The 114061-nt window shown below is 35.3% G+C and overlaps 10 protein-coding genes, 2 non-coding genes and 1 pseudogene across 21 annotated transcripts; 7 read left to right on the forward strand and 6 right to left on the reverse strand.

The window, feature by feature from the left end:
* The first annotated feature begins 8891 nt into the window (after window positions 1–8891).
* LOC147400867 (elongation factor 1-delta-like) lies at window positions 8892–12810 on the forward strand. Its single transcript, XM_086441914.1, has 8 exons — window positions 8892–9041; window positions 10542–10630; window positions 10732–10848; window positions 10950–11043; window positions 11448–11571; window positions 12003–12116; window positions 12260–12421; window positions 12578–12810. Coding segments are annotated over exons 2-8 (699 nt in total). The 5' UTR covers window positions 8892–9041; window positions 10542–10544; the 3' UTR covers window positions 12580–12810.
* A 2126-nt stretch (window positions 12811–14936) lies between these two features.
* LOC147400868 (S-adenosyl-L-methionine-dependent methyltransferases superfamily protein) lies at window positions 14937–21109 on the reverse strand. The gene is made up of 15 exons (XM_086441913.1): window positions 20795–21109; window positions 20606–20720; window positions 20382–20493; window positions 20240–20284; window positions 20065–20132; window positions 19894–19948; window positions 19691–19770; window positions 19470–19553; window positions 18657–18770; window positions 17584–17696; window positions 17354–17477; window positions 16897–17027; window positions 16583–16736; window positions 16363–16442; window positions 14937–15274 (listed from the first exon to the last, which is right to left on the reverse strand). The coding sequence occupies exons 1-15, from the start codon at window positions 20968–20970 to the stop codon at window positions 15172–15174; spliced, it is 1554 nt and encodes a 517-aa protein (XP_086298039.1). The 5' UTR covers window positions 20971–21109; the 3' UTR covers window positions 14937–15171.
* A 12548-nt stretch (window positions 21110–33657) lies between these two features.
* On the forward strand, window positions 33658–39374 carry LOC147400869 (G-type lectin S-receptor-like serine/threonine-protein kinase LECRK1; annotated as a pseudogene). The gene is made up of 3 exons (XR_015178281.1): window positions 33658–34290; window positions 36696–36748; window positions 37557–39374. The product of XR_015178281.1 is annotated as a G-type lectin S-receptor-like serine/threonine-protein kinase LECRK1 (transcript).
* A 1114-nt stretch (window positions 39375–40488) lies between these two features.
* Window positions 40489–45763, reverse strand: MPL1 (Myzus persicae-induced lipase 1). 2 transcript variants are annotated; one of them, XM_086441915.1, is made up of 9 exons: window positions 45542–45763; window positions 45347–45457; window positions 44234–44374; window positions 42719–42829; window positions 42476–42619; window positions 41943–41983; window positions 41748–41827; window positions 40981–41076; window positions 40489–40880 (listed from the first exon to the last, which is right to left on the reverse strand). In XM_086441915.1, exons 1-9 carry the CDS (start codon window positions 45716–45718, stop codon window positions 40561–40563), a joined length of 1221 nt encoding a protein of 406 aa, XP_086298041.1. In that variant the 5' UTR covers window positions 45719–45763; the 3' UTR covers window positions 40489–40560. The 2 variants fall into 2 exon arrangements, with proteins under 2 accessions (XP_086298041.1, XP_086298042.1); XM_086441916.1 differs by lacking the exon at window positions 40981–41076.
* A 5296-nt stretch (window positions 45764–51059) lies between these two features.
* Window positions 51060–52693, forward strand: LOC147400871 (uncharacterized). The gene has a single exon (XM_086441917.1). The coding sequence runs from the start codon at window positions 51192–51194 to the stop codon at window positions 52461–52463; it is 1272 nt and encodes a 423-aa protein (XP_086298043.1). The 5' UTR covers window positions 51060–51191; the 3' UTR covers window positions 52464–52693.
* Window positions 52694–60485: 7792 nt separating this feature from the next.
* Window positions 60486–60944, forward strand: LOC147400872 (major pollen allergen Ole e 10-like). The gene is made up of 2 exons (XM_086441659.1): window positions 60486–60819; window positions 60913–60944. Exons 1-2 carry the CDS (start codon window positions 60486–60488, stop codon window positions 60942–60944), a joined length of 366 nt encoding a protein of 121 aa, XP_086297785.1.
* A 799-nt stretch (window positions 60945–61743) lies between these two features.
* Window positions 61744–63320, reverse strand: LOC147400873 (putative calcium-binding protein CML31). The gene has a single exon (XM_086441536.1). The coding sequence runs from the start codon at window positions 63155–63157 to the stop codon at window positions 62675–62677; it is 483 nt and encodes a 160-aa protein (XP_086297662.1). The 5' UTR covers window positions 63158–63320; the 3' UTR covers window positions 61744–62674.
* A 4193-nt stretch (window positions 63321–67513) lies between these two features.
* On the forward strand, window positions 67514–87588 carry LOC147400874 (ARM repeat superfamily protein). Of its 4 annotated transcripts, XM_086441920.1 has the most exons (20): window positions 67515–67805; window positions 67908–68002; window positions 68169–68299; window positions 68669–68796; window positions 69000–69118; window positions 70038–70083; window positions 71100–71172; window positions 71251–71308; window positions 72221–72316; window positions 73291–73408; window positions 73543–73809; window positions 75666–75767; window positions 75937–76294; window positions 76532–76645; window positions 77787–78421; window positions 78545–78738; window positions 80711–80933; window positions 82285–82404; window positions 83271–84044; window positions 84252–87588. In XM_086441920.1, exons 4-20 carry the CDS (start codon window positions 68701–68703, stop codon window positions 87318–87320), a joined length of 6462 nt encoding a protein of 2153 aa, XP_086298046.1. In that variant the 5' UTR covers window positions 67515–67805; window positions 67908–68002; window positions 68169–68299; window positions 68669–68700; the 3' UTR covers window positions 87321–87588. The 4 variants fall into 4 exon arrangements, with proteins under 4 accessions (XP_086298048.1, XP_086298046.1, XP_086298045.1 ...); XM_086441922.1 differs by having other exon boundaries at window positions 67514–68002; window positions 68659–68796; XM_086441919.1 differs by having other exon boundaries at window positions 67515–68002.
* Window positions 87589–90103: 2515 nt separating this feature from the next.
* Window positions 90104–95764, reverse strand: LOC147400875 (proteasome subunit beta type-5-like). The gene is made up of 8 exons (XM_086441923.1): window positions 95622–95764; window positions 93910–94036; window positions 93672–93801; window positions 91872–91978; window positions 91190–91324; window positions 91003–91106; window positions 90526–90626; window positions 90104–90446 (listed from the first exon to the last, which is right to left on the reverse strand). Exons 2-8 carry the CDS (start codon window positions 94024–94026, stop codon window positions 90319–90321), a joined length of 822 nt encoding a protein of 273 aa, XP_086298049.1. The 5' UTR covers window positions 94027–94036; window positions 95622–95764; the 3' UTR covers window positions 90104–90318.
* A 1674-nt stretch (window positions 95765–97438) lies between these two features.
* On the reverse strand, window positions 97439–97521 carry TRNAL-UAA (transfer RNA leucine (anticodon UAA)). The gene has a single exon. It is a non-coding gene; the product is annotated as a tRNA-Leu (tRNA).
* Window positions 97522–97719: 198 nt separating this feature from the next.
* Window positions 97720–97879, forward strand: LOC147400877 (U1 spliceosomal RNA). Its single transcript, XR_015178963.1, has one exon. It is a non-coding gene; the product is annotated as a U1 spliceosomal RNA (small nuclear RNA).
* A 181-nt stretch (window positions 97880–98060) lies between these two features.
* LOC147400878 (NADH dehydrogenase [ubiquinone] flavoprotein 1, mitochondrial-like) lies at window positions 98061–101831 on the reverse strand. 3 transcript variants are annotated; one of them, XM_086441926.1, is made up of 4 exons: window positions 101690–101831; window positions 99358–99484; window positions 98829–99237; window positions 98061–98512 (listed from the first exon to the last, which is right to left on the reverse strand). In XM_086441926.1, the coding sequence occupies exons 3-4, from the start codon at window positions 99086–99088 to the stop codon at window positions 98479–98481; spliced, it is 294 nt and encodes a 97-aa protein (XP_086298052.1). In that variant the 5' UTR covers window positions 99089–99237; window positions 99358–99484; window positions 101690–101831; the 3' UTR covers window positions 98061–98478. The 3 variants fall into 3 exon arrangements, with proteins under 3 accessions (XP_086298052.1, XP_086298053.1, XP_086298054.1); XM_086441927.1 differs by having other exon boundaries at window positions 99323–99484; XM_086441928.1 differs by lacking the exon at window positions 99358–99484 and having other exon boundaries at window positions 101690–101785.
* A 190-nt stretch (window positions 101832–102021) lies between these two features.
* HEMG2 (Flavin containing amine oxidoreductase family) lies at window positions 102022–110667 on the forward strand. Of its 3 annotated transcripts, none has more exons than XM_086441924.1 (18): window positions 102022–102157; window positions 102417–102456; window positions 103112–103247; window positions 103621–103686; window positions 104708–104758; window positions 104920–104976; window positions 105112–105200; window positions 105354–105390; window positions 105615–105680; window positions 105973–106013; window positions 106977–107109; window positions 107610–107780; window positions 108048–108122; window positions 108402–108525; window positions 108615–108723; window positions 109230–109304; window positions 109416–109522; window positions 110404–110667. In XM_086441924.1, exons 1-18 carry the CDS (start codon window positions 102127–102129, stop codon window positions 110532–110534), a joined length of 1539 nt encoding a protein of 512 aa, XP_086298050.1. In that variant the 5' UTR covers window positions 102022–102126; the 3' UTR covers window positions 110535–110667. The 3 variants fall into 3 exon arrangements, 2 of the variants coding, with proteins under 2 accessions (XP_086298050.1, XP_086298051.1); XM_086441925.1 differs by having other exon boundaries at window positions 102056–102157; window positions 103123–103247; XR_015178282.1 differs by lacking the exon at window positions 110404–110667 and having other exon boundaries at window positions 108615–108739; window positions 109416–109478.
* Window positions 110668–114061: the final 3394 nt, after the last annotated feature.

Genomic DNA, 114061 nt, shown 5'->3' on the forward strand with positions numbered 1-114061 from the left:
GCCGGTCAAATTCTCTCTCCTCTTTTTTCTCTCTCCTTCCATTTAAAAAAACGAAAATATTATACTCGGCCATTAAATGGCCGGTCAAATTCTCACTCCTCTTTAAAATTCTCACTCCTCCATTTTCTCCCTCTTTCCATTTAAAAAAAAAACAATGAAAAATATATTTGGCCATTACATGGCCGGTCAAATTCTATAAACATCTACCACTTCTTTTCATAATATATTCGACCATTTTTTTCCATAATTTCTCCTATTTTATAAACATCAAGATTTTAAGATGATCTAAGATCTTGATCTTATGATCTTAATCCTAAGATATTGATGTTGATCATGATCGTGATCGTGATGATCAATTTTTTTTAATTGATTTTTCTTCATATTTGAATATATTTAATGTGATATTTGGTTTAGTAAGATTTGTCTAAATATTATTTCAATGATAGATTTAGTGGTTTTATGCGATTTTGTTTACTAATTTGACCGGCCATTTAATGGTTGAATATAGGGGAAATTATGGAAAAAAAATAATAAAAAAACCTAAATTGATTGATAATTATAATGAGGATACTTATTCGACCGTTAAACAAAATCGCATACAACCACTAAATCTATCATTGAAATAATATTTAGACAAACCTTACTAAATCAAATATCACATTAAATAGATTCAAATGTGAAGAAAAATCAATTAAAAAAAATTGATCTTGATCATAATCACGATATGATCTTGATCATGATCATGATCAACATCAATATCTTAGGATCAAGATCAAGATCTTAGATCATCTTAAAATCTTGATGTTTATAAAATAGGAGAAATTTTGAAAAAAAATGTTCGAATATATTATGAAAAGAAGTGGTGAATGTTTATACAATTTGACCGGCCAAGTAATGGCCGAATATATTTTTCGTTTTTTTTAAAAAAATGGAAAGAGAGAAAAAATGAGGAAAGAGAATTTTATAGAGGAGAGAGAATTTGACCGGCCATTTAATGACCGAATATAATATTTTCGTTTTTTTTAACGGAAGGAAAGAGAAAAAAAGAGGAGAGAGAATTTGATTGGGCTGAATTTTTGTTATTTTTATTTTTTAAATTAAGAGGAGAGAGAAAAGTGAAGAGAGAGAATTTGACCGGCCGTTTAATGGCCGAATTAGTATAATTATCAATAATTCTGGTTTCTTTTAAGAAATAATTTGTTTTTTTAATTTTTTTTCATAATTTTCCCTTTTTTTTTTTTTAGCTTTTAAGTCCAAAAAGTCAAAAATCCGTTTGTGGCTATGGTTTGGTGCACATTCTACAACAGTTGAGTGGATTTGAGTATCTTTTTTTCTATTCAGATTAGCACTGCACATTGTTTTGACCTAGGCACATTGTATGGTTATCAAGCACTACATTTTGGCTTCATTGTTATTGTCTTACAGTTCGAGGCTATTTTGGTAAATTCAAAATTTTCTCTAGTTTGGAGACGGAGACGGACAGATAGAGTCGGGTCAAAGTTTACGGGCAACGAAGATTCGTGGTTTTTCTTGGGTCCGAAGAGAAAAAGGGTTACTTAGACAACCCGCTGGTAGTTGGGGCAGCTGTCCCATTTTTAAAAGAAAAAAAAATTAAAATACTTTCCTTACTAACTTAGTAAGATTTAAAATATTACGAAGGGTCAGTTAAACTCAAATGGATTACTAACTACATTTCATGGAAAAACTGAGATTAAAAAAATATATGGATTAAATCTTTGAAAACATGACGTTAAAAAGTTTTCTAATTGAAGATTTAACTAACTAATTTTACTAAATACGACGTCTTTTGTATGTAATTGAGCATAATTGAGTTGGCTGAAATCTTTCGATTTATGATCAAATCACTTTGTAATTAGGTCTAATTCATTTTTCGAGGTACTACATGTCTGGCCTATATCAAGTGTGTTTTATTGAATCCATAAATAACATTCAATAATTCATTTTGAGACTTAATTTTTAGTGCTTGAAAGCATGGTTTTAAACCTTTTCCGAATCATCTAGGTATCGTCTACCAACAAGATGAGTTGACAAATCATCTCAAAGACTTGATTTGTTTTAATTCTAAGTCTTTTTTTAAAAATCTCGTCTGAGAAGACTCGATCATGAATGAGACGAGACATCAAAACGAGTTTTAAAACCATGCTCAAAAGTGATTTGGATATAAATTTCAGCTTCTCGTGAAAAGATATAAAAATAAAAAATAAAAAACATAAAAACATGCAAAAGAGAGAAGTAGCTCATACCCTTTTCAGCTTCCACCTTGCTAGAAGCAATTTGGAACCTACTTTCTAGGGTTCGAAAAGGTAAAAAACCTAATTCGTATTTCTTGCAAAAATGAGTAGCCAAAAAAATATCCAAAAAATCATAATTTTCTTAAGAGTTCAGTACCGATTTTATTCTATTGGGAATCACTAATAATATCCTCCTCGGGTTTCTATGTTATTGTTTAATAAATGAAATATATTTTATATTTTTATAATTAATAATAGATTTTTATTTTTGTCTATGTTTTGCCATAATCTGGTGTGCATAATTTATTTTTCACCAAATAATCATTTTCAATTCTGAACCCCATAAATCACTTTTTAATTATCATTGTCAATTGTAAATTTAAAAAAAAAAAAAAAAAAAAATGCTTAACTTTGGTTCTCCTCCGACATTCTTTTCCAAATCCTATTTATTAAAAGAATAATGCTGAAGTGACCTCACGATTGGACCCCACATCGCACATCCTGACGTGAAAGTGAACAAAAATCATAGATGCCTTTCCTGAGATACGAGTAAAAAAACATCTATGGTGCTATGTACTTTGACATCAAAATGTGCATCATGAGGTTCAATCTTGAGGTCACTCCAGCGCGACTCTTATTAAAATGGTTAGGTTGGATCATGATCGTCAATTCAAATTTAGCCTAAACATCATTGAGTGGATTAGGTAGTTTGGTGGATAATGATGAGACCATGTTAGACTTTTGTGGAGTGAGTCCATGGTGTCGGGCTCGGCTTTAATATAATTAATTTGGATCAAAATTCTTTGGCTTGTTAGAATGAGTCTAATAGGTGAGCTTTTTCAATTATCCTTTTTTTTTTTTTTTTTTGGTCGGTAGAGGATAGATTTCCACTTAATTTATTTGGACCCAAATCACTCAAATAATATATAGTTACAGAAGAAATTGCTAGGAATCATATTTATTATTATAGATATATTTTTTTATTATTTACATAACTTCTCTTTGACCAAATCTTCATGGAGTTCCTTAAAATTGGTTAGTGATCAAGTTTAAGGGATTAATTATAGATTTGAGATAATATCTATTAATAAACAATGGAGGCTTAGTTTTCACTACTATTAGATAAGGCTTGAGATCTGTCAACTCATGACGAATGACTCATAAAATCCGATAGTTGAGATTTATCTTTTAGATTTGTGTTATCTGGATACATATAAATCTTGATTGTTGGATTTCATGTTTACACGATTGAGATCATGTAAGCCGGACCCGTTAGATAATATGTATCACGTAAAAATATTGTATATACATACATATTATCAAAGAGTTAAGTTCAAGTTTAAGGCATTTGATTGCTCCTATCTACAATTGAAATTTGCTTAGTTTATCGTCATCGGTCACAATTGTGTGTGATTTGATAAATGATTGAGGGATTTTTCCATCGATTTGATACATTGAAATCTCTGCTACAATCAATCCAAATGTTATAATCATCGAAGTGGAACATATGTGCAAGAAACTCTGATGCTTAAGTTAGATTCACATAATATTTTTTTTATTGGAAATAATCATTCAAACAAGTAAAATTTACATTCTCTCTTTATAGGTTCAATACTCCCCCACTCTTTTAAGAAGTTCCCTTATATATATATATTTCTTTCTGTTACAACTATTTACTCGATTTCAATTGATCGTGTTTATCAATTTTCATGAATCTCATAGTCAATTACAAACTAATGTGGCACTCCTGATCGATCGTCCTATTGGGATTCCTTTTTGTAGGGTATCGCCCCCAAAGTAGGAATTTTTTTTCATGATAAGTCCGTATATGAATCCCACTATAGGCTTGAGATTTGGTTATTTCGTTGCATATTTGGATTCGATTACGCCATCATCTGTTGAGGTTCGATGCATTTGCAATTCTTTCCGCATGCATGGTTCTTTGATCTGAATCTAAACGTGACAAAGATGCTACGAGATACTGTTATTTTTTTGCCCATTCAAAATATAAATTAATAGAGATTCATACAAACTAAATCTTAGAATAGATAATTGGGTCAAAGAAAATATTTGAATTTAATAAATTTATTTGTATCTATCTACAGTTGTCATGTTTTTACATCAAGTATGTTCAAACCATCTTAGTCAAACATCTTTTTTGTTCTTTATTGGGATTATTTTCAAATTCACTCAAATGTGCTCAACTTTATTTATTTTTCATGTTAATTTCTACTCATCTATTCAACATTTCATTCTACTACATTTGTTCTATAATATATTGTTGAATTACTCAACCTTTTATTCGTAAAACCGACTGGAACACTTTGAAGTCAGATTCTATTGGTTGCAATATCAGCTTTGATATCTATTGTTGGATCTATCATCTAGTATAATTAAAAAGTAGATATAGATGGAATCGACACATAATTTTGTTTGAAAACGCATAAAAGAGTGGAATTTATGTGACTTGAATATGAATATTATATAACTTCTACTAATGAAACTTATCATACAAAATGTGTTATAAAATAATTACAAATGAGACTGTCATAAAAACTTTATGCTAAAGAAACGATCCTAATGTTAGTATGGATACATAGTAGCAATTGGAGTAGAATTGTCGTTGTACTGTTTATAATTATTTTATATTTTTCCCCTAAAATAGTTGTACTTTTTTTAAATTTAACTTTAAAAACATTGAAATTTTTAATTTGATTTCTAATTTTATTTCTTCTTGTGTTCCAGTTGGTTCTATGGTCTGAATCGGCTAAATGAAGCGGTCATAAACTTAGAATGAATACATCAAGTTATATATGAAGATAATTATTGTTGTGCTATTTGTAACTTTTTTTTTTTTCTGAAATAGTTGCATTTTATTTTATTAATGTCAATTAAAAAAAATTGAAATTTTAAACTTGATGTCAAATTTCATTTCTTTAAAACATGCCTTTTCAGCCAGTTCTATGGTAGACTTGCGACTAAGCTCACTCCACACGATTTAATTTGAAGTTGATAATTCATTTAAAGCAACATATTGGGTCAACTCAGAAACTTGGCCACATCAATATTCAGAAAAAAACTTGATCAAGTTGTGCTGTTATATTTAATATTTAAAAAAATAAATTTAATTATAAAAATATAGAAAATTTGATATATATTTAGTTGAGTCGGCTGAGTGTATTTGTGAGTTATGGAAATGCCTCTAACTTGTTGGATTATCGATTTGATTATCAAGCTTTTGAGCCCTCACCACTAAGATAAAATTAAATGCATCATGTTTATCCATTCAATAGCATAAGATTAAGAGTTGTGCAGGGGTGACACAGGGGGGACGGACGAGGGACAAAAATGACATGGTGGCGTGCACATAACCATAAATGCTTTTCCGCGAGATGTGTCCCCCATTGTGTCACTCCAGCATTAGTCTAAGATTAATGCTTATATGGCCGAAATGACTGGGGTGAGTCAATTCAGTCATAGAGGCAACTAAGTAATATGTATTCACTACAAATTGTCGATGACATTGACTCTTCCTAGATTCTGAGTCACCTCTGTATTGTTTAATAGGATCTAGCTTTCTTCTTATTTTTTGACCGGATCAGACCAAAATCCGACCCATTCTGATATGATAACTTCAGGTTTGGATTGATGATTTGGATTCCGATAAAGAGCCCGAATCTAGATCAACTATGTCCCAATCCAATTGAAAAAGTGTTTGAAAGAATATAAGTTATATTTAGATCTTATAAGATTAGGTATGGATCCTAATATTAAGATTTGATAAAGACTTGATCCGATGCTTATAGGATAAATCCTGAGTCCAATTTGATCCTTATAGGATTGGTACCAAATCAATCCCGATCCAATACAGACCTGATTCATGGACAACTCTACACATAGGAACACAATTCCAGACCTTGTCAATCGAACGTTTTCAATCATCTTATTTGAGAACCTTGTATTTTTAAACCCAAACTTCCATTACTTTCTACTTCTCAAAAAATCATATTTAGTCGTGAGGTTTGAAGGTTTAAATGTCAAAGTAGATTGAATGCTAACTTTAAAGATTATTAGTTTAGAAGATGAAAAATCAAATATGAAGATAACTGATTTTGAAGAAGAAAATAATAATACCATTAGTATTTGAGTATTGGGGGATGAAGAAGAGGGTTTATCGGTCATTTTCTATTTATAGGGGTCTCCAAGATATTGTACTTGTCTAAAACGTGCAATGGAACATTAAATTAGATAGCTGATGCAACCCCAAGGGGTTGGCCTAGTGGCAAGCTGAGCCTTGATAAGCTCATCAGGAAGGGTAGGTTAAGTGTTCAAAACCCCATGAAGCAATGAATTTCTTGAGACCACCCTTTAGGGTTTGATTGACTCTCGACTCAACTAGTTGGACGTAGGACTTTCTGAGGGGTGGTGCGTGTGATCGTGGGTTTAGTCTCAGTCAAAGGATGGGAATACCCACAATAAGCGCGAGCACACACACACACACAAATTAGATAGCTTTTTCTCTGTTGTATATTTTAAATAGTAGAGAGTGACGCTGAAAAGAAAATCCACACTACAAGCATATAAGGATCATGGTATAAATCAAATGTTAAAAAAAATAGATTTTTTTCCCAAGACTGATCAAAGGTATCGAAAATGGGCGGTCCTTGAACTCCAACGTTTTCATGAGTAGATTTTGTGTCTATGTGGCATGGTGCTCCCTCAACTATTGTAATTCACACAAGTGAACTATTGTAAAAAAGTACTACATATGATCCACTCTAGAATCACAATGTGGGAGCTTCACATCAATCACGAAGTCGATTGAGATTACTTTTTGAAAGACCTAATTACACCTTGAAAGTGGAATATTTTAGGGTGACTTAGACTTACACCTCCATTTTTTGTTGAATATTTGAGGTACTCCCTGTGTTTCGAAATTGATGACATGCTTCCCTTGATTACAATTTTCTTAATAGATTTAAAGGAAGAAACCTAAATATATTCGTTTTCAACTTTTGGCAAAAAACCTTGATTTTTCTTTCTAAACCAATCATCTTCTTACTCTTAAATTTTTATGTTATCTTTTTGTAATCTACTCAACCTTCTCTTTAATTCATCATGTTCAACTTAACATTTATTTTATTTTTTTTTTATAGAAAATCATAGAGTTCTCTATGAAAAATTCCATCATTTTCTTCTTGCCCAAAAATCTTATTTTATTATTTTTCTCCGAACTAGTCATCTTCAAGTTGTCCAACCTCTTTGGTATCTTTAATATGTATATATATATATAGGGTAGCGTTCAATGGCCAACAGTTTGGCAAACACATTTTTCAAAACATGGGTTAGAGGTCTTGGAATGGGCTGATTTTTGGTGAGGATGATCTCTACGGTGAGGAGATCATCATCACCAAAAATCAGCCCATTCCAAGACCTCTAACCCATGTTTTGAAAAAGTGTTTGCCAAAATGTTGGCCATTGAACGGGACCCATATATATATATATATAACTTCTTCTCCAATTAATCCAATTTTCCTTAACCCAAAATACACTCGAGGTTTGAAGGATTTTTTTTTCAAGTATTTCGGAGATGTATCCAAAGTACTAGGGCTTTATCATTTTCTTTATTTTTTATTTTTTTGAAAGACAATTGATCAAGGATGATTCTTGGGGCCACCTTCCAAGATCAAGTTGACCATCAACTCAACCTGTTGCACACAGGACTTTCCAAGGGGGTGGTGTGTGTGACTATGAGATTAGTCCCGTCGGAAAGGCGGGGATACCCACGATATCAATAAAAAGAAAAGTTGTAACGTCAAGTTTGTAGTATGGCTTAAAATGATACGAATTTTATCTGGAGTCCCAGTGATCTAAATCCGAATTTAACGTGTTTGGTTTCATAAAGTATATCTGAATTAAAATATGATTCAGATTTGGGTTGATGACCATTGACTCGAGTCAGATTCGGGTCAAATACGATTCCATCTCTATATTCGTAAAGATTTAAATGATGTATTATTTTGCAAGATGTATTATTATATTTTTTAAATCATATTTCATCAACCAACAATTATTGTGTGTAGTGGTCAAGGCATCTCTTTCAAATGGAAAGATCTGGAATTCAACTCACATTTTAATAATTTTATTTAAAATAATCTTAAACGGTTTGACATTATCTAATCAAAATCAATAAATTTGGTTAGATTGAATTCAGATATACTTTTAATAAAAGTGAAATGATTCAGTTTGACATTATCCGACCCAAATCAATAAATTCGATCAAATTGAATCTAGATAAAAAAAATCGGATATGGATATGGACACACTCATATCCGTCCCCTGTGTTAAGCTATAATTTTTAGTTGATCTATTTAAGATCACCATTTTTTGTTGTCTAGTTCCACATTTAAAAAAAAATTTGAATTCAACAATAACAAAAAAAAAATGTCTTTCATAAAAATGTTGAACTCGGCAACAAAAACGAACTGTTGAGCTCGACAATAATAAGGGAACATATTAAGATATAAGAGTTCAACAAATACACTATAAGCTACCGTTCAAAGCTTAGGGACTATTCTGAAAGAAATCCCTCCGCCAGTCTCCTTTTAAGTAATTTCCTTTCTTTAGAGGAGGATTTTCTCGAACTCTAAATTTTCGGATGAAAAAGATACAGTGGTTTTCATTTTATATATAAAGGGCAGAGGATCATAATTCATTAGTCTCGAAACCCTAATTTTTTTTCTCTACAACCAAAGAGAGGCATCCGAGGAAGTACCAATTTCTTTTAAGGTACAAATTTTATTTCCAGTGTACCTCATAGAATTGTCTTCGTGGATCTATTAGTATTTTGTTCGTGAATGTGATGATTTGTCTTAGTGGATCTGTTAGTATGTTGTTCATGAATCTGATTTTCCTTTATATTATAGTTTTTTTTTTTTTTTTTTCATGTGATCTGCTAATTTCCCTTTACATTAATTAAGATCGAAATATTTTGTGGTAATTTTTTTTTTTTGTTTTTTTGTTTTTTTTTTTGTTTCAGTTGAATAATGAGATTAGGGCATGTTTGGTTCATCAATTTTAAATAAAAAGAATACTTTTTTTTTTTGCCAAAAATCTCTAAAAAAAACAGTCCGATTTTTAGAAGGATATTTAGTTGTGCTCGTGTTTATTTGGTTGGATTGTTATGACTTACCTGGAAACTCCAGTACTGTATTTGGGTTGCTTTTTATTCTAAAGATAAGTTTTAGAAATTTTGGATTTTAAACTTATAAGAACAAGACCTTAGTTATAGAAGGATGTTTTCATATATACTTGTGTTTATTTGGTTGAATTCGTGTGCATTACTATAGGGTTTGTAGTTTCTTTAGTGGTTTGTTCTATATAGTTATAGTTTTTGCTCTTAAGATTTCTATTTGGGTAAATGTCTGTTGTGTCTCTACACACAAGAACAAGATGCACAGAACCTAATAGAAGCAGTAATACTGCTACAGCAATCAACTAGCAGCAGCAGAAATTTATAAACAAGAACAGAACAGAAAATAAATGTAACAAGAAGGATTTATACTGGTTCAGAATGCAATGAGCATTCCTACATCCAGTTTCGGCTTGGCCATTCAAATCCACTATTTGCAATGAGAGTTACAGAATACAAGGTATAGAACTCAGAGAATACACCAGAGAAAATACATTCAGCTCACACACTCAAGGTCCAACAATGGCACCCTTTTACACGGATATGTTTACTTTCTCACTTTTCTCTCTACAAGAACACACCTTTCCTCTCTCTTTTTGCTACCTCAATCATCCTTGGATCTAGCAATATATTCCTTTTTCATCACAATGTTCTGCAGTACAGTTTGTTATCTCCAATCCAATAGAAAAACAGCAAGTGTCATCTATACACAAGAGCAAGGAATAAAACATTCTTGCCAGGCTGGATTAGTGACAAACCAAATCAGCTGCCAGGTGAGACAAACCAGTCAGCACCTAAAGATTTTGGATCACTATACCACAATGTCGATATATTTAATCAATGCAGTGGAGATTAATTACATATGGTAACGACATGGATTTGGAAACCATTTGATTATTTTGTCCCAAACTGGGTCTTTTTCGATTGGAAACATAACCATGTGACTATCAAGTGGTTTCCGACAGCTCAAAAAGATTACCTTTCCCATTCAAGGCATCTTTTACTTAAAGGATGTGGAATGATTTATTTTATTTGTAAAAGTGTAGATCCAAAGATCTGATTTTAATTCTAACTTTGACCATTTTTTGACATACTAGCAAATGGCTATCACATTTTGCAACCTAAACTCTGAGTCTGGCTTGAAGAAACTTGATGAGTATCTCCTGACTAAGAGTTACATCAGTGGGTAAGTCTTAATTATTTTTGTTTAACGTTTTTTTTTTTTTTCCGTTTCTTTTTACGAATATTTTTTTCCATTCATCGTGTTTTTATTCTGAATGATCTCAGGTATCAAGCTTCAAAGGATGATATCACTGTCCATGCCGCCCTTGCAACTGCCCCATCATCTGAATATGTGAATGTATTGAGGTGGTACAATCACATTAATGCACTTTTAAGGATTTCGTAAGTACATAGAACTCTTATCGTTTCAGCTCTTTCCATGTTTTGTATTGTTATCTCTTGTCACTGTATTTCCCAATGATTTAATACTTTTTTTATTGTAGGGGTGTCTGCGGAGAAGGCAATGGTGTCACCGTGGAGGGATTTGCTTCTGTTGCTGAAGATGCTGTGGCAACTCCTGCTGTAGCTGACACAAAGGTGAGCCATGAATTTTTTTTCCTTGTTTGTATAATTTTTTTCTTAGGCATGCAAGATGGTTAGTAGTGAACATGAAAGTGGGATCAACAAGATTTGAACCTAGGTTGTGGGATCAACACTCACCCATGCCTTTAGCAACTTAGCTAAGTTGACACTTTCATCCCCTGTTTGTATACACACACACAATGTTCATGTTCTAAAGGCGGGCAACTGAGAATGGTTCATAATTGCTGGAATTAATGGGAATGCTAAACATCGGGTAACTCAAGAGCTACCTCTGTTTGCTTATTTCAGATGTCAGAATCCGGCTTGACTTAAGAGACAGGAGAATCAACTCCTAATGTGTTGTGATATCCCAGTAGTTGTGTAGTCATTATTATTGTATTGATACTTGGGTGTTTCAGGCTGCAGTTGATGAGGATGACGACGATGATGATGTGGATCTTTTTGGTGAAGAGACAGAGGAGGAGAAGAAGGCTGCCGAAGCACGTGCAGCTGCCGTGAAGGCATCTGGGAAAAAGAAAGAGGGTGAGTGTTTTATTAATCTTATTATTGTAGAAATACACAATAGGGTTGGAATTACTTTGCAATTAAGTTGTTTGGAAGTTTGTCTACAACTAACATCAGTATTATATTTCTCTATCTTTTCCACGAATTGAATGTATCCAATTGAAATCATCTGATCATTTTTTTTAAATTTATTTATCGTTATATATCTTTGTTGGGACCCTTTTGAGTTCTAGTCCTGCACTGCTGGATGTCCACTGTGATTCTTAATATTATGCTAATTGATGGTCTTTTCCTCATAATAAGGTCCTTGATTTTACTCTTTTCTACGACTGATACATTCTGATATTTGAAACCAGAGACATGTCTATTCGTGATCACTAGTTGTTTTTTCCATGCCCGTTCTTATTTTTTGCGAAGCTTGGATCGACAACTTGTTGTTTTCATTTCAGCTGGAAAGTCATCTGTTTTGTTGGACGTGAAGCCATGGGACGATGAAACAGACATGAAAAAGCTTGAAGAAACCATTAGAAGTGTTCAAATGGAAGGATTGACCTGGGGAGCATGTAAGTGCTTCTCCTTATGCCTCGTGTTTAGCTAGCTGTTAATCCAAATAATTGAACATCGCTATCGTGTACAGTATTGTTCTGTGAACTGTGGATATTTCGGGAGTTTTTTAAAATTAACTTAATATATGTTCAAACTGCAGCCCAACTTGTACCTGTTGGATATGGTATCAAGAAGTTGCGGATTATGTTGACCATTGTGGATGATTTAGTGTCCATCGACAGTCTTATTGAAGATTATTTCACTGTTGAACCTGCAAATGAGTATATTCAGAGCTGTGACATCGTGGCATTCAATAAAATCTGTAAGTTGTCTTTAACTGGCATTATGTTGTTTATGCTACTAGGCATAGAATGATGATGTTGCTATTTGAAAAATATTGATTATTTTGAAGAACAGCTCAGATAGATTCAAGCACTATATCTGATCCAATATCTAATAATTTCTATGATCTTGTCAGAGGTTTGAGGGTCTTCTCTTCGCATTGGAGAAAAATATGGCGGTTGCAACTTTGATGGAAGAGGAATGCATGAGTCTGGTAGAAGTTGGTCATGTTTTTTTATGGTTCACCTGATTTTAGTAGCGTCTTTTTTTTATGTGATTCTCTTAGACTTGTTTGAAGAGCTAGACTTCATATTGTGGATCTTGATCGTTGGAAGTTTTGAATGAGTCTCTATGACTCAGTATTTATAATTTGTTTACGACGGATTTATTTATTTTTGATACATATAAAATTTTCACTAGAAAAGAGAGATTGAGATAACCCTCATACAACGGGAAAGATATAGGAGAAAAAACAAGCAAACACGCTCGGGGGCTATGATTCACATATGGTATACCAATTGAAAACAAAATCTTGGATGCACATTCCTGCAAAGTCTTTACTTTTTAATGTCATTGTTTGAGATGAACTCTCCTTACTCTGGAACATTTTGTTGTTGTGCTCTTTCCCGAGATCTCAAGCACTCTTTCCTGAGATCTCAAGCAATGACAAAAGGAAGTATAGTCTAAAGTTTTTTTTTTTAAAAGAGAAGATGTTGCAATTCTAACCTTCCAACAGTCCAAATAAAAGATTAGGGGAAAATCTGGTCCACTTGAAAATGAGATAATAAGTACATCCAAATGGAACAATGAATAAGAATGTGGTTGGTGAACTCTTCATTTCTTGATTAAATGTAAATAAAGCTTGGGAGTAATCCACCATTGAGAGATCATATCATCCAAAGTGAAGATTCTATCCAATGAGTGAATCCCTAAAAATAAAAAAAAAAAGAAACTTCGAATGGAACAAGATGAAATATATGGTTCAAGTTGGGTTTGATGATGCAATTGGAAGGTGGTGTACCTATGTTATCAAAAAAAAAAAAAACAAATCATTTTTTATATATTTTCAATGGTGTGAGAATTTTATATAGAATAATGCTGAAGTGACCGTAGTTTGAAATCTCATATCGCACTTCTTAACATGAAAGTGTATGGGAATCATAGATGTTTTACATTCAGATACGAGTGAATAAGATCTATGATTCCTATCCACTTTCACATCAAGAACTGCGATATGAGGTTCCAGCTTGAAGTCACTCCAGGAAAGACTCTTTTATATATTATTATCATTCATGGAATCCTCTCCAAGATTTTTTTTCTCCGATTTTGTTTCATAAGCCTTGAGTTTCCGTAGTATGTTCAGTTGATACTAGTTTTAAATTTACCTCATTTCTTATTTTTCTATGGATATTATTTAGTTATTTAAAAAATAACATAATTCTGTGGGTAGGAAATGATTGCAGTAAAAATATTTTAGAAAAGTGATTGTCCAATGGGATTTCTTAAAACATTTTTTGGATAGGAGGAGGGGTATATTTGAGAGATTAACATTAAAAAAATTTCCTAGTAATGAGTGAGGTTTCTTTGAGATTAATATTTGAGAGATTAACATTTAAGAATTTTTCCCAGTAATGAGTGGGGTTTCTTTGAAAATTGTAAATCACAATTTCCTCGATCATATAGACCTTTTGTACCATCTACAAGACTGAGACATCGCCCGAATTGTCTCAGTACCAGGCATGGATGAGACGGACAAATCAATTTTTCGGACAAGATTTAAAACCGCAAGTTCATTTTCGTCCGAGACGTCTCAAATGTATCTGGCATGGACGAGACAAGGCACAAAACCAAGTTTTAAAACCATGTCTACAAGTGTACAACTTTTCAACTTGCCAATAATCTATAGCCTTTCAAGGTGCTATTTTTAATAGTTTGAAAAGCAACTAGTCATCCATTGTTCAAGTTGTAGGGCAAAATTACTGAAAGACGAAAAGTAACGATTTAAGGCAAAAAGCTTTTTGAGTAATTGCCAAAGCTTGATATTTGGGGTATTATGAAAGATTAATCGTAGTATTTCAGCACAGCTAGTTATGTTTGAATGACTTGGGATTGTTAAGTTTAAAGTTCTCTCAAGTTAAATTTTCTTTAAAAAGTGAGCAAGAATGTAAATGAACATAGTAAAAGCATGTATTAGAACACTCTTTCGACAACAGAAGATGCCGGCCTGGAAAAAAAAATAGAGGAAACTTTGAAGTGCTTCCAAATTTTGGAGGAACCCTCCTCCCCGTTTAGGGCTGGCAATGGATTGGATAATATCCGCTTACCCGACTCATCCTCCCGAGTTATTCGGGTATGGGTACAATTCTTTTTATCCATTAAAGAATTTGGGTAAATTTATCTGCAATTATTTTTATCGGAATATGGATGTGTCATTGACGCACATCCGTTTATCCGAGTTTAATACAATAAATTCACAATATATGTATAACCCAAAATTAAAGACCTTCCCTCATCTAGCAAACAATGAGGGAAGAGAAAATATGCCCTTGATCATCAGTCTGGAACCAGTTCATCTAATGGAGCACCATCCATCCTGTATTCCTTCAAATTTTGCATCACTTTCTTTTTTTTTTGTACTTTCAAATGGAAGGAATAATACACATGTACAACTTTCATCTCTGTAACCATTTTCCTACATCTTATTGAGTCAAAGAAAAACAAACTATTGTTTCAATTCTTAGTATTTCCGTACACTGGTTTCTTCTTCTTCCCCTTTTTCTTTTTCTTGAGGCCAACTCCTGGACCCCTTTTGAACACAGCCAAAACTTCAATGCTGCATCCATAGTTTATCGTCTTGTTTAAATAGACAAATTACCAAAGAAAATGGCATGTTTCTTTTACCATATAATTCAAATAAATCATGAAAAAATGCACTTTTTTGATAATTTACTTATACTTTTTATTTCAAACAATCTCGTCACATATATTACCATATCAACCTTTCTATAACACAACAAATAAAGTTAAGACACCAAAGACATTTTCAGTCACAAAATGGGGCTTTCAAAATCTTTGTGGTATAGGATTGGGGGGAAGGCAGCAGAGGGGGGATGCGGGGCAAGGTTGGTGGAGATGAAGAAGAAATGTAATAGGGTGCTGTGGTGGAAACAATAGAATCATTATTCATACCTGAATATCATGATTTCATTTCATTATTTGGTGTGTAATAATAAAAAGATGGTGCAGAAAAATAAACTCTATACTTGTTTCCCATAACTGAACAATAGTATATGTAGATCCAATTATTAGCAATTAAAATGTGCCAACACTAACTAGGTCAAAAAAAAAAGAGAGGAACAATGTCAGCAGCTATACACCAAATGTTGCTGGACTCTGTTTACTGCTGTGATGGAGAACACAGATTCTGATGGACAAGTAATTACTGAAGCTTAGTGCACTTTCAAGTGTATATTATAAGAAAGTTGCAAGGTATAATTCAAGGCATCGTGAAGGGGAGTATGTATGATACAATAAGGAAGTAACAAGGGGAGAAGAGGGAAGGTGATAAAGTTGGGAGTATTCTTGGGAAGAGGAAGAAGAGAGCAATAAAGATAAAAGCTGTCCTCGATATGCTTTCTTTATGGGCTATAAAGATTGAGACAAAGGAGGGGGACAACCGTTGTGTTTTATTATTTAGACAAGTGTTTTCATTATCATCTACTAAGCCAGTTATTTATTTCTAAAGTATAATCGGAGCTCAAAGGGGGATTCATATTGGCAATGTGTTGGTTCAGTTCATAAAATCGAGATATGTTATGTTTATGAAATCATTGTAGATTGCAGCTACAGACTTATGAGTCATGCAAAAGATTTACCTAGTGTCAAAGTAAAAGATATAAATCAAATAAAGGACAGTGATACCTCTGAGTGCCGGGAAAAAAATTGAAACCATGAGCCTTCTCCAAATGCCATGCTTTGCTAGACAACAAAGACCTGCAATCCTGTTCAGCAATTGATGCATGAAAAGCTTAGAGAGAAGATAGCATATTCATGTTTGATGACACTCAAGATTGCAGAGAATAACTAAGATTGAGTCTTATTCAAGTTCACAAAAAAATTTAGCTGCTGTGGCCAGAAATACCTCCTTAAAGCTTTCCCATCCGCAACTTATATAAATGAGAGTTTCTGGCAATGACTGACTTCTCTCCCATGTTGTTTTGCTTTCTATATGAACAGAAGCTTCCCTTGCACGTAAAACCCACGGTCTCTTTTCATCTTTTATCTTTAAGAAAGCGCTAAGGTAGACAAATACAAAATTAATTACTTAAACTGCATTATTAAATACATAAATCCATCAAGGGCACGAGCATGCATATAAGGTTTGTGGAGGCTTGAAAGAAATATTCAAATGGAACCCAGACTCCAACCAAACGTGAACTAAAAATGAAGAGCTACCTTTCAGATGCATTAATTTTACGCTCGGATGATGATAATGTCCGCAATGCATCGACTAGAGATGGGTCTAACCCTTTTCTAGGAGGATCAACCACCACCACATCTGATCCCTCGAGCCAAGAAAGAGGTTCCTGGTAAAGATGTAAATCAGTGAGAAAAGGGGAACCCTAAACTACTACAAGGCTATGCTTAGTCAGAAGTTTGGTTGGCAAAGGAAACTCATGGAGAAGTTCGAACTGTTGGACTTTATAGAAACATATAAAATAAAATAAGAAAGATAGTAAAATTATTAATATTAAAAAAATTATAAGTTATTAGATTATAAATGTTAGACTCTCATGAAATTCACATTATACATTTAAACATTTGAGAATAAACATTTTTCTGGAAGTATTAGAAATTATTGCAAGATCTTCAAAAAATATCAGGTCAATGTGTTGGGAGGTTGAACACTAACAATTGAAGTGTCTGCATTGTTCCAGCTGATGCTGCTATCTACAGATTTTGGTAAGCGGCTGATTGTTTTCTCAAAAGATAGCTTTGCCTCCTTATTAATTTCAACGCATTTAACGGACCTGCAGCTAGGGAATAGTTATTTTGAGTTCGAGGTAAGATATATTTATAGGAAAATGAGGTTTTGGAGCATTAAAAGGTGGAGATTAGAGCCATCTAAGTACTTGCCTGCACTTTCGAGCAACGGCTAATGATAATCCAATGACGCCAGCTCCTGCATACAAATCAGTAACAGATGCTGTATAGGGAACATATGTTTGTAACTTTCGAAGCAAGGAATCAAAAGCCTGCAAGCATCCACATAATGACATTTAAGTATCCTTCATTTTATTTAATTTTGTTGGCAAGCGTTTATAAATCCTAGAAGTAATGATTATCTTAGAGAAGTAATATGTTTTGGCGCAGTCTGCACTACAAGAACACAAAATGAAAAATGTAAGCTGTCTATGGTTCCAAAAACAGGAAGGTAATGAAAACATTTTTTTGATGGGTAAGCTGGATTTGAACCCACAACCTCAAAGTTGTTTTGCAATGTGTCAAACCAACTGAGCTATGGGTCTAAGCCCTTTAAAGGCAAATGAAAACTTGACATTCATGTTGCTTTTGGCTTCTAGATGAAGGAGTTCCGGCACTGAACATTTTCCTCTATCTAATCATAGCCAAAAGAAAATAATGTAGCTCATCCTAGAATATAAATGCTTTTCTGGTATCTAGTTTAAGCTTCTTCTTTTTTTGGCTAATCTAGTTTACTAAGTTATTAGTACTTGATCAATGTAAACAGGATATTTGCACAAGAGGTGCACTAAGTTATTATTACTTGTAGGCTATCCTTCCCTTTGCAGTGTGTCTGATTTGGAAAGAGAGAAACAGAAGGGTGTTCCAGGGAGAGGAAAAGACTCCACAAGAGGTGATTCTAGACCTCCTAGGTTATAATTTCTTTAAAGCAAATTGAGCAAAGATTTCAAGGGGGTGTTCTTTGAAGCCTTTTTCTCCAAGTAGGGTGAGCTTTGTTTCATGTAATCTTGCCTAGTTTGGTCTTGTTGGGCGTTTTTTTGTTTTTTTATTCTTTTGTTGCTTTTTTCTTGCTTCATTTGTATAGGGGCCATCACGGCCTCTTGCCTTTCTTCGTTTGCAATAAAATCTTACATTTGACAGGAAAAAAAAAAAAAACAGGATAGAGTAATTCATTAAGTCAAATCAAATAAAGAAGTACAAAGAGTTCGTGTTAGAATAGAGGTTTGGCATACCCTTGTATTTGCTTGACCAAAGCTGGATGGAGCCAAGGATACATCAATCCCTCCAACATGTTCCCAAAAATCTCTTTCTCCTAATAGATGTCTCCACCTATTCCCAAAAATTATCTGCATAATTGGTAGAATTTTCATGTTACAACAACTTCAAACCACCTAAACCAGATATTTTCAAAACATCCACAATTGCAGAAAATCCACCGATAATGGTGGTACGGAATTGTGAAGACTGCTGCAATGAAACTTCGGATCCAATGCCATCCAGGAATTTTCAAGAAGACTAAGCAAATCTAACTAATTGTGGCGAAAACAAAAAAAATATAGAACAAAAAATGGATAAAATGGAAGTACTTCCACTCCTATGGGGGGCTAACTACTTATCAGACACATCGCACTTATGATGAACTTGTGTCTATCTGTATTGCTAATAGTCATCTACACAATTTAAACTCGAAAGAATCTTTGGTATAAGGCTTTGATGATCCTTCTTCCAAAGAGCTCCCATACTTTAAAGTCCTCACCCACCCATCTCACTCTCTTTTCTACCTAAAGGAAATTCTTTTGGTTTTTCCCTTTTAATTGAACTATTGTAAAAAAAAAAAAAAAGCGGGAGCCAAGAAGGGAGTCCGGCATAAGGCAAGGATTGGGTAATAGCTATTTCTTACTGTCTTCTCCATCAGAATCTACTCTCCTTTAACCTTAACTCCTTCAAACGCTCAACATTTAAAAGACAGAACCCCCGGTCCATCAAAAGAACCGAAATCTTAATTAAATGCAAGAAATAGCTCTCATTAAACTATTTTCACTTACATTGTTAGTGGATGTCTGAAAGTTAACCCAAACAGAGTGAATTAGATGGACATTGCTACTTGGCCCACCATTTCTCCACAAGAACTGCAATCCATGACCCAAAAATAAATAAATAAATAAATAATAGGAAATCCATTATCTGATTACGCAGACTCCAATTAATCATTTAATGGGCTTCGCAAAAACAGAGAGATTAAAAGAAAACCAAATTCATGGCTTACATTGGTCAAGGCATTTAACTTTTCTGAGCTGGGTGAGTTCTCATTTCTTGAATTCCAAACTAAAGAAACTTGTACTTTGCCTAGAAACAAAAATTAGGTTAGTAATTCTAATAAGGGTTCTTCTTAAATTTTGAAAAAACTCGGAGACCGAAAATTCAACTACAATTGTAAGGTGACATTAGCATGGGTTCATATATACTAACCATTACGGTATCGTTCTGAGGCCGGGAGGGATGTGTTGTATGTCGTCACCGCCATCTGCAAACACCCAATATCATCAAATTTGTACCAAGAACAAATCATTATAATTGAATTCTACTTAATATAATATATGAAAAATGAACAATATTAAGGTTTGAAATTTTTTTTTAAACCTGGACATATCGTAGCTCGCCAGTTCCCTGATCTTCATCGTATGGTTCGATATCCAGCTTAGTAATTCCTGAAAAATAAGGAGAACCCACACCAAGTCCAACACATTAAATTTGCAAAAAATAAAAAAATTATGAATTAAAATTAGAAAACTCAAATTTTAAACAGATAGAATGCCTTGTTTAAGGAGTTCAACGGCGGAATTGATGCTTGGATGATGAGCTGCATATTTAAAAAATAATAATTAATTAAAAAAAAAAAATGAAATTTCAAACTAAAATGAACACATAATTGAATTTATAATGGCTGTGCTGCTGACCTCTACAGAAAGGAATGTCGACAACATTATGAGTACCCTCTTCATAAAGCCCAATCAAAGGGTTGATCGATGAACCTCTAACGGCTAGTTTTGCACGAGATCTCCATCCCCACTAAGGGAGAAGAAGCACATTATCAGAACCCTTTGTCGTTTTAAGGGGAAACAAAAATCAAATCTTTAAAAAAAATCACTGAAAATCAACTAAAATTGTAAAAAATTCATACCAATCTACCACTATCAAAGCTGAAATTCGAAACTCCGTGATTTCTAAAGAAGTCATTAACTTCATCAAGTATGATCGGACGGTGGAGATTCCACTCATGTGTACAACCCGAACACCTGCAAACCAATTAAAAGACCGTTAGGAGATAATCAGGGTTAGGGTTTGAGTACAAGTGAGAGAGGATGCGTACGATTGGAAGTGTTGGCATTGGAGGGCGCAGGTTAGTGAAGGAACAGAGGTAGGGTTAGGGTTAGGGTTTGGTGAGAGAGAAGAAGAAGGTAGCGGAGGTGCAGGTTGGGTGCGCAGTGCGCACTGGGTGAGGCGAGATGTGATGGTGAGAGACGATGAGAGGAGCGACAAAGCCATTTACGTACGGACAATGTTCACTCCAGCTTTGCTGCTCTTGGCGGGAACGAAGTGGATAACATCTCTGGGTCTCACTCACCTGGTCGACACGAAGTACACCTAGTGACTATTGAGTGGTTTTAAAACTCGGTTTCCGTCTCTTCTCGTCTCGTCCATGTCAGATACTGAGTCGTCTCAGATGAGTTTTCTGATACGTTTGAGACGTTCAAAAATCAAAAAAATGAATGTTGGGATTATAGATCTCGTTCGAAAATTTGACTTGTTCTCGTCCATGCTTGACATCGAGACTACTTGGATGATACATCTCGATCTCGGATGAGTTTTGAAACCATTAGTACTGACCAGTAGAAGTGTCAATGGATGCTCATTTAAATGGAACTGAAAATCCAGATCTATTTTATTGGAATCGATTAGATCTAGGTTTAAAATAGAACCAAATCGGTAGGAATTAGAATCATTAAATTTTATCTAATGGTATTCGTAGGTACCCGAAACCGATTTATTTTGTCATTTCTTTCCATACTATAAATAATTTAAGGTATTTTTATATTTCAAAATAAATGCATGTTATATAAAAAAATTTAATTTTTCATATAAATTATCAATTGGATCTTTAAAATGAGCAAAAATTTTATTTTTGAAAAAAATTATTAATTTGTATCTTTAGCATAATAACTTATAACTAAGTTAATAATTTTGTTGATAATATGTTAATTTTTTGAAAGAATTTTTTTTTTATAATAATTTGAAATATTTTTTTTCTCATTCAATTCTTAAGAATCTGATCCGATGGGTACCCGTGAATTTGGCGGTTCCAATTTTGATTCCATTTATTTTGGAACCAGACCCGAAACTGAGAAGAATTGAAACCGAACTAAATATCATGGTTATAGTTGTAAGTTCCTAACCGAATCGGAATCAACCCATTGACACTCCTATCAACTAGTGAGGAAATATTTACTTGAGTTTGACTGTTTAGGCCCACTTAGGCATCAATCCGAACCAATTGTACCAATTTGAAAGGGAAGCTCATGCTCGCTCCTTTTCTAAAAATGCCACCTGGAACATATTTTTGGACCCATTGACCAATAAATATGGTTCTACAACAAAAAATATATATAATTCCACATCGTATGCACCCAAGGTGGAGGATTGAAACCTCCTCCAACACCTTAACACATGGCATGATAAGATAGAAGAGGTATTTTAGGAATCAATCCCTTTGATGGTGGCTTATGTGGTATGTGTTGAGGTGTGGGAAGAGGATTTCAATCCTCCACCAGGTGCATAGGATCACATCTGGTAAAATATAAGAATAAAAAAAAGAAAAAGAATAGAAATATTGTGTCACATTTCCTAGAGTTGATCGTACTTGCAAGTGATTTTTTTCGAGAGGAGAATGATGCGAGTTAAAGTAGTAGGCATTTTAAATCATATGCTAGTAGAGTTAAATTGTGAGAAGAGATATTTCGATCACAAGAAAGTTAATTTAAGATTTCATAGAATCTATGATGATCAATGGCACAAAACCTAGTAAGGGTAGTTTTGTAAATTGAGGATGCCCTTAATACATGCAAACCATGTCATGGAATTCCGAATTGACTTTTCTGAAAGTAATTTATTTTTCCATTATCAGAGGTGATTGAAAATCTATAAAGTGGGAACGTTAAATAATCTTTCCATTACCATTGCAAAAAATTAGGCGTCAATCGTTTTTAATGATTTCGTAGGGAAAATTGTGTTGGATTAATCCGATTGATGTTGGTGGGTACGACCATTAAGAGATCATTAAAGAGTTTTGAATTTTTTTTATTTTTTTATTTTTTTATTTTTCATTTGATGCCTATTTTGGTGACTTTACGAAAGTTAAGTTTGAACTTTAGGCTTCATTTGAAAGCGTCAAACTTCTTCGCCTTATTCGAATGCAATAATTGAATCTGACTCAAAGATTCCACACGCCCTACCAACTTAATTAAATTGACAGATACTATACAAAGAGACTTGAGTGGAAAAGGAGGAAGCTAGTTGGAGATCACATTTAAAATTAATGAGGTTGAATCCATGTCTAGCACTTGAAAATCAATCTAGTTAGATTGTTGACTCATAGTATCAAGATTACTTCTAATTATATTTTTACAAATACAGCTGAAGGACCTATCTAAGAATTGATCTTTTACAAAAGATCTCTATATGTTGTTCAGAACCCACCCTACTTGTGTATCCTAGATTAAAGTTTCCTTCAACAACATCTTACAAGTTGGACTAGAGAATAAAGTAGTTTTGATTCTACCTCCCAATCATCAATTTATTAAATTTTGATTCCAATTTACTTTTGGAGCATCCCCAAATTGAAAATATAGTGAAATATTTCTACAAATATGAAAATAACACAACTTTATCAGAAATGATGAAAATATTGTGGAAATTTATTTTGACTCTATTTATAACAGGGAGAGAAGAGGAGAACTGGAGAAAAGAGGAGAAGACATAACAGGGAGAGAAGAGGAGAACTGGAGAAAACGCTGATTTTTTTTTTTTAAATTTCACTTAATAACGTGGCAGTTGACTCATTAAGTGGGTGACGTGGCTTAGTATCCACGTCAGAACTGTGAGAATCACAGTGTCCAGACTGTGTCACCCCAGCATTACTCATAGGATAAAACAAAGGCTCTCGAATTTTTATTGGGAAAGTGAGACACGTCTTCCAAGAAAGAAAACGGCCGGTTGATTCATTGTGTGCTCTAAAGGCACACGTTTAAGTGCAATAAATACACTTTGGAAATTGAATTTTGTATCGAAAATGCCCTCAACGTGTGCCCATATAGCACATGTTAACAAAATCCGAGAAAAATGATTGTAAAATTAAATTGTATAGAATACTAATGGCGCAACTTTAAGATTCACACTTTGCTGACATGGATGTGTTCAGATAATCATAGATGCTTTTTATTGAGATATGAGTGAAAAGCATTTATGATTTGGGGTGCACCCCCACATCAGTAAAGTGTGAATCGACGTAATATTAAAATCACTTCAGCTCGACTCAATCATGTACTATCAACCCAAACACAAATATCTACATGTTAGTTCAAGACATCTTGTTTCATCTTCTAATACAAAAGATGACTTACTATATATTTAGACACAAGGATTAAAATGTTATATCTATTGAACGTTTTGGTCAATAAATAAATAAATACGATATTGATTGATAGAAACCGATACACGTGCCCTGAGACTTGTCATTGGACAAGACCATGGTCTATGGATTGGACAAAACTTGATACAAGTCCGGTCACTATCTATAGGGGTACTCGGTTATCAAAGATAAAATAGTCACGTTGTTTTCAATTGTACAAATCATACATGTAGAAAGAAAAATGATTATTATGTTGTTGCCTATGTTAGAGAACTGTATGCAACTTTATTACGATACATGAGATACATTGTATCATTAACAATGCATGTTATTATGAAAGAAGGTATTGATAAAGAATAATATATATAGCAATATCAATTAGGATATCTTACATTAGAAAATATGAATAAGTTATAATATTTATATTAAATTAGATTCCCAATAAATTTATTCTACGACCTATTGTATAAAGTGTAAAACATAAAAAAGAAAAACAATTTTTTTTATTGGTACTTATTTATTTCTATAAAATACTTATTTTGTTGCCCTATTGTATGAAATATAAAATATGAAGATAGAACTCTTTTTTTTTTTTTTCTATTTGGTAACTATTTATTACATAAAATAGTTATTTTGTTATCTATTGTATAATCCTATATACAAAGAAACTTTCTTTTGAATGGTAATTATTTACTACTATAAAATAGATACTTTGTTGTCAATTGTATAACTATAAAAATAGAAGGTTGGGTACACGTGAGAGGAATATTTCAGATATATTTTTTTTAATTTTTAGGGTTTTAATTGGTTCATGTTCAATTTTGGGTTCCCCATTCGATTCATGTTTGATCCAACTTTTAGAGGTGAAAATAGAACTCGAACCAACAACTTTTATTCTCAATTCGGTTCTTTCGGATTTTAGTCCCTATTCGATTCCGATTTTTTGGCTTATGTACAATTTAGTTTTGGGTAACGAGTAAAATGTACACCCCTACCAATTCTCCTACTCCTGTAAAATTCTCACATTAATTAAGGGTTTAGGAATCAACATATGTTTTTCTTGGGTTTTGTTAACATGTGCCCTAAGGGAACACGTTAAGTGCATTAAGTACTAGGGGTGCAACTTGGTTTGGTTTGATTAGGTTTGAGGTCAAATTGGAACCGAACTGACATAGGTCGGTTCTACTAAATAAGAACTAGAACAGAACCAAATTCCAATAGAATCAAACCAACTCAAACCAAACTAAAGTTGGTTTGGTTCTATGAGTTGCAATATTCTATAAATTTTAAGTAACATTTTTTAATGAAAAAATAAATATATAATAAACATAGATTTTCATACAATAAATCACTAATCTATCCGTAAAAAATTATTAGTTTATCCATAAAAGATCATTAATCTATGTCCTAACTCCTAAAATAATTCATAATAATTATAAAGGTTCGGTTGTTGGTTTGGTTCGATTCTATACAAGTTTTATCCAAGAACCGAACCAAATTGATTGGTAAGGCACAATTTGTAATCATGTGGAGTTAGGATTTTGCCTAGGGTAACCAAGAGTAGAAATTTTTTTGTGGGAGGGACAATTAAGAGTGAAGAAAATAGTTGTGAGGGCAACTAAGAGTGGAAAAATATTTGCTATGGCAATAGTGACACTATTTTTTACCCACTAAAATCTGTTGCAGTAGTTCACTAATCCATAAACTTTGAAAATTTCCAGTGTGTGGGATAGGGGAGGGGGGCACTGTAAATTTGCCCTCGATTGTAGCTCAACACTTTACTTCATCATTGTGGACATGGGATTTTCAACATTTTTAAAACATCCCTCCACTTTGGGGTGTTTTGGAGTCGCCACCATTCTGATAAAAGGGTGTGAATGGTCACCTGAATTTGTATTTTTAAAAAAGACATGTCATTTTGACATTTTTTTATGACTCTCGTAGGATAAGGTGCATGGTCCAACCTTTGATTCAAGGGTAAGTGAGTCCATTTATGGAGTAGGGAAGGTGTTAGGCACCCTATTCCACCCACATAATGTGGTAACCTCGGATTTGATTTTTTTTTAAATAAAAAAAAATAAAAATAAAATCAAGAAGAAAACTCGATGTGTGCCCTCAAGCATGAAGGACTTTGATGTTGATTTAATCCATTGAGGGCACCCTTATTGAAAAATGGGCCCTTGAAGGACTCAAATCATTGTGGTGTGTGTGAGAGTGTAGAGAAAGGGGTGAGTAGAGAAGGGGAGTTGATAGGGGTGTTCCTTTTGTCAAACCCACCTTGATCCTTCCTTGACTTCCTTTGACCTTTCTTGACTTCTTTTTCCTTGTTTGATTTGTTTGAGAGAAGTTGGAGAGTTGAGAGTTGTGAGATGTAAGGTGAGTTGAGGGTTGAGAGTAGTGAGAAGAGAGTTATCTTTTTAGAAGATTTTTTGTCAAATTTTCATTAGTTGTTGTAAGGGGAGAATGGATGGGTATTTATAGAATTTGGAGAGTTATTTTGAGGGGTAAAGTTGGGTGAAATGAAAAAAAATGATAGAATGGTTATAATTTTGAGTAATTTAGAGGAGATTGGAGGGTATTTAGGGAATGGGGGTTAAATGAGTGAGTTTTGACCCAAATGGGTTGGATTCTACCCAACCCATTTGGGTGGAGTATTTGGTGAGGTGAGTTTAAGATGGTGGTTGTGATTAAATGGTATTTGATTTAAGAGAATAGAGGATTTAAGGGGGTAGTTGATGATATTTTGGGAGGGTGAGGGAGATGATGACATGTGTCAGAGTGGGTGAAAATGAAAGGTTGAGATAAGTTGATAGGAAAATATGAGTGTTTGATTTGAGAAGATAGGTGTAGGTTGAAGTTGTAGAGATGGATTTTGTAGGAAATGATGGGGGTAGATTAGGGGGAGGTGTAGGTTATAAGTGTTTGATTTGAGAGAATGGATATGATAGGTTAGGGAGGGTGTAGGTTGTAAGTGTTTGATTCGAATGAATGGATAGGATAGGTTAGGGGGTGTAGGTTGTAAGTGTGGGTAGATGATATTTAGAGGAAAGTAATGAGATAGTTAAGGTGATGGGAGTTAGTGGTTGGATGAGGAGGTGAGATGGGGTGATAACATGTGTCACACCTTGATGATTGTGGTGATTGGTTGTGATGTTGGATTGGATTGAGTATTGGGCTTAGGTAATGTGTTAGGTTTGGGTAATATGTTTGGTTGGGCTTAGGTTGTTGGTTGAATAGGAATGGATTTGGATTGAATGATTTAGGCTTGGGTAGAATGTTTGGTTGGACTTAGGTTGTTGGTTGAATAGGAATGGACTTGGGTTGAATGATTTGGGCTTGGATTGTTGGTAGAATAAGGATGGGTTGAGGGATATAAAGGAGTGGGTAAGTTTTTGGTCCGTAGGCCACGTTAGAAGCCTTGGGCCATTTATTGAAAATAGAATGACTAAATACGTTGTATTTTTGTAGGTTCGGGCCTCAGAGCCCATTCTACTTTTTACGATTTTTGGGGCATTTTGCGTCGAGGACCCAGTCAAATTTGGGTGTCTACAATCACCATAATTAAATTTGAAAGAGTCGTGCTGGAGTAACACTGTGGAGGATATCATGAAGGGCATTTCTGACTAAGATATCAATGAAAAGCATGTATGGTTCCTACACACTTCCACGCTGAAAATGTCCCCATGATATCCCCCACAATGTTAAAAGGATCAAAGTGACAGGAGAGATGTAATTAGACGTGAGCTTATTAGTCACAATTACAACTCCCAGATTTCTGACTTTTATGGGTATTCAAACCTTTCATCTATTTTTATTTTAATGAGTTAATTACACTTTGACCCCTTATAATTTGACATAATTTCATTTTAACACTAACATTTTGATAATTTCACTTATCTTTTCTTTCACTGACGGGGTTAAAATTTAGATATTATTTTACTATTTTATCCTCATATTTTATCTTTATAAAAAAATGTGAGAAAAAATAAGGTGTCGACGTGACGAGGAGAGATGTCAGTCACAATCACAACTCCAAAGAATTCTTGACCTTTTAGAACATTCAAGTCTTCATCTAGTTTTATCTTAATGGGTAAAGTACACTTTGACACCCTATAATTTTATATAATTCCATTTTGACCTCTTAACATTTTTATCATTGTACTTACCTACTATTTCATTGAGGGGGGTTAAAATTTCGATTTTATTTTACTATTTTACCCTCTTATTTTATGTTATTTTTATTAGAGAAAAATAAATTATAATAAAATAATTAAAATGCCCCATGCCTAGGCATTCATTGAAGGTTAGTGTTCCTTTCGTTTTATAAAGAAGAACTAGAAAAGGGTGGCCCACCAAAAAGGATGAAAAATGGGGGATCTAGTGGGAAAATGGATTAGTTTTGGAGGACTTAAAGTGAGAAAACGGTCTACAGCTTTTCCACGTTGTCGAATGTGGGTCTGACCTTCTCTGAAAAAACAATTTTGCTCACATATAGCTCACAGAAAACTGGGATCGACCAATCACATGTACGCACGTGTATTGAATGGCATTTTTAATTTACAAAAATACCCTTATTAGTTACGAAACAACCCTTGTATGCTTGACGTGGCAAGCGAAGACCTTTTCTCATCGTGTATTACATCGAGATTTGTAACTTGTACAGTTGCGTGATTGGAGGGGATAAACCATGGGCCCACGATTTCATATTTTCATGTTATAGTTGGGACTATCGTGGAACTAATGGAACCTACATTTTTCTTATTCTTGACTTAGAAGCTGGCATGTGCCAACCCACATGTACAAAAAGGGCTTATTTTATTTGTAATTTAAAACATTAAGTAAAGAATTTTTAAAGATTACATAATACAAAATGATATTTTATAATTATGAAAACTAATTCACTTGGGATTATAATTTTGTTGGGTTTTTATCAGAATAACTCTCTTTATATTAAGTATAAATATAAAAGTGGGGGCACTTGTGATCACTCAAATTTTGGCTACGAATCCTTTCCACTCCGCCTTCTCTCATTATAATAATAAAAATAATTAGGAATGTCAATGAATTGCATTCAGATCAACTTGGGGTCGATTTGAGACCAGTTTGATAAGATTTAGACTTGGAATTGAATTGATAAAAATCAAATCATCAAATTCAATCTTTGTCAGGTCATATTTTTTATCAGATCTTAATATTATGTTCCAAATACCATCCAATTACTATTAGATTGAGCATTAATAGAGATGAAATCTGATTTCATATACAAAATATAGGGATTTGAGAGTTTAAGAACTAAACCTCAAATGTGTGAATGAACACCATGGAGAATGATTTTTGACTTTTCATAATGACTCTCTTCAATGAATAGGGTAAACGTCCACTTAAGAATTAGGGAGAGGGTTCGATTGTGAGACAAGGAAGGTGTTAGTCACCTTTGCTCACCCACCAAGGTAGTGGTTACCAAAAAATGATCTGATATGAAGTTGAAAACTCATTTTTTGGTCTTTAATATAGTTTAAAATTAAGCAAAGCAACAAGTCAATAAGCAAATGAAGTGTATAGCTTGGCCCATAAATAAAATAAATAGACTCAATGAGCAAGTCATGTATGAAAATAAATGTTTGCTAGAATTTTTTGTGGGCTTGGGATTTTGAAAAAATCATCATAGATTTCACACTTTTGGCCTCTAAGCATTTGTTTTACAATTATACACTCACTAAGGAGTGTTTTTGTTGGTTGGTCCTAAGGACATGCTCATGGTTAGAACACATCCTTATCAAAACCCTTATCTTATGCATTAAGTATGTATTCATATGGGGCTATTTTTCTTGGCTTCATGTGTTAAGTATGGATCTATAGAAATCTACACCCTTGGACTCATAACCATTTTACATAAAAGCAAAGTGATGTGTGTGCTAGGGTATAAGCATATCATTGTTTTAAGAGGAACTTATTCGATGGATTTAGGAATAAAAGATTGTTTCATACAGTGAAGACTTACTCTTTCCTCCTTAAGTCATGTAAAAGAGACAAACAACTAGAAAATAAAGTATGCTTGAAATTTAAATAACTTGAAATGAGTTGGTATTCATGCTGTTAAAGAGCTTATGGTTTAGAAAGAAAAGTTTGTTGGGTAACAAACTTGATAAAGTAAGGGGGATTTTTTAAATAAAAATGCAATACAAACCTATTTGTTGCAGTTTTATTACAAAAACTCCCTCACTTCAACAAGTTTGTTGCTTAACAAACCTTACTTTGCAAATCAGACTAGCACAACCAAATTAGTAAGATTTTAAATATTACTATTGGTCATTGGGCTCACATGGATTATAAAATTGCCAATTCAACCACAATATTCTAAATTTCATGGAAAAACTCAGATTCAGTAGAAAAAAAAAATCTATATTTAGTTTGACTAAAGTTAATGAAAATGGATGGCTACTGAACTCTCAAATTTAAAACTAAAATGCAATAGTGAAAATTAAATTTTTTTCGATTATTTTTTCAAAGTTGTTAGAATTTTATCATTTATGATCTTGTGGCATCATATCATATTTTAGGATGACACAAATTGATGGGGTTATGATGCATTCCAAGGTTCTCTAAAATATTTTACTATTTTTGACTAATCTTGGACTCATCTTGTGGCATCCAAAAACATGATCGGATGTTTCAATATTGTCGAAGACAAAAGTATATGAACTTTGGAAAAATAAATCCCAAAAAAAATTATTTTTCACCATTGTATTTCAATTTTAAGTTTGGGAGTTATTTGAAAGTTTGGTAATTTTCAAAAAGTTACGTCAAGCTAAAAAAAAAAAAATTATTTCTTGAACTTTATTTTTTTTATCTAAAGCTTTCAATGAAGTTTAGAGGGTTGTGGTAGTATTTGACTGGTGATGTGGTTATCCATATGAGTAAAAAGACTCTTAGTAAGGATTAAAATCTTATTATGTTAGTAAGACAAGTATTTTGTTATTTCAATTGAAAATAATGGTATTTGGATTTGAATTTAATTAATAGAGTATAAAGGATTGTAAACAAAATTAAGATGGAGGGACCACTGCAAAAATATTCCAAGCAATCCTCCAATAGAAATGCATGGTCACTATGCGTTAACAATATGCCTGTCAACAAAATCACACTCAAATTTCTTACGTACGAGTGGGGTCAAAAGCTAAGGCCACATGACATAGTTTAATCAGTAACAAAATTGCTTGGAATTTTTTTTGCAACAGTCCCTCATCTTAATTTTGTTTACAATCCTTATACTCTGTATTAATTAAATTCGAATCCAAACACCAACATTTTCAATTGAAATAGCAATACACTTGTCTTACTAACATAATAAGATTTTAATCCTTGCTTACTCATATGGATAACCACATCACCAATCCAACTGCCACAACCCTCTCTGAATTTCATCGAAAGCCTCAAATCAAAAAATAAAATTCAAGAATTTTTTTTGTAGCTTGATGTAAGTTTTTCAAAATTACTGAACTTCCAAATAACTACCAAACTTAAAATTGAAATGCAACGGTGAAAAATAACTATTTTTTTTTCGGATTTGTATTTTCAAAGTTCATATACTTTTGTCCACTACAATATTGAACAATTCAATCATGTTTTTGGATGCCACAAGTTGAACCCAAGGTTAGTTGAATAAAGTAAAATATTTTAGAGAAGAATTTTTCCTACTAATTTAATAGGATTTGAAATCTTACTAAGGATCATTAAGCTCAAATGAATTACCAAATTGGCAATCCAAAACTAAGGTTTCTGATCCTAAAAAATAAAAAAATAAAAAATAATTTATGAAAAAAAAAACTATATTTTTGAATGAAATTGATTTCCTCAAAAAATTCAGATAATAATAATAATGAATGAAAAATATTTTTCTAATTAACCTACAAAAATAAAAGGAGGTGTTTCAACTTTTAACTATGAGAGATATTTTAAGAGAGGGCTATTGCACCTCAACTTTTCCTTATTACATCCCAATTACTTAAATTAATTATCAAACTCCAATTAAAGATCAAAACACACTCTTCAAATATTACTAAGGTTTGCCTCAAATTATAATATCATCATAATAAAATATTATAACACTCATTCAAATAATTTCAATAGTTTTTGACAATTAAAAAAGGTTCATATAATATCCTAAACCCAAAACAAAACAATCTAAGCAAAAGAAAATAAAAAAATAAGAGAGTTTCTATTGGCACCTCAACTTTTACTTATTTTCAACCATTCAATTGTTTTCTTTATTTTTATTTGGGGTGTAATAAGAAAAAGTTGGGGTACCAATAACACCTATCATAAAATATCTCTCATAGTAAAAAGTCAAAATACCTCCTTTTATTTTTTCAGGTTAATTAGAAAAATATTTTTCATTCATTGTTATTATTTTTTTCATTTTTTATCTAAATTTTCAAGGAAATTATTTTCATTAAAAAGCATAATTTGTTTTACATAAATTACATTTTTTAATTTTTTTTTTCATAATGAAAAACCTTGGTATTGGATTTGCTAATTTGGTAATTCATTTGAGCTCAACAATCCTTAGTAAGATTTCAAAATTTACTAAATTAATAGGAAAAGTGTTTCTCTAAAATACTTTATTGTGTCTAAGTAACTTTGGGATCACATTGTGGTATCTAAAAACATGATCAGATGCTTCAATACTAGTGAGGACAAAAGTATATGAACTTTGAAAAATTAAATCCCAAAAAAATTATTTTTCATCATTGTATTTCAATTTTAAGTTTGAGAGTTATTTGGAAGTTCGGTAATTTTGAAAAACTTACATCAATCTAAAAAGAAATTTGTTTCTTAAATTTTATATTTTTGATCTGATGTTTTAGATGAAATTTAGAGGACTGTGGTAGTGTTGGACTGGTGATGTGGTGATCTTATAAGTAAAATAACCTTTAGTAAAGATTAAAATCTTATTAATTAGTAAGATAAGTGTTTTACTATTTCATTGAAAAAACCTATGTTTGGATTTGAATTTAATTAATAAAAAGTATAAGGATGGTAAAAAAAATTAAGATGAAAAAACTACTAAAAAAAAAAAAATCCAAGGAATCCTCCAATTGGATTGTGCAGTCACTCTGTGCCAACAATAAGCCGGACAACAAAATCGCACTCAAATAACTGTGTTTGGATTTGAATTTAATTAATAAAGAGTATAAAGAATTGTAAACAAAATTAAGATGGAAGGACCACTGCAAAAATATTTCAAACATTCCTCCAATAAAATTGCACGGTCACCATGCGTTAACAATATGCCCGTTAACAAAATCACACTAAAATTTCTAACGTACGAGTGGGGTAAAAGCTAAGGCCACATGACATAAGTTTAATCAGTAAATTACAATGCCCGTAAAAGTACCGCACATTGCGCGGTTACTATCCATCATTTTCCTTAAGTGAATCAAGACTCAAGAGTCAAGGCAGCCTCATCTTTAAAACTCTTTTTATTTGACAGAAATTCAGAATAAACCAACAAACAAAACCAAAAAAAAAACTCTCTTTCACTTCCCACATTCCAACAATGGCTTCCATCTTCACCTTCACCTTCATGTTTCTTATCTGGGCATCTTATTCTACATTAATTACAGCACAACAAACACTCCCAATAAAAATAAGCTTAGGCTCCACTCTCTCTCCCACCACCAACCTCACCTCATCATGGCTTTCTCCTTCTCGTCGATTCGCCTTTGGTTTCTACCCACAAGGCCAAGGCTTCACTATTGGAATTTGGTTCGCTCAACTTCCTGGAAAAACGGTTGTGTGGACCGCGAACCGGGATGACCCGCCGGTTTCCAAAAATGCTACCTTGTTACTTACTAGTAAGAACGGGCTCGTCTTACAACTTGGCGATGGTCTGGACAGACGCATCTCAAATGCTTCTGAATCTGCTTTTTCCGCTTCCATGCTCGATACAGGAAATTTCGTGGTTTATAATTCTGATTTGAAGATTATATGGCAGACTTTTGATATCCCAACCAACACGATTTTACAAGGTCAACAACTCAAGGGTGGGGAAAAATTGGTGTCTAGCGTTTCAGAAACTAACCAATCTACAGGAAGGTTTTGGCTTTACATGCAGCAAGACAACAATCTTGTCCTGTATCCTGTGGAAGATTGATGACAAATGGCTTATTGGGCTACAGGTATACTTATAGAGCCGTGCTGGAGTGACCTCAAGATTGTACCTCATCTCTCACTTTCCGGACTTTGAACTTCCACCTCCACCTCCGGAAAGTGAGATATGAAGTACCATGTTGAGGTCATTTCAACATTATTCATTTTTTCAAGAGTATTTTATAGTATTTATTGCACAAACATTTATTATTATTTAATACATAATTTTCATCATACACACAATTGAGATAAGAGAAAAAACAACTTTTTTTAAGATTAATATCAATCTTTGAGGGATTAAAAATATATTTTCTAGGGATACATCTTTCTCCATAATCCCAAACATGGCAAGCCTCTATCTTGTGGAGAGGCTAGTGTTTTCTACTAGGAAAATGCTGAACTGACTTCCTTCAACACTGATCTCACGTGGCAATTGACAAATAACTATTGGTTTTCTTCCTTTTATCCTGAGGAAAAAATTCTCTTGTATATTGCCAAGTCACCATCGTGTCGAAGGAAGTACACGAAGTTAATTTAGAACGGCTCTTTCTAATATTTAAAGATGAACAAACATTTAATATCTAAAAAATTAAAATTATTACGTGTCTAAAATTTGATGATTTGACAATGTTTGATTGGATTTTGTAATTATCAATTGTCTAATGAATCGAATTTTTGAGTATTATCATTTTATGAATATTGAATATAAATAAAGTTATTTTAGGAAAAATGTTTACATACTAAATAGAGATATTTAGAGGGTAATGCTATAAAAAAAAATAACTATTGAAGGATGCATATGCATAATCCAAAGGATCACCTATTTGTATGGACCGCACATGCATCAAGTGACAGTCAAAAACATGATGAGGTAAACACATGGATGTAGGAAACAAACTCCAAGATCATCTATTTTACAACATTGATCAAATGCCTATTTATTTATTTTGAACTTAATCTAAACCATAAGCCCTAGAGAGCTGAGGTCTCATTTGGGCAATGCGGCTATGGTTTGTGTAGCCTGATGAGCAAGTTCATCATTTGACACAATACTTGTTGGTCGAAGTGGGTGGGGCGTAACAGCCACCATCAAAGGATGTGGGGGTTCGGGACTAGAGCCTCGAAAGAGTATTTATGTAATTTCACTGCTATTACCCTAATTAAAATTTCTGGAGGGGGGGGGGGGGGGGGTGGTTAACAGCCACCATCTAAGGATGTGGGGGTTCGGGACTAGAGCCTCGAAAGAGTATTTATGTAATTTTACTTCTATTATGTAAAATCCTAATTAAATTTTCTGGATGGTATATATTTCTCTTTACGATGGGGGGGGGGGGGGGGTTAACAGCCACCATCTAAGGATGTGAGGGTTCGGGACTAGAGCCTCGAAAGAGTATTTATGTAATTTTACTATTATTACCCTAATTAAATTTTCTGGAGGGGGGGGGGGGGGGGGGTTAACAACCACCATCTAAGGATGTGGGGGTTCGGGACTAGAGCCTCAAAAGAGTATTATGTAATTTTACTTCTATTATGTAAAACCCTAATTAAATTTCTGAATGGTATATATTTCTCTTTACGATGAAAGGGTGTAATCTATAATTGAGAATTTTCTCTTTATAGTAGAATCAGTGTGATTCGTAGATGTACCTCAATCTTAAGAAGACCACATAAAAATGATTACATCTTGATTTATATTCTTTCTTTATTATTCTTGAATCAATTTCTCTACAAATGTGGCCCAAATAAGGACCTCAGTCTGTGTATCCATATAGTGTCTAGTGAATTGACTCCCTTAACCACACACATAACAAGAACTCGTGTTGTTCATAAGGTTCATTACCAAAACCTACGATTGCTTCCTTGGGATTCAAAGAACCAATTCATTACATTCAAGAACATCACAAGGCTCTTAACTCTTTCTCCTTGTATAACCATAGTCCTTATATTTGTTTTCTTTCCTTTTCTATTATAGGAGAATGTCTTTTTGAATAAATAAAGTGATAAACCAATCGATTATATAAGGTTAACTTCTCCTCAATCAATAATAAAAGATGATAACCACATCTTCAATTAAGGAGAAGATAATTCTTTAATTAAAGGAATTCTAATTTAAATCTTACCTTATTAATTATGTCCTGTGGTAGATGCATGGGATGAGATTAATAAATTTCATGACCTCAGTCGATCATAACTTTGGAATTTGCATATGACCAACTATGAGATTTAAACTCCATATATGTATAAATTTTCATGCCACACATGTCCGACTTAGATTAAATCCAATTCAACGTGTTCTCAACCTCAATTAGGATAAATTAAAATATTAGATTATATTGAATTGATTGTCTTTCTATAATGGTAGATTTTTCAGAATATATATAATAGGATTAATGGAATGACATCTAGAAATTTAATAAAAGTTCAACTTCCACAGATACTGACTTAGGAAGCGACGAAATAACTGCAAATCTCGACGATGATGGTCACTTTACTTTTTTTTTTTTTTTTTTTTTTTGGAAGGTAATGGGGGGTATTTAGCGGACCCCCAGCCGACTAAAGAAGGTTACAATCTCACATAGGATTTGCCCACGGCATCCTCATTTACAATGGAACTTAGTTGTGTTGGAAATTCAAAAGGATACAAAGTTGAACTTTGATAAACGAGAATCTGCAGCCTTATTTGTTTCTCTATAGATAAACGAGAATCTGACCTCTTGAAAAGACCTCGAAAGCTCCTTGATAGAGTTGATCATCCTCCTTGCATACCAAGGCATAACAGCTTGACCCGAGAGAAATTGGACAGCAAGCTTAGAATCAGAGTCCACACACAGCTTGTTAACTTGTAGAGAGATAGCCAACTTCAACCCTTCTTTAATAGCTCGGAGTTCATGCATTAGAACATTGTCTCCCATAATACAGCTGGCATGAGCTGCTAGAGGTGATCCTTGATCATCCCTTATAATGGCCCCTTGGCCCCCATAAAGTCCTCTAAGAGATCCATCCGTATTAAGAGCGTGCCATCCCCAAGGAGGTTTTTTCCACTGGCATCTAATATACTCCTTGTGGTAAAAAGTCACATTAATCGCCCAAGAGTCAAAAAACTGTCTAGAATAAGGCATGTCTTCAACTTTTAGCCTTAAGAAAGAGAATCTCAATCGAACATCATTAGTGATTAGTCTTTCGATCTGAGAAGCTGGCAGGTATTCATTTTGGAAAATTCTCCGGCATCTTTCTGTCCAAACATGGTAGATGAAAGCACAAAAGCTGCTTCTTTTGACCTCAGTGGCCGGTTCATTTTTACTTGCTCCAAAGCAATGGTTCAATTTTAAAGAATGTAACCACTGGCGGATTCCCTTCGGAGAAGACAACATTTTATCGTGTTACAATCGACATCGATGGAATCTTGCGATTGTATTCACTTGGGTCGGATGAAAATGGTAGTTGGTCAATCAAATGGTCATCATCGAGCAATAAGTGTGATCCAACAGGCATATGTGGGTTGAATCAGTATTGTGTTCCCGCGGAGGAAAATGTTTGCAATTGTCTTCCTGGCTTTGATTTTATTGATGTGAATCAAAAAACTCTAGGCTGTGCGATGAAGTTCAGTGCAAATGCAGCTTGTAGAAGCAAGCAAGATAACATCCTTATCAAATACACCATGCATACACTGGAGCAAACTACATGGGAAGATAACCCATATTCAGTTTTAACGTCGACAACAAAGGAAGGTTGTGAAGAGGCTTGTTCTGGGGACTGTTACTGTGAGGCAGCATTGTTTAAGAATCAAGAGTGCAGGAAACAGAAGATCCCATTGAGATATATACAAAGAGGAGTTGATGCAAAAGACCCTATGACCGCTCTCATCAAGGCAAGCACTACCATAGAAAGCAAAGTAATCAAGAAAGAGACGCGAATAGGCATTCTAATCATGAGTTTTGTATTAATTACTTTTTCTTTAGTTGTTCTTGAAATTTCTGGTATCCTTATTTATAGAAATTGCATCTGGGTACATGGTAAAATCAAAGATCAAAGGAACGTTGAAATGAAGGGGGAGATCATCTTGCGTTCGTTTACTTATAATGAGCTTGAGAAATCGACGGACGGATTCAAGGTACAAGTGGGTAGGGGTTCTTCAGGGACAGTTTTTAAAGGGATCTTACTCTCACCAACAGAGCGGAGAATCATCGCCGTTAAGAGACTAGAAAGAGTGGTTGAAGAAGGTGAAAGGGAGTTTCAAACTGAGATGAAAGTGATTGCAAGAACCCATCACAGAAATCTCGTCAGATTGCTCGGCTACTGTCATGAAGGTCCTAATAGGCTTCTGGTTTACGAGTACATGACAAACGGGTCGCTTGCAAGCTTACTCTACACACCCGGAAGGTTCACCAGTTGGGATGAAAGAGTGGGAATCGCTTTGAATATAGCTAAAGGAATTCTCTATCTACACGAAGAATGTGAGACTCAGATCATCCATTGCGATATAAAGCCTCAAAATATACTCATGGATGAGAACTGGTGCGCGAAAATTGCTGATTTTGGATTGGCAAAGCTGTTGAAACCATACCAAACTGGGACATTCACTAAGATCAGGGGAACTAGAGGGTATGTTGCACCCGAGTGGCACAAAAACTTGCCGATAACAGTGAAGGTAGATGTATACAGCTTTGGGGTTGTGTTGTTTGAAATTATATGTCGTCGAAGGAGTGTGGATATGAAGGTTCCGGAAGAGGAAGCTGTTCTTGTGGATTGGGTTTATGAGTGTTTCGAAGCACGTGAGTTGGGTAAGTTGGTTGGTGATGATGAAGATGTGGACAAGGGGAGGTTGGAGAGTATGGTGAGGGTGGCACTCTGGTGCCTTCAAGAAGACCCAACAATGCGTCCTTCCATGAAGAAGGTTGTTTTGATGTTGGAAGAGACTCTGGACATTCCCATTCCTCCTACTATTACTTCCTCCTTTAGTGAAAACTAGACTAAGATAGTCTTAATTGGGGTCCTATTTGAATATCTAATTGTTGCTACTTTTCATATCAAGAAATCAATGAACCATAGTTCATTATTTTATTCTCAATCTTCATCAATGGGTCACAAATAATGTCATCTTTATATTTAAATACTTTTGCTTATATATAGCCAAAAATGTTTAGAGATTTCTTACATTTGTTTTTAGTTTGATAGATTATAAGAAATTGTATGTGTTTCCGAATTGGCCCCTAGAGTTAATTACCATCATTCCCACAGGACCAAAATGTGACCACAAAACAGAGAAACATTACCCCTTATGATCTCTGAAAGATGTTCCAAAGCCACTAGATGGTAATGAATGATTACTCTCAAGTGACAAAAAAAATCTGTCATTGAAGTTCAAAAGAAATCAAAATTTTTTGGGAGGTTTGGAACTATCATCAACCTTGGGCGCATATGACACCATTGTTATCTTCTAAAGTAAGTTGTTGAGTCTGAACTGTGTAACCTGATCATGTATGCTTGGTAGTTGTCCTAGCTCAACGTCTCAAGTTGTTCTGTTATTGTAACCCATGACATCTACAACCGAGGTTCCACTCGGGGAGAAGATTTTAGCTTTTCTTCGGCCATAAAGGTAGACCAAGGTAAGGAGTCATTGTTGACAACCATTTACCCAAAAGACCAATCTGATGGGGAAGGCACAACTACTAATGTCAGATGGGTCATGGGTCAAATTGGGGCACAATACGTGAGTACGTGACATCCAGAAGCGGAGGCGGATAACACAACACTCAACACTCCCCCCTCACCCATAAGAGTGGGAAATTCCCTTAAGGAAACTTGAACCTGTGACCCATTCGAACCAGGCATTGTGATACCATGCTGACAATCATTTACCCTAAAAGACTGATTTGATGGGGAAGGCACAACTATGAATATATGAAGGTCACGGGTCAAATTGGGGCACGATACGTGAATACGTGACACATGGGAGCAGAGGCGGATAACACAACACTCAACAGTAGCCATTTGGTGGATAGAGCATATCTCAGACTAATTGTGGTGTCTCAAATGACCAATCCAACGTGATTTGTCTTTGATTGACTTAAGGGTGACCCTGGCCTGAAATGGGTCCTTATGAATCCGGTGGTATTTTTGAACCCCATACGTTTTAATCCTATATCATATGTATCATTGTTGTTGTGTGATCATGTCCTCATGCATGCTTTAGTTGTAGCCTTTCTAAATTAATTTAAACTCGAAAGTTGCAAATATTTCATTATAAATATTAATGCAGAAATAACCATTTTTGGTACATAGATCGATCTGCTTTGTTCTCATTGACGTCTAAAGAAGGCGACCATGGCATCATAGATAATTTCTTTAGCAGTTACGCCTATTATGAAATCTGCATGAGCAAAATCCTTCACAAATTGAATTGTGAGCTTGTCTCCTTCATGTAATTTAAGACTGTCAAGTAAAAGCCCAACATCTTGAACATCAGAGAGTGCATCTCGACCTCCATAGCTAATGAAGAGAGGAAGGTTGCTGGGGATGTTGGTGAGGTTATAAACTGGAGGTTTTGCTTGGCCATAATGCTTCATGTTAAAGATTGCATTCCCATAGTCATACCTCGATACGATGCCACTACGTACAGCTGCAAATTAATGTAGAATTTTTCAATATATTAAGTGAAATTCCTATAGGGAAAAACACAGCTCGGTTCTTGTGATTTCTAGGATTCAACATGGACTTACTCTGAGCCAGATGCACCATGTTCTTCGTCGATGTCGGTTGAGGTTCATTCTTCAAGAATATATCAACAGTGGAGACATTGAGGCAACAATTTTTGCCTTGGATAAGTAATCACAAGTTTAGAGTTGGTATTATAGAAAAGTAGGTGGTGGCATGTGCAAACACACATGTATCAAGAGAACTTATTTGTAATTTAAAATATTGATTAAAGGGTTTTTGAAGATTTCATAGTAAAAAGAATCTTCAACTTGATAGTGGGTATGTAGGTTGTAATTTTCATGATTATATTAAAAATACGAGTAAAAAAGCATATATGGTTCCTACAAGCTTTCATGTCAAGATGTGCCATATGAGGTACAATTTTGTGGTCACTCCAGCACGACTCTAAATTTAAATATAATTGTGGAGTCATTTCTGGCAACTCAAATTTTGTTGTCGAACCACTTCTACTCTACACTCTCTCATTATAATAGTAAAGGTGTAAGAATTATGAATAAAGGGAATGCTATTGCCCAACACATTACTAGTCATGTATAATAGCATTTTGTAAATGTCATGCACATATCCTTAGAATAAATACTAATCATTATATTTCGTGTTTTAATGGTTGGGATTAAATGTTTTCCATCGAATCAATTTTTTTTTTTTTTTTTGTAAATGTCCCATCGATTTTTTAGGCCGAGTCACATTTAAATTCAATCAAAGCAAGTCAAGTTGATTCATCCAAGTTTCGAGTCAATTTGACGATTTCTTAAACGATGATAGGTACCTGTAATTGACGTTAGCACGTCATAACAATTGGTCCCCGGATTAGAGCACAAAGATTTGAGCAAATTCTCCACTGGTTTCCTATTTAGTTGATTAGAAATAAAACCCACTAAATTTAGAGTTTGTTTAATGTTTAATAGAAAATGGAAATAAGGTCAGTCATGCCCAGAGGGGGGGGGGGTGTTGTCTTACGTACCTAATTGGATTGAACTCTGCAACTCCCAACAGAGTAACCATCTGTTGAAAACAGAAGAATATTGCATTAGGAATCAACTTTTTATTGTTATATATAATTAATAATTAATTTTTTAATGATTTAAATATCTTTTATTTGTATCGTATAGGTTAAAATATATAATAAATCATGACCGTACATGTGTTACCTTGAAATCTACCCATATTGAACAAGAGTAAGAATTACTCAAATTCACGTAAGAAAAATCTAATGGGAGTAAATGGTGCATCAGAAAGAGATACATTCCTTCTCGAAATGAATCCAAGGCCATCCATCATGATAGTTCGTCATGGGAAGTAGGGCATAGAGAGCCATGGATGAATTAGATGTGAAGAAGAGGAAGATCGGAAATATTTAATCATCGAATTGTGCGATAGGCTCATCAATTGAACGGCTTATGATTCGATGGTAGTGTGCATTATATGGACATGGAGGCAATTAATACAGCAAATTTTGATGTGAAATTGATACAGATGTCAATTTTTGTTACATACCTCTCCAATGAGGGATTGTGCAGCAAGTTGGCCCAGCACGGTGGTCATGTGACTCAAATAAGCGATTGGGCTTAGCAAGGCAGCGGATCTCAATTTGTCCACCAACTTTCCTTGAGAAAAAGATGCCAAAGCAACCAAAGTTCCCTGCCAATCATAATAAATCATTCAACATGTTATTATAGGTCGCGCACTATATTATCATTCCAAGTTAACCAATCAGTGTGGTATTGGTGTGATTCTCACCATCGAATGGCCCACATAATTCAACTTCTGTCCCGTTTGACTATAAACAAAGTCAAATGTTGCTGGAAGATCGTAGTCCGCTACTTCATCCCATGACCAATTCCAATACTCCTGTAAAATTCCCATAATAATTAAGGGTTTGTGTAACACTTTATGTTTTCCACAGATCAATTACACAGGGAATCCATTGGTACATCTTTCCATCTCAACCGTACATTACTCTTTGTGTCGAACATTCTTTTGAATCTAATTATTCTAAGGGAATTTTCATCGCACATAAATGTTAATCGAGGATTTCATAGGATGCAAATTGACTATTGAGAGTATCCCCAATTTACAAAAGAGTCCTTATAAAATGATGCGCTATCACGTATGTGGTTGACATGGCAAGCGCACACAACCATAGATATTTTTCTTCAGGATTCACAAAAAAAATCTACAATTTTATGCACTTGCCACATCAATCGCATGTGTCATTTTATCATTAGTCTTTATAAAAAGAGTCCAACTAGCCTTGTTATGATAGTGAGGTAAAAAGGTGTTATACTAAGCCTCATCAATCATCAAAAAGACCTCGCGATGCGCAAAACAACTCATTGAGAATTGTAACAAATCTAGAGGTCTTGTTTTATGCATCTTGAGGTCTTGTTAGCGGTGGATGCATGAGGCTTAGTAACGCCTTTTTCCTCACTATCATATAATAAGGAAAGGGTTTCTCTTACAAAAATATATCCACTTAGTTAGGGAAGTCCTCAATGGTACACATGAGATCCTATGATTGGTCAATTGGAGGTTTTGTAAAATTCTGAATTAACTTTTCTGCCCAAAACAAATTATCTTTTCCTAATAAGAAAGCTTTGGAAAATTCATAGCCTAACCCAAAGATGACATTTGAAGCACAATGCCAAATGTACGATTGAGATGGGAAGAAAATTTCATGTTTCCTAAGGATTAGTCCACTTGAGAATCCTAGGTAACATCTTTTCATCTCAACCATTCATTTGAGATTGTAATTTTTAATTAATAGGGTCGTGATAATCTGACTCCACCACATGGCATACTCAAAATACTCGCTGACGTGGCATGTATTAGAATCATAGACTTTATACCTCAGGATACATAATTCCAATCCTCATAAATATGTGCAGTTGTGTATCCCGATGAAAAAAAATCTATAATTCTGGCACATCCCACATCATGAGAGTATTTTGAGTATGTCACATTGGGGTGTCAGATTATCATTAAATTAATCCTTTTAATGGAGTCATGATAATATGACTAGTCAGATAGCATACTCAAATGACTTCATGACGTGATAAGTTCGACAATCGTAGATATGATACATGATTGCACTTCCCCATAAAAAAGTGTATCCTAATGAAATTGTGTATCCTATACAAATCTACAATTCTCGAATTTGTCCACGTCATGGAGTCATTTGAATATGCCACCCAACAAATAATATTATCAGGACTCTTTTTAATAATAGAAAGATGAATAGAGTGTAAAATGAACCGGTTTGGATGGATCAAGGGTTGCATGTCCACGACTAAATCTTGTCCCTCTAGTGTTGGAAATCCACACATCGAAACCAGAGTTAGCCAAGATGAACGCCAGAGATTCATCTGGGGAATTCAGAAGCCACGTCATCCCATCCTGCAACCACAACATGCCATTAATTAGATCGACTTGCAAGATTTTCAAACCCATATTCGAACCACCGCACTAGATATCATGGGCTTGGACAGATGGCTTGAATACTACTTTTATGGACATCTGGAGAGAGACCATTATGGACAACTGGAGAGAGGCCAACACAAGATGACTACTAGAGAGCCATGATCATGTGTTGCACCAGCCTACCAGAAGAGATTGACAAGGACCGTTGATCATGGTTATAAAGAGACAGCAACAAAAGCATATCCAGCTCATCACCCATCATAATATACCACAGTAAAATATGGAGTCACTAAAATAAAGTTAACGCGTATTTTGCATAAATTAGTGGTTTTGGGGAGGTTGGACTACTCATCCTGCACCAAAAGGCGCATTTTGCAGCCCAACACTTTACTTCACATCATAATTAAATTTGAAAAGGAAAATGCTGGAATGACACAAATGATGTGGTGGCGCATACATAACTGTAGATGCTTTTACTCGTATCTCACAGAAAAGCATCTATGATTATGTGCCCACCACCACATCATTGTGTCACCCCCAACACGACTCATTTGAATAGGGTCAAAGCGATAAGGAGATATGTGATTAGACATCATCATGAGTTTCTCAGCCACAACTCCAAGAATTATGGCCTTTGAGAACATTCAAGCCTTCATCAAGTTTTATTTTAATTACTCAATTCATCTTTTGTTTTTGTTTTCTTCCTTGTCTAAGGTTTGTAGAAAATTTTAGTAATATTTTTAATTAACCAATTAAAAACTACTTTATTTCTTTCTTATAAATAATATTAACTGAGAAATATCCATGCTTTTAATAAGATGTTAGTAATAAACCTCCACAAAAAATTTGATTTTCATATTTACTTCTAAAATGCAATTTTTATTTTTCTTACGAATATATAACTCGATAATACCAAGTAAATCGTAGGTCAATAAGCTGAGCAATTACCACAAGTACACCATGTTGCAATAAAACGGGCTGTTTGTTCTTCCCACCACCTCCTACAAGACCCTCTGATATTCTTTGCAAGCTAAGAATATATCCATCTTCAGTTTTCACCTAAAACACCACAAGCTCAAATTAGCCCACTTCACCCAAATTTGCTAAAATAAGCTTTCATGGTGAAGTATTCATGCATTTTACCTGAAATTCCTGACATTTGTAACCGCGTACAATGGCCGATGAACCGCAAAACCCAACCAGCGTAGGAGCCTGAGTGGTGGCACCACGACTCGAACCATAAGCTCGATGGGTTTGGACCATAAGGACTAAAAGGCCAAGACTCATGACAGCCCATCTTAACAAGTTATAGAGAGCCATCTCTACTTCAGTTTCTAAGTGTGAAGGCTGACTGAATGACACTCCTCTCATTTGCTTTCCTTTTATAAAGAAGAAACAAAGAAAGGGTGGCCCACCAAAAATGATAGAAAATGGGGTATCTAGTGGGAAAATGGTTTAGTTTTGGAGGACTTAGAGTGAGAAAATGGTTTTAGTTTTGTGAACTGAAACTGACAGCTTTTCCACGTTATGGAATGTGGGTCCGACCTTTTTCTCCTTCTTTTTCTATCACCAACGTCAACTAATGTATATCGAGATTCGTACTTTTTAGATTCTTGACCAGATGTGTACCGAGTACAGTTGCACGATTGGAGTGAATAGACTATGGAATAGATATCCATAACGGTGTCCCGTTCCTAAGCAAGGTCAAGTGACAACCCCTTTTATGCCACGTGGCATTTTATATGATATGTAATCTATCCCTTAGTGATGTTGCCTTAAAGAACGATTTCCAATCGTTAGATTTAAATCCCATGCGGTGAGTGGATCACTGATAATGTCACGTGATGAAAAATGGAGTGTCACCTAACCTTGGTTAGGAGTAGGAACAGGGGCGGAGCTAGGATTTTACTCATGTGGGGGTTATGTAAGAGTGGAAGTTTTCTTGTGGGGGAAACGAAGAGTCTAATTTTTTTTTGTGGGGGCAACATAACAATGGAAACTGTTTTGTGGGGGCAACTAAGAGTGTAAAACAAATTGGGAGAGCAATAGTTCATTACTGCAAAGAAGGTTTGAAAATTCTTTTGGGTGCAAGTGCCCCCATTGCCCCCACTCTAAATCTGCCCCTGAGTAAGACACTGTTTTGGTTTGGATCCCTAATCTATAACCCCAAAATTTCGTATTTTCATATTAGAGCCGAAATCCCATGTGGTGTCCCATTTCTATAGATAAAAACAGTGTCCAAATGGCATATTGGATTGCTAAACAACTTGATTAGGAATCCGAGGTATTCTAAACACCAACTAAAATGCACCACGCAGACACCTATCATATGTTATAAGAACTTATTGGATCCTAAGTCTTTGGGAGGAGTTTGGTTTAGGTTGTACATCCTAATTCTCGATTCTGATTATAAATTGTCAAAATCAAATTATATAAACTAATTTTCAAAACCTCGTTTGGCTAATAGTGTTTCTAAAAATGATATTGTGGAAAATTATCTAAGTATACTTATTGAGATTGAAAATGTGAATAAAAATATGTGTCCCAAAGATTGAAGATAATGAATTTTTTATAATAAAAAAAAATTAACAATTTTTTGAAAGAGTTGAAAGATGACATTTAAGTTATTTCCTATTAATTTTCAAGTGAATTGTATATCAAGGGATTGTTAAAATTAAGATTACCAAAATCTTATGATGATGTTGTATTTTTATTTTAAAAAAGCTGTTATTATTGTTATTGTTGTTGTTACTGTTGTTGTTGTTACCATTGTTATTAATCTATAATTATATTGATACTATTTATTCTTATTATAATTATTGCTTTTGTTATTATTACTATTGCTATTGTTATTAATTATAATTATATTGATATTATTATAATTATGACTTTCGTTATTATATTGGGGCGGATTTACAGTAGGGGCAATTGCCCCCACAAGAATTTTAAAATTCTATAGGGAGGTACTCACAATATAAAAATTTTAAAGACATTTTATAGTGTTTGCCCGTACAATAATTTTGTAATTTTAAAAGGATGTTATAGGAATTATTTAAAAAAGATTTCAGATTAGAGATTGCCTTACAATTATTTTTTTTAAATTTAAAAGGATGTTTTAATAATTATTTGAAAAGAATCAACATTAGAGAATGCCTCCACGAAAATTTTAAAATGATGTTTGTCAAACTAATTATTTAAAAAAAAAATAAATCAATAAATTAGCATTCGATATATACCCTTGATTTATGTGAATAATTAAGATATTCTCTTTTTTCAAAATTGATGCTATGCCCTTTTGACCTTCTGCCCCCTCTCAGTTTTAGACATGAGAGAATATTTGAGATATCCCAAATTTGGACCCTCCTCTACATTTTAGTAATACTTGAAACAACCCTTAATTTATTTAAAAATTAAGAAATTTTGGGGAATATACAATTAAATTTTTTGATTTCTTATAAAAAATCATCCTCTTCAACCTCCTCAAAAATCATATCTTCTATTTGAGATTTGAATGTCTATAAAAGTAAAAAAAAAAAATTAGCTTGAAGGGCAAAAATATTATCATATTTCACGATTAATTGATGAATCATCAGTTAATTGGTTCATTTGTCAAGTTAATCATGGGCCCATCGTTCCAATAGTTTTATTTTCTAATTTTTTTAAGAATTTTGTGACTGTACTTTGACCTTGCTCCTCCCCTTGCCCACTTATAAAACATTTTTTTTCTCCTTTTGTAAAAATTATTATTTTTGAATGATTTGGACAACCCCCTACATTTATGTCCATGTACTTTCAAACTGATAATATAGCCCATTTAACCTTATTATTCTTTTCTAGACTAACAAAAAATAACTTAAATACCCTCATTGTCAACTTATAAATAAGCAAAAACCTTTGAAAAAAATTAAAAAAATTTCATTACATATTAGAGAAGAGCATAGTTAAGGGGGTAAGTATTTGTTTTCGTGAACATTTGAGATACCCGATGTTTTTAAATTGATGACTTTGCTCCCTTTACTTGGGTCTTTTCTAATAGACTAAAGATAAATGACCTAAATGTCATTTTCTTCAAACTCTACGGAAAAGTCGTTCAATTTTCTTCCTAAACTTATCATGGTTAAGTTGGTGTGGCAATAGCAGCTCTCTATTATTATTATTATTATTGCAAGATGTATTTCATGATCATCATAAGTGGATAGTTGGTAGAATCAAGAGATACGGTTTAAGAATTATTTTTTATTCTCATGATTTTTGTTCTTGACTATGAAAAAATCAGATCAATGATCCAAATCAAACGATGCATTGGATTCTAGAATCTGATTATGAGCTAGAATTAGACTCTAATCAGATTCTAGAATCCGAACCAAACATCCCCATCATGTCATAATTGAGATTACCATGGAACTATTTATGATTCAGCATGGTTGATGGAGTCTACATATATATATTTTTTTAATAAAATAAAATAAAAGGTGTGATAGTTACTTCCCTCTAAAAATTGATATGTGACATGAGAGATTCATGGAGATTTTAATTAGTTTCAACTCAGAAATAAGTGAAGGATATTTTAAGTATAAAAATACATAGAGATTTTGAATAAGAGTTTAAAGGATTTTGTTACTATTTTAGTCATACCAGATAAGGTAAGGGTATTCTAAAATTTTTATGTACACATCCAATCCTTTTTAAGTTCTACCCAAAGCTTTTTTTATCCATCCAAGAATTTTAAATCGTAATATTCTACCTCCCTCACACAGTTACAAAGTTGACTCATCTGAGTCATTTCATCTTAAGACCCATTGATTTTTATAATTAGCATATTTCAATACTAATAAAAAATTTGTCATATATTTCATATCTCCACATAACTACCGAGTTGACTTGTTTGAATCGTCTTATCTCAAATGAGGTGCTGAAAAAAAAATACTCTCATTCACATGATCATATTTCTATTTAAATATGTTAAAATTATTTATTTATTTTTAACACAAAATTACAAAATCTTGTTAAAATTTTATGATTTTTAAAATAATTTTTTATTTATTTGGTTTTAAAATGAAACTTAGTTAAGTCGACTTAAGGGTGTCAATGGGTACTCATTTAACCGAAATCGAACCAAAATCGAAAGCGAAACCAGAATTGAATATCTTGGTTCCAGATCCCTTTTTATTGGAACTGATTAGAGCTGGGTCTAAAATGGAACTAAACCGATAGAAAACGGAATCATCAGGTTCTATCCAATGGGTACCTGCAGTTACCTGAAATCAATTTATTTTGTCATTACTATAGATATTTTAAGGTATTTTTTATTTCAAAATAAATGCATGTTATATAAAATTCATCAATTCTTCATATAAATTATCAATTGGAACTTAAAATGTGCTATTCTTCTAAAAAATTATTACTTTTAACAAAGGTAAATTTTTATTTTTGAAAAGAACCATTAATTTGCATCTTAATTATAATTTATTGAGAATCGGAACTAATGGGTACCGGTGATTTTTGAGAGTTTCAGTTCTGATTCCATTTATTTTGGAACCAAACCCGAAATTGAACTAATATAATGGTTATGGTTCTAAGTTCCTTAGGAACCCAACCAAAACCAACCGATTGACACCCTTAAGTCAACTAGTTTTAATATTTCAAATAAAATAATTAATTTTAACTTTTTGTAAATATAAATATTTTTGAATTCATTTAATTTGAGATAAATGATTTATCTCATCTAATAAGAGATGAAATAGGCAAGTTGACGTAGATAGAAAAGGGTTTGGGTAGAATTTTAAAAGGTTGGATGTGAAATATTTAAAATATAAAATTTTCACAATACCCTTGTCTTATTTGGTACGATTTAAATAGAAATAAAATCTCTATGTATTTTTTATGCCTAGATTTTGACCAAAATCTTCACAAATCTCTTCTCCCACGTATCAAATTTTAGAGAGAAGTAACTCACATGCACTTTATAGGAGAGTGACGTTGTCATGCCTTTACAAGTTAAAGGTAGGGCTGGCAACGGATCTGTTCAATATCACTCCAATACCGATTTGAAAATTTTTAACATGTACTTGATTCGATCCGAACAAATTAATTATTGTGTGAAGTAAATCCGATCCTTTTCATTTTATCCTTAATTCAAAAATGATCCGATATAATCCAAATACATACTTTATTTTCAAATTATCAATGTTCAAAAAATATAAAATCATATAAAATTTTAAAATATCTACTTTCCAACTACAAATCTAAAGGAAAATAAAAAAGACTAAAACATTTTAACTAGATATATTTATATGAAATTAAGAATAATAAAAAATATTAAAATATGTTCGGATAGGATTTTTTTTTCAGAGGGAATTGTGGTAAATTATAATCCGATCCAAAATTATTTTGGATCTATGATTTCAATCTAATCGGATTTTTCAAGTTTTTTAGGAACATTGGGTATATTTTAGATCTTTGCCAGCCTAGTTAAAGGGTCTCGTTAAGATGTGCCTTTAGGCCCAACTTCAAATGCAATATGCAATAAATACACAATGGAAATTGGATTTAGTATCCAGAATTCCTTTTAAAAAAATCTTTCATTACCAAAATAGTCTCAAATGCGTAATCCGAAGGTGTAGTTATTATAATCTAACGTGCGAACTTAGAGCACACGTTAACAAAACCCAAAGCCAAAAGGGTTTAGGGTTTTATCGTTCTTCCTCTTTTGTTGCTCATCAAGCGTTCCCGCTGCACTATCTCGGCCTCCATCACCTCTATCTCTCCTGAATTCGCAGCCGAGAAAGCTTTAATGGATTCTTTGAAAAATCCATCTTCACTATCATCTAGGGTTACCACAGAAACAATCGGTAGAGCCGTAGATGCCCTTCTCAAATGGATCAAATCCAAAGCCAAACACGAAAAATCCCAACTCTTAGAACACGACGAGTTCCTCTATCTCATTCTCACTCTCAAAAAAATCCCACCTCAAGCCCGCACTAACCCTCACAAGATCCCTCTCCCTCACCCTTTCCACCCTTTCGATTCCTCCGAAGAATTTTGCCTAATCTTCGATGATCGCTCCAAATCCTCTCTCTCATCCGATTCAGCCAAGAAAAAGATCCAATCTGATAACATACCCATCTCCAAAGTCCTCAAACTCTCCAAACTTAAATCCGATTACCGCCCATTCGAGGCAAAACGCAAGCTTTGTAGCTCATATGATCTTTTCTTTGCCGATAAACGGATAATCCCTTTGCTTCCTAGGTTATTGGGGAAGGAATTCTTTAAGAAGAAGAAGATTCCGATACCCGTGAATTTGATTCATAAGAATTGGAAAGAGCAGATTCAGCAAATTTGTGGGTCTGCCCTTTTGTATTTGAGGACCGGGACTTGTTGCGTTGTGAAGATTGGTCGGGTTTCTCAGGGTAGAGATGAGATTGTTGAGAATATCGTTGCTGCGATAAATGGGGTTGCAGAGATTGTTCCAAAGAAATGGGGGAATATTCGCTCACTTCATTTGAAGTCAAGTGAGTCTTTGGCTTTGCCAGTTTATCATACGGTGCCCGATTTGGGGTTGAAGATTGAGGGAGTTAAAATGCAAGATGAGGTGTTGAAAGAAGAAGGTGGAGTGGAATCGGCAGGTGAGGATGACATAATTGAAGAGAAGGAGAAGGAGAAGAAGTCGGAGAAAAAGAGAAAGGTATCGAAGAAGGGGAGGATTCATGAAGTTCGGTATATGGATAGTAATTTTAATGAGTTATTGGGCGATGTATTGAGTGACGATGAGAAAAGTGAAAATGGTGAATTGGGTGATGTTGATTTGATTGGTAAAAAGAGGAAGATAGCGGAAAAACCAGACGAGGGGCGGGTTGTTAGTAAGGTAAATGGTGAGAAACAATTGAAGAAATCGGGAAAGGCAAAGAAGGGAGATGCCGTGAAACAGAAGAAAGTTAGTTTGTCTTCAGAACGCAAAAGTGGAGAAGAAGTTGATGGTGAAATGTTGAAGAAGAAGAAAAGTAAAATTGGGAAGACGGAGAATGGACAAATGAAGATGAAGATTAAGAAGAGTAATAGAATATAAGCAATGGAGCGATAGACTTTTGAAGGCATTTTGCTCAATTGGCACTCTTAGATAGCTGAGGCCGAGATAGGCTTCTCAGAGGAATTGCAATGTTGGGTGGACTTCCTGTAATCGGAGTATGGTTTTGTATTTTTCAGACATTTTGGTTTTATTATTCATGTTGGTAGCGTGTTTTTGGTACTCTTTATTAATTTTATGAATGCCCAAGGGTTTTAAGATTGACTATTTAATTTACCCATGTTTTATCTTACAATGTCATAACCATGACCATAAATTTTCCTGTGAAGGGTGCAATTATTTGTTTCCTATAATGCATAGTTTTGGACATTCAATTGCTGATATGGGGATATGTAGTCACCATAGTTGGATAGTTGATGATACCAATAGTAACATGTTTGCATATATTCATCTGTTGCTCAAGCACTTTTACAAATAATGTCAGCTGTCTTTGTGATTGTATATCACTATCTTTTGGTATGGGAAATCTTATTCAAGACCTCTTCGTTAGTTTAGTCGTATCTGTTTGAATTGCTTGTTGAAGAATTGGATCAGCTAGGCCTTATCCCAAGTATAGGCGTCGGGAACCCTATTTTACCATTCAACTATATGTAGAGCCAATCTATCTTTTCTTAATGATAACTTGAGCTTCAGACTCTCAAATTTTAATAGAATCAGCATCTAGAAATCATCGTGTTTATTCCCAATTTCTGCCACAATTTGTCTGTACCTTTTAGGAGATAGGAGGGGTTCCGAATTCCCATTTCTTGGAGGGGCTTCTACTTCTTCCATCTAGGATGAAATAGGGCCTTGTTGCGAGATAATGCCTTCACAGTAGAACACCCCTCTCTCTCTCTCCATCCTCTCTTTATCTTTGTAAAAACATTTACTCTTCCCATCTCGTCCCCCCCCCCTAATTCCACCTACTATGATAAAACTTCCAACAAGAGTTGTGGGTCTCCCATACTCTTCCCTGAAAAAGAGCCTCAAGCCATTTTCTCCCATTTCATCCTATTACATCCCCAACATGCCAAACTGAACAATGCCTATCTTTCTGAGTTGCAGTGGCTGCTGCAGCACCATTCCTTTGCCAAACTGAGATTTTGCATGCAGCAGGTTGGTTTTCATCAATAGCTGTTTGATCATTGGTATGGTCTAGCTTAGTTAGCCCTGCTCATGAGTGGGCTCGTGAGAGGTAGATGGGGGAATTGATGTCGATTACTACTTCTGGTACCAATTTGGCCGTTATGCTGCATTATGAGAATTGAGTTCTTGCCTGGTTTGGTTTTGCGAAGTATCCCTGTTGCCCTTTTGTCCCAGAACTTTCTAGCTTTGCCACATTGGTTCTCCGAAAACGGTATGGGGAAGGGACAGACTGAGTTCCTTATGTACATTCTTAGATCATTGGTATCTTTGAACCTACTCCCCTTCTCTTTGGGCCCAAACTAGTGGGGGATCCTCTGATGTGCCTGTGCATTCCTTGTCGAATTCACTAAAATACCATTTGCTTCTCTGGTGTGTCAAATTCACTAACAACATTTTTTTTTTTTTTTTTGTTGCACCTTCTTTTTTAAATAATATTAGTGGAACACCCTTTAACTCAGTCCATGAATCTTGGGAGGAAAATTACATTTGTGCATCATCATGAAGACGGCTTCTCATTCCACTTTGTCATAGGCCTTTTTTAGGCCCCTTTAGCAGCATACTTGGCCCCTTGTATATGTTTGGAAAATTTCATTAGAAAGTAGGGTGTTATCAGAGATCCTTCTTCTCCCTACAAAAGCAGAGTGCACTGGACTACTTCTCCCACCTTCTCATACTCCTAGTGCTTTAGTTCTAGCCTTTGTAAGTTAATTCATACTCAAAAGTTGCAAATATTTAATTATCAATATTAATGCAGAAAAAAACTAGTTTTTTTACATAGATCGATATGCTTCCTTCTCATTGATGTTTGAAGAAGGCGACCACAGCATCGTAAACAATTTCTTTGGCAGTTATCCCCCCTATGAAATCTGCATGAGCAAAATCCTTCACAAATTGAATTGTGAGCTTGTCTCCTTCATGTAATTTAAGACTGTCAAGTAAAAGCCCAACATCTTGTACATCAGAGAGCTCGTCCTGACCTCCATAACTGATGACAAGAGGAAGGTTGCCAGGGATGTTGGTGAGGTTATAAACTGGAGGTTTTACTCGGCCATAATGCTTCATGTTAAAGTTTTGCACTCCCATGATCATACTTTGATATGACGCCACTACGCACAGCTGCAAATTAATGTAGAATTTTTTTGATATATTAAGTGAAATTCCTATATAGAAAAACACATTTTGGTTCTTGTTATTTCTAGGATTCGACATGTCTTACTCTGAGTCAGATGCACCATGTTCTTTGTCGATGTCGGTTGAGGTACATCCTTGAAGAATAGATTCACGGTCAATGTTGGATCCAATCCAGGCTTTAACAGTCAGTGCTCACAGTCACAAAAACCAGTAGCAATGCCCATCTCCCCTGGATTATGATATTGTCGGCTAATAGAAACCACAGAGGAACAATAGCCTTAGTTGTGCAGAATAAAAAGAAACTTTTGCCTATACTGATGGATTGCACGATTTTCATTAAGATACAATTAGGTACTTGTGAGACATAAGGGGACAATGAAACATACCAAGATAGAGCTGTCTATTCGAAGAACACCTTTTTCTTCCATTTCATTTTTATTTATTTTTTTAGCTTATCGTGGACATCCCCACCCTTGGGGTAAGACTAATCCCACGGTCACACGCACTGCCCCCTCGGAGATGTGTGTGGATGCAAAGCAATGAAAGTTATTATTATTATTTTTTTTCAAGTTCTTCTTGAAGAGTTCCATGGTGTATTTACTGTCTATGATTACTTGAGCGATTCACATGTCTGTATGTGGCTGTTAACATTGAGAGCAAGAGGCACAGATCCCTTTGTTTGTAACCCAATTATTGAAACTTTTATGGATAATTCTTCGAGGAATAGATGAGTTAGGTTAGGTAGGTGGTTAGCCATTGATTTCTCCTCACCTTTTCAACCTGGGAAGATTTAGGTTGGTGCATTTGTCATTATTGCTGTCATCAAAATCACCATTACCATACACAAAACGGCCTCTGTAGGACCCGAACACCACTTCGACTGTTGATACTAGAATGTTTGCTGGTGACACTTGCAACGATTGTTGGTGTCTGTTGTAGCTTTGTTTTGGGTTTTGGAGCTCTAATCTTTGCTGTAACGGTGAGGAGAGTTTGTGGTTCAGTTCTGTTGATACTAGAATGAAATATTGATCCTGAAATATGCTACTGACTCAAAATATTTTTGAGTCATTTAATGCTTTGTGGTCTGTTTTGTTTTGATTAAGATTAGTAAGTAAAAGTAGGGTGCCAACTGCCAATGGCAGCTCAAAAAATATTTATCAATATTTTTTATAAAGATGTCTTTATTATATCTTCTCCACTAGGCCACTATCCCACTAAATCTCTCTCCACTCTTTTGATAGATTGTAAACAAATTTCTCCATGATACAACAGGAAGGCAAAAGGTTCAAGAACTCATTGAATTGGGTTGCCAAGTACTTTAAACTGAAGGGTTTGAACCCTTTTGCTTCTTGTGTTTCATCTCTCCCTCTTGTCAAGAAAGGTGAGGGGACCATCTTTTTTCTGCCATTTTTGTATTTTACGTAGCTTTGCTTGTTTAGAGGACTATGCAGAGATCTGGTTCTATGTGTGTTTGAGAGTTTATTTAGAACTTATAAGTGAAACAAGTTTAAGGGAGAGGTAGTTTGGATAAACTTAGAGTAGTTGTGGATTGCCTTAAAGGTTTTTATCAACTAAGATATGTCAGTAGTCATAAATTGCTGTTTTATATATAAGTGGTTTTTCTGAAGTTGGGTAGCTTTGTTTCAAGAATTCATGTCTTTGGTTTGATTTAATTTCTATGTTTGTTTGATGTTTTTTATCAACTAACGTATGTCAATAGTCATAAATTGCTATTTTATTTGCTATAAACAAAGGAAATATGTGGGTTTTTTGAACATGGGTAGTTTTGTTTCAAGAATTCATTCTTGGGTTTGATTCAATTTCTATATTTGTTTGAAAAGTAAGGGTTTTGGTTGGTTACTGGCCGCATTCATGGTTCCCATATAGGGACTTATCCATTGTGGTTTCTATTTTATTTAGAGTTTTATCCAATTGTCCAGATTTTAGAGTTTTGATAGTTGTGGGGTTCTATTTCAAGGCTTTTATTTTCAATAACTGATGTCATTAGAATTTTGGAGTTATTTCTCTTCTATTAATTTGTAAGAAAATAGTAGACGTGTTTCATGAATTGAATGAAGAATCTACTTTTAAGTTCCTTAGAGATGAGACTCTTATCCTTCATATGGTATCCTCCATATTTTTGTTGGTTAGACTCTATTTCTCTGCTAAACCCAGCAATTAAAATCCTAAAACTCATATTCCTATTTTCCTCTGCCCCCAAACAATCCTATACTTCTGACTGTCCCGACAGTGTTCATATTCAACCTCCCTAAAACCCTTACCTTGAACCCTAAGCTCCACCTGTTGAAACCTCAGTTTCCTCCTCCCTAGAACTTGTAAATGGAACTCAATTAAACCTTAAGACTCTTTTCAATAAACCAGAATCAGAACCTTATATGCATTGACGTAAGATGTAGTTCTAAATAGAATTGAATTGCAAATTGAATAGATGTTTACTAATTAAATTTAGTTGGATTAAAATAAGGTATCGAAGATGATGAGAAGAAACCATGTTTTTCTGGATTTGTCATGAGGGATCATGTTAGAGAATAAGATGTATCGTATAAATATGCACAAGACATACAGTCATTTTTAGTGTATCTCAAAGCCAACTCTGCTGATTCTTTAAACCATCAACAAGTATCATGCATTTGATGTTTCCGTTCTGTTGTTTGCCCCAGTGAAGAGGTAGCCCCTGAATGATCTGTGTGGTTAAGTTAGTGGTTTCCTACGTTATGTGGGTAGAATTTGTTTAGGATGGTGACCTAGGTCCATCATGTATTCTCTATTCTATTTAACATCTGCTGGCGGATGTTTTTTTTTATTTTCTTCTGTAAGTTTGGGCTGTTTTCATATTGTTCGTCTTCATTATAGTTTGTGGCTTTGAGGTGCACTGTGGTTTCATTCAAGGGGGGGGGGGGTGCAGAAATGGACCCTTGTTGCCTAGCATCTCTTGTTGTTTGCACCATGTCATAACCAGCCCCTTCTCTTCTTTTGTTGAGTCTACAAAATCTTTTGGTAATTTAATTTAGTCGGACTCTCTCAAGGCCCAAATAAAGTGCAGATTGATCCCCTTCAAATTCCCATGCTATCTCTTCAATCTGATTCCTTCCTACTTCTGTCGTGCTTCCAAATGACATAAACACCACTGACAGGGGTGGCTTTCCCTCCACCCATGTTTAGCAATCATGATTGGTGCTTGAGTTCCAGAGATTGGACCTTAGTGTAGCTATCACCTACACGCCTGCACACACAGACAACAATACCAATGTGAATGTCAACCTTTTACTTTATGAACTACCCATATATGCTGTCACAAAATTAATTTATAGTTTAGGCTCATTTTGCACCGACAATTGCATGCTTGCACAGGTACACATCAAACACCCAAGCATTCACAAGTGCATCTCATGTCTTTTATCTGGGCTTATAATTCTGTTTTGTTTGAATATTCTACAAATGAGAATGTCATTCAAGCGCTCTGTCTATTATTACCCACTCACTTGAATGAATATGCTTTGGGGTGAGGAGATGATTGGAGCTTATCATGGTGGGGAAATGTTATTAGTACCACCTGCCGTTGTTCTACTGTAGAGGCCTTATGTTTGCAAGAAAATAGTTGTTATTATAAACGACTCTTTTTATAGAGGGGGACAGGGGTGACACAAAGGGGGGGATAGGGGTGACACATCGTATAAAAAACATCTATGGTCATGTGTGCGCCACCATGTCATTTGTGTCACCTGTGTCCCCGTTTGTGTCACTCCAGCATTAGTGCTTTTTATATTTGATCTCACAATTATATGTATGTGGTTTCATTTTTGTTGTCTATTAGGAGAAAATTAAATAAAAATATACAAATTTTATCTGGAAAAATGGATGTTTTTAAAATAAATGTAATTTTTTTTCTTCTGAAAAATGTCTGTAGCGGCGATAAATCCTTTAGCGACAACACATTGACCGACGCTTCAGGCAACCGCATGTAATATTGTTACGCTATGTTTGGATTGAGAGAAATGGAGAGAAGTGGAAATAAATGAGTTTCTCTCCATTTCTCTTGTTTGGATTGTTGAGTTTAGGAGAGGAGAAAAGAATTGGAGAGAGAGAAAAAAAAAAAAGATAAGTTTTCTCTCTCCAAAAGAGGAGAGAAATCTTTTAAAAATATTTTATAATTTCAACTCTGCTCCCAGATCACTTTTAAGATGTTTTAAAATTTCAAAGTTATCCCAAATTCTCTCATGTCCATCCAAATATGGTGAAGAGAAATTGAATTTCTCTTTTCTCCACTTCTTTCAATCCAAACATGGCCGTAGGGGCTGTTTTCTATGAATTACAGGCGGTTTTTGACCGCGCTTTAAAGTGTTTATTTTGTACTAAGAAGTACATTCATTTCAACTACTTCCATGCTCTCTTTCCCATTTTCCAAAAGAATAATATACTCAATGCCTCACCAGTAAACTTACCATTGTACGAGTGAAGCACTTCTTGTCACGCAATTGTGGGCTAACACTAAGCTAGCCACAGATAATTCGTACTCGTCACATCGAAATGATACGATCCATTCCTATAATCAGATATCTAAAATTGACATCGATTCTCACATTGCTGATGTGCCTGCACACATAGCGATAGATATATCCATGTCAGCAATGTGAGAATCGGTGTCAATTTTAATGTTACTTTAGCATTTTTTTTCTTGTTCTTTAAACTCCAAACAACATTCTTATTTTTTCTTAATACAAGAATTCATTGAGTATAAAAAAATATATATCTGTACAATCAAAGAGGTCGTGAAGTCCAAGAGGCACCCGTTGCCTCACCCTTGTTAGTCGGGACTACGGGTCCAAAACCCCCTTAAAAAAAGAGGGGGAATCGTTGAACCTATCCTATTTTTTCTTGTTTTCTCTCTCGCGTACCTTTAAAAGAACGGAAATTCTGAAGTGAATAGGATAGGACACTGCATTTCACACATGCAGAATCATAGATGCTTTCCTCAAGATACGAGTGAGAATCTATCGTTCTATACGAACCTCCATGGCAGCATGGTGTGAAACGCAGTGTCAAGCCCAGTCGCTCTAGGATGACTCTTTAAAAAAAAAATTAAGCTCCTAAACTCTCCAATGGTTTTTTTATTTTATTTTAAACAAAATATTTTTTAATCCATCCACCCCAACGGTCAAAATTCAATAAAGGACTTAAGTGGGCTCTCCCGAAGCCCAATACGACTAGGGCCAGTTAGGGCTTGTACTTTGTTCGAGGCCGTACCCAATAATATTTAGACTCACCAGAGAATTACCTGAACCAGGCCTGACCCAAAACCAATTTTCAAAGATGATCTTAGCCGTATGTTTGTGATCAAACATGGTTTAGAGGTTTTAAAACTATGGCTTATGGGTAGTGATAGTGGTAGTAGACATTTAACATAAAAAATCAAGAATATTCTCATGAGATCAGTGGAACCCAAACTAAGTAGTCAAAATAGCAAAGCTTGTCAAATCAAAAAGAGAAGAACCCAAATAACCCATACCCAAGTAGATAAAACCTTGTAATTAGGGAATTAGAGAACCCAAACAAACAAGAGTGAAAATGAAGAAATCAAACATTTTGACAACCATGCACAGCAGTGTTGTCCACCAAAGCTCTTCATTCACACCTCTATTATAAAAACCAAACTAGACTCACCAAACTAAACTATTAAAGAGTGAGAGAAGGAGAAAAAATAAATAAAATTAAAAGCTCTAGACAACTATGAGGATGGGAAGGTTGTACTCCTTCATGTTGGTCATGATCATGGTTATTGTGACTCTTGTTGTTGCTGGAGAAGGCTCGGCGAGCAACCAATGTCAATGGTGTGTAGCAAAACATGGAGCGAGTGATGAAATGCTTCTCGATGCAATTCATTACGTGTGTGGGAACATGAAGATAGATTGCAATCCCATTAATCCTGGAGGAATGTGTTACAATCCACAGAATGAAGCCAATCATGCTTCCTTTGTCATGAATAGGTACTATCAGTCTCGTGGTCGAAACAAATGGAATTGCCACTTCAATGGGACTGGAATCATCACTGTTACTGACCCAAGTGAGCTCTCTCTCTCTCTCTCTCTCACACACACACACACACACACATACATATATAAATTTCTTACATGAACTCTCTTGTGTGTATTTTCAGGTTATGGGACTTGCACTTATGATCAGGCTTAGACATGGTGCTTCTTGATGGATATTAGAATAATTGTAGTTTGATGCCCAATTTATTGGGATTTTTAACACTTGTTTCCTAGATAATTAATGAAATAATAAGGAGATTTGGTTTTGTTTTCTGATTTCTTTATGAAATTATTAGCTTAACATGTTCCATTCTTCCCAATGGGCTGACGATATATTGGATCTAAAAGTCTGTATTATCTTGCATGGAAAATGGCTTCCCTGAAAAATGTATGATTGCACATTTTTCCTGAAATTCATTTTCCCTCCTAAAGCAATTCTCTACCTTTGAGGGAAAATGTTTTCCTAACCCACCCGCGTGGAAAATGATTTTCCCACCTACTAATGCTCCCTTTCTACATTTTTGAAGGTGAAGTTATTGAATTTATTTTTCCATAAAATTCATTTTCCCATGATCATTTTTTCAAGGAATTCATTACGCTCTAGAATTCCTTCCAATCATTCAGACCCTAAGGGTGTGTATGATCACAAAGAAATATTTTTGTTGAAAAATCAATTTTCAAAGAAAAAAAAAAGGTCTTGAGAAAATTGAGTATTTTCCTCAAGAAAACCAATGTTTGATTGCATGTATCAAGGGTGGGAGTAATCATGAGAGAATAACATCAGGATTTTGAAACCTGACAAGAAACCATTTTCCTAAGTAAAGATAGGAGAACCATTTATTTCTGGGAAAATGCACAATCATATAACTGCAAAATGAATTATCGCAGAAAAAAATAATTCCGTGAATCTTACAAAACCTAAAATTCAGAAACTAAGGGGTAACATTAACCCTAAGACAAACTTGCACTGCACCGGCGGTAATCCTAATCGTCTGATCAATCACTTTTCTTTAATTTGGTCGAGTTGATACGGGTGGCCACACCATCCAGTTATATCTTGAATATAAATTCATTGGGAAAATGAATTCCGTGGCAGAATGATTTCCCTCATTTGATTGCAATTAAGAAAATGTCAAAATGAGAGTTGCTTTAGTTAGCAAACAATGTTAGGAGATGTGAAAATCATTTTTCCCACCTTGTGTGAAAACTCGCTTTGGGCCAGAAAATGCCCACTCATACACACCTGATAATTACATTTTCTAAAAACAATCATTTTCCTCCTATTTTCCTTGCACACTGGTACAAACCCAGCCTTATCTTTTCCAAGGTTTTACATTAGAAAATTTAGTACTGCCCCTGGATAAACATTTTCCAATTAGCAAACCTCCACACTGAAATTATTAAGACCTTATTGCCCATCATTAAAAAGCCACAAACATGAAAGGGATCCCTCTTCATATATATAACGGCATCTAAACTTACGTCCGACTAGGGAAACCGAATGAACCAGGGCCAGAACCAAGGGATATGGAACCCTCCCCCGGGCATGTGCAACACCCGCACATCACACCCAAAGTAAGTGAGGGAACGCCCTCACGGGTGTCTCCAAGGAAATATTGCTCATACTGAGTATCGAATACACAACCTACGAACTCTCGCCGCTTGTTGGATTTGAAATTTCCATTGAGCCACCTCGTCGGGGTTAAAGGGATATAAAAGATTTTGTACTTAAGTGAAATTAGATTGTTAGTCCAACTCCTATTTTGTATCTAAAATAAATAAATAAAAAATAAAAACTATTATGTGAACAAATTGTAACAAGCTACAAATGAATCAATCAATCAATGGTCCTAGCTAATTTATCTAACCCTACATCTATATACATCAAAGCATCATATCGACAAACTCATCAAAATTTATCACTCCATCACCATTCAGATCAAAATGATCAATCATAACTGTACACTCATCAATGGTCTTGGACTCTCCCAATCTACTAAGCATCCTCTTCAAACTCTTGGGTGTAATGCAATCACACCCATCCATAACATACATCTCAAAAGCCTCCCTCAACTCTTTCATCTTCTCATCTTCATCCTTTATTCCTTCCATTAATCCAACAAAATCCTCTAAACATAACAACCCATCTCCATCTGAGTCCAATGACTTAACCACATCTTCCACCTCTTCTTGCAAGATCTCTCCCAAAACCATCGTCACGCAACGTCGCAACTCCGTGGAAGAAACCTTCCCATCTCCATCCTCATCGCAGTATCGAAATATGCGCTCCAAAACATCACATTTCTTCATTTTTGTGATGGAATAGTTCTCAATAAATAGCTCTAAATTGCTTTGAGTTTGAAACATGGAGATGTTACACAAGCTTATATAAATAGGTTTGTATCATAAATACGAAGAAGATGCCAAGATTTTTCTAAGAAGGAATAAAAGGATAAAAAATGTGAAGGAACTAACGGAGAAGTAACGGAATCGAAGACATTCAACACGGTGTCATGGTGGTTGTGTGGACGTTCTCGAAAGTCTTAACAAGACATTATATATAACGGTCAGAGCCGTCATGGGGAAAAAGAATAAGAAAAAAAAAAAAATGTCACCGCTATCGTGCTTGACGCGCCCTCTGAATGCGTGGTTAGAATTTACATTCGGTTAAAACGCGAATAATGTGAGTTTGACTTTTCTGTGGTCAAAACATGTTAGGACACCAAACAATAAAGAAACTATAAATTTTCTTAGAGATCTGTTACATTTCTTGGGATTTGTTTCCACGAGAGTTCATAGGGAATATCTTCCCTTTCCCACCATGATACCTTTGGATTCAGTGTGGTACGTTGTACACTAGAGCTTCTTTTGTTTATGGGAAAATTACGTAAGAGTCGTGTTGGAGTAACATTAAAATTGACATAGATTTTCACATTGTTGATGTTGATGTCAAGGTGCACAACATATGCTTTTCACTCGTATCCTGATGAAAAACATCTATGATTCAGTACATACATTTACATCAGAGATGTGAGAATCGATGTCAATTTTAATCCATCTTGATAATCCATTTAGTAATTTTTTTATTTTTTAATGATTCCTCATTATTGTTGAGGTCAATATTTTTGTTATCGAACTCATCATTCTTTATTTTTTATTGAGGTCAAAATTTTTATTGTCTAACTCAACACTTACTATTGTCAAGCTCACCACTTTTCAAAAGTTATTATTGTCAAGTTCTCCATTTTTATTTTTTGAATTTTTTCAACTAAAATACATTGAAAGATCAACTAAAAGTTTGACATAATGACTTATCTAGATGATTTCAAACCATCTTTCATTAATTTTCATTTAAAAATGAAGCAAGCAAAATGCTTGAAAAAACTCTTGATAAATAGTTATTTCTTCCTTCCCAAATCCTTTGTGTCGGGAAGTGTCGGAATGGGGTCTCTGAAACCTAATTGGGATGCCACAAAAAAAAAAAAGGATGAAAATGATGAGTTTCAACAGTTAGGGCACATTCGACGATTCAATCTTGATAAATGTGGGGAGTAAAATTCAAGATTGATTATAATAAATAAAAACTCCGTTAGGGTCCTTTAAGTAATTTTTCCTTTATTTATTCGACACCACCAGACTCATGAAATTAGGACTAGTGAATATTCAATGACCCACTCCTTATTTTCCACGTGGCACATTTATTTCAACTCCATTAATCTATGAAATTTCGATACCACAAATCAAGTTGGTTCCATTGATCCAACCAAAGTGTAATGGAGGAATAAGATTTGTTTATTCAACTCCAAATCCTTGGGGTAATACTTTGATAATGATGACGACGACAAGATTAAAAGTAAGTATTTTCCATCACGATTTTTCAATCCAATGTCTTTACTTATGAATTAGCAAACAGAGTAAATCCTACATGTGCTCATTGACTCGAGTTCTCAATTAATGTGTTGCGAGGAAGATCCTTTCCTTGGAAGGCTAATGAATGGATATGCCATATTCGTTTGGGCTTTTGCAGTTGATGGGGCTTCAAATTAAAGTTGCCTTAGAGGTGCTTTGCGAATTTGTTTTTGCGCAAAGCCAAAGATCGAAAATGGTTCCACCTAAAATGACATAAATACCCTTTATCTTTAAATGATATTCCACCAATGATTTGTAGTCATTTGTTTTTGTCTTATATAGGTTAAAAGTTTCGGAATGAGTTGAGTTTTTGTGAGGATGGTCTCTATGATGAAGAGACCATTCTCACAAAAAATCAGCCCATTGTTAAACTTTTAACCCTATCAAAACACATTCAAGAACTGTAAATCATCCATTATTTATTGTAAACCACTTTTGATTGGATTAGAAGATTTGAAATGGGCTGATTTTTTGTGAGGATAATCTCCTCATTATAAAGATAATCATTACCAAAAATCAACTCATTTCAAAACTTTTAACCCATATAAGATAAAAACAAATTTGACTATGGTATGGATTGCTTTTATAATTCGTGGGGTGCTTTTATTTTGTGGCGTGCTTTTAATTCATAAGGTGCTTTTATAATTACCCCACTACAAAAAAACTAACATGTGAAATGCATTTCACTCGTAAAAGTGAGTTGCATTCAATTATAATGTAGTTTTAAACTTGATTTTGGTCAATTTAAACTTGAAATGCATTCGAAATAATCTATGTTATACTATTTTAATATCTAGATCTAAATCTTGATCTCACAATTTCTTTCTCAAAAACTTTATCTGTTTGTAGGTTATTCTTACTTTGATTATTTATTTATTATAGAAATATGTTTGATTTATCACCAAATTTTATTAGATTATTAGGGTGTTGTTAGATAGTTGAATGAATAATTGGTGTAAGTAGACTACTACTATGCGTTTGTTTGAATATTAATGTGTATGATAATATGATGTTTAGATGTTTATCTTAAGTATTGATTTTATATTGATTTTTTTATATAATTAATTAATATTATTTGAATATTGTGATCCTTATGTCAAAAAATGCCATTTAATAGTTTTTGTATATGTAAAGATAATTTGATTAATTTGTCAGAATCCAACAATTATAAGTTGTCAAACAAACATCAATTTAACATGAAAATGTACAATTTAAACCCTTCACTTCATGATAAAGTTATATTGTGTAGCTGCCAATTTAATAATGTAAGTTCAGTCTATTATCACTGACCCCAATTTGACATTCTTAATGGAGGTCAAAATATTTTGATTCTTCTTGTAATAGTTTAATATAAGTGAATGTGCGTCCATGTCTTTGACATGAGGCCCTCCAAATTTTGATAAATATTTGAGATACCTTATCTTTGGTCTTTGTCTTTTGTCATAGATTAATGAAAAATCACCAAATAAAATATTAGATTTTCTTTATAAAAAATTTGAATTTTCTTTTGAAACTTAGCCATCTTCAACCTCTTAGATAAGATAATACAGATAGTAATGATGAGACAATAATAACGATGACAATGATAATGATGACAATGCGTTAATGTCCTTTTTAAGAGGAGATGTTGCTGAAATTTCGATAGAATTATAAAATTTATAAATTTATTTAAATTGAAAATAATTATTTTTATAATTTTTTAATATAAGTTTTTATATACATGTAAAGGTATTTTGGTCATTTTTTGTACATTATCAACATTAAGGGTATTATAGTCATTTTACTAGAATCCAATAATAAAAAACTATCAAACAAACATCAATTTTTTGTTTATGTGCTTTTGTAACGAACAAACTTATATTGAATATAATTTTCATGCTCTGGGATCCTGCTTCTTCCAAAAGCTAACTTTTATAAATAACAGACCCTAAAATCTAATAATGTCTTAAGGATATAATATTACCCATATTTACATCAAAAGTAAAGGTGCGTTTGAAAATCGATTCACCGTGAGAGTTGGACTTTTAGAGATTCAACTCTCAAGAGTTAGTGGTGAGAGATTATTATATTTTGGTGTTTCATGGTTGTGAGAGTTTAAGTTCTTAGAGAGGAGAGAAGATTTCAGGGATTTCATACGAAGAGTTCTTCATCATATTAGGAGCAACGACACTGGAGATGGCGAGAAGGGTGATTTGCATATGGAACTTTTTTCCAAATAAAATCTTAAATTGAACTCAATTGAAAGTTGAAACCCTTATTTTTGTTGAATTATGATTTGGGCAACTCATCAAATCAAACAAGAGACAACGAGAAGGGGAGACGTATTGGTTTCTAGTTGGGGTTTATGTTGCCATCAGAGAAAAGAAAAGAGAAGAAGAATAAGGGAAGTATTCGAAGGCCTTAAAGAGAGCAAAACATTGTGCCAAACATATTTCAAAACATGGGTTAAAAGTTTAAAATGGGCTGATTTTTGGCGATGATGATCTCCTCATCATAGAAGTCATCCTCACAAAAAATCAACCCATTCTGAAACCTCTAACTCATACATTGAAAAAATGTTTGGCTCTCTTTATGGCCTCTTAACGCCACCCGAAGAAGAAAAGACAAAGAAGTAGATAGGGCTAGCAATGATCGATATATGATATCCGATCCGATAAAAAAAAAAAAAAAAGATTATCATATAAGATTTGGATCTTTCGGATCGGATTCAGGTTTAGATTTGTGGATCCGAATAAATTTCGATTTGGTTTGGATTAATGCCAATCCGATCCCATTTCTAATGGACTCTCCCCCAAAACCCCATTGTCCCCGACAGATCAACCAAATCCTTCGTTTTCAAGTTGAAGAGTTCAACCTCTCAACATTGGAGCCTTCAATATCTCTCAGTCCGGTTTTCAGGTAATATTTATTTCCCTCTCTTTCTCATGGCGATGAAAAGGGCCTACTTTGAACTTGGTTTTTCTTCAAAGAAAAAAAGGTTGGAGAGGGCAAGACTCAAGAGACGTGCATAACCTTCCTTACGCTTAAGTTAGCATTAGACAGATGCCCTCAACGCTCCATTTCTCAAGAGTTCTTCTTCATCGCCCACGGCCACGTGGATTACACAGTGAGTCCCCCCATACTCACATTAGATTTATTCTCTTTTTTTTAGCATTTAGTATCTCTCTCTCTCTCCAAAAAAACCCTAGAAATTTCTCTCAAACCCTAGGTTTCTTCCCAACCCAAAGCTTTCTGGAGAAGCAAAAGTCAAAGTATCGAGTAAGTGAATGAGAGATGCAATGACAAGATATAGAAAATCGAAAGGTGAGATCTGATCTGGAAAATTCTTTTAAACATGTCTAAAGTTTTTCTTCGATACCTCATGATCTCCTTATTTCAAAGGTTTTGCAAAAAAAAATTATGTTTTTCGCACTCAATCTCAATCTCAATTTTGTGAGATTTGCCTCAATCTGTCTTGCTCTTGCCACAGAAGAAGAAGAAGAGGCAGTGGGGTTTGATTCGAGATCCTCAAAAAATTCATAAAAGCGAAAACAATATCTAGGGTTTCAATGTCCATTCTTCAACAGAAGCAACTTTCATGGCAATTATTCCAAATCACAGGTATTCTTCCTGCGAAATTGAGCCTCGTTAATGGAAATATAGAACTTCAGGAATTCAGCTTTTTCGTGGTGAATTTTAGTTCTCTGTACTATAATTTCTGCTTGTTTTCATTTCTTCATTCAATATTTTTCTGCAAATTTTTTTCAAATTGACGGCTTTGGAAAAGCATATTGTTCCACTGAAAATTTCTCTGAATTATAGCCAAATCCTTCTTAACCCTACAACGATTCACATTTTTTGATCTTTAGTTCAAGAAATTTGAAATCTTGTTAAGATGTAGTTTTACAATCGTCTTGAACTTAAATTCAAGTAATATATCCTATACGGTTTCACATTAGTTAGTGAAGTGGGCTTCGAAGGATTTTTCAGGTAGAAGGAGTTAATCAGACTGGATTGAAGAAATGAAGGTTGGAAGTGCAGCAAAGTTAATTGTTGATGCGCTACTCCAGCGGTTTCTTCCTCTTGCAAGGCGTCGCATTGAAACAGCCCAAGCTCAAGTAGGAATTTTGAACCTATGTGTAGCTCTCAATTGTAAAAATTTGACCTTTTTTCAGCTAAATTGTACTTTTTGGCAATATTTAACATTTTGAAACAACTTAATCCAATAAATGCTGTTAAGGAAACACTGGGTATTGTTTGCTGGTATATGGAGGGTGTTCATGAGTCATTTATTTGTCGTATTTATATTGAAAATAAACAGGATGGACAGTACCTTCGACCATCTGACCCAGCTTATGAACAAGTATTAAATTCATTAGCTATGGTGGCTCGACATACACCTGTACCTCTTTTGGAAGCTCTACTTAAATGGAGAGAAAGGTATGCAATGTTTCTATACTTCGTTTTTTTTAATGATATTCCTTGAATTTTCTTTTCAGCTGTTTTTATTTTGGAATCTTTCTAAATTACCATAAACAACTGGTGGTCCGGACACACGCAGTCTGTGCAAAGAAATCTAGATATCGACCTTTTGGTCACAAATTGCAAGTGCGATGCATATGTTGCTTAAGTAATTGTATTACCTTTTTTCTTATTCTAGATTAATATAGCCTTTTGAATACTTACAGATTTTTTAGGATTAGAGTAATAGGAATGTTGAAAAAGCTAAATGGGTAGATAAAATAACTATATTACTTTTGTATACATCATGATAGTTATAAAAACAAGTTTCTAAGGGAATAATTATAATTGATATTCTTATGAAGATCTTGAAGAGAGTTATAACTATACTTTTATTGCAAACACTTATAGATGGAAGTTATAGCATATGAAAAGAAAAAGAAAAGAACCTACTTTCTAAGAGAGTGACAAGTGGGTAGAAATGGTTGGTTGCATTAGGTAACTTGGAACTTTTGTAAATTTAAGCAAGCGTTGTCTCTTTAACAAAACACTTTGAAGCCCTACACAACAGTATTATGACAGGTTGATAGAAATATGGTTTTATTTGGAGAAAAGTGGAAAACAGCTCAGTCACAAAGGGTGCAGACACATAATTTATTAAAGAATTTTCCCCTATAAAATCTTGAAACTGCTCTACATAGCAGTATTATCTCAAGTTAATAGCGATGTGACTTTTTTGGAAAAAGTAGCAAAGGATGTGCATGTTATATGTTTATATACGCCAGCCATTTGCATAAGGGGGATATTTCACAATGTTTTCATTGATTTTAGTTGAGATCGCTTTTAGATTATGGCATATTTTTCTGATAGCTTAGATAATCTCTTGATCATGTTGCAGTGAATCTCCAAAGGGTGCAAATGATGCCTTCACATTCCAGAGAAAGGTCTGCACCTTGTTTAATTTGTTATGATATTCTTAATCATATTAGGGAACTGAATGGTTTGATCATAATGGATAATGCACATTGAGTAAGACTCACTGTTTGATATATTATTAACTGGATAGTCTGGACTCATCTTTGGAGTTAAATAGTTATGCACACATGTGCATGTGGGGGTTTTGTTTCTAGTTTCACCTCATTTTTTTCTGTTTGTTCCTGTTTAAGTCACATGAACAGGAACAATGTCGATATAATTGTTTATTTATTTATTTTTCTTTAATAAAAGATCTTTATTGAAGCAAGAGGGGAGGTTGAGGTGACCAATCCCGGGGCAAAGAGTACAAGAAAAAACAAGAAAGCAAAAAAATAAATAAATAACAGAGATTAAGTGCTACCCATACGATTACAAACTCAGTCCCACCTCCCTGTAAAATCCTCAAAGAAAATCCCTTTAGCTTCCACAAAAACTGAACACCAGTGGAAGAGCAGCCCCATATACATTTCTTGTAAGAGGCAGTTACTGTTACAAGCAAATACCATTAGATTGTGCTAGGTTCATGCATTCCCTTTCAAGGTGCAATTTTTGCTCCCTTTTGTCATGCAGCTGAAATAAAAAATGTTTTCTTTTGGACATGCATTCAGCTATGCATTTATTTAAGTAATTGAAGAGTAGACTTTATAATGACTTACAAGGATTTACAATACAATGTCTTGCATATAGCTAAAAGTATTGAGCATCATGCATCTTCTTGATTATTATTATTTTCATTAATTTTTCTACTGCCATGTATCCATCCCTTTTTTTTTTGATAATTACCACCACACATCCATCCATGAGGTATATATAATTGAAAGAAAATTTCCATAATTTGTTTGGAGTGGGTTTTTATTGACTACTTTTTCACCCATAAGAAATAGGTTACTCGATTTTCTTACACATATGGGCCCCTTTTTTTATCCCATTAAGAAGAATTGCGTTTTCTGATTCCAACTTTATAATGTTTGTACATGGAGTTCAGCTTGCAGTGGAGTGCATATTTTGCTCAGCATGTATTCGTTTTGTGGAGTGCTGCCCCCAGGAGGGACTTACAGGTGTGTTTATTTTATTGACATTTTGCTGCTTTATTCTTTTAGTCATTGCTCAATGCCATGATTTCATTTTCGTTGCAGAGAAACTCTGGTCTGGACTTGAAAACTTTGTATTTGACTGGCTAATCAATGCTGACAGGTCAGGCTTTCATAACTGGATCATGTAGTTCATGTATTTGACTTGCATTATTTTTCCATCTCGTGAACTCTTTATTCTTGATTTGCCAATTATCTACTTTATACAAGAAAAAGAAAAGCCCTTTTAATACAACTCAATATGGTTTCATAGTTAAATTTCCAAAATCTGCTTGAAGACAATCCCTCCCAACCGCACTCATTCTCGAGATCAAGATCGAGATAGGTAAACAATATTTATTGAATAAGAAAAAAAGTTGGAAATGGAGGCTGAGATGGCTACCATACAAGATACTACATGATGTACTTACACCATTATGGAAATTCTCAAAGATGACCCCTTTGAACAATGGGGTCTCATAATCTTTGGCTTTTATGTGCAGTCCCAAGGGAAATTCCCATATATGAAGATGGAAACGAAATTGAAGTACCCAGTAAGAATGTGAATATTGGAAACTGATCCAACTCTAAAAATCTTCTACAAGTTTATGGCCAATCCAGAAACCTCCTCAAAATAACAAAGTAGGCTATGAAAAATCGTATTTGACGTTCATTGGATCTAAAAAGATCAATGTTTCATTTATTACAAGGAAAGAAACACTAAAAACAATATGTAATTGTTGCGCAAAATTCTCGGTGTATCGAAATTCCACACGGTCTGGCATGAGCACTTCATCCATTAGAAGAATCCTTGCAATGTTATTGTTGTGTTTTCCTCAAAACCTTGCCACTCAATGGTTGTACATGACATGGTCAATGCATTGGATTGAAGCATATGATGCAGAAACTCCTGCATGAATTCTGAACCATTCTGAAAATTTTTATCAATTTTTTGACTAGAAAACCATGCAGTATGTATTGCATAAGCTTAGGATTTTCATTTATTAAAGTTTGTTAACTCAATATTTAATCGCAGGGTTGTTAGCCAGGTTGACTATCCTTCATTGGTTGATTTGCGGGGACTCCTTCTAGACTTAGTTGCACAGCTCCTTGGTGCTTTATCACGGATCAGGTAGACAAACCATAGCTGATTCTATTGGTTGAGGGTGATTGACGTTTTAGATTGATGGTAGAATATTTGAGAAACTGTACTTTAGTTAACTTCGAATATGTTTTCTCAAAGACTCTGTTTATAGTTTGTGATATATTGTATTTCTATGCTGAATTTGTTTGGTTCTAGTTTATTTAATCAGTTCCATTGCTTTCTAGATGTTCCAATTTCATTGCCACTCCTGAGTCAGGTTGGTAGCGGGTGTAAAAACTTTGCCACCTCCTAAGTATTGAATGGAGGAGCAGTATTTATTCAGCTGATGATGTTCAATGATTAGGTTAATTGTTTCTTTTTTGTCTTTCTCTTGATCAAATCTGATGGTCATTAAGGATTGTTGAAAATTTTGATGACTTTTCCCTTCCAAAGTCATGTAAATTGGTGTTTTCTTTTGAGGAAATCCTAGCTCACAGTGACACATAACAAAGGGCAAGTTGACTTGGTTTTAGCAATTCCTTATTTAGGTTGTGGGTTACTGGTTTTCTTTTCCGTGATGACTGGCTTTTTTTTTTTCTTTCTGGGAGAGAGAAAATTCTCAAGTTATACAGACAATGTTGTGTACGGGTGGACCCGTCAGTGATTGGCTTGCCAATCACTTCTTGTTTTCTCCTTATTTTATTAATATTTTTTACCTAGTCTAGATGCTATGGTAACTATCTACTATCTGGGAGTTTCTTCACCATTTCTTGATGACTTATTTTCCCCAAAAAAAGAGATTAAGGAAGGAGTTTTAAAGTGATGTCCTAAAATTATGAACATGGTTCATTTTGAAAAAACATCATGTTTTTTTCTTCTTCTTTTCTTTGGTTATTCATGTGCATGAAACAATAAACTGGAATCCTTGATATGATATTACTGCAACAAAATTTTTATGTCAGTGGATTCCAAATAAAGCTTTAACTGTGGATTTGATTATCGCTTTTCTCCATCTTCTGTAGGTTCAGTTCAGTCACTGAGCGTTTTTTTATGGAACTCAATACACGACGTATTGACACTAGTAGTGCAAGAAGTGAGACACTCAGTATCATCAATGGAATGCGCTACCTTAAGCTGGGGGTATGTATGTGAAACTATAAGTCCTTTTTTTTTTCCACATACACAGTAGTTCATTCTAGTCATTCATAAAGAACAGAAAATTATTTTAGTTAAATATCAAAATATTGAGGGTTTAACAATCAGTTAATTTCCAGGTTAAGACCGAGGGTGGACTGAATGCATCAGCTTCCTTTGTGGCAAAAGCAAATCCTCTTAATCGTCCTGCACATAAAAGGAAAAGTGAACTCCACCATGCACTGTGCAATATGCTTTCAAGCATACTAGCACCACTTGCAGATGGTGAAAAAAATCACTGGCCCCCTTCAGGTGTGGACCCTGCACTTACTTTATGGTATGAAGCTGTTGCTAGGATAAGAGAACAGCTTATGCATTGGATGGACAAACAGAGCAAACATATAGCTGTAAGTGGATTTTAGTCAATCTATCCTTTTTTTCTGAAATTAGAAGATACTTTTCATGTTGTAAATTTTGAAGTAATGTACCTCTCCTGATTGCTTTGAGAATGACCATTCTTGTTTAGATTCCAGATGCAGTTATTTCACCAAAAAAGTAGATAAAATTTGCAAATGTTATATTTTGGGTCAAACACATTCTCTTTATTCCCCTTATTATGGACTATTTGTGTTCTATCTCTGGTATTTTGGATAATTCATTGTTTTTCTGCAAGTTATTAAATTTCAATTCGGTGTTTATTTCAGTCCATTTGGAAATTTTTTTTAAAAAGTATTTCCATTTGTGTGGAAATTAATAAAACTTTCAATGAGGAAATTTTCATTGAAACCATACACAGTGATAAATTGGACATATAATTACATTCATAAGCCATCAAATTACAATAAACAACTATACGGAGAGTGAAAATGAAGATTAGTCCCATATAGCTATAAAAGGAGCATGGGAATTTCTCAGTTATTTTTCTGGGACATAGGAATCTGGACATGGTGCACTTGGTATTTATGATCATGTGTGTAAAATGGCAGTTACTAGACACTTGAAATTGGCAGTCACTACTTTCAGAAAATTAACAAAAATGAACGTTGTTCTACACTTCCACTATGATGAATACACATTTGGTGCTTGTCTTATACCACAAATTGATTGTTTTGCCCCTATTACCGGTATAATGCTTTTATTTTTTAATTTTTGCTGCAAGATAAAGTAAAGAACTCCATGGCCAAGCCTTATGGACCATAACTTTGGTTCATAAACATTATTAATTATCCATTTTGCAGTTGGCACACATGCACAAGGTTCTGTTTTTTCTACTTGCTGTCATAAGCTAAAATTTTACCCTGTTTTGATCATTATATCCATTCAATCAATTGTACTGTTGGTGTTAGTAGAAATCTAGAGAGTGGTCCCAAAATAAGTATATAAATGGTTTCTAGTCTCTACTTTCTAAATGAGATGGCTAGAACAGGAGCTATTCCAGTGGTTTGACATTTATATTTGGGTCTATAAGAGTTTGTATTAGGGATTTTAGACCAAGGGGTGATATTAGAAGTGATGAATGGCTTGGCTCACATTTGAGGAGAATTAAGGTTGTTTGAAAGGGGCTTATTGAAGGCTTGGAGACATTTTTGGAGTTTGGACTAGTAGTGTTTTTTCGGATTTTCTGCATTTGGGCGATATGTTTTTTAGTTGGATCGTTCACTTCTTTACTTGCTGTTTCTTATTGTAGTTCTTTTTGGTACTATTCTAAATGGTATCGGAACTCTGGTAAGTGTTGATTATGCTGTCTACTTGCTGTGCTATTAATTATAAGCACAATATAGACTCGGTGCATAAACTATTTTTGATGATCAAGTTATGTTCTTCAAATAGACGGGGAAGCTTTGGGACGTCATGTGCTCTCCCCAGAAGTACCAGTGATCCTTTGGGACTCGAGTGACTCTAGCTTATGTAGTAAAAGGAAAATCATGGAGTATGGAAGTTTTTGCTTATATCAGAGAAGTTAGGTTTAGTCTCCTCCTTTCATTTCTTCTCATAGCCTTGGTTAAGGAAACCTCACAATCTGGCATAAGTTTGCCTCAGGGGGGTCTTGTTACTGTTCTTTTTGCATCTCAAATCATGTGAAGAATTCTCTGGAGTTCTGCTTTTACTCATGCTCTTTCCGATTGAATTTCACTATTTTGCATTTTTTATATGGGTAAACTGGACTTGAATCCACGACCTCAAATTTGCTTTGCAATCTGTCAAAACCAACTGAGCTATGGGTCTAAGCCCAATTTTGTATTTCAACATTTTTTTTTCCTAGGTTGGCTACCCTTTGGTGACCTTGCTTCTCTGTCTGGGTGATCCTCAAACCTTCAACAATAAGTTTGGTCTTCATATGGAGCATTTGTATAAGCATCTTAGAGTAAGTTCACTGTTCCTGTTATTTCTGAATTGGTTACTTGCACATGATTCTTTTTAACCTTCTTTATCATGTTAGTTTGTCAAGGGGTAAACCAATTATCAATATTCAGCCTTTTCTATTGATGACTTATTTGATGAACTCCAGTTTTTTTTTTTTTTTTTAAATGCAGGACAAGAACCACCGGTTTATGGCCTTGGACTGTCTTCATCGAGTTGTGAGATTTTACTTGAGTGTTTATGCAGATTACCAACCTAGAAATCGTGTATGGGATTACCTAGACAGTGTGACATCACAGCTTCTGACAGTTTTGAGGAAAGGCATGCTAACTCAGGATGTACAACATGACAAACTTGTCGAGTTTTGTGTAACTATAGCAGAAAGCAACCTAGACTTTTCCATGAACCACATGATACTAGAATTGTTAAAGCCAGATGGTCCAAGTGAAGCAAAGGTCATAGGCCTACGTGCTTTGCTTGATATTGTCATGTCTCGTTCGAATCAGCAAGCTGGCTTGGATGTTTTCCGAGGTGATTGTTTCTTGTTCTTAGAAGCTTCGATCCATAGTTTAAACTTAAGTATTGTCTCAGCCGGGATGTCTCGGTTTCCGCTGAGATGGGTACGAAACATTGGTTGCCTCGGTTTTTCTCCTAATCGAGACAATGCCTTGAGATGATATTTTAAACCTTTGTTAGAACTCATTCGTGTTGAGTTTCTGGATTTTTCATCGCAACATCAATTTGACTTGACTTTTATGATGTTAACAGTTCATGATATTGGCCACTATATCCCAAAAGTGAAGTCTGCAATCGAGTCAATCTTAAGGTCTTGCCATAGAACCTATATGAACGCTCTTCTTACTTCTCCAAAGACTACCATTGGTAATGTTGTTTTTCCTGCTGTATTATCTAGTTTATTAATGCAAAAAAAGTGATAATACTTGTATATGTTTATATGTATGTGAAGAAAAATTATGAATACTTACTGCAACCTGCCACCATTGTGGCACGTCATTTACGGATGATGCCCGGGCCAACTCCTGTCCACTTCCCACCGCATCCATGTTTTACTACATCTCGTTACTTCTTGAAACCCCCCAGTAAGGATTCATGTTAGGAGATAGCCGGGTTTACACCGGCTTCCATGCTGATGTAACCCTCCTTTATCCTGGAGACCAGGTGGCCGATAATGTTGTGTGAAAGGAACACCACACATGCGGAGTTCTATTATAAATGAACTAATCAAAAGGGTAAAACTTTCATAATCTTATTAAATTGCCAAAACTCTTTGAACCATCTTTCAAGACCTTTGCATCTAATGCACTATAGTAAATAGGATTACGAAAAATAGTGAAATGAGTTTTTACTAAAAGTACTCATCTTCTTCTTCTCTGCCAATCACAAATATTGTTGTTGGTAACATGAAGCCTATGCCATATTTACTATATTAGTAAAAAATGTAAAATACCGTAAAGATTAAATATCCTTAAGTCTCTTACTTAATGACTAATAGGCTTGGTATCCAATATTCCATTGTGTTTGTGGTTACATCACACTCCCTAGTCCCTAACCCTTTAGCTTGTTCAAACTGCCTATCATTTATGATGATTTTCAATTTTATACATGGTTCTGCTCGCAACCTCTAAATACAATGAAAAGAGCAGTGCCTAGGTACTGTCTTTCGTGTTCTTTTTTGGGATCATCAGACCACTTTTTCATCCTCTATGAATGGACTTTCTCAGTTTCTGTAGTTGCTCCATCAAACTAGCTGCTACAAGTTAGACTGAAAACCAATAATCCAACCATCAAAACACAAATCAGGTGATACTCATAGATTTTGCCATTCATCATTAGCTATCACACACCCCCCCTCCCCAGTCTTAGCTTTATTTCTCAATGTATTTCCCTTGCATGTTAGTTTTGATGTTCATGTTGCTTTACAGAAATTATTGTATACACCTTCTTCTCTATCCAAATCATGGTGTACTGAATTTTAGAAAAAAAAGTGTCTAAACTTCTGCAGATGCTGTCACCAAGGAAAAATCTCAAGGATATCTCTTCCGGTCGGTGCTGAAGTGCATACCATATCTAATTGAAGAAGTGGGCCGAAGTGATAAAATCACTGAAATAATTCCTCAACATGGCATCAGTATTGATCCTGGTGTTCGTGAAGAAGCAGTACAGGTGCTGAATCGGATTGTCGGATTCCTTGCCCATCGCCGGTTTGCAGTTATGAGAGGAATGGCTAACTTCATCCAACGGCTTCCCGATGAGTTCCCTCTTCTCATTCAAACATCATTGGGACGCCTGGTGGAACTTATGCGTTTCTGGAGGGCTTGTTTATCTGATGAGAGACTAGAATCTGATGGTCAGGATGCGAAGCGGGTGAGCCCGGGAACTGAGACACTCCAGAGGATGTCTCCTTTGCCTCAGTCAGGGGATGCTCTTGAGTTTCTCACATCGGAGATGGATGCTGTTGGTCTAATCTTCCTTAGTTCCATGGATGTTCAGATTAGGCATACAGCACTAGAGTTACTACGCTGTGTTCGGGCTTTAACAAATGATATAAGAGACCTCTCAATGAATGAGCGATCTGATCATAGATTGAAAAATGAAGCTGAACCAATATTTATAATTGATGTCCTAGAAGAAAATGGGGTGAATTTCTATACTTGTTACAGTTTTTCTATGTTTGGCTACTTCCCTCCTTATGTGGGGTTATTGTGTGAAATATATCTTTTCTGAATGCCAACCTGAAACTTGTTCATTTACTTATTACAGGATGACATTGTTCAGAGCTGCTATTGGGATTCTGGTCGTCCATATGATTTGAGACGGGAGTCGGATGCAGTTCCTGCTGATGTGACACTTCAATCAATTTTAGAGAGCCCTGATAAGAATAGATGGGCTCGCTGTCTTAGTGAGCTAGTGAAATATGCTGCTGCACTTTGCCCGACTTCAGTGCAGGAAGCAAAGTAAGGAAATCTTCATCATTTACATTCTTAGGCCCCATTTTTATTTTCTGTCAGAGTAAATTGTTTTCTTAGCAGTTTTTTAATTTGTTTATTGATGTTCAGTTTGTAATCTGTGGAATTTTTCTTTAAATCTATGTTAGTGAGAAAAGTGGAAGGAAATGCCAATGAAAGTCTTGAGAGGTTTAGGTATTTTTTTGGGACAATGACTGTGAGGGACTCTTTTTTGAGAATATGTACCAATTAGTCCCAAAGAAAGGAATACGGACCATTGAAGTCCCACTTAATAAAATATTCACCTAATAAAGATCTTCTGAAGATTTTTTAAGAAAAATACCCGAAACACCATTTTAACAACTCTACAAAGTGGTTTAATCTAAAAATATACCTAATCAAATAAAAAAATTGACAATTTATTTTGTTATTAATATTTTTGTGAAAATATAAAATAAATATTTTTATTTATTAAAATCTATTTATAAATACAATATAATTTTATTTGACTCATTTAAGTAGACTTGCTAATTTTTAAGTTGAATCGATTCGATGAACATTCAAGTCGAGTTTTAAAATAATGTTTTAATTATTTATAATTTTTTAATGAATCTAATATACATAGATCAAATTAGTTTGATAATGATGATAACCATACTCATTGCCATCATCATCATCATCATCTATGTGAGTTAAAAATCACTAGTTTTGGGAAGAGAAAACAATGATTTTTTTGTTTTCCATTTAGATCTTTTTTTTTTCATTGTTATATAAGAGATGATGATAATCAAAGGGCATGTCATTAATTTTAAAATATAGGATTATTTCAAATATTCTTAAATAAACATGTTTCTTTAAACCTCAAAATTCGTTGAAAGGGTAATTGGGGCATTTTAGCTTCAAAAATCCGTTTTAGACTAATTTTTTGATAAAGTAAGTACTAAAGAATTCATATTTTTTCAGAAGGGACTTTTTGGTGCATATTTTAAAAAAAATAGGTCTTTGGGGGTAATTGTCCCCCCCCCCCTTCAAATTTCTTTATGTTTATGCTAAGATGGATGAGTGGCAAGACTAAAGATTAAATTATAAACAAGCACATTTATGAAAATATACAAGTAACCTTGATAGGTGATAAAATAAGGAAAAATTGATTGAGATAGTTTGATCATGTGCAGTAAAAAGTGATGGTATGCATAGTTTGTAAGAACATGCAATTTGAAGGTTCTAAAATAGAGAGGAAAACCAAAAAAGGTATGGATTGAAGCAGTGAAAACGAATATGAACATATTTTAATTAATTGACGACGTGGCTTTAGACAAAATTGAATGGAGGACTGAGATTCATTCAGTTGACCCCAAATTTTTGGGATGAGGCTTTGATAGTGATGATGGTTTTTTTTTTTTTTTTTAATTTAATGTGAAGTATTGATAATTGAAAAAATTGCTAAGTTTAATTTATGAGCTCCGAAACTTATGCTTTCTTCTCCCATTTTGAGTACCACAATCCTTTTCTCTACAAGAATTTCATAGCAAGTTATCATGAGATTGGAAATAGTACAAAATGTAAATTTCGCCTTCACTTGTGTACCCATATAAAACTGTACAAAATGTTGATGATTAATTATTTTTGGCTAAACACCATGAAAATATCCCAAGATTTTGGATATCTCGACTATGCATTTGTTATGTTTTGATCATGCCTTTCTTAGTTTTCATTACAGATCAAGACTTATTGCATTCCACCTGAGAAACCACTAAGGCTCTGCTGTAAATCCTGCCTTCACTCGTGTACCCATATAAAACTGTACAAAATGTTGATGATTAATTATTTTTGGCTAAACACCATGAAAATATCCCAAGATTTTGGACATCTCGACTATGTATTTGTTATGTTTTGATAGTTTAAATTAAAGATCAAGACTTATTGCATTTCGCCTGAGAAACCACTAAGGCTCTGCTGTAACTTAGTTTCAAACTGGCAGGTTGGAGGTTATTCAGCGGCTTGCTCTTATTACACCCATAGAGTTAGGTGGAAAGGCTCATCAATCACAAGACACTGAAAACAAATTAGATCAGTGGCTGATGTATGCGATGTTTGCGTGCTCCTGTCCACCTGATAACAGAGAAGCTGGAGGCTTTGTAGCAACTAAAGATCTTTACCTTCTCATTTTTCCTTCCCTAAAATCTGGATCTGAAGCACACATAGTAAGTTCATGCTAATAAAGTCCATTCCATTTATAGGAATCATAAACGCATCATTTATTTTTATTGGCAAGCGGCTTAGTGTTTAGGAATCTGTAGATGAAGGTGGGTTTTGAACCCAGGTCATGGTATCGACATTAACAGACTTTAACCCATCAGTTATCTTGAATAGCAAATCTTTGATTTCTGTTGGGTAGACAGACCATTATAGTGTCGTATCAGCAGTACTATTTACATGTCATGTAATTGTGGAGGGTGGGGCCTGCCGGTCACTGGGTCCTTCTAGGAGATTTATCACACTAAAAGTAAACTCGACTGAGTATTGTAATAATTCTGCATATCTGAGTATTTTTGTTAAGAGTGAGAAAAATATGATGATTGGTCTAGAAATAAGTCAGTAGCATAGACAGTGGTCAAGTGTGTGTGTGTGACTGGTTAAGTTCAACTGTTTTCTTCAAATGCCACGGGTATGCCATATGCTCACCACTGTTAACTTCTTTAATACTGCCCTGTTTCATTGCAATTTACATCTCCAATTGGAATATAGAGGGACTCATTCTGAGAGCATCCACCATCTTTGGGGTTCTAGATTGATGGTGGTATAATGGTTTGAATGTGTTATACCATTAACCAACGAGGGGTTGGTGAGATGGCCAAGACAATGCCTCAAGAAGCGTCTTGAGTTCAATTCCCCCTTTGGTGACCACCCCCTCTGATTTATCCCAGTACACCTGGTACGCGTGGAAGGGGTGACATACGTGCCCCGTGGGATTAGTCGGGTGTGCTCTAAGGGGCTCAGATACCCCAGGTATAAAACAAAAGCGTTATACCTTTGCTGAAATCCTGGGTGTGATCTTAGCCTAAATATCTATGATTGGTGAAACTTTTCCCCTCCAACTAGTTCACATGCCCATCCATGTTGCTGAATAAGTTAATGTGATTTGGGATTGCAAAAACTATACACGATAGGTCTGTGTGGTAATAGACCTGGCATCAAAACCCCACTTTCACACCTACACCTACAACTATCAGGGAAAAAAAACTATACATAGTGTGTATGGTTCTATTCTTTGGGGGAATCTAAAGGCAATGGTACAATGGCATGTGCGCAAGGGGAGAGGTGGGAGTGGGGGACTGAAATCCATTTGTTTGGGTCACACCTAAGAGTTCTATGCCAAAAGATCACTCCCTATTGGACGCTCATGACCATACAGCTTGTAGATACAGATTGAAATAGAACCAGAACTAGAACATTGAGACTTGATTAAATTGAAGAAAAATAATTCCATAAAGGGAAACCTATTTTTTCCCTATGATGATGGTGGTGATGTTTCATTTTTCTTTCCTGTTTCAGCATGCTGCCACTATGGCTCTTGGCCGTTCACATCTGGAAGTTTGTGAAATCATGTTTGGTGAGCTTGCATCTTTTGTTGAAGAGGTTTCATTGGAAACGGAGGGAAAGCCGAAATGGAAGGTATGGTAGAGGATTTAATACCCAAAATGTCATTTATTTTCACTAGAGATCTATATAGCATCTGCACTAGAGAAGGTAAATGCTGTAATAACTGGGTTGACCTTCTTGCTGTTGTATGCAAACCATTCTTGCATAGGTTTTTGACAAAAGTGGATGCCTAAAAGTCTTTTTTTTTCTTTTCCAGATTAGGATGATTGTATTTAAGAGAGACGAATCCCCAAATAATATACAAAAGCCTAAGAGGTCGAGAAGACCTAGGAAGGATTACAACAACAAGATGATAATACTATTTTCCTCCATTTACAAGAGATCCCCACCTAAATTCAAAATCAACACAATTATAAGATATCCCCATCTTCAAATAAAAACTTTCAATTGTCATTATTTGATGGTAGGAAACACTTGGGAATTATTGGAAACTTAAATTGGGAACAACCTGTTTTTTTTTGCAATCAATGGAACACCCTTATATGAGAATGACCTTTCTGCAATAGTAAATATCATGTGTAAATTTTGTGGCACACGTGCAACGTGTTCACGTTACTTTTGACTGGTCCAATCCGAAGATCTCCTATGTAAAGTTTAACCTAATATTCTGTTTACAAACAGTAATACTGTCATAAAGTACTCGCTGCAAATATTATCTTCCCTAATGTAGTTAAATATTGTCTTGGTTCAGTTAACTGAATCTTATTATTTTTCAGCAAATTTGTTACAAGTGTCTCTTGGTAAGATTTCTCATTTGGAAATCAAAGACAATTTAAACTTTCTCAATAAATAACTGTTCACTTATTTTCTTGCCACTTGATCAATTTTTTATGTTCAAGCTGAAAACCCTATAAATTGCATTGCTGATCTGGGTGCAGAGTCAAAAAGTCCGCCGTGAGGAACTCCGCATTCACATTGCAAATATATATCGCAACATTGCTGAGAACATCTGGCCTGGGATGCTGAGCCGTAAACCAGTTTTCCGTCTCCATTATCTGAGGTTCATTGATGAAACAATGAGACAGATTTTAACAGCGCCTTCTGAGAGCTTTCAAGAAATGCAACCTCTCCGCTTTGCATTAGCTTCTGTTCTAAGATCACTAGCCCCTGACTTAGCAGAGTCAAGCCCTGAGAAATTTGATATCAGAACTCGAAAGCGACTCTTCGATCTTCTTCTCTCTTGGTGTGATGAAACGGGCAATACGTGGGTTCAGGATGGGGCCAGTGAATATCGTCGTGAAATTGATCGGTACAAGCAAGCTCAGCATAGTCGGTCAAAGGACTCTGTAGACAAAATCTCTTTTGATAAAGAAATGAGTGAGCAAGTTGAAGGTATCCAATGGGCCTCCATGAATGCCATGGGTTCACTATTGTATGGGCCTTGTTTTGATGATAATGCAAGAAAGATGAGTGGCAGAGTTATATCTTGGATTAATAGTCTGTTCATTGAGCCAGCACCAAGGGCACCTTTTGGGTATTCACCAGCTGATCCAAGAACTCCATCTTATTCAAAATACATGGGAGAGGGAGGTCGTGCTGCTGTTGGACGTGATCGGCATAAGGGTGGCCACCTCCGGGTTTCATTAGCAAAATCAGCTTTGAAGAATCTTCTTCAGACAAATTTGGATCTGTTTCCTGCTTGCATTGACCAGGTGAACTCTTTGTTCGTAGTTTCAATCAGGGTTTGTACTCATAGGTATGGAACTGTTCATTCAATGAAGCACTCAGGTGGATGATAAAGCAAAAGCTGGCCACCTATATATAATGCAGTGAGATGGGTGGCACCCACTCCATCATTAATTTTCACTACTATGATGTTATTTTCTTTTAAAGCACTGATTTGATTATTTACTTCTCAGTGCTACTACTCCGATGCTGCCATAGCCGATGGTTACTTCAGTGTGCTGGCCGAAGTCTACATGCGTCAAGAGATCCCAAAATGTGAAATTCAGAGACTCCTAAGTCTGATCCTCTACAAGGTGGTAGACCCATCAAGACAGATCCGTGATGATGCCCTTCAAATGCTTGAGACTCTCTCTGTCCGTGAGTGGGCTGAGGAAGGCACTGAGGGATCTGGTCGTTACCGAGCTGCCGTTGTTGGGAATCTCCCCGACTCCTACCAACAGTTTCAGTACAAGCTTTCATGCAAACTTGCCAAAGATCACCCTGAACTGAGCCAGCTTCTATGTGAGGAGATTATGCAACGGCAGCTTGATGCGGTGGACATAATTGCACAGCATCAGGTATTAACATGCATGGCTCCATGGATTGAGAACCTTAATTTCTGGAAACTCAAGGACTCTGGGTGGAGTGAAAGATTACTAAAAAGCCTTTACTATGTGACCTGGCGGCATGGAGACCAGTTCCCCGATGAAATTGAGAAGCTTTGGAGCACAATTGCTAGCAAACACAAGAACATTAGTCCTGTTCTTGATTTCTTGATCACTAAAGGGATGGAAGATTGTGATTCAAATGCTTCTGCTGAGATAAGTGGAGCATTTGCAACGTACTTCTCGGTAGCTAAACGTGTGAGTTTGTACCTTGCTCGGATATGTCCTCAGCGCACTATTGATCACTTAGTTTATCAATTGGCTCAGCGGATGCTGGAGGATAGTATAGAGCCTATCAGGCCAAATGCAAACAAGGCTGATGCATCTGGTAATTTCGTGTTGGAGTTCTCTCAGGGACCCACAGCGACACAAATTGCATCTGTTGTGGACAGCCAGCCCCACATGTCACCGTTGCTTGTCCGATGTTCCCTTGACGGACCACTTAGGAGCACAAGTGGAAGCCTTAGCTGGCGAACAGCTGTGACTGGCCGGAGTATCTCAGGCCCACTAAGTCCAATGCCTCCTGAGATGAACATTGTTCCTGTTGGTGCAGGACGGTCAGGGCAGCTCCTTCCTGCAATGGTAAATATGTCGGGGCCATTGATGGGAGTCCGTAGCTCGACGGGGAGCATACGTAGTCGTCATGTGTCACGAGATAGTGGGGACTACCTAATTGACACACCGAACTCAGGTGAGGATGGCTTACACGCTGGCAGCGGGGTGCATGGAGTTAATGCTGGAGAGCTTCAATCAGCCTTGCAGGGGCACCAGCAGCACTCGCTGAGTCATGCAGACATAGCATTGATCCTACTTTCTGAGATCGCTTATGAGAACGATGAGGATTTCCGTGAGCACCTACCTTTGCTCTTCCACGTCACATTTGTGTCAATGGATAGTTCAGAGGATATCGTGTTGGACCACTGCCAGCATCTGCTTGTTAATCTGCTATACTCGCTCGCTGGCCGACACTTGGAGTTGTACGAAGTTGAGAACAATGATGGGGAAAACAAGCAGTTGGTTGTGAGTTTGATCAAGTATGTGCAGTCGAAGCGTGGAGGCATGATGTGGGAGAATGAGGATCCAACAGTTTTACGAACTGAACTCCCAAGTGCAGCTCTCCTGTCAGCCTTGGTGCAAAGCATGGTTGATGCCATCTTCTTTCAAGGAGACCTCCGTGAAACATGGGGAGCCGAGGCACTGAAGTGGGCCATGGAGTGCACATCCAGACACCTTGCATGCCGCTCACACCAAATATACCGTGCATTGCGGCCCAGCGTCACAAGTGACACGTGTGTCTCACTCCTCCGATGCCTTCATAGGTGCCTGGGGAACCCCATACCGTCTGTTTTGGGTTTCTCCATGGAAATTCTATTGACCTTGCAAGTGATGGTGGAGACCATGGATCCAGAGAAGGTGATACTCTACCCGCAGCTCTTCTGGGGGTGTGTTGCAATGATGCACACAGATTTCGTGCATGTGTACTGTCAGGTGCTTGAGCTCTTTGCCCGTGTTATTGATCGGTTGTCTTTCCGGGACAGAACAACGGAGAATGTGCTCCTTTCAAGTATGCCAAGGGATGAGCTTGACAGCAGTGGCTGCGACGTGGCAGTGCTTCAACGGATGGAATCAAGGATTGGCAGTGAAATGCCAACGGCAAGTGGGAGGGTGCCAGCCTTTGAAGGGGTACAACCACTTGTGCTCAAAGGGCTTATGTCAACTGTGAGCCATGGGTCTTCCATTGAGGTGCTCTCACGGATCACGGTGCACTCATGTGACTCCATATTCGGGGATTCTGAAACACGACTCTTGATGCACATCACAGGCTTGCTTCCTTGGCTCTGCTTGCAGTTCAGCAAGGACCCATCGCTTGGTCCCACTTCCCCGCTCCAACAACAGTACCAAAAAGCTTGCTCTGTTGCGGCCAATATCTCTGTTTGGTGCCGAGCAAAATCATTGGATGAACTAGCAGTCGTGTTTTTAGCATATTCTCGAGGTGAAATTACGTCAGTTAACAACCTACTTGCTTGCGTGTCACCACTCTTGTGTCACGAGTGGTTTCCAAAGTACTCAGCTCTCGCATTTGGGCACTTGTTACGGCTTCTTGAAAGGGGGCCAGTCGAGTATCAACGAGTGATACTGCTCATGCTCAAGGCTTTGCTGCAGCACACGCCGATGGATGCAGCCCAGAGCCCACATGTGTATGCGATTGTGTCACAACTAGTGGAGAGCACATTGTGTTGGGAAGCATTGAGCGTCTTGGAAGCCCTTCTGCAGAGTTGCAGTACCTTGACTGGAGCCCATCCACATGACCCTGGGTCTATGGAGAACGGGTTCAGCGGAAATGACGAGAAGGTCCTTGCTCCTCAGAGCTCATTTAAGGCTCGGAGTGGGCCTTTGCAGTATGTAATGGGATCAGGGTTCGGGACAGGTCCGACGCCAGCACAGGGAGGTACAACAGAATCAGGATTGTCACAGAGGGAGGTGGCTTTACAGAATACCCGCTTGATTCTGGGTCGAGTGCTTGACAACTGCGCGCTTGGGAGGAGGAGAGATTATAGGAGGCTTGTGCCTTTCGTGACCAGCATGAGGAACCCATAATGAGTCACTCTGTTGCTTTGTACAATTAAATAGGGAACGCGGTGTGTCTTGCCCGGGTGAGATATGGGAGAGAGAAGGGTGAGTTGGCTCTGTACATGTGCATTGTGGTGTATAGATGGAATGGTGCTTGTAGTAAGCTTGCAAATAACATTTGGTTTATGTTGTCTGTTTATTGAACACATGCAAGAAGGATAGGTATTTATCCTATTTTCTTGTTCTCTTTTTCTTGCTTTGAGCACAGTTATTAATATTTCCTTTTCTCGTCTTCTTTCCTTTTTTCCCCATTGTTTAACTATTTAACCAAAATTAATCAATTTTCCATGATTGAACTTGTTGGATTTCTCAGTAAAAAATTCTCGCCCGTGCAAATGGCAAGCCAGTATTCAAGGACTACACCGAGTGCTGTAACCCTATGAAGTTTTAGTGTATTTTCAGGCCCTCTTTAGCCCAATAAGTTTTTGGTCCACCCACATACTAAAAATTGGTCTAATCAATGATTGCTAGACATTCGATTTAGTCTTTTTTTTAAGGGTTCGAAATTTCAGCTGTAGAGTACAGAGTTCACTTTAATTATGAGATCTTTTATTTCCGCATCGATGCGTAGTTAGAAGAACACACCAATTATATGAAAATGCATACCATACCGCACCAAATAGGAATAAAAGACATCAGATAATTTCAGAGAGAGAAAGAGAGAGCAGCATGATGTTAGAAGGGTTGCAAAGCTTGAAATCAGTGAACTCCCCCCAAATAAGTTTAGAAGACAAATCTTTTTTTTTTCTTTTTCTTGAAGTATCTGGGCCTCTTACAGCAGCTGACTAATCCTTGGGCACGTGTAGTCCCCTCCCCCAACACACTAGGTAATTTTTGGCATAAATCCCCTCCCCAAGGGTGGTACCTAAGGGGTGGTTCAAACTCAAGTCCTCTGCTTCCTGAACTGTGATCCCATCTGCCCTTTTGTAGTTAATTTGAAGACAATCATGATTATTGACCAAAGCAATTATTTTATGGTAAAATAAATGGTCTTCCCTAAACATATTCAACAAGAAGCTGATGATACAAACCATCGACCTGGCTTTATACACGAAAAGTAAAAAATACAGCTTTTTAGTATTCGAGCTCTTGGATGATTATTTGGGTGCTTTAGGAGGTTTCACCATTAACTAAATCATACCAAGATTGTTTCTTCAACAAAATCCTTTCTTGCTTGTAAATCAGAGCTTATTAATGCGAGAAAGAGATGAGGTAATTATACGTAGTAACTTTCCATACAAATTGTACTGTTTTCCAACTTTTCATCAAAAGTTTCAGCATATTTTACAAATTTGAAACTTCTATTGCCACAAGAAACGATGGCTATCTACATATTTGATTTCAAAGATTGGTGTTATCAATAAAATATGGTGCAGCAATAGAAATTCTCTTAAATATTGATTGCAGGTGAGGGGCATTTATGTCTTTTGAAGATAAATGAGAGGAAAAGGTTTTAAAAAAAAAATTAAATAAAAATTTGGGACTCATCCAAAATAGAGAAGAACCATTTCTTACCATCGCAAGGAAGGTCAATCGTATCATTTGAGGATGGATGGACGTGAGGGCATAAGGGGCGGATTTACATTGGGGGCACTTGCCAACCCCCACCACACATGAATTTTCGAAATCTATGAGAATACATGGGTAATTGGGACAGATAAGAAAATCCATCGGTATTGCCCCCACCAAAAAAATGTCCTCTATTAGTTGCCCCCACAAATTTTTGGCCCCTCACATGCCCCCGACATGGCATGTATTAGAACCATAGATTTTCCCCCCTTGGGGCACACAATTGTACATCCCCATAAATATGTGGTGTTGTGTATCTGAGAAGAAGAATCTATGATTCTATCACGTGCCACATCAGGGGCGTGTAAAGGTGTGCGGGGAAGGGGCATCAGAAAATCAGGACTCAAAATTATTATTATTTTTTTTTGGTCTTGATAGCCCCCACGAGCAAAATTCTGGCTCCACCCATCGTTGGGGACTGTCAGAAAGACTATTTATAGACTTCTACAGTCACATACTCACGGCACTATCTTCTTAGAGTGATGCTGGGGTGACACAGGATTTACTGCAAATTCTCACAAGTCTGATGTGGAAGATGCGTACATAACCGTAGATGATTTTTACTCGCATCACGAGGAGACACATCTATGGTTATATGCACATCCCACATCAGAATTGTGAGAATCGCAGTAAATACCATTTCACCTCAGCATTTTCCATCTTATAACACCCAATCTCGAATTGAGCAATTTTCATTGGGTGGTGGCATTCTTATTCTCTGAGACACAAGAGGAAGGGAGTGGAGGATGGATGATTGGGATTTGTTGATTTTTCTCTTAATGACCGATTAGGATTAGGTTTGAGAGAGCATAAAATTAGTGTAACTAAAAAACATTGGTGTGGCAATAGAAGTTATTCATTTATGGAAGCCACCAATTGCCAATAAAACCCAGCCTTCTTGGATTTCCTGTTTATGACTTGTGTGGCAGTATTATTAAAGTAGTCCTTATGTCCAGGCCATCCATTGCGCCTTGAGATGCACATCAAAGATCCAACAAATATGGGCCCATCATGAGTTAAAAAAGGTCAAAAAACTATTTAACATCCCATGAGTAGGATCGGTGGGTAGCAAACTCCTCTCACGATTGTCATCAGCTAGAGCTGAAGGGCTGGCCTTCATGCCAATAAACAGTTAAAAAAGGGAATAATTGCTTTATCAATCAATCATTCAAACAAAAAAGTAAAGAAAAATCTGAAACTCCAATTTCATAAAAATATCAAAACAGTAGATACATGGGAGGCTGACAGCTACTGAATCCCAAGCCTGTCTTGTAGTTTTGAAGGAATCACCCAAATCCATATAATGAGTTCTTGAAATTAAGGTGAAGAATTCATAATTCATCATGGCTTAAGATAAAAAAAAACAAACCTTTTTAAACAGCCAATCCTCTTTCACTCAAGCTGCCGTCACCTCGGCCATTTCCTGTTCAACTGTACTTGGAACAACTGGGTAATATTTGTAGTGGAGTTCACCAACATCATCCCCAGATAGTTTCTTCCATCCATCCGGTCCAACATAGTAAACTGAGAACTATGACCCATAAGTTTATATAGAATCGAACTACTAAATACCACAGAGAGAGAGAGAGAGAGAGATACGTACCGCTAGCAACTCCACCACTAGCTGCATCACGGAATGTTGCATGGTAAATGGCACGGCGGGCCAATTCTGCAGCTTCTTCGATGCACATATCATACTTGTACCTGGTAGGACAATGGTTAAAAGAATATAAGAGCCAAGAGAGTTCAACCCAAACTACACACTAAAAAACTGGGTGATACTAAAAAAGAAGAGAGCTGCTATTGGCACCCTAACTCTTACTTGTTACATACCAATTAAAATAAAAAGAATAAGTAAATGTTGGGGTGGCAATAAAAGCTCTCGTGTTTTTGCTAGACTTCTATCTTTTGGATTTAGGATTTTATATGAGCCTAATCATAATTGTAAACAACTACTGAAATTGTTTAATCAGTGCTATAATGTTTTAATCTTTAATTGGGGTGTGAAATAATTTAAGAAATTGAGGCGTAATAAGTAAAAGTTGGGGGGTGCCACTAGCAAATCTAAAAAAGAATGTACCCATTATCCAATACGCCATAAGCATATGGTGAACCGGACCCAACAGAGAAACGTGTTCCTTTAAGCCTTCCTCCTTCGCTGTCTACGTAATACAATCCAGGACCCTGACACAGAAGAAAACAGACATAATTAATAAACCGTATGAGACAGAAAATATTATGTGATGGATGAGTAGCAACTTCATTACTGTTTCATCCCATCCAGCAATCATGGTACCAACGGATAGACCCATTCCACGGTACGAGTAGAGAATGTTGGCCAGCAACTTCGATGCTCCCGTAACTGAAATCCTTCGCTTGTTTGCCAGCTCATGCAAGCGGCACTGAGAATACAAAATGGACAGACCTTTTGATCAGTCAACCATGGATTTTATTCAAAAAATTACATGCAGGGTCTGGAATATGTTATACATGAGGGCGGAGGATCCAGAGCCACAACTCAATGGTTCAAGATTTCCCAACCAAGAGATTACTTATGTCAAAAAATTAACCTTATTGAGTGGTTACATGTTTAAAATCATCAGAGGCATAGACTTCTTACAGTGTTTCCATAAAAAAGTTTGTGTGGTACTTCGGATGATTTATCTGATTCAATTGACCATTGATTTGTTATATTGAATGGTGGATAAATGTTCCATACATCAGATGGTCAGAATGATCTTGGGCCACAATTTCAGGAGTATATCGTAATTTATGACTTTTTTGCATGGGGTCCAAAGTGATGAGCAAAACACGTGTCACACAATGAGATGATCTTACTACTGGAAAATATAGTAGCGAGTACTACCACACAATTTCCTTATTTATAATATAAAAGCAAAATATTAATTGGGGGGAAGAGGAATTGAAGAAAAAGCATGATATATTTACCTTGATGCCCAGATTTCTATGCCAAAACTGGCAATCAGCAGCTCCTCCGGCCATTGTGCCAAGCATGTAGGGATTAATTTCAATGATTTTCTTAACAGACTGCGACGCTGCAAACATTGGGAATGTGTTTAAGCTAGATGGCCATCGATAGAATTATTTAAGCTCACATTCCAAAATGGTTTTAAATGCCCAGTTTTATAAGCAATGCATACATCAAATCAACATAAGCTATGCCGTATATTTTTTACATGAGGCCACTGTGATGGTATGCCCTTCACAATGTCAGAACGCCAAACCTCGTGCAAAATAATTCCATAATGAAAATTTCTAAATAAAGGGATGATTAAAAATTGGTGTGAATTGATGCTTTTTATAAGAAGCCACAAGCCTAAAGCAGGGTAAGACCAGCAATTGCTAATATATCTGTCTAATAGTCTAATATATCTGTTGCAAACAAGTTTTAATAGCATTATTATAGAATAGAAGTTTGAAACAGGAAGGGTGGATCTTAGGGGCATGTTCTTAGCAACAGCGTAATCAAATGCGGCATTAGGCATTCCACTAGTTTGGGCTCGAAGTGTGAGCCTTGCAAGTATGCATGTTTTAAATAGAAAGAATAATTAAAAAATATATATAAATAAAGGGCAAAATTCAAGCAGAAGAAAAAAAAATCTAATAAAATATAGAAAGAAAAGGAAAAAATTATGATAATCCATTTTGTAACCTTTCATAGTTTAATATATCCAAATTAAAGTTCTACGACTTGGTCTGGACAGGTCAATCAAACGGTCCTTCAAACAGGCTAAGAGAACAGCTAGTCACCCATTCAAACTTGTTGGGTTGAAGCCAAACTGTCTGGGTTCGTGTGAAATTACTTTTTATTTGTTAAAAACTAATCAAGTTATTAAAGAAATCTCAATAAATACAAATGGAATGTACCTATAGATTAAGTGTAAACCTTTTTTTATATGTATAGATTAAGTGTAAACTTTAAAATAAGTCCAAGGAAACGAACGTAAAGTTTTACTAAAAAAACCTGACTGAAATACTTATAAATAAAAAACTGACTGAAACTAAATGATCTTACGAAAGATCTAACCACAATTTTTACCTTTATTGGATTTTTTTTAAAAGAATTATTTTACACTAAACTAGTTTTATAATGACATCTACTATGTCATGTGTCAAACTAATCTCTTCAGCTGGTTGAACCCAATCCAGCTCCTTTGATGGTTCAATGGTCAGTAAGGGTCTTAAAATGTTGGTCCAAATCCAAATTGTAAACTCACGAACATCATATTAAAAATGAACCACATAGTTTCATACTTCCAACTTCCGAATTCTAATCCCTCAAAAAAAAATATGTAAGTGTAGCAAGCACTCTTAACTAAAAAAGCATTACACCACTCTTAGACTAGAAGCAACGACAGAGTAAATTCGTCGTAGACAGATTAAAAAAATAGGGAAGAAACATAAAATAGTAGAAAAGGAATAAAAAGAACAAGTGATTGTAGGAGTTGCAAATCAAGTAAGGCATGTAAAGATTAGGGCCAAACAAGATGTTATATATTCCTTTTCTATTTTCTTTATGTTATTGTATATATGTTTTTTAAATCCCCTTAAGACTACGTGACTTGAGAGTTGCACTCTTCAAAATATTGGCAAGAAGTACCTATAGAAAAAATATTGTTTATGTTATTGTATATTTTTTTTTCTCTTTAGAAAAAATTCCTAATAGTGTATCTCGTACTAAATGCCCAACAAACAGAATTGCTCACTGTAAGTGGTTTAGCTACATACAGATATATCCTCCCATGCTAGCCCGAGAATCGGCAGCGACCATGACACCTTCCTTAAAAATAAATGCGAGAGTTGTTGTCCCTTTTGCTGGCTTCACCATCTGTACAGCTTTTTTCTGAAAGTCGTCAAACTGAAACAAAGGGGAAAAAAAGAAATTTACCTTCAGAAGTTAGATTCTCATTTAAAATGGGAATCAGACATAAGCACAAACAAAAAAAACACGTCGTCAAAGACTCACGTCATTACTACTAGGGAGCTCAAATGATGGGGCAGTTGAAAATCCTCCGTCAAACTCATGGCTTCCCCCAAATGGTATGGAAGAAGACGATTCAAGGCCACTCGTATCGAGTTTCATGCTTATATACCTACAAAAAAAAATTATTATTATTATTCTATGGTACATTACAAATTCATACATCAACATTTCAAATACAAATTAACTCTTTTACAAGCTGACTTCTTAGACAATCTGGGATTTTAATCATGTTAACTAACATATAAGTATAAATTATGGGAGACAAAATTAGATTTTGGGAGGATATTTGGTGTGGCACCTCGCCTCTGGCTTCTCAATATCCATCTTTGTACGCTTGTTCTATTAAGAAGAACTGTTCTATCCAGTAGTGTTTGATTGGCAATGAGTCTGGTCCTACTTAGGATTTGGGGTTCAGAAGGAACTTTAATGACTGGGAGCTAACCGAAGTGACATCTTTCCTTGATCTTCTGCATACATTTCACATCAACGAAAGCGAACAGGATAAATGGGAGTGGATAAGGGCTAAGGACTCGAGATTCTCAGTCAGATCCTTCTACATGTAGCTTACTGCTAATACATAGCGAACACTTTCGACTTCCATTATTTGGTCAAGGTTAGTCCCCTCTAAAATATCTTTCTTTGTTTGGTTGGCGTCCCTCGGTAGGATTCTTACATTGGATAATCTGATTGTGCGGGGATGGATCACCCCTAATTGTTGTCCCCTCTGCTTGAGAGACGGGAAATCTGTTAATCATATTTTAATCCACTGTCCTTTTGTGTATATTATTTGGTCAAAGTTCCTCGAGCTTTTCCATGTTTTTTGGGTCCCCCCTCGTGAGTTCTCTTCTTTGTTAGTAGAGTGGACCAGTAATGCTTTTCACACCAAAAAGAGGATCCTGTGGAATATGCTACCGACGGCTATTGCTTGGGGGGTATGGAAGGAGAGAAACAATAGAGTGTTCAACAATAAGAGTAGTAATTCTCATGCATGCTTCTTGGAGATTTTGGGCCTTTTATACATGTGGTCTAAACAGATCATTCAGTTCGTGGGGACAACTTTTGAAGATTTTGTTTTTAGATGGCAATCTTTATGTGAATAGTGTAGCTTAAGTTTTCTTTCTTTCTCTTTTGGAGGCTTTCTCAGCCCCCTTGTACTTTTTTCTCTCTTAATCAATATATTATACTTTTCAAAAAAAAAAAACATATAAGTATAAATTATCAGAATTATTCTATGGTAAATTACAAATTCATACATCAACATTTCAAATTCTAATTGACTCTTTGACAAGCTGTTTTCTAAGACAATCTGAGTTTCTAATCATGTTTAACTAACATATAAGTATAAATTATCAGAATCATTCTATGTTTCCAAGAGAAACCCATTTTCTTGATGGGCAAGCTAGAATCTATACTACTTGCTTACTGATTCTTCTAACCTAATTCTTTGTTTAAATGTCGATAAATAAGTAGAGAATAGTTAGGGTTAAAAAAACAAGTTTTCAGATACAACAAGAGATTGCGATTAAGGTAAAAATGCATTAAAAAAACCCTAGAAAGATACAATCTACAAAACAATATGAGAATTTTTACCCTAGCGTAACAAGTTCTTGAATTTTTTATCTCACATGATCAGGGTTTACCGATAAACCCTACAATTCCATTTAGTTTTGAGATCAGAGAGAGACTATGTGTACCTTCGAAATCGATTCGGAGATCTGATACAGAGAGAGATGTGGTGAAGCAATGCTACTTGAGAAACAAGAAATGTTAAAGGCGGACTGTCGAGAGTCGAGACATGGTTTTTAAACCCGGTTTTTTCACGTTGCCTCGACCGGGATGACTCGGAAGAGTCATCTCGTTTCACACGAGTCAATTGCTTTCAAATCGGTTTAAATAATTTTAACAACTATGTATTTGTATTTAAAAATTATAAAATTTACAATTGAATAAATGGATACTCAAGGAGTGAATTTAAAAAAATTTAAATATAATGCTTCGCATCATTTAATGTAGTCTTATTAATGGAAATAGATTATCCTATCTGATTTGAATAATCAAAATTTATTTGAAATTTTTTGATACTTGATTCGAATCGAATCGAATCCATATAATAATTATATTTAATCAGATAATCAAATTCAAATATTGATCTAGAATAGAATATCCATTGAATTTCATATTCAAATTTGAAGATTAGAAGATGAAAAAAATTGGATTCATTTATTTCTATATTCAATCCAATTACCATCCGTTAAGGGTACTTTTATAAACACTAATTCATTTTTAATAAAATATTTTTCTCGACAATCACATAAGATCAACATGAAGGGGTTTCAAAGTAGCAAAAGAGAGTATTGTCCACTTTTTTGGGAGTAGTGGTCGAGATCCACACGAAAGGAATGGATTGGTCTGAATTCTGAAGATCAAAGAGAAATCAAGATCGAGTCTAAAAAAGAATAAAATCATGATCAAGTCTAACAAGGAAAGAGAGAGATTAAGTTAGATTACGGCACAAATGAAAGAAGTGTAAAGGAAAGATGACTAAAAAAAATGAGGAAAGTCCACAAGTATAAATAAAAGTAACTTTGTTTATTCTAAATCAATTGATTCCAGTAGAACTTTATTTGACAATCTAACTTTGGCATTAGAGTTTCTTTGACAGGTACAAATTTGATCTGATAATACTATGAATCTTGGGGTGGAGGTGAGAATTTTTTCACTACAGATACAATTGAGCTTAACTAAAAGAAAATAAGGAAAACGGACATAGTTGATCGTTAGAATCACTAGGATCGAAATAACTAAACCAAACGAAAATGAATGTTTTTTTTTCTTCAATTTGTAAATGCAAACAAAGAAAATGTACATTGTTGATCATTAGATGTCAAAACTCAATTGTTACCGAAATGATTTGGATGAGATTTTCAAAATCTTATCTCGCAAAACTCAAACCTTGGACAAGTCAATGTGATAGGCATTTAACATTGGCAATCTTATTTAAATGCTTATGAGACCTAGCTGATTTGCCCTAGTTGTCCTAATTTAGTTTGAGATTTGAAATCATTACATGTGTTCTTATAGAAGTTGTATCGAATATACTCTATCGTTGTCCATGTACGTTGGTTTGCGACACATTGATGTCACGACAAATAACAACAATGCGAAGGGATTTGCAATTTGAAAACTTGAAAGGGTAAGAAGATGTCAACGAAAAAGCTTCCAAAAAAAAGATGTCGATGAATGCTTTACGATAGGAATAAAGACATGAATTTAAAGAAGGGTTAGGATATATAGATTAGTGAAAGTGTACTCATATGTTCACACATAATTTCAATTGTGTAAATACTAAATCCAACTATGAGGATCTTCGAGATTTATACTATATTCTTGGGATATCCCGACTCTAAAGAAATATGTAGGTTTAAATAGAATTAAGTGGAACATAAAAATTAAAAAGAGAGAGAGAGAGAGAAATATATAAGTTTAAATAGAATTAAGTAAAATATTAAAGTGCTGGCTATGGGGTTCGAACCCATGCGCACTTATGTGCAGAAGATCTTAAGTCTTCCCCCTTAACCTCTCGGGCAAACCAGCTGTTGAGTTCATCTTCTTCTAATTATAAATAAGTTAGAAATATGTAACCCTATTATTGTCCACGTCAAATAGGGTTAGGTGTTTAGACGGAACTCTAAAATCAAGAAGAGGTTACAATTTTAGTCCCACATCGGTAAGAATAAAGGGAAACGTGTTGAAGAGATGTTATAAATAATACCAGATTGGTGAACGTCAACCATACTTACCTGGACGGGGTCTATGGGTGATCAAGAAGGCCCATGGCCTAGGTTGGCGGTCTCCATTGCACTCAGGAGAGGCGCCCGCCTAACATCTCCCCAAGTGGGAGAGTGTACGTCATAATTTGTGTCAGAGGGGGTACGCGTTCGCGCGGCCCCTGCCAATTATATTCAATCAAAATTTTCTCTCTCTTGAGGAGAAAAGGATTAGTAGTTAAGGCGTCAGTGAAGTTTTTAAATTGGAAAACTCTAGCAAAATTCAATTTTCTGTAATTTGTTGTAGACAATAATTTTTGAATTTTCTGTAATTTGTTATAATTTTTGAATATTCTCTTCCGCTTATTTCAGATCTTAAATGGTTTCCCACTCAGGGAAAAAAATTGCAAAACAAATGGTTCAATGAAAATGCGGGGGGCATTGCAATTTCTTGATGATTCAAATACATTCTTCTCTTGGTTCTGTGAGCTTTCACGGCCTGGAAAAACCAATCATTTTGTATGACTGTCAACTATCATTATAGAACCCGTTTTGGTTATGGAATCCATTTTGACGTCTCGTCCATGAACAAGACCCAGTCATCTCGGATAAGTTTTCTGATAAGTTTGAGTCGTTTCATTCAACAATGAGACATTTGTTTGACTTGTCTATCCGTCTCTTTGGTGGATGATACCAAGTCATCTCAGCCTCGGAAGAGATTCAAAAACCATGCCGATCAACACAAGTTAGCTCTCCCCCAAACCATGAAGTTCCTGCAACCCTTTCATTCCACAATATCCACCAAATCGGGTATTTCCCTGCGCATCGAAATATGAACTTATTAAAAATTTGTGTCACAATGTTCAGATGTCTACAACAATTTTATTTGACACAAGAAAAACATAGATCATCCAACAAACAAATTTTCAATCCAATGCCAAGTTCATCAAGCAGACCAACCGAGAACCACAACATATTATGAAAACATCAAAACCGCATTATCACACTAGGCCTTTATAGTTCCTCGATGTGACGGTAAGGGGACATGTGAATCCTGTCTCCATTGTCTCGACTCTTGACATATAATGTGCCATAGAAATAGTATAGCAGATCCTTCATGGTAAGGGCAACAACCTTGTTAGAGAGGCAAGGATCTGCTTTGTAACCTCCTGAAGCATGTCAATCTCCTCCAGCTTGGCATTCCCTGCCTTCATCCTTTCCATGATCATCCATAGCCCATAGCCATCCTGTTGTGCACTGCCCACAGCTCTCGTGCTTTGTAGAAGTAAGAAAACCTTGAAATAGCATTCCATGACGTCAGTTGACTTGTCCATCACCATCACCATAGCGGTCCCCAACCCCAATTGAACAACCTTGAGTGCATCATAATCCATCAGCACAACATCACATATATGCTTGGGAATTAGTGGGCCAGATGAACCTCCTGGTATTACTGCAAGTTAATTGTCTCATCTGCCTCTTAGCTCCCCAACAATGCCTCAAGAACAATTCCATCAATGGTATACTCATTACAACTATACGCCTATAACATTACAAGAGAGATGAATGATCGGAGTTAAAGACGAGAGCATAAAAATTAACAACTCATAAACCCAGTTGAGATATACCACTAATGAACCAAATTATATTGCACTCCACATACTCTGAGATATAAATGATCTCCCCAAGTTCTACTTGATCGTAGAAACATACTTCTCATGATTCCCCAACCATTTGATTACTTGTAGGTTCAAATAAAATGATGAAAAGCCTTAAATTGGATTCACTGCCTGTAACAAAACATTCAGATTGCACAAGCTCAGTGAATTGTCTTGATCAGAATTTTCAAAGTCGGGATGAATTGTATCGAAGGATGAAAGCTTTTGCATATATTTTAATGTGATAATGTCAATAAAATTGGTTGGGTATTGTCTCTCAATTTTCAAAGTCACGGAATGAATTGTTTTGAAGGGTGAAGGCTTTTGCATATGTTTATAACACTGATATTGGTACTAAAATTGGTTGGTTATTGTCCCTCAATGGGTCGACCAACAAGTAAACGTGGTATATCTTTAGCAAGCATGATGAAATTTCAACAATGGTAGGTAATGGGTTGAAAACTTGCTTTAGAGCCCATTGATTTCAAACTCAAGAACCATTGCACTTCTCACTTAAAACTCAAGTTTAAGAGAGATTTTGGGAAAATAGTATGAAAATTCCACACGTCTTGGCAACTTAGCTAAGTTGGCACCTTCACGGTTTTTAGGAAATTACTCCCTCCATTATTATATAGAAAATTATGATTTCTATATGTTTTATTCGACACAAACGACCAAATTTTTGATAAGGTGTGGTCTTAGAATGTTCACATCTGTCCAATGTTGATAAGCTTCACTAGACACAATCCTAACCAAACCTATGAAAACATGGATGAGTAGATTACAATTACAAGAAGCACATTCAGAGGACACGGGTTAGAGAGAAATCAACTGTACCATACTCAATTATATTTTTCAAGAAATCCAATTGATGATTAGTTTTGGACAGGAAACCTATTATATGGATCAGTTCAGGTATACGGTCTAGCCATTGAGGAAGAAAATGAGATTTTGAAATCATTTGATCATGATGCAATGAAAAGGAGAAAAAGGAGGGAAGGACGCATGAAATTAGGACAACAATGATGACAAACAAGATTACATGAAGAGAGGATATGGAGATGGGAGATAGAGAAAGAAATGTGGTCCGGTGATGGATAAAATAAAGTTGGGTGATAATGGGGAATGTTGCATGGATTCTTCTAAACGGGTGGAGTTTCTGTATTGGACTCACATGGAGTACGGCATTTTAGAGATTCAGTTTTAATTCCCTTACAAGATTTTAATTAGCATTTATCGCAGTCGATATATTATAAGTTCTACTCATTTCCATTTGAAGTCATCTATGAAGCAAATGAAACATGACAACAAGTATTCTCTCATCTATGAAGCAAATGAAACACGACAAACCCATTATAGAATCCACCATTATCTTTATTATTACATAAAAAGTAATTGGTTGTTCTTCGTTCTTACATGATTTACAACATGCAATCAAATCCATGAAGAGTTCGTCAGTCATGTCAAAATGGCATTTTTTGGTCGAAGATGAGTAAAGACTTTGCAGGAGTGTGCTTCTAGGATTTTGTTTTCAAATGAGATTCCATTTGTAACTCTTAGCCCTCTTTCAGGCGTGTATTCATCTTCTTGGATTGCTTGTTTTTCGTATTGCCCCCTAGTGTGTGTTTGGTAACACTTCTGAAGTCTGAAAGAGGTGGTCCACCTTTAAAATTCAGACTTCAGAAGCTTTATTGTTGTTTGTTTCGTTTCAGATTTCAGCCTTAAGAACCAAAATTGAGAACTTTTGATTAAGCAATGGGGGGATGTTGGATGAAACTTTTGAATTCTGAATTATTATTTTTTCCAAGAATACCCTCCTCAAAACACTGATTTCTATCACTTATCTCTTATTTATATATACCTTAAAATCCTTATTTTTAACTTTTCTACTTTTCCTTTTTCTTCTACCCCTTCTTCCTCTACAATTGTGCTGTTAAGGTCTCTCCTTTTCCTTTTGATTAGGTAGTTCACATCTCAATCCATTTTTCCTTTTGATTTTATTTGCTAAATTTGTAGGTAGTTCACATCACTTAACGTGATCAGATTGCATTTGAACTAAAAAATGCATGATTGTTTATTGTCTGAGTATTACCTTGTTCAAATATAATTTTTCAAGTATGAAATCAATTTGAAAGAAAAATAGCTTTTTTTTTTTTTAACATCAAATGTATAAGCAATGGAGCTATTTAAATTCACAGGAAGGAAATGAAATTTCAGACATAAAAATTCAAGCTGTCATCTAATATGATTTTCAACCCTAGAAACAACATTCACCATAGCAATCTTTCTAAAAGAGCACAAACAGAAACCCTATTGAATGGAAGGGAAATAATTTACCATGAATAGTTTTAGAAGAACAACAAGATTCTCCGATGTTCTGGAAACCAAGCTCTCGAAAGTTCTTCAATGGCAGAATTCCAGATAGATTTTCATAGAGAGACTGAGAGAGAGAGAGGGAAAGAGATTGGTTACACTTGGGTGTTGGGTGTTGGGACCCACCATCAACGGGTCCCACTTAGGGAACCTCAACAATCAATATAAATTACAGCCAACAGATCAAGCTAAAAGTATCAAAAGTGATTGGCTAGAACCGTAGGATCATTTAAAGTTTTAAACCTTTATCTATTATTTAACGGTCAGGATTCGATCCCTGGAAAAGTGATCAGCGGAAACGTACACGTTCAACATCGAATACTTCCTCTCTCAGTCTCTTAGATAATTTCAGAAACACAAGAGACTTCAGTGACTGAGGAGAACGAAGAGAGAAGCTCGCAATGGGCTCAAAAGAAGATAAGAAAAGCAATGGTCCGTACTCTCTCTCTCTCTACTATTAAAAACTGAAATTCTACAAATTAAAAGTTTGAAATTCTCTGCAAAATTTCGTCTTAATTGAGTTTTAATTCAAATGCCACGGAAGTTCAATCTGAGAAAATTGAATAAGTGAATAATTAGCTCAAACAACACTCGATGTAGAATGACTAACCTAGGTTGCATGTTTTGTTTAATCTTTTTGTTGTTGTTGTTGTTAAATTTTGTTATTTATAATCTCAAATTTGGTTTTCAGGTTCTATTAAATCTGTAGCTGTGGTTGGTGGCGGTGTTAGGTATGTTTGCTGGAAATGTACTTAAATTGTTTCCTCCTTCTATGATTTTAGCATAATTTAATGTTGAGGGCTTGGTTGAAAATCGTGACATATGCATACTCGATCTGCCCTAGTGTTAAATTTTAAGTTTTGACGAAACTGCATTGCTCGTACCAGTGCCATACAATGTATGTATATATGTATGTATGGACAGATGTGCTTATGTTAGCATACATAACAATGACATTATGTGTCTGAAAGAAAGAGTGCGTGACATGTTTGGGTCAATCCCAAAAGTCTCAGTAGAATAATCTGTGTGTACATATGCATGTATGTATAATTGATATATAAATACTAAAAAAAAAAAATAATGGGTATATAAATATAAAGATAATTAATTTTTTTTTATAAGCGGGCAGATTAGCGGTTAGTAATAGTAGGTGAAGGTGGGTTTTGAACCCAGGTCGTAGTGTCAGTACTCATGGACTTACTGACTTAGCAAGTTGGCACCTTAATGTAATGGTACAATATACTTATAAACATTTGTTGTTATATCAAATTTCTCATAGTTGATTTATGCCAAAAATGAGAAAAGAGATGTCCCATTAAAACTGTATAGAAGATTACTTTTTCTTTTGTTCAAAATTTGATTTTGTAATTTCTTTGTGATTTAAAGTGGGCTTGCAGCGGCATACAAGCTCAAATCACATGGTTTGAATGTCACGTTATTTGAAGCTGAAGAAAGGGCTGGGGGAAAACTGAGAAGTGTTTTACGGGATGGTCTAATATGGGATGAAGGAGCAAATACAATGGTAAGCATGGTTTAAAATATCGGAATGTATCAAAATGTATTGGTTAATACATATCAGAATCGGCCAAGACCTATAAGAAACATTGACCCCGAAACATTGAATGTTTTGGGAATGTATTGGCCGATACCGTATCTGTTTTTCCACTAACGGAAACATTCAATCGATACGATATTTTATACCATGATGGTAAGTATGATTGATTTATCTAATTTTGAATTTACTTAAAATGTTATTATACTTGGGTACTTGGGTGGTGATAGAGAAGATGATAATAAATATGATGAATGAGTTTCTCATTTCCAAATATAAAGGATGTTTAGTGATACCCTCTAAGTTTAACGTGGATTTTAAACAAGTGGCCTTTGCCTTGCAGACAGAAGGTGAGAAGGAGGTTGGAAGATTGCTCGACAATCTAGGTCTTCGGGAGAAACAGCAATTTGTATGGATTTTACCTTGACTTGTGGATCATAAAGCTGCAACCTTTGTTATGTAAATTTTCACATATAGTTGGATGTTGTTGTGCATTCTGTTTTCTTTTGTTTTTCTATGAAAGAATGTGTACCATAAGATGTACTTGAGTGCTTTTCTTTTAATACCCATGTACTATAATTTATTGTTTCCATGGTTAATATTTGCAATTTAATGACTGAACCGAGTGTTACTCAATGCTAGTTCCATGAGGATAATGGATAATATCTGCTTAGACACCCTTTAGCAGGGCTTCAGATCAGATTTTTCTTGGTTGAGTATTTATGGTGGTCTGATTGAATAGTGTGGCTCATAGGCATGTTTTTAAAATACACTTTTTGAGGCATTTGGAAGAGATGATGTAATGAAAGATTTGGGAATAAAATTCTTTAGTTTTTTTCCCCCCTCTATGGTAGGTTAATTAAAGGGTTAGGTGTAAGTAATGCATTAAGATTGGAGTTATCAACTACTCTTATTAACATTTAACCCATTGCTTTGAATGAGAGATATGGTAATATGTCTCTTTTTTTGTCCCATGAAAGCACCATACATGTTTTCTGTAGTTCTATTGAATAACTGAAAACTCATAACTTGGTTGGGGACCTGACCTAGCTAATCAGGATTTCCAAGTCCTTGCTAAAGAATGACGAAATATCTCAAAGAATAATGTGAGTTACCACAACACTGAAAAACAAAATTATAATAGAAACCATATCGTATTTTGTGTTCTATTTAGTAGACCAAGCATTAGAATACATATAACAGTTTGAATCCAGAAATTGAGCGTTAGGATTCCAAATTCAAAATGCTGGAAAACTCTTAATTGGTTCGAGTTATAAATCTTGACATGCAAGAATTTGTGTTTCGAAGCCTTGAATTTGAAATTTGAAGTATGGGTCTATTTGTGGATATCATATACTTTGTCAGTTTGATGGTTTCCTTAATATGTTGCTAGTTTTCCTATTATAATTGACTATTTTCTCATGATACAGCCAATTTCACAGAATAAGCGGTACATTGTGAGAAACGGGAAGCCAGAACTAGTAAGTACTTCTGAACGTGGATGTTTCTTATGCTTCTTTTCTATTGACCTGGACAGGGAGTATTTCTTTTGTTTATTTTCTCCTTTTCTCCTTCCACTTTATTTTTGATCTAGTTTACATATCTATCTCTAAATCATTATCTCTGCTTGATTTTGCATCAGGTTCCCACAAATCCTATTGCTCTGATCAAGAGCAGTTTCCTTTCTATGCAGTCAAAGGTTTGTTTCCAACATTTTTACTTTATTGGTTCATCTACTTTTATACTCTTGAGGTAGAAAATTTACGATAAACTTGTTTCAATATTTTATATATATATATATATATCCATATAATGTCCATCTTCCTGATTGCAGTTTCAGATAATTTTGGAGCCATTTTTGTGGAGATCTTCTGCTAAGAAAAGTAACTTGCCGAAGGTGTCTAATGAAAATTTACAGGAAAGGTAATTAAAACCAATTTGTCTATAAATTTTATATCATCTCAATCAAGAGGCCCATTAGATTGCAAATAAACTTTCATCTCCTTGGAATTTAGGGAAGAAATCTTCCCACTTAGTCATCTTCTAACATTCTGATTGCATGTTCTTTCTGTGCAGCGTGGGAGAGTTCTTTCAGCGTCATTTTGGACAAGAGGTGTTTATCTCTCTTTAGGGTCATGAGAAATATCTTTTATCTCGTACTTTTTTCTATGATTCTGTATTTTGTTGTATTCTCCTCAAGAAAAGACATGTTTTGATTCTGTTTTTTTAAAAGATTTTTCTTTTTTCTAATGGCTTGTTTATGGATGTGAATCTCCTAAGTTGATAAACCTATTTTGGTGATTCCTACTGCTTTCCTGATCATATTTTTGTTTAAAGGTCGTTGAATATCTCATTGACCCTATTCTTGCGGGCACAAGTGCTGGAGATCCTGATTCATTGTCAGTGAGTAATGCTTTCTTATTGTTGAAGTGAATCTTTCAAGAAATGTAAATTTTCTTTTCTTCGACTGATTATGATGCTATATTTGCAAAAGAAGTTTGTGCTGGAATTTTTCCACAGAATAATTCACTTTTTTTTGGCTCTCAATAAGCTACAATTGTTATTTTTATTGAAACGCCCTTATGTATAAGTGTATAACCTAGTCTAACAGACTTGACCTAAACTTTTCTTTTTTTCCTTCTTTCTCAGAAATTCATTTAATTGTCCTTTCTTATCTTGTTTTACATTTAAACAGATGCCTCATGCATTTCCAGAGCTATGGAATCTAGAAAAGAAGTAAGTCCCACGCAACTGGGTTTCTCCATTTACCTCTTTTTTTCCCCCTGATAATGAACATCAAGGCTCGGTAGAGTTTAATATGTCTTCTACATTCAAGATACAGTAATGACATGCATGGAGATGAGTTTTCCTTTTTTTTAAAGATTGATTGCCAACATAACCCCAAAGCAATCATTTCCGTATCTCTATTTGATTTTCCATGAGAGAAAGATTGATTATATGAAGAAAAATGTGGAGCAATCAAGAAACAACATGTGCATAGAGTGAGTAATTTATATGAAGATGTTGAGATGGATGAATGGCAACACTAGGATGGACAAATCAGATGATTGTATCTATGGAATCCTTGGAGCAACTCCAAATGTTAAAATGAATGAGGGTCCATTGAGATAGTTTTATTATGTGTAATGGAGACAACTGACAACACTGTTGAAGAGTGTTTTGATGCATATATGGTTATGCTGGCCTTCCATGACCATTAAAGAATCCATTCGCCACAGTTTAATTCTAAGCTAGTTGCAATCTAACCTTCTCTATTGAATTAGGATTTGAAACTGTGGACATTTTCTTGAAATTTTTTATGCTATTAGTGGACAGTTGTAATGAAGGCATCAAAATATTTGGAATAAAGAGGTGCTGTCCTAGTAGTTGATGAGATTGTGAACCCTTCCACTCTGCCGTTTGGGCTGTTTAGAAGAATTCATGCAACAGAGAAGTGAAGGATTCTAAATCAAATATGCCAACAGAGATAAGTTGGATATATATGATTTTAACCTTAGAATTATGGCCATATTAAACCTGCTGTACTCGTGTAGATACTGATCTCTGTCACTGAGGAAGCTCTATTGTAATGTTTTTGATACTGATGGTTTCCATTGAAAGAAAACTTTGTCTTTTTAGCTGCCTGTTTTGAGATCAATATTAGTGGATATGTTACCGGTTTGTTTTATATATCATCAGGTTTGGTTCAATCATAATTGGGGCTGTTCGATCTAGACTATCTCAAAAAAGAGAAGAAAAGGGGGAAAGGGAAACTTCTTCAGGAAAAAAGAAGCGTCAGCGTGGTTCATTTTCGTTTCAGGGAGGAATGCAGGTAAGCATCATTATAAGTGAATAAGTGAAAATGACTCTATGCCTTGCTAAGAGATTGACAGATTTTGCATCTGGTAGCCTATGTTACTAATACCCGGTTTTCATTTGTATACTTGTATTGGCAATCACTTGAAAGTTAACGTAGTTCTTGTAAAATTTCTTGGCAATCCTTTGAAGTTTGTGTAAATGTGATGTTCAAAACCTTGTGACAAGATGACATTGGTGATTATATTTGCTATTGTTTCAGCATGCAAAACTGCTACCTTGTCTAGACTTTGTCAAATTATCCTTATGATGCTTGTTAAGTTAGCCATGCTAGATCAGATGCTGTAACAGTTTCATCTGTGCCGAGAAGGCCTTTAGTTTGTATAGAAAATCCTTTTAGTTTGCATAAGTAGACTTTGGGGGGTCAAATGTTTTTAAAACATTCTTCTAGTTGCATCGATGTGGTTCGTGCTAAACATTTCTAGCTTTCATTGCTGGTCTTTCTGTCTTTGGCAGGTACTCACTGACATGTTACACAAAGAAATTGGAGATAATTTGAAACTGAAATCAAAGGTTCTATCATTATCTTACAACCATGATGAGCACTCTATGTTTGACAATTGGTCAATTGCGACAAACCATGAGGAACATTCTCCAGACCAATCTTTCGATGCAGTCATTATGACGGTGAGTAAACCTGCTCTATTGAAAATTTCAAGTTTAATAATAGTAATAAAATAAAAAATTTGACCAATTATATTTTTTTAGATTTTTTAGAATAGCATAAAATTTTAGTTTCAGATATTTCAATTTAATTAACTAATTGTGTTAGTAAGAATTATGTAAGGCTTGATGTTAGACTGCACATGTGGTAGGCTATTTTTTTTTACCATTCTTCTTCACCAAAAAAAAAAAACGATCATCCCTGCTTGACAAGCTATTTATGCATCTCAGGCTCCACTATGTAATGTTAAAGAAATGAAGATTACAAGAAGGGAAATCCCTTTTGTGCTCGACTTTATTCCAGAGGTAAGTAGTGCTGCTTCTTAATGTTGACAAACAACATCACATTGATTCTTCATGTTAATTCACATACTCTCTAGCTTGTATATGATTATCAATTAGTTCAATCTTTGGACTAATAGCCCACCTAAAAATTAGGATGATTATAACTATAATGGACAGATTGTATGTGGAGATGTGGCCCGCACTGAGAGGTGGGCCTTGAACATCAGCATGAAGTTCTTTGGTAGACTTTAAGCTAACTAATTAGCATCAATGGTCTCTTTGTTGGCCTTTACAATGCAGGTGAGTTATTTGCCGCTATCGATTGTAATTACCACCTTTAAGAAGGAGAATGTCAAGAGACCCCTTGAGGGCTTTGGTGTGCTTATTCCTTCCAAAGAACAACAGAATGGTTTAAAAACCCTTGGTAAAGCTTATGCCGTGCATGGATTGGTTGTATGCCAAATTTATTTTCACCAATGGAACTACCTTAATTTTTCTCTTTGAATCAAACAGGTACACTCTTTTCTTCCATGATGTTCCCAGATCGTGCCCCTAGTGATTTATATCTGTATACTACTTTTGTTGGAGGAAGTCGGAACAGAGATCTAGCAAAAGCTTCACTGTAAGGGATGATTCAGGCCTGTGATTTGAATTAATTCCTTTCCCTTTTCTTTTCTTTTTTGTTTTTTTTGTTGGGTACAATTCCGCTCGCACTTTTTTTCCAACAACTAACAAGTATTTTATCATGGAAAAACACTTTCCTTATTTAGTAAGGAAAGTTTCCTGACCGCATCATCTTGTGGCATCCAAAAACATGATTAGATGCCATAGGAATGTAGAGGACAAAATTCTAAAAACTTGAATTTTTTTTAATAAAAAATGTTATTTTTCACTATTGAATTTTAATTTTAAATTTGGGAGTTCGGTGGCATCCATTTTCAACACCTTGGATCAAGCGTAAAAAAATGATTTTTTTTTAATCTGAGTTTTCCATGAAATCTTGAGGGCTGTGGTGTTGGATTGCCATTGTCATAATCTGTGTGGGCCCAACGACCCTTGGTAAGATTTGAAATCTTACTAAGCTAGTCAAGCTAGCCTGACTCTTTATCATATTATCTGTGTTTACAGTGATGAGTTGAAGCAGGTAGTTACTTCTGACCTCAGAAAGCTGTTGGGTGCAGAGGGAGAACCGGAATTTGTCAAGTATGAAACCTCCTTAATTCTTACTTATTTCTTGTTTTTTGGAGGGTAACGTTAGGCTGACCCCATGACCTTAAAAGTACTTCTCGCCCGTGTTTTTGTAACTCAATGCAGTCGTTTCTGCTGGAGTAAAGCCTTTCCCTTGTATGGGCATGACTACAATTTAGTTCTGGAAGCAATAAAAAAGATGGAAGAAAGTCTTCCAGGGTTCTTTTATGCAGGTAAAGTACACACTAAAGACTAAAGTTTGTACAGAGCTGACTTATGGCCTATTGTTAGCTGAACACTTCAAAATGGGTGTCTTATGCATATTGGATACTTCAATTCTAAGTGGAAATGTCGTATCCACACCATATTTGTCAAGCGTCCTAGGTAGAAAACTCAGCCGACTCTGAACATGCTTGCTTTGGCAGAGTTTTCCTAGACTCATTGGCTGAACCTTGTTGAGTCGTCGTATCATGACCAATGTTGAGAACCGTTGTCTTTTAATATTTATTAAAAGAGTAATGCTGGGGTGACATTGGGATTTACTGCGACTCACATTTCTAACGTGGAGGTGTGCACATAACCATAAATGCTTTTTACTCATATCTTGAGGAAACACATTTATGGCTATCACATCAACGCAGTGAAAATCATGGTGAAAAACAAAGTCCCCTCAGGATTTTCCTTATTAAAAATATCCATCAAGTAAAAAAGTTATTGCTTGATGAATCCACATCACAAGGAGCACACTAAATATGCCTAAACACACTATTTTTAGCTGAGTTGGCTCTGGCACTAAACCAGACTCAGGATCTTGATAGATATTGGATGACTACAAACCAAAATAAGCTTTTTCCAAGGAATAGGGATCGAGAACGGTGTCTTGTTCCTATAAAATAGGAACGGTGTCTATGTGACATGCTTTAGTTGGAGTTTAAAACACCTTGGCTCCTAATGAAGTTGTGCATGCAGCCCAATGTGTTTATACTCGAGTCAAAATGTGTCACGTAGACATCGTTCCTATCTATACTATAGGAACGGGACACCGTAACGGATCACGACTCTTTTCCAGAACCCTTCAGAACAAGGCATATGTGTGATGTGAACCCTTTTGCAGGAAACCACAGGGATGGATTGTCTGTTGGCAAAGCAATAACTTCAGGGTGCATAGCAGCTGACCTTGTAATCTCTTATCTCAACTCTTCTTCTGATGATAAATCGCTCGAAGACGACACATTGAGTAAATAAGCAGTGCATGTATACCTGTTACATTGGTATGTCCTTACCTCCATGTCTTTTCTATTTGAACGACGTTAAGAGCAGATGTTTATCCTCACATTTTTTATTATTTTCTTATGAAAAGCCTTTCTGAGTAACCAAATTCAGAATTCTCTTTTCGGATTTTTTAAGTGACAACCCTTCATGGTGAAATTGAATTGTTGGCATGCATGGGATCTCCTCAACTGGAAATCAATCTGATCTAATTGTCTTAACCATCTGATATTTGCTTCCCTTCTTTGTTAGTTATCACCACCATTGGCTTTCTCCCCTTTGACTTGGTCAACTTAATTGGGTTGATCTGAATCCGCTCCAATAACCGATTTGATTATGATTCCAAGTCCATACCCAATCCAGTGGATCCAATACCTTTAACAAGATCTAATGTCATTGGGCTGGATCATATTGGTTCACTGGGTTGAACTAATTCATTGGCAGCCTAATAAATGGCCCAAGTACTTAAAACTACATGCTTGGGTTCAAGAAAAATTGGACTTATAGTTAGGTACTACGAAAAATAACGGATGATATAGACATACCCCTCCATGTTTTCAAACTGATGACATGCACCCTTTGACCTCAGTCTACATTTGAAGGCTAAAAGGCTCGCAAAAATCTTTGTCTTCAAGCTCTTGATCCTCTAGGATAAATTAATTTTAGCCAATTCGACAGTCTTTAATCCATTGTCTCAACCTCTTACAGAAAACTCTTGATTTTTCTACCAAGTTAGGCGAGTCTTTGAAAGTAGAGCGAGGTCAAGTGGTATGTAATCAATTTGAAAACAAAGGTATCTCAAATATTCACCAAAATGTATGTTTAAATCACCCAAAATAAAACTAAATCTTTGATTTCCTCTTAGGTTTTGGCCAATTTAGGGTTTTGGTTCATTCATCTCTTCAAAGGAAATAATGGCCACCACCCAAATCACTCATTCAATGAATTGAATTCCTTTCTTCCTTAAAAAGAGGGTTACCATTGTAAAAGAGAGAAAAAAAAAAAAAAAAAGCACAAAGAGAGATTATTCCAAATGAGATGAAGTGATATTTGCTTGAGCCTGGGAACTTTGAGATGCAAGCAACCTTAGTGGTGGGGTTAGTGGGAGATAAAATCAGTCTCCTCTCCTTGTTTTTTTTGTTTGATTCCAAGCCCATGATGGAAAATGCTTGAATCCCATGGTTAGAATTGTGTGATTTATACATACCCAACTCTGTTTTGGTGAATGTTTGAGATACCCCTGTATTTTCAATTTGAGGGGCATAACTCTTGTCCCCGGTCTTCTCTAATAGACTAACACACAATGACCTAAAATGCTATCGTCCACAACCTCTAGCCTTAAATCCTTGATTTTTCTCTCCACAACCAATCATCTTCAACCTCCACGGAGAAAAAAAAATTACCCCCATCTTCAACCTTAAGATCTTATCTCCTTCAACTTTCAACCTCACAAACAAAATAGGATTTTGGGGGAAGCAGAAATTGATTGATTTGTGGGTATTGGAGGTCATTGATCAAAGAATAAGGATTTTCTGATGCCCTCCTCTGACATATGCCCACCTACGCCCTCATCATAGAACCGTAGATCATTTGCCTCGGGATATGAAGAATCATAAAAAAAATTGTTGTGTATCCCGAGACAAATTATCTATTGTTCTGTGATGGGCGTGTATGTCAAAGGGAGAGGGAGGGGGGGGGGGGGGGGTGGCCAGATTATCACGACTCTTGATCGAATACAAAATTAAAAATAATTTACTCTTGAGAGGGAGAGACTTGAAGAAGATGGATTTGAGGAGAAAAATCAACGGTTAGTGTATCAAATATTCACCAACATGTGAGGGGAACGTCCAAATCAATCCCTTTTTTCTAGGAAAGTTCACTGAATGGTGTAACCATTAGTTGACTAATTGTTAGATATTAGTCATGAGTCGTGCTTGAGTGACCTTATGCAGGAACTTCACATCGCACTTCTTGACGTCAAGAAGTGCGATATGAGGTTCCAGCCTGTGGTCACTTCAGCATTATTCATTAGTTATTAGGTAGGTTTTAACCATTGAATTTTAGAATTTACCTAACCTTTAATTTGAGTTTTTTTTTCCTCCGAACGATAGCTAAAAATCACCTATCAAAGCTGATTTTTTGTGTAGATTGGTTAAAAAAAGTGTGATGTGAGGACCTTCTGTTGTACAACCATGAGGATCACTAACGTCATCAAAATCTTTTCACAAATTTTTTGAAATAAATGGAAAGATAGATAACAATGAAACATAGAGATCATCTTTTTTTTTTTTTTTTGTTGTGATAATGGGTTGTCCGGACTTATGTCCGACTAGGGGGACCGGATGAGCTAGGCTAGGACCAAGGCATATGGGACCCTCCTCTGGGCATGTGCAACGCCTGCACATCACACTCACTAAGTGAGGGAACGCTCTCGCACGTGGCCCTGAGGAAATATTGCTCATACTTGGTTTTGAGCACACATAGAGGTCACATTTGATCAAGATTATCAATCTCAATGTAATTGACCAGCTCAAAGGGAAGAAGCCAATATGCCACCCACTAAATTAAGGTGGGAAGATTAGTTTTTTAATTTATTTATCATATTTACACATGTAAAGGATAATTGGATCATGATTCATGACTACATATATAACATACCTTACCCAATGGATCCAATTGGGTCATTGGGTCGACCCAATTCATTGGAAACCAAGTACTTAGAGGCAACATCCTTGGGTATGATTTAAAAAAAAAAAAAAAAAAAAGACTTATAGTTAAACTACTTTGGAAAACTAGATGAACTTTAAAAAGTTTCCTTGGAATGATTATATGTATTTTCCTTCACAAGTAGACAAGAGTTAACTTACAGTTATTAGCAAAGAAAAGGAGCAATCTTTAATCTTTGTCTGTTCTCCTAGGTTTTGCTCAATTTAGGGTTTTAGTTCATCCTTTTACATTCAAAAACAAAATGGTACTCATTCAATAAATTGATTCCTCTTTATTTCTTAAAAAGTGGGCTATCATCTTAAGAAACAGAATAAATGGTCCAAGCAAGATTACTCCAAATGAGATAAAAGTGTGATACTTGCTTGAACTTTAGAAGTGTGAGATCCAAGCAACATAAGTGGTGGGGTTAGTGAGAGATAAAATCAGTCCCCCCTTCTTTGGACATCTTGTTATTTATGTCTCTCTCTCTAACAAGTGTTTTTCAAATTTGAATTGAGGCAAAGGGGGCATGGAAGGGGTGATTGCTAAGCTTCTCTATTACATGTTTTCATACAAATTAAGAAAAGTATGATTGGCAAGAGAGTGCTAGCTTTAATGACCACTGATCTTATTAATTATCAAATGACCCCACACCCACCTAAAAATACCACGTCGCACTTATATTCCCCCAACCATGATTATTTAGCACTTGTAAATCATGACTTGAATGAAGTAAAGTAACACACGAATGCTCGAAAGACAATAATGGTAAGCAACTTAAAAGATAATGCTTGGAA

The sequence above is a fragment of the Akebia trifoliata genome, chromosome 5, assembly GCF_017979445.1.
Source record: "Akebia trifoliata isolate Shusen 1 chromosome 5, ASM1797944v1, whole genome shotgun sequence".
In the NCBI taxonomy this organism is placed as follows: Eukaryota; Viridiplantae; Streptophyta; class Magnoliopsida; order Ranunculales; family Lardizabalaceae; genus Akebia; species Akebia trifoliata.

Excerpts from the sequence above, each read along its gene's own strand:
- LOC147400867 (XM_086441914.1), top strand. The coding sequence starts at position 10,545 with ATGGCTATCACATTTTGCAACCTAAACTCTGAGTCTGGCTTGAAGAAA. Across the intron at positions 10,631-10,731 it reads ACTAAGAGTTACATCAGTGG|GTATCAAGCTTCAAAGGATG; the intron begins GTAAGTCTTAAT and ends GAATGATCTCAG. Across the intron at positions 11,044-11,447 it reads CTGCTGTAGCTGACACAAAG|GCTGCAGTTGATGAGGATGA; the intron begins GTGAGCCATGAA and ends TGGGTGTTTCAG.
- LOC147400868 (XM_086441913.1), bottom strand. The coding sequence starts at position 20,970 with ATGGCTTTGTCGCTCCTCTCATCGTCTCTCACCATCACATCTCGCCTC. Across the intron at positions 17,697-18,656 it reads TTGGTCAAGCAAATACAAGG|GCTTTTGATTCCTTGCTTCG; the intron begins GTATGCCAAACC and ends GGATGCTTGCAG. Across the intron at positions 15,275-16,362 it reads TTTTTTCCCGGCACTCAGAG|CATTGAAGTTTTGGCTGTGT; the intron begins GTATCACTGTCC and ends CTATGGATGCAG.
- MPL1 (XM_086441915.1), bottom strand. The coding sequence starts at position 45,718 with ATGGCTCTCTATAACTTGTTAAGATGGGCTGTCATGAGTCTTGGCCTT. Across the intron at positions 41,077-41,747 it reads CGTGCTAACGTCAATTACAG|GCAAAAATTGTTGCCTCAAT; the intron begins GTACCTATCATC and ends TACTTATCCAAG. Across the intron at positions 40,881-40,980 it reads CATGGTGCATCTGGCTCAGA|CTGTACGTAGTGGCATCGTA; the intron begins GTAAGTCCATGT and ends ATTAATTTGCAG.
- LOC147400871 (XM_086441917.1), top strand. The coding sequence starts at position 51,192 with ATGGATTCTTTGAAAAATCCATCTTCACTATCATCTAGGGTTACCACA.
- LOC147400872 (XM_086441659.1), top strand. The coding sequence starts at position 60,486 with ATGAGGATGGGAAGGTTGTACTCCTTCATGTTGGTCATGATCATGGTT. Across the intron at positions 60,820-60,912 it reads CATCACTGTTACTGACCCAA|GTTATGGGACTTGCACTTAT; the intron begins GTGAGCTCTCTC and ends GTGTATTTTCAG.
- LOC147400873 (XM_086441536.1), bottom strand. The coding sequence starts at position 63,157 with ATGTTTCAAACTCAAAGCAATTTAGAGCTATTTATTGAGAACTATTCC.
- LOC147400874 (XM_086441922.1), top strand. The coding sequence starts at position 68,701 with ATGAAGGTTGGAAGTGCAGCAAAGTTAATTGTTGATGCGCTACTCCAG. Across the intron at positions 69,119-70,037 it reads CTACTTAAATGGAGAGAAAG|TGAATCTCCAAAGGGTGCAA; the intron begins GTATGCAATGTT and ends ATCATGTTGCAG. Across the intron at positions 73,409-73,542 it reads TGCGCTACCTTAAGCTGGGG|GTTAAGACCGAGGGTGGACT; the intron begins GTATGTATGTGA and ends GTTAATTTCCAG.
- LOC147400875 (XM_086441923.1), bottom strand. The coding sequence starts at position 94,026 with ATGAAACTCGATACGAGTGGCCTTGAATCGTCTTCTTCCATACCATTT. Across the intron at positions 91,325-91,871 it reads ATAGAAATCTGGGCATCAAG|TGCCGCTTGCATGAGCTGGC; the intron begins GTAAATATATCA and ends TTGTATTCTCAG. Across the intron at positions 90,627-91,002 it reads TATGGCGTATTGGATAATGG|GTACAAGTATGATATGTGCA; the intron begins GTACATTCTTTT and ends TTGTCCTACCAG.
- LOC147400878 (XM_086441926.1), bottom strand. The coding sequence starts at position 99,088 with ATGGATTATGATGCACTCAAGGTTGTTCAATTGGGGTTGGGGACCGCT. Across the intron at positions 98,513-98,828 it reads ATCCTTGCCTCTCTAACAAG|GGAAATACCCGATTTGGTGG; the intron begins GTTGTTGCCCTT and ends TTCGATGCGCAG.
- HEMG2 (XM_086441924.1), top strand. The coding sequence starts at position 102,127 with ATGGGCTCAAAAGAAGATAAGAAAAGCAATG. Across the intron at positions 105,681-105,972 it reads GAGATCCTGATTCATTGTCA|ATGCCTCATGCATTTCCAGA; the intron begins GTGAGTAATGCT and ends ACATTTAAACAG. Across the intron at positions 108,526-108,614 it reads GAATGGTTTAAAAACCCTTG|GTACACTCTTTTCTTCCATG; the intron begins GTAAAGCTTATG and ends TGAATCAAACAG.